Below are 121,896 nucleotides of genomic sequence, written 5' to 3'. Positions count from 1 at the left end.
GGGCCTGGGTTCCATCCATTATTTAAAAAATAATTTTAATTGGTCCTTTTTGTCCCTGATCCCGGTAGAGTCTGGAGTTGGTGGCACCATTCCTTATCAGCCAGAGCCAAAACCGTGTTATCCCTGCTTCCTTTGAGTCCGTGCAGGGCCCAGTACACAAGATAGGGGTAGAAGTAGGGTCCTGAGAAAGCAACAGCCATACTGGAGACAGAAAACATGGATGTGGAGCCCTGGAGACTCCTCATATTGTGCTCTACTCTTATAGGTCTGAAATTTTCCAGAAAGAGCATGCACACACACATACACACCTTCAAATCTTCTGCTAGAAAACAGGTATTATTTTATACTCACAAGAGAATTACCTGGAATACTTGTTAAAATTGATCCTGGGGCCTGCTCCAGAGACCTCCTGGATCCAAATCTGAGGAGGAGATCTTACCAATCTGCTTTCTTAGAAGCTCCCCACTGAGCCCAGTGAGTCCCAACTCAGCTCTGCAGGCCCCAGTGTGGATCACCAGTACCTCTGTGAGAACAGTGATGAGGGGAATCAGGTGACAGGGTGAGGGGTCAGTCCCCAGTAAGGAAGTGGACATAGGGAAAGGAATGGATGCTTGGGGTGGTGATGTGAGGGGAAGGCGGGATTGGGGTCAATTAGACTTCTCCAAGATTGGGGACCTGTCATTTCAAGTTGTTGGGGCTACGATCCCAAGACAGCCTGAATAGGGAAGCCCAGTGGGAGGCTTGGCTTGGACACGAGGACAAGCACTGTCCAGCCTGGTAGCCAGGACCTACGTGCAGCCACTGACAATATGAAATCTGCCACTAGAATAAAATGCCCTCTGGGCTTCAAAGACTAATTTTAAAAAGTCAAGCTATCTCATTAATAAATTTGTTACACTGAGCCAGACAGTGGCACACACCTGTAATCCCAGTGATTCAGGAGGCTAAGACAGGAGGATGCCAAGTTCAAGGCCAGCCTTAGCAATTCACTGAAGCCCTAAGCAACTTAAGTGACACCCTGTCTCAAAATAACATTTTAAAAGGGCTGGAGATGCAGCTCAGTGGTTAAGTGCTCCGAGTTCAATTCCCAGTACCAAAAAATAAATAAATGAATTTGTTACATTGATTATACCTTTAAGTGATAATATTTTAGATGTAGTGGTTAAGTAAAATGGTTATTAAAATTCATTTCACTTGTTTCTTTTTTGAATTTTTAAATGTGGCTCTTAGAAAAATTTAAATCACACATAAAACTCATTCGAGAATACCATTACATCTCTATTGGAAAATGCTGTTCTAGAAGTCATAGGTGCCCACCAAAAAAAACCTAACTCAAATCATCATCTCTTTTATAACCCCCAAATCAGCCTCAGGCCGATTGGCCAAACTGGTTAAAAAACAAACGTGCTTCCTACAACCAAGTAATTATCAGAACAGAAGAAACTGCAGTGAGGAGTGAGCACAGGTAACCTATTCTCAGAGGCAGCCACACACAGCAATCACTAAGGACAGGCTCCAGGAAGCGGCCACAGGAAGGACATGGGCAAACACTAAACCCCTACTAAGTTCCAGGAAAAAGCCAGGTCCAGTTGGGTCGGGTCAGGTCCCCACTCTCAGAAAGCTGCCCAATGAGTCTTGGTTATTATCCAAACTTAAAGAGCAAGAAAACAGCCACATGTTGGACCCCCCCAGTCACACGGTCTTCCCCACGCCTCTGGGTCAGATCTGCATTCTCCAGTCAGGCTGTACCCCACTTCTACAATGGGGGAGGCGTGAAGTGCTTCCTGGGCGTCTCCCATGTTCTCACTAATCCCTGTTCTTCCCTCCTCCCCATCCTCCTCGGGGACCCTGTGGTATGCACCTGGATCTTCAACCCCTGCCACCTCTTAGTGCCCCAGAGATAAGAGAGCAGCAGGGGGTGTTTGCTTGGGGGTGGCCTTATCTAAGATCAACACAGTGAGCCGGCTCCTGTCCCCTGTAGGTGCCCGGGTCGCCATGGTCAGGCACTGTCTGTTCTGGAGTGTTTGGGGCGGAAATGGCTCTGGAAAAACCCACAGGCCTCAAAGGCCTCCAGAGTTCTCTCCATCTCCACCTTTGGCCCCTCCTTGGCTCAGGTGATGTCAAGGCTGTGAAAGCACAGGAGCTGTTGGGACGTGGGGATGTCGGCCACCACTGGTAGATGACAAAGTTTCTCTCTAGGAGTTTCTTAGCCCCCACATTCTCCCTAGGGATGCAGCCCAGCCTGCACCTCCTGCCCGAGTCTCTACAAGGGCCCAATCCCCACAGAAGGCCACCTCTTAAGTCAGGGTGGATCCTGGCAACTGTCTGTCCCGCTGTCCTTGTCCTCCTGACTGGACAGCCTGCCCCAGTCCTACTCGGAACAGACCATCTTCCTGAACACCATGGTCACCATGGAAGCAGATGGCTATCGGAAAGCACCACATCACGAGGAAGGAGTCCTGGCTTTGTCCCAGATCTGCACGGCTTTGGGCAAAGTGCAGCCCTGTTGCTTTCTAGGTTTTCTCCCCGTAAAATAAAGGGCTCAGGCTCCAGGGGCTTTCAAGTCTTCTCAACCCTTTCATCCATGCTATGGTTTGGGCTCTCCCAGGTCAAAGGCTCCGTGGCCGCCCTCCCACAGACAGAGCTCAAACTTCTCAGACTAGCAGTCTTCCAGGCCACCCCAACAGGACCTCAAACCACGTCCAGCCCTTTGATCACTAAGCCCTGCTGCCGCACAGCCCATTCGGCACCTGCACCTTCCCGCACAGCACTCAGCATCCCAGGCTGCCCCAGGCCACCACTTGGCCTTCCCGCAGCTTCCCACCGTAGCCAAGCCCCAGAATGAAGTGAGTCCCTCCTCTCAACAGTGAGACTTCTGCACAGGTGACTCACTGGACCCTGGGGAGCAGCTGTCAGCATCTACAGGAAGCAGGGGAGTGAGGAATTCCTGGGCTGATGGTGCAGTGGCCTTGGCACCCGCTTGCAAGTCCTGTGGGCCTGGTTCAGAAGCGCTGCGCAGCCTGTGTGGCTTTCCCAGGATCTGCCTGGGGCCAAACAACTCACAAGGAAGGCACCAGTGCTGGGCTAGGGACTTCCCCAGGTCCACTCAGTCTCCCTCCCCTCGCCCTCAGGACCACAACCTCAGGGGAAGGCGAGCTGTTAGGGGATGGAGTGTGGCTGATGGAGCTCTAGGTGGTCCGTCCCCAGCGCCTCCAAGGAAACAAAAGCAACTGCCAAGACCAAGGCCAAGGCCAAGCCCAAGCCCAGAGCCTCTGGTACTACCAGGAAAACACCAAGTGTGGCCACAGACGAAGCCACCCTACACCTACTCTTAAGGGAGCAGCAAGCACCTCATCCCTAGTCACGGGTCAAGGGTAGCAAAGCCCGGCCCCTGCCTCACCTTACCTCCCCTCCCCTCCCCTCCCCTCCCCTCCCCCAGGGCCAGGCAGCTGAAGCAGTCCCACCTGGGCCAACCCAGCAATCTGCAGGGCAGGTCACCTCCACTGTTGATTCTACCCAGAGGACATGAACATTTTTAGTTCCCCAGGAATGTCCGTCAGCCCACACAGGAGCCAGCTGCCTCTGAGATGAGGTCGCTGGATTAAAACAAACACCAGGTTTGCTATATAAGGACCAGAGGGCCCCTGGGCACCACCTTACCAGGAATCCCAGGTAGGCTCATTCCTCTTTATGTCTGTGTGTGCTTACAGGTCTGCCTTACTGTGTGCCCGCTGGCCATCTGCTTAACCTCTCTGGGCTCAGCAGACCCATTTTCACAAAGGGGAGAAGGACAACCAAGGTCAAAGGTCAAGGTCAGCTCAGGGACAGCGCTCTATTTAAAAGCTGCCTCAATCCCAGGCTGTCCCCTGGAGATCCTGCTGATTCAGCTTCATCATCAGGGACTGGGACGACCAGCACTGGGGTGGACACCCCAAGTGTTTGCCACACCAAGATTCACAGAACCTTTATTTCTCCCCAACCTTAAAGAGGGAGACCCTCCCTACTTCACAGTCACCACTCAGGTCTTTGAGTCCCCTCACCTGTCCGCTGGGCTCCTTCCCAAACAATTCTGAGGCACATCAAGGGGATGAGACAGGCAACCTGGAAACCCTCTCTCCCTCAGGGCTACCTGAAGCCATGTTCTCTGCGGGGACCATCTGCAGCCTGCTGCTCCTCAGTGTGCTCTGGGTGGACGTGGCCATGGCAGGCTCCAGCTTCCTGAGCCCCGAACATCAGAAAGCCCAGGTGAGCGCCTCCACTGCAAAGCTCACGTTCTGATGGGGGAAGGAAGGTCTTGCCCCACTTAGCAACAGTCACGTGACCTGGGGCAGCAGCTCCACCTCTCCAGGCCTGTGCCTCTCCCAGAGCACAAAAGAGGACTCTAGGACTGGCCTGATTCCGTTTCTAGAAGGGCGGGGGGGGGGGGGGGGGGCGGCCAGGGGGCTCAGGACCCAAACAGAACTCTCTCCTCTCCAGCAAAGAAAGGAGTCCAAGAAGCCACCAGCCAAACTGCAGCCCAGAGCTATCGATGGCTGGCTCCACCAAGAGGACACAGACCAGGCGGATGGCGCAGAGGACGAGCTGGAGATCCGGGTTGGTGCTTCTGCATTTTATGCATCTGTGGCTCTGAAGCAGGGGAAGGGGCCAGGATAGGAACAGGTAGCTAAGAACAGGGGCTCGAGGATTATAAATTATAACTATAAATCAGCACCGAGATAGCTGAGCTTTGCACTGGGCTCTACAAGGTTTTTGGTCAGAGAATATTGTCGCCAAGTACCTGCCACAAGAGCGTGGGAACGTGAGGAGCCCACCCCGCCCCAACTGCAGAGAGAAGGTGCTGGAGGTCTGCAGGCTGCAGAGGCAGCTGGTGAGCACAGAGCCAAGGCACCAGGAGTAAGAGCTGTGGGCGGGAGTGCTCCAGACAGAACCCTGGTCAGGGGAGCTGGCTGCCAGCCCAGGCTCTGGCACTGACCTCACCTGCAGAAAGGACGGAGCAGGGCGGGCTGGTCTTTGCTCTCACATATCTTGCACAGAGAAGGAAGACCTGAGACAGTTCCAGGCAAGGAGGGAGAACGGGATTTTACAGGGCCAGTTGGTGCAACCTCCCCAGGCTGGCTGGGGGTCCGTGCCCAGGGGGACACCCCTCTGGAGCTACCCTGGGATTCTTCTGGGGTACTTCCTGATGGCAGTTACCGTATAGCTGTGCCTGGAGCTGTGATCTCCTCCAACAACTGTTGTATTTTTTTTGTGATGCTGGGATCCAGCCTAGGACCCCACACATGCCAGGCCAGGGGTCTACCCCCGAAGCTGCACCCCAGCCATGGTCTCCCTCATTCCATGCCATTTAATCTCTACCACAACCTGTGGGGTAAGCAAGGTGACACTAAAATCCACACTATGCAGACAGGAAGCAGAAGTTCAGAGAGGTGAACTCACTTGCCCAAGGTGCCAGGGCCAACGTGGCAGAGATGGAGCCCGAGGTCAGGACTGGGTGCAGCCCCGCCCTCCTCTCTTCCTCCTCCTGGATCTGGCGACCACACAGGGAACATGATGGCCTAGGAGTGGCCTCTGCGACCTGAGAAACAAGGACGCAAGTCCTCCCCTCGGCCTCCTTTACCTGTTCCTACCCTTCTCTCTGGTCAAGGGCCAATGACAACCTCAAGCTCTCCAAATCCCTCTCTGCTCCTCACTAGGACCCAGGCGTATTCTCAGTCCCAGAGGCTCCTAAGGGAATGGCGTGAATCCTTCAGCCAAGCCCAGGAACCATTCCTGTGGCTCAGCCAGCCCCAGCTGGGGGACAGCCACCCAGTCAGCGGAGCTCTCTGCCTTAGTGCAGATGGGGACAGGGTCTGGAATGACATGAACATGGCCTTGGAAGAAAGACCTACCTCAACTAGAGCCCAAGCCAGGAATGCCCAGAGGGGGCTGGGGCAGCCCAGAGCAGCTGCTGGCCCTGGGTGGCCTTGGGTGGCCCTGGGTGTGCCTGACTGGGCCTCCCTCTGGGCACTGCCCTTCCTCTTCGAATCGGGTTTCAGACCTCTGCGACCAAGCCCCGCCTTCACTGGAGAGACAGACAACCAGGACCAACACTGAGGGGCTATCGCAGGTCTCATGCAGCCAGTCCACCTCACACCTGCCCCTACTACACCATCCCGATGTCACAGCAGCCTGGCATCCCACAATCAGCACCCCTCGATTCCCAAGAGGACTGCAAGGTGACCTGACCACACATAGTGGTCACAGGGGTAGAAAAAAATTGGTCTATCAGCAGGAGGGACAGGAGGGACCTGAAGACCCCAGTCCCTAAAGAAACCAGCCCTGCACCCCACTCAGCTTTGCAGTGAGACCAAATCTGCAGAGGGAAGGGGCAGCCATTCCCTGTGGCCACTCCCAGAGCCTCTTTCCACACGGGAACCTGAGCCCACCTGGTGTGGACTCAAGCCTGGGTGGGTCTTAGGTCTGGCTCTAGTCCTTGCCCTCGTCTGCCTCTGTGGCCTCAGGCAGGCTGTTCAGCCTCTCTGGGCTCCTGCTGTGAGGACTAGCCCGGGCTCCCTTCCAGCACTAAGATTCCATCACCCACCCATTCAGACACTGGGTGACCACCACAGCCAGGCACCAAGGTGACCACCAGCAAAGAGAAAAGTACCGTGCCTGCTCTCCAGAGAGATCTACGATATAGCCACAAAAGTAGCTCATTCCCATCTACCCCAGAGGGTGTGAGCCCCAGTAAACCATCCCAGAAGATGGCTTGGAAACAGGGAAGGAGGACAGTCTCCCCTCAAGAAGAAAAGATCTGGCCTGGAGCATCTTTCTGGGAAAAAGTCAGCGGCCAGTTTCATTTCCTGGGCCTGGGGGAGGAGCAGCTGGGGGAGGAGCAGGAGGAAGCACAAGGAAGCAAAGAGAAAGGTGGGGCCAGAACCTCAGCCAGGCTAGTGGCCTGCATGCTGGAAACACCCTGCCCCCCAAACCTCCCCACAGGCCTGACCACCACCAGTGATTCAATCTTGCCCAAATTATAAGGGGGTGGGAAAGCATTCTAGGAGACCCCTTGAGGCTAGGGCCAGGATCCATGAGAGAGGCTGGTGAACGTCCTCAAGATGGCAGCCAGGAGAACCCAGCCTCCTCCAGTGAGGGGACATGTTGGGAAGAGGAGCGGACGAGATCCTGACGTCCCTGCTCTATCCCCAGTTCAATGCTCCCTTTGACATGGCAATCAAGCTGTTTGGGGCTCAGTACCAGCAGCACAGCCGGGCCCTGAGGAAGTTTCTTCAGGACATCCTTTGGGAAGAAGCCAAAGGTGAGTCTTTTCCTGGGTCAGGTTAATCCCTTTGCCATGAAATCCTAAATGGGAGCTGAGCCGGCCAGAGCCCGCCTGCTGGGTGACACAAGATACCTCCTTCCCCAACTCTGCCCCTCCAACAGCTTCCCCAAATCCCTGCAGGAAGCAGCCAGGCTGGTCCTGAAGAGCCACACGGAGCAGGGTGAGCTCAAAGCCTTTGTCAAAGAACACCATGTTCCAAGCACTGGCACCTTAGCCAGCTCTAGGGCCCAGGGGAGCCTACATTCTTAAAGTGGCTCCAGAGCCCATCATGAGTGCATACAACCACCTGGTGTGACAGCATCTTGCCCATGAAACTGCACATCACATGGGAATTGGGGCCTCAGCTGCCTTCAGAAGAGGCTCCACAGCCAGATACGCAAAGAATTCTGGATTCATTCTGAATCCCCAAGTATCTGATAAAAGACCCCAGCTTGTCCCTGAGGGGACAGAGCACCAGCCTCTGGAGGTGCACATGTCAATCTGCCACACTCCTTCCTCACAAACATGCACCCCAACATGATGTAGGCAGGGGGTGCTCACCCTGCTGCAGAGACCAGAACCCCAACAGGAGACTTGCCCAGCATCACACTCCACACTCCAACACCACCTCCCAACTCCAAGGACAAATGCTCCCCATCCCCGTCACCACATGTCACCTCCCCCATCACACTGTGGAAGGCCAGCAGGAAGGCACCCTGGAGTTGTGACCCAACCTCTTGCTTTTCAGAGGCCCTGGCTGACCAGTGACCACCTCCAAGATGGGCCTGCTCTTAGCTTTCCTCCCAATCTGGCATTCAGATTGCTTCTGCAACGACCCCCAGTCCTCCTGTACTAGGTTTTGAGTGAATAAAACCTCACACTTCACTTATGCCAAATGTTCTAAAGGAGGATTTATTTCACACACAAAAAAGAAAAAATTTCATATCTTATTAGAAAAAAAATCTTTGTCCACGGTCAATGGGAAGAGAAAAGAATACACCAACGCCCAGAAACCCAAATTAAACCTGCCCCGTTCAAGCAGGTCAACTGGAAGAGTGTGTGACGGGGTCCTAGAAGAGGAGGAGCAGGGGGAAGAGGGGGACAGGGCCTCGCGCCTCCACACGAGCGCCTCCTTGAGGCTTCAAAGCTGCACTGGAGCTGATCAGCAACCAGCAATGTCTGTATGAACACACAAGCCTTAGGAGACAGCGCGAGTCGACTCCCATTTCAGATCAGTCACAGGGCGATTAAAACAGGACCATGAGAAAATTCCAGAATATACCTGAAGTTAGATATCAAGGAGGTGCTTAACAATGCCTCTCAGGCCTGCCAGACAGGGCTGGACTGACCTCCCCTCCTTCTTCCCCAGGCTTGGACCAAGGTCTGGGCATGGCTGGCCATCACTTGGCTTATGTCATTGGCACCAGGTAGCTACCACCAAACACTGCCCCAAGTCCAGCTCATAGCAGAGATGAGCCCCAACCCTTCGATCCCACCTCTTCCACTCAAGACCCTACTCTCCCCAGGAGGAACCTCACCGTCGGTCACGTTCACATTCATGAGCTTCTGAGGGCCAATTTCCCAGTGCTGGCGACAATAAATGGGCCACATGAGGGAGGGAGACAAGACCCTTCCAAACTCCCAATGCAGATGAATGAGCCCCAGGGCACTCTGCAGAGACCAGGTGGGGGTGACATGCACACACTGCAAAACTATGACAGAGGGCTTAGGGGCCATGTCCTGCTCCAGGAACACCCCGGCCACCCCAGAGCCAATGCCATGGCCACTGGCAGACAGGGCAGGCCCTCACTCTGCAATCCAACTGCCACCCCCACTGAGGAACCATGTGGCCCGTGCATCCTCATCCCTCCTATCTGGGAAGGCCCAGGAACCTGGGGCTCCAGCACCTCCAGCACCTCCCAGCCCATCCAAGTGCTGACACAACACAGCGTAGAGGCACGCGGATCCTGTCCCTGCACCTCAGCCCAGCACAGCGCCAGGCGGCCTGCACACAGGACAGCAGCTGCCATGACGGACACACACATGGTCAGTAAGCCCGCAACAAGGCCAGCACACACCAAAAAAGATGTCCTGTTTCCACCTTCCCCCATCTCTCCTGCCCCAGTCTTGTTTCTGTCCCCTAGACAGAAACACACACACCCTCCCATCTCCAGGAGAAGTACCTAGGTGCCTGACCCAGTGACAACCAGTGGCTTCCGTCACTGTCCTTGCTCCCAAAAGCATCTGTCTCAGCCTCATTAACAAACATGATTTGTCATAAGCAGTTGAAGGGACTAGGGAGTCAGCAAGGTGGCAAGAGGGCAGGAAGAAGCAGAAGTGGAGGGAAGGGCCTCCCCCACCCCGAGGGCATCTGAGCACTGACACACTAAGCCAGACAGCCCCGGATCTTGCCCATAGCCCTCCCTGATGTGGCCCCAGTACGGTCCAAATAGCCCAGGAAATCAACTGACCTGGTGAAAAACCACACAGTGACTGGGCTTGGATGAGGGTGGAGGTGGGGACCTGGGTGGGGACCCGGCCTTGGGAGGACTGCTGGTCACCTGATGTTCCCCTGCCCCTGCAAAGGCAAGACCTTGCCTCTGCCTCCCCCACATTCCAGCTCACTCCGCCACACCCAGACTGGGGCCTCTCGGCAGGGCCAGGAGGCCCCAGGTGGTGCAAAGCTGAGGGCTTTGGACTCGGCCAGAACAGAAGGACCAGCCCCAAGATCCAGACCTACACACTGAACACCACAGGGTACCTGGCAAAGGCTCAGGCACAGAGGAGGCACTCAGTGACCCCAGCAGCCACCAGTGACTTGCCTGCCCTGCGCCAGGCACCACTCTCATGTCTGCGCAGATCAGCATGATCTCAGTTCACCTTCACAGCCAGCCTCTTTGGTCAGGCTGAAAGTTTGGAGAACACAGTGATCTTCCCAAGGCCACAAGGCACCTACAGCAGCCTCTCAGGTGCAAGTTCCTCCCATCTGACTCCTCCAATTCCAAGTCAGCGTTGCTTCCTGGTCCTGCTGCTGGTATCACTCTAACCCTGTTCCTATCCTGTTCCTATGTTAGTTTTCTTAAACACACCTCATGGGATTTTTTTTTTTTTTTTGGTACTGAGAATTGAACCCAGGGGTGCTCTACCACTGAGCCTCACCTCCAGCCCTTTTTTAAAATTCTGAGACAATTTCTAAGTTACTGAGGCTAGCCTCAAACTTCAGATCCTCCTTCCCCAGCATCCAGAGTCACTGAGATTACAGGTGTGCACCACCATGCCCAGCTCTTCATGCATTATTTAATGATACCATCAACTTAAGGGTCTCTGAAGTGGGGTGTAAGTACCCCTAGGGTGAGCAAGACTATGTGCTCAAGAAAAAAATATATCCATGTGAAAAAATTTCTTTTCAGGTGTGGTAGCACATGCCTGGGATTCCAGCAACTGGGGAGGCTGATGCAGGAGGATGGCAAGTACAAAGCCGGCCTCAGCAACTCAGCAAGACCCTGTCTGAAAATAAAAAATAAAAAGAGCTGGGAAAGTGGGGCTGAGGTTAAGCAACCCTGGGTTCAATTCCCAGTATGGAAAAAAAAAAATGTTTCTTGTTTTGTGATCAGTACAACAGGGCACATATTCAACTTACCACACACTGAGAGGTGTTCGCTCACTCTCCCATGACCATGCACCAACAGAGGTGAGGCGCCCGCACTAGGCAACCTTCCTGAACCCACACCCTCATTAAACCACACTGAGGAGCACTGACAGGGACCAGTGGGGCTGCTGTTCCATCGCTGCACAACCCCTTGGCCATTCGTCCTTATTTAATACAAATAAATGATGTGAGGGGCTGGGGTTGTAGCTCAGTGGTACAGTGCCCGCCTTGCATGTGTGAGGCACTGGGTTCGAACCTCAGCACCACATAAAAATAAAGATATTGTGGAAAAAACAAATAAATGATGCGAAAAAAAACATAGTGCCAACAGTAAATGATCAGCATCAACCCCAAACCCACCCCATAAAGGAAGATGGACACACCAGGAGAGCCCCAGGCAGACCAGCACTGAGCAGATAGCCGAACATGTCTGACTGGGAAGGAACAGATTCAAAGTCACAGAACATGCTGGAAACACATTGTGGACGATGTGTAAGGTGTGGCTGGAGCACGGGCACCAGCCTCCCTGGAGCACTGCTGGGGAGCCTTCCTCTGCACGAGTAGCCTTCCCTCCTAGCCACGAGCTATGTCCAGGAGCACCAGGAACAGGGGTTGGGGTACAGCTCCAGGCACAGCACTGGCCTGGCAGATGCCAGGCCCTGGGCCGATCCCAGCACCCAAACAACAAAGCCCACCAGCAACACCTTCATCCAACTGCCTGCCAACACTGAAAGAGAAGTTCCTCCAGCTTTCCACCAAAAGCACTGGAGAGACCACCTCATCACACCCCCGTCCTGGAGTTTCCCTCCTCCACTGCTCTCCTTCAAGTGGGGAACGTCAACTATGTCCTCTGCACTGCTAGGAAGTCACAACCTGTTCTCACATCCGGTTTAATTTTACAGCGAGGCACGCACGGACTTGGAATGTCTCCCAACATCAGATGCCCAGGTCACAAAGCCGGCCAACACTGGGCTAATCTCTGCATCACTCAGAGAACTCTGGATAGACGTGGACAAACGGGACTTGGAGAGAGGATCCACCACTTTATTCCAGAAAGAAATGGCGAAGTAAGGGAGGCACAGAGGCACCCTGGCAGCAAGTAAGAGCCATCAAGCCAGCCACCCACCAACAGAACCTAACACAAGGCCAAACCGCCACCAGCCCCACAGAGATAAGGTTTCACCGTGTGACCCGCGTACACAACAGTCCCAAGTCCTGGGAGAAAGCGGGCAGACAGCATCCTGTGCTCTTCCCCGGCAGGGGACCGAGTTCAGAGACATCACACAGTATGCCTCACAAGCAGGCAGTGCTGACTTACAGGGGTTGTCCTTGAAGGACGTGGCTATGCTGCTGTTCACCTGGATGATAATAAAGCCTTCTGATAGACTTGGCAGCCCCCTAAATATTTCCAACAAGCAACGAAGGCCCCCCAATTTCCCCACACTGGCCACTTTGAGGCACAAAAACACCGAGGAGATGGACACCGAGGCCTGCTTCCCAGGCCAGCTACTGTGTTGCAACGGTACACATTGCACAAAGGAAATAGTAAATCCATCCCCTTCAGCTTACAGGTTTCAGATGTGCCTTCGAGAAACACCTAGAGGAATCCACAGTAAGGAACTGCTTGTACAATGTAAGCTTCCAATAAACTGCAGATAAGGGTGAGGACCCTTTTGAACAAAGCTCAGGAGTCCACTCACACTTGACCTCTGGCCATCATAACCTCTGGGGCCTGTGAGGCACACACCTTTCCAAGGCACAGCAGAGAGCAGAGCAGAGCAGAGCTCTGAACTTGAGATGACTCGGCTGCTCCAAGTCCAACAGAAGGCCCTCTCCCAAAACACACACACAGCAGAGGCGGCAAAGGCAAGGGACACTGGGAGAGAGAAGCCTGCTGATGCTGCACCACCCCAGGGAGCCCCAAGACCTGTGTGAATTCAGCTGTCCACCTGGGTGGGCCCTCGACGGATAGCTACGTGGTCAAGCAATCCAGAGGGAGCAGGGGCAGCTAGGCCCCTAGCACCCAGTTGGCAGGGACCTCACGCTGCAGACTTAACCCTAACCCTTTACCACACCAAGCAGCAGCCTTGGGGCTTCTGTAAGTGGGGACAGCTTCCTCAGTGCCCCAGTCTGCCCTGCACCTCTGCCAGCCAGCACTTCCCATGGACAACGAGCGCCCACTGCATCCCTCCATACTTGTATGGTGGAACTGGAACGCAGCCACAATCCTCCCACTTGTGCCCACACTGGAGTCGACAAAGGAACAGTGACAGGGAAACGCGAGAGCTATCCAGGGAAGGGTGCAGCCTTGCTGGTTCCCAGAAACAAACCTCGGAGCAGTGAGTTTTCCCGAGACATTCCCCACATGGGAGTCCATTTCCATAACTGAGAAGCAGGGGCCCAGCTGCACGCCCACATGTGCTGCGGCGAGCAGGAGGCGACTTTATTCACACACTGCTTAAAACACAGGCTGCAGGGAAGAGAGACCCGGACTGGCACACTCTAGACCCTCGGTCACACTCTACTCTTGCTGACTGCCCTGGAGCACCCTGGCTGGCAGGCAGAGCCCAGATGCTGTTCCCGCAGCACCTACCCTCCGCGGCCACCCATCCGCCAGCCAGAAGCTGAAGCCTTGAGACGAGATCGCAAGCAGATAGCCTGTCCTGGTTCCCTCTGTCCCAGTGGGCTCCGCAGACACATCCTTGACCCAGGACACAGGTGGGGCTGGAGGTCGGCCAATGTTCTGAGGGACCACTGGTCGCCCTGCAGGGTCTGGAAGAGAGAAGGAAGACTGTTCCAGGCCAAGTTCATTAAGCACAAGTCAGGCATCAAACTCACGTGTTCACATTGTCTAGGTTAAGATAAGGCAGCCAAAGACCTTCTTCTCCTGATTTTTACAGAGCACATCATGTGAATCTCATGACCTTTCCTGGGCGACTCCTGAGGGCACCCTCCTTGCTCAGAGGTTGTAGAGGCGGCTGGTGTTCTCACGCAAAGTGGCCAGTGTGCGGGAGAGCGTCTCGTCTTTGACCCTGGCAATCTCTCGGACCGTGTGCAGGGCCAGGCCCGGGTGGGCGTACTGGCAAAGGCTCTTGGGAACCTGGAAGACACCAAACATTCAGAACATCGCTGTGCTTTCTGTGCACAGCCGGAACGCAGGACTCCCTCCCGTCCCTTCCCCAGCAAGGACCTCTTCGGGGCTGCCCTGCAGAGACCCCTTTACCTGCAGGTGCAGGGAGAGTCCTAGTCAGGGGGGCTCTGGGTGAGCAGGGTCCCACGCTTCCGTGGACTGCCCTCTACAGGGTAGGGCTTTGCACTGCCTGGAAGAGAGCGGTTACCCTTCAGCTTCTCAGCCCCCTTGACTTTCGGTTCTGCAGAGCAACAAGGAAACATCTACACAGCCCAGGGTGGGGCCTGGAAGTCACTGGGGCTCTGGCCCTGCCAACCCTAACAGATGACCACCTCCCTCCCCACCCTCTCTCTTCAGTGCCTCGACTCAGCCTGAAGACACCCCTACCTGGCGAGGCAGGAAGTAAGGGGCATCTGTTTCCACAATGATTCTCTCCAGTGGAATCTGTTTCAGAGCGTCCCGGGCCTCCCAGGCGGAGGAGTAGGTCAGGACTGCCGTGAAGCCCACTGACATGTTGGGAAAGTACTTCAACAGGGGCTCAATGACCGGGTAGCTGCCGGTGAAACAATGCCTGTGGGGAGAGCTCTAGGTCAGGGCTTGCCCCTAGTGCCCTTGGCAGCAACCCTAAAGCTGGTTACCCCATTTAGGAGTCCCAGAAATGGAGAGGCTGCATCCAAGGGAAGAATGCCACAGTAAGTACACACACAAGAGGGGGTTCCAACACCACCAGACCCAAGCTGCCACTGGGGGAGCGGTGCTCACGAGCCCCTCTCCTACTGCACAACACGATACACCCACTTAAAACCACCACTGTGAACAACACACAGCAGCAGCACAAAGGAACCTAAAGAATTAAAACCAGTCCTCCCAAGTACGTAACAGTGAGGCCTACTGTTGAACTACAAACACACTGGAGAATGGGCCATAGGTGAATTTTCTTCTCCAAACGTGCAGCTGTTTAATGCTCCTAGTGCAACATACGCAGTTACCCCACGTAAAAATTCAGGGCTTCCTCCAACAACACCCCACTGGGCTGAATTAGCCCTGGTGTGCCTACCACCACTCACATTCCCTTAAAGTCAGCCCAAAAAGAGGCAATGAAAATCCAACCAGTTCATAAGAGCCGAGGGCCTATGTCCCTCTTCTGGGGTGTGCCACCTGCTCTGTCTCCTTAGGCACCCAAAAGGCAGCAGAGGCCTGAAATTCCCAACTGCTCTTCTGCTTTGAGAAGGCCTCTTCTGGGCTCTGGACTCCCTTCTTACCCATCATTAAGAAAGCTCAGAGGCAGTAGGATCCTAGGTTCAAAGCCAACCTCAGCAACTAAGCAAAACTCTAAGCAACTCAGCTAGACTGTGCCTCAGAATAAAATTAAAGAAAAGTGCTGGGGATGTGGTTCAGTGGTTAACCCCTGGATGAATCCCAAGAAAAAAAAAAAAAAAAAACACCCCAGCTCAGGCGTCACCTCCTGACCATCCCATCCATGGCAAAATAAAGGCCCAACTGTGCACAGCCCAGCTCAGTCCACTCTCAACATACACAAAAGCCCAAAGTGATCCAGGTATATCTGGGCAGCTCCCCTGGGGCATCCCTGAGCCAGGCCACCACTGTTACACACAGGTGGTAGGAGTTCAAGGCAGCTTACCAAACTGAGCTGAAGAACTTAAAGATGCCGTTCAGATAAAACACACCCTGGGACTTTAATGCTAACTGTGGGGGAGTTTCAAATTCAATACAGGAAAGTAGTATCTTTTCTGGTGCCCCAGAGTGCCATGTGCTGGACCCCACCGCAGCCTCTCCTGGGGTCAGTGGTCCTCATTTCTGAGAACTGAAATCCCCTTTCTGCCCACTGGCAGTTTCTAGGTATTAGCTCAAACCAAAGGCCAAATGAAGTCACTGTGAGCAAAAAACAAGCAAGTTTCTCAATCCTCAGAAGCTTCACATGGTTCAACTTAATACTTGACTCCTCAGAAAACATGCCAAATAAGACATAATATGGGTTCAGATCCCAAAGGGGCCTCAAAAAGAGAGAAGAAAAGACACACGACCACTGTGTTCCTCATTGAGCTCTCCTCTTTCCAACTAATGTCCCAGACAGGGAAGAGCCTCATGTCCCGCTGAAGCAGCAGCCTCCTGACCTATGGATCTTGTAGTCAGAAGGTACAAATTTTTTCATGATGTCCAACAGATCTTCATCAGCTTCTCGACAATGAATGACCAAGGGCTTCTTTAGAGACACGGCCAGCTGCAGCTGTCTCTCAAATACCTGGGAGGAGACAAAGGGACAAACACCGGCCGCTTAGTAGCACTTCAGAGTCCACTGCTTCTTGAACCCCTGTGGTCCCCAATTCTCTATTTTCAAATTATATAATAGAGTGACGATCAGACACGTACTCGGTTTTTTCTATAGAGCTAGGGAGTGCTCCAAGCACCTGCAGTATACACAAGCTCCTACAGGAGGCGCTGCAGGAGCCCAGCAGGTGGCGAAGGCAAGTGATAGGCAGCCAGAAGCTGTAGTGCCAGAGTGCCAACAGGGAAGCAGGTGCCCAGTCACTGCTCACAAGGCTTACTTAGGACATAGTAGCAAGACAGGGATGGAGAACATAAAGGGCAAAGTTAAAGTCCTGCACATGGCTGTGCCCACCTCCACTACCAAGAAGGTACCAACTTTCAAACCTTTCCCTATTCAAAAGGGCTGTACACCCATGTGCCCTCCAGCATAATGCCTGGTGGTTCTCAAAGAAATAAACACTATTTACTACAGCTTGCCTCCTTTGCTTGACCCAAGCTGGATACCCTTCTAGGTCAATACCTACACAGCCACTCCCATTCTTTTTTTGGGGGGGCGAAGGGGGGGTAACTGGGAATTGAACTCAGGGGCACTCAACCACTGAGCCACATCACCAGTCTTGTATTTTACTTAGAGACAGGGTCTCACTGAGTTGCTTAGTGCCTGAGGTCAACTTTGAACTCGGCAATCCTCCTGCCTCAGCCTCCTGAGCCCCTGGGATTACAGGTATGCATCATCTTGCCCAGCTACTCCATTCTTTTTATTTTTTTTTTTAAATATTTATTTATTAGTTATTTGCGGACACAACATCTTTGTATGTGGTGCTGGAGGATCGAACCCGGGCCGCACGCATGCCAGGCGAGCGCGCTACCGCTTGAGCCACATCCCCAGCCCCAACTCCATTCTTTTTAACTCTAGCCACTTTTAAATCCTTGCTAGTAAAATGCACACGTTGTTGACAATTTAATGTTCTGTCCTGTAACAAGACCAGGTTGATTAAGAACACAAGTATTAATTATGAACAAATCATCACATCTGAAACCTAATGCGTCCATGAGCAGTTTTTTCAACTGTAGAATATAATTCATGTTTGCATTTTTAGCAGTGAATACGAAGACATTTTTGGTACAAGAGTCAAGTGATATCGACCAGAAAATGACATTTACAAGTCTAATTCTCATGCCACCTCTTCCTACAATAGTGACACTAGCCAATACTAACTCTGATGCACCTTTAGTTTGACCTGTGTTTTCAACTAAAGGAAAATGACCACAGACACCAGAATTATAGAATGCTCAGTAGGGGTTTTAAAGAGCAGGTAGCAACTACAGGTGTGGCCCAGATACATTTGCTGCCTGTTCATCTGCCCCTCCCTGAACCCTCAGAGGCAGGTTTCAAAATACTCCAATTCCACCTTCTACTTGATGCCTCTAAAAAACTATAACCTTGCAGTGGAACATTGCATAGCTATCAAAAAGCATATTTTTCAAAGTATAGTTAAATGAAATGGCAAAACTTTTAAAACTAGAAAGAAATTCAAACTGCCACAATCTGGCTGGGCACAAAATAACCCAGCCGCCACGAGGCACTTGTAGGTACAAACAGGAACTCCTTTATTGCCCGAACTCCACCAGCACTCCATGCACACTTTCGGGGAACTCTCCTGAGGGAGAGCCCAGAGGCAGCAGGAACCACCTTATTCCTGGAGTCACCCTATTGCCGGACAGCAGGGGTCCATATACAACTCAATACACAGCCTGTCCCAATCCAGCATCATCCAGTCACAGCAATTATAACTTAATTATCATCATCTTAATGGCTCACTGGCATCACCTCCTAACCACTCCTTCTGGTGCCATCCTGACTCGGCTGTGGTTCTCAGCACTATTCCCTTTGTAATTTCCTTTTTTTAAAAAGCATATATATGTGCCAGATGCAGTGACACACACTTGTACTCTCAGCAGCTCAGGAGGTTCAGCAGGAGGATCATGAAGTCAAAGCCAGCAACTTAGTGAGGCTTTATCTCTAAATAAATTATTAAAAGGGCTGGGAATGCAGCTCAGTGGTTAAGCATCCCTGGGTTCCATCCCCAGTACAAAAAAAAGCACATTATATGTAATACACATTTCCTTGATTTTTGATAGGTAATTTTAAGGCAAGCCACCACTATCCCTTGCAACTTTCCAAGGGAAATAACATTAAATGTGTAATGTTTCTTGAAATATTCAAATTTTGCCCAGTATAGTGGTACACGCCTATAATCCCAGCAACTCAAAAGGCAGAGGCAAGAGGATCACAAGTTCGAGGCCAGCCTCAGCAACTTGGTGAGACCCTGTCTCAAAATAAAAAGGGCTGAGGTTGTGGCTCAGAAGTAGAGCGCTCACCTAGCATGTGTGAGGCACTGGGTTCGATCCTCAGCACTACATAAAAATAAAAATATTGTGTTCACCTATACCTAAAAAAAGTTTTAAAAAGGCGGGGGGGGGGGGCCGCGCTGGGGATATAGATTAGCGGTAAAGAGCCCCTGGGTTCAATCCCCAGTACCCAAAAAAAAAAAAAAAAAAAAAAAAACACAAATACATTAAAGATGGAGGAAGCTTTCTCTAGCATACAGGAACTTGTGGCTGGAGCTATTTTACAAGCATTTGTTCTCATCAGATGACAAAGAAGAGTGAATGAAAGGCAGGTAAATTATTTACCCAGCATAATTACTTCCATGGCCTGCATGAACTCTGCTTCCCAACTGAGCCATTATTTCCAGGGATGGAGAGTTAACCCATCTCTCCTGGGGGAAGCCTCAGGCACTGCTTGCACACTTGCTACCTCCACAATTAATTCCAGTCCAGCACAAATGGAGGCAGGCGCATCGGGGAGGGGAAGGAAGCTCCATTCTGGCTTTTGAACCAAAGAATTCTATTGTCTGATGTGTGCAACTTACAAGTTAGACACCAACTGTCTGGGATCTACCTTTGAAGGTTTAGATAGCTAAATGTGGGAATACAACACAAGGAAAAAGTAGTAGTTAGCTCTGGTTAACAGCATTTATTTCCAATTCTTTAGCATTCCTCTCTCCCCCCTACTCCTTCCAGAAAATATTAGATAATAGAAATCAATTGTTTGTTTTATTGCTATTATTTTTTTGGTTCTGGGATTGAACCTAGGGTGCTCTACCACTGAGTTTCACCCCCAAGTCCTTTTTATTTTTTGAGACAGGGTCTTGCTCAATTGCTGAGGCTGGCCTTGAACTTGTGATCTTCCTGCCTCAGCTCTCTACTTACTGGGATCATAGGAACGCACCACACTTGCTGATCCTTATAATTAAAAAAAAAAAAAAAAAGGTACTGTGTAATACTTATCACATTTCCTGGAACCAAGTTAGCATCCACTGAGCATCAGCTATACTATTCAGTATAATACTCCTGTGTTTCTGCTTGAACTGCTGCTCTTTCCATATCATCCCCACCCTGCACCATAAACACCAGTTGTGAAAGCAGAATATTAAACATTTGTTTCATTTTCCTAAAAATCTGTTTTCCCCTGTGTTCAACCTTAGCTGTTTTAGTCTTCACTTCTGGCTAATAAATTACACTTCGAGCCAGATGTGACAGCAATGAAGGAGAAGCGGGTGAGCCAAATTCTGCACAGGGGGACCTTCCACTCCAGTCCTGGAGCCTACTGGGATCCAGACCAACCCAGCAAGCCTCTATACAATCCCAGGAGAGTGACACCGTCCAGCTACAAACTCCACCTGGGGCACCAAGTGGGACAAGGGGAGAGAGTCTTTCTCCTCCCCAATCAGAAACTTCCACTGAAATGCTGCAAGGAGTCTTACCCTCACAAAGCCATGCTCAAAAAGTACTGGGCTTTCGGAAAAGAATGACCAGATGGCAAGTCAAAATCTTAGGGTGAATGAGAATGATCTTTACACATAATTTTTTGGCACTTTTCAAATATCCTGCAATGAACATATTTAACTTTAAAAAACAAAAACAAAACCCAAAGTTGGCTGCTTCCCAAGAAGGAAAGGTTCATGCTGCTGTTAGCCATGAGAAGTCGGAAGACACCTCTCCTCCCTGATCCCCAAGCATGCTGGTGAGCTGGGGCACAGCTCGGTGCCTAGATTCCATCCCCACTTCCACAAAACAAGAGACTCAAAAAGGGCTGAAAGATAAGAAATGGCTTGTAAAGTATTTGACAAATGACATCCACAGATCTGGACAGGAATTATAAGTTCGTTAGTTCTAGAAATAGAGAAACCTCACTGTTAGGTCTCAACAGCTAAAGGGATAAAGACATAAACGTAACAAGTGACCACAGACAGCCTGGTTACCTTGTGCTGCTCTGGGACGGGCGTAGTACACTTGTAAGAGTAATCCAAGCCCATTTCCCCAAAGGCCACAGCCTTGGGGTGCCTCAAGGCCTGCAACAAATTTCTCTCTTGACTTTCACTATAGTAACGTGCAAAATGGGGGTGACAGCCAAAGGCCCCCCAGACCAGGTCCTCCTTCAGCAGCTCCTCCCACAGGCAGTCCGTCAGGGTCCGAGGGTCACAGAAGTCAGAGATGCAACCCTGGAATTCCTTGGGGAAGGAGCTGCTATAAATCTTTCTGAACTTTGTAAAGGTCCCCTTGAAAGACAACTTGGAGTACAGCATATCCAAGTGGCAGTGGGTGTCTATGAAGCCCTCCTCCAGGCTGGACTCCCAGTGGCTCCGTGGCAGAGAGCCAGATGCCTGACCACCACAGGGACGAGGTGGAGACTCCTCTCGGAATGTTCTTTTCTCCTTCACTTCTTCTATGGAGCTTCTGGAGAAACGCAGGGAACGGGAATTCTGGGATCTGCCTTCATTCGTGGCCTCCAGGTCTCTGGAGGTGCTCTGGGAGCTCACTGTGGAGGTGGGGGGATAATCACTTAGGAGGCTGTGGCTGCTTGTCCCAGCCTGCGCCGTGTCCTGGCTGCTGCCCACAGAGGGATGGCCAGGAGTCTTGAGGCTGCTGGCCCAGTAACTGGCATAGTCACGCCAAGGACTACTGTACAAATGAGGGGGGTACATGACATAATCAGTGGGGAAAGAAGAAGGCTCTGGAACTGCAGAGTACTTCAGCGAGATGGGCTCCTCCTGAGAGAATCTGACCGTGGAGACCTCATCCACATCAGACCAGTCGCTTCCTGAAGAGGGGTGCTCAATCACCACCTCCCTCTCCTGATGCTGCAGAAAAGAAAAGAAACACCAATGGGTCAACTGTCCCGTGGGAACAGAACTCTGTCAATGCTGGGGGTACATGGGCAGCCACTCTAACTGGCTGGAATTAGGTGAGATCCTCACCTAATTAGATGGGTGGAGCCCCCAAGATGAAGGAATGGTAGCTTCATGAGAAGGAAGAGACTGGAAGACACGGGCTCCCTGTCTCTCACCACGTGGGGGTGATGCCCTGCCCTACCTCAGTCTCTACCAGCAAGGCCATCACCAGACATGGCCTCTTAATCTCAAGATCCAAACCAGAAGACTGAGCTAAAATAACCCTCTTTATAACTTACTCAGGCTGTGACCCTGTTTTATTAGCAGCAGGAAACAGACTGATACACACAGGCACCAGAAGAACACCAACTCTGGCTCCTTTCTCAGGCCACACTGGAGGCCTTGTGATGGCTCCTCAGCTTACAACTTTCAGAAGTGGGCCAGGCGGCAGCTGTGACACACAGAAGGCTCAGGGAATAAACCCATGACCATGGTGTCATAATGCCACCCTGAAGAAGATGCTTCACCTGTGTCCTTATTCTAATGATCCCTCTTGGGAACAGTGCTCTCCAGAACAGTGAGAAAGTAGTGATGCTGAAAAACAGCTCCAATACCTTCAAGACGCAAAACCACAACCATTGGAACTAAGATGTACCCTCCAGCTATCTGACACAACCCCTCACTGGGAAACGGGATCTGTAACTCTCCCCTTGGGTTACTAGTGACTCACTTGCAACCACTAGAATGCAAAAGAGAAGTAGTGTACCTTCATGGGGCTCCCACCTTGCTCCTCGGCGAAGCCAGCACTGGGGAGAATTGATACAGAACTAAAGACACTCTGCCAAAAAGCCTGCTACGTAGGTGTCAGTAGGTGGCCCACAACCTGGCTGACAAGCCTGGGTGAGCCAGAGGACTGCGGCCCCCGCAACATGTGAAAGACACCCGCCGCCAGGTGAGACCTGCCCAACCCAGACTTTTCTTAATTCCTGACCCACAAAATTGAAAGCAAAATAAAACTCTATTGAAGCCACTAACCAGTGATAGTTACCTAAACAACCAAATCTTGCATTAAATCAATTTAGCCCTAATAGAACACAGGCTCTGCAAGGTCAGATGATATGCCCAGAACAGGGCAGGGCAAACAGGAAATGCCCATAAATATCCACAGAACTACACTGTAGAATAAATGGTGCAGTGGTTCCAGAGCTCAACTTCACACCCCCACCAACAAAAGAGAATCTTTTTTCTTGTTGGCATTGCTGGGGATGGAACTCATCATGCATGCTAGGCAAGTGCTCTGCCACTGAGCTACCTGACCAGCCCAGAGGAGCATCCTAAAAACAGATTCTTAAAAACTCCACCCTGAGATACTGTGATTCAGTAGGTCCAGAGAGGGCAAAGGAGTCTATGTTTAATTCTCCAATAATTTTGATGTAGACAAGGCCTAAAGAAATGTACTAAAGCAAACAGATAAAAACTTATGCAAAAAATACTTTACTTCAGTCTCACAGTTTCTTGTTAATAAAGCCATCTACATTCCCACCATCAGCTAGCTTGAGCAGGAGACCTTTTCTTTAGTGTTTCTATAAGTAAATATAACACGTTAAAATAAATTGAGCTGTGCACAATGACACAGACCTGTAATCCAAGCTACTCAGGAGGCTGAAGCAGGAGAATCACAAGTTCAAGGCCAGCCTCAGCAACTCAGCAAGACAGTGTCTCAAAACAAAAAATAAAAAGGGCATGGAATGTAGCTCAGTATTACAGCACCCCTGGATTCAATAACCCAGCACTCTGGTAAAAAATAATAAATCACTACTAAAACAGCATTTCAGATAAACTGACGTAAAACAGAAAAACAAGTTTCTATTGTCTATACTAATTCTTCATATCTTTATACTCCAAAAATAAATATTGACAACAAAAATTAATGAATTATAAATTTCCCATTTTAAACTTGCCAGTTATATTTCTGCTACTGCTTTCTTGAGGAACAGAAATCTTAAAAGTAGAATCTTTTCTAAAATGGAAGATAGGCTGGGGGTTTAGCTCTGTAGTAAAGCACATGCTTATTAACATTCAAGAAGCCCTGGATGCAATCCTCAGCATTTAAAAAAAATAAAAGATCACAAATCCCAGGCCAGCCTAGACAGTTTAGTAAGAACCTGTCTCAAAATAAAACAAAACAAAACGAGCTGGGGTATAGCTCAGTGGTATAGCACTTGCCTAGCATGTATAAGGCCCTGGTTCCAAGCACCACCAAAATAAAAAGCAAACTAAAAAAAAAGTTTTAAAAATTAATCTAAAGGGCTGGGGCTGTGACTCAGTGGTAGAGCGCTTACCTGGCATGCGTGAAGCACTGGGTTCGACCCTCAGCACCATATAAAAATATAATAAAGGTATTGTGTCCACCTATAACTCATAAAAATACATATTTAAAAATTAATCTATAAGAGAAAACGATCCTTTGAAGACTAGGTTGCTTATAATGAAAAATTTCCATCAACCTAGATAATGAAACACTGCAATCTTGCCTGAGCTTAACAAATTTTGGAGTATTATTTTGCTTTTCCTGAATGTTCCACTAAGAGACACTGGCACAATCACAGGAATTGTCCCTCTACTTTAGCATATGTACACCTAGGAGTTAAGTCTCTCTCTCTCTCATATGGGCTCACATAATTAGCATAATTGCAATCCAGCTTTTGTAGATACATCTATAGAGGCATATCTTGCCACTCTTAAATTGATTGTACTATTTATAAAATAATCTTAATATCTTAGAAATCTTCTTGTGTATTAAGAAATATTCTACTTTTTTTTCCCCCAACAACAAAAGTTAATGTGATTAGAATGACCAAAAATATAGAAGTTTCGTCAGATTTTGCCCTAAAATTTATTCCTCAAGAGAATAAGCCATGGGCTGGAGTTGTATCTCAGAGGAAAACAAGATAGTGTTAGAAAGCTCCTTTTCACTAAATTCCTTCTGTTTTTGAACCACAGGCTGGGGGTGTAGCTCAGTGGCGGAGTACTTGCTCAGCATGCACACGGCTCTGGGTTCAGTCCCCAACACCAAGGGGGGGGGGAGAGACAGGAACCTGTAAACCAGCTGGAGGTGCTGTTGTAATAATCTCAAAACAACTCCAGGAAGAAGGAAAAATCAGTGTGCCTGCAATGTGATGAGAATAGCTACAATACGAAGTAAAATTTCCAGGAACAGGACCATATGCAGATTCTAAAAATGCTACAACTCATCAGCAAAATCTCAGCTACAGGAAACTGCCTGGCAAATAACCCTGTTGTTTACAACAAACAAATCGGAACAGGGAGAAGGAAGAATCTAGAGACTAAGATTCTTGCCATATTTAGAAATTGCTACATATGGCTCTTATTTGGATCCCGTTTCAAATAAAATGGGATATTTAATCACTGACTGGGTAACTGATCATTCAAGGGGGGGAGAGAGGGGAGGCAGAGAGAGGGGGAGAGAGGGGGAGACGGGGGGGAGACGGGGGGGAGACGGGGGGGGAGACGGGGGGGGGAGACGGGGGGGAGACGGGGGGGGAGACGGGGGAAGGGGGGAGACAGGGAGAGACGGGGAGAGACGGGGAGAGACGGGGAGAGACGGGGAGAGACGGGGAGAGAGGGGGAGAGAGGGGGAGGGGGGGAGAGAGGGGGGAGAGAGGGGGGAGAGAGGGGGGAGAGAGGGGGGAGAGAGGGGGGAGAGAGGGGGAGAGAGGGGGAGAGAGGGGGAGGGGGGAGGGGGGGGAGAGGGGGGGGAGAGAGGGGGGGAGAGGGGGGAGAGGGGGGGAGAGAGGGGGGGAGAGGGGGGGAGAGAGGGGGGGAGAGAGGGGGGGAGAGAGGGGGGGAGAGAGGGGGAGAGAGGGGGAGAGAGGGGGAGAGAGGGGGAGAGAGGGGGAGAGAGGGGGAGAGAGGGGGAGAGAGGGGGAGAGAGGGGGAGAGAGGGGGAGAGAGGGGGAGAGAGAGAGAGAGAGTGTGTGTGTGTGTGTGTGTGTGTGTGTGTGTGTGTTTCTGTATGATAAACCTATGAGGATGCTTTGGGTTTGTTTTTTTTTTATATAAAGATCCTTTACCTTTTAGAGATGCATACCAAAATATTTATGGATGAAAAGATGAGATAGGATTTGCCTTAAAAGGGATACAGCAATGCAGGACTAGCAGGACTAGAGGGAGTTCTGCTGCAGATGAGCAGTGGGTGTGTAGCTGTATTTCATAAATGTTTTAAATTTTCCAGGAAAAGGTTTAAAAATGTAAGAGTTAATAAAATCAAATTCCAAGGGGGAAGGTGGGGAGGGAAAGGGGAAAATACTGGAAAATGACATTGGCCAAATTAGACTGTTACACTGTCAGCATGTAAGAATATATAACAAACCCTACTGTTATGTTCATAACATACCAACTTAAAAATGAAAAAGGAAAAACTGCAGCTGGGCATGGTGGCACATGCCTGTGGTCCCAGCTATTCAGGAGGCAGAGGGAAGATTGCTTGGGCCCAGGAATTTAAGGCCAGCCTGGACAACATAGTGAGACCCTCTGTCAAAAAAGAGACAGGGTGTGGCTCAGTGATAAAGGGTTTGCCTAGCATGCACAAAGCCCTAGGTTTCATCCCATAAAATAAATGAAGAATAAAATTCCAATTCCAATTCAGATGGAAGGACAGATGGTGTCTTCTGACTGTACTCCAAACTTCCAAAACCAGGGCTCAGTATTTCTTTAAAACAAAGAAAGATTTCCAGGTCTCATCAATGACCTTCTGAGTCAGAATCTCTCATTCTCTCAGGGAAGTTCAGAAAATCACATTAAGTAATTCAAAAAGTAACTCTAGTGACAACAAAGACATACGTCAAAGACATGTGAAAAGGTTTGATGAAGCTTTTTAAGGAAATGTAAAAGTAGGGAAACGTGATTTCAAAAACACACGTCTTGCCAGGTGCTGTGGTGCACACCTGTCATCCCAGCAGCTCGGGAGACTAAGGCAGGAAGATCACAAGTTCAAAGCCAGCTTCAGCAATGGCGAGGTGCTAATCAACTCAGTAAGATTATGTCTCTAAACACAAAAATGAGACTGGAATGTGGCTCAGTGGTTGAGAGCCCCCCCCCCCAAAAAAAAACCCACACATCTAACTAGAAGTATATATATCACAAACTTACCATGTCATCATCTAAATCCCTGAAGGACTTACATAATCAAGTAATCTTTGCTTGTATGTGGTGCTGAGGATCGAACCCGGGCCGCAGGCATGCCAAGTGAGCACACTACTGCTTGAGCCACATCCCCAGTCCCCCCCTGTATTATTTTTAACTGTGATCACATTTGAAAAACTATCCCTTTTGACTAAGGACAAAACCAGGGCTCAAGAAGGGTGAGTGATTTTCTCAGTAACACAATTCAGGCAGCAGGGCCAGGATCTGGACCCAAATGCTTTGATGCTATCCCAATATTCATGCATGTATTAATCCACCCTATACCCAAGGGAGACAACCCAAGCACCCCGTCAAACAAAGAGTGTGGATGTAACTGAAATTTTCATCCATATGATTAGGTTTGTAGGCAACCCAACAAGACAAAAATCTACAGGACAGAAAACACAGCCACTATGTACATTTAGTGGGGAAATTAGCTTATAAAACCTTCATGTGGGATTTCCAATTATATGTAGCACGTGTGGTTTTTGTCCTTCCCACCCAAAAACCCTTCTAAAAATCACAGGAAATGCATTTGAAAAGGCTTAATAAAAGGCTGGGGATGTGGCTCAAGCGGTAGTGCATTCCCCTGGCACGTGTGCGGCACTGGTTCGATCCTCAGCACCACATATAAACAAAGATGTTATGTCCGCCGAAAACTAAAAAATATTAAAATTCTCTCTTAAAAAAAAAAAAGAAAAGGCTTTATAAAGCTATATGGAGAAAGCATAAAGAGTAAACAGCAACTAAGTAAAAATTGGATGCTAGATAGCAGACACATGAATGGTTACTGGCTTAGCAGATCACAGATGGCCAAAACCTAAGAACACAGGGAGAAAATCCAGAAATAGACTACAGGATTCCAAGAAGATGAAGAAGGTACCAGACCTTCAAAATAAAGTAGAGATGGAGATACCCCAGCTACCTGCTCCTCCCAAGGCAAATGAGTGTGCCTTTTCTCCATTCAACAAAAGAGAAGGTTCATACTTGGGAAAGATGACTATGGAACAGTCAGGAACAACACATACCTGCTAGACAGCGAAACCCATGCATTGCCCTCGGCCTGACTCCCAGAACTCCAACAGCCATATTGGGGCTCCAGGCCCTCCTGGCAGTTAGACATCACAACAGAAGACAGAAACTGTGCTAGGCACAGAGGTGCTCACCTGTAACCCCACCCATCAGCAGACTGAGGCAGGAGAATTGAAAGTTAGAGGCCAACCTGGGCAAGCCAGCAAGACCCTGCCTCAAGATAACACACAAAAAAGGTCTGGGGATAAATGTAGCTCAATGGTAAAGCACCCTGGGTTCAATCCGAATACTGCAAAAAACAAGCACAGAAATGATGCCATGGAGAGGCTGCAGTGTGGGTGCTATTAAAGGAAGCAGAAAACTAAATTCTCATGGCCCTGTGGGGGACATCCACAGATTTCTAAAACTGAAAAATCAGTAACAGCACAGTATTATTTAGAAATATGAGGCAACTCAAAAACACAGAGCTGGAAGAGCCGATAAGGGCTGTTATGGTTCAGATACGAGACACCCCCAAAAGCTTAGGTATGAGACAATACAAGAAAGTTCAGAGGTGAAATGACTGGGTTAGGAGAACTTTATCAGTGAATTAACCCCAACAGGGATTAACTGGGTGGTGACTGCAGGCAGGTGGAGTGTGGCTGGAGGAGATGGGTCACAGGGGCATGCCTATGGTGTTTATTTTGTCCCTGGTGAGTGGGGCTGTCTGCTTCCTGGCTGCCATGTCCTGAGCTCCCTTCCTCCACCACACTCTTCCACTATGATGTGCTACCTCACCTCCAGCCCAGAGCAATGGAATCAGCCATCTGTGGACTGACACCTCTAAAACCATGAGCCAAATAAACTTTTCCTTCTCTAATTGTTCTCATCCGGCCTTTCCGTCACAGCAGCAAGAAAGCTGACTGAAATAGGTTGCCACTGAGGAGCAACAGTGACGAATGGGCAGAAATTGGGGCTAAAGCTGTAGTGCAGTGGCTGAGCACTTGCCTAGCACATTTGAGGGACTGGGTTCAATCCTCAGCACCACATTAAAATAAAGGTACTGTATCCATCTATAACTAAAAATATATTTTTTTACAAAAAAAAATAGGCAGAAATGGGGACAACAGAGGAATAGCCCCTTCCCCCACCACAAAAGCTATATTAAAAATCACTAGCTTCCCTCCAGTTATCATCCTTCCCTTCTATTACAGCCAGAGAAACTGATGTGGATGCAAGTCTGCCCCAATGAAGATCATTTTTTAGCCTTCCTTGCGCTAGGTGTTAGCCAGATTTCCAGCTCTTCTCAATAGGTTTGGGCAGATGTGACACATAACTTTTTTTTTTATGGGGGGGTATCAGGATTGAATCCAGAGGTACTTCAGCACTGAGCCAGAGCCATATTCCCAAATCTTTTTATTTTGATTTTGAGACAGGGTCTCACTAAGTTGCTTAGAACCTTGCCAAATTGCTGAGGCTGGCATCAAACTTGTGATCTTCCTGTCTTAGCCTCCTGAGTCACTAGCACCTGGCTGGAGATAAGCTCTTAAGAGGGAGGAAATGGCCAGGCACAGTAGCACATGCTTGTAATCTCAGTGGCTTATGAGGCTCAGGCAGGATATCATGAGTTCAAAGCCAGCCTCAGCAACTTAGGGAGACACTTTCTCTAAATAAAATATAAAAAGTACTAGGAAGGGGCTGGGGATGTGGCTCAAGCGGTAGCGCGCTCGCCTGGCATGCGTGCGGCCCGGGTTCGATCCTCAGCACCACATACCAACAAAGATGTTGTGTCCGCCGAGAACTAAAATAAAATAAATAAATAAATAAATAAATAATAAATAAAAAAAAGTACTAGGAATGTGGCCCAGAGGGAAAGCATCCCCGAGTTCAAACTCCAGTACCAAAATTTTTAAAAAGGGATGAAGCACATTACTCTTTTCCTCTTCCTACTGGCCGAGTATTCATGTCATAAACTCCGAGCCCTCTCAGAGTAGCCATCTCACACCAAAAGACTATGGAGGGATGGCAGCAGGATCCATGATGTTGAGGAGTCATCGCTCAACCCAACCTCTACAATTAAAGCCACTTCCATTTGGGCTTTGCTACAGCAATCAAACCCATATTCTAACAAACATGTAAATGGGGCAGGATGGGGGGGACAATAAATTGAGGTTTATTATTAACTCTGAAAGGAATCTTGGGGGCTGGAGATGTGACTCAGTAGTATAGCACATGTCTAGCATGTGTAAGGCACTGGGTTCAGTCTTCAGCACCACATAAAAATAAAGGTACTACATTCATCTATAACTAAAAATATTAAAAAAAAAAAAAAAGAATGTGGGCTGCGGTTGCTCAGCAGTAGAGTACTCGCCTAGCACGGGTGAGGCCCTGGGTTCAATCCTCAGCACCACATAAAAAAATAAATTGAATAAAGCTACTGTGTCCAACTACAATTTTTTTTAAAAAAAAGGAATGTTGGAAGATAATCACCACCTAGCTTCCTAGAGTCCTGGTTAAGTAAAGTTCTGCTTTTAGTTAATAACATTTAGAGGGCTAGAGACGTAGCTAAGGGTAGGGTGATTTCCTAGTATGCATGAGGCCTGGATTGATCCCCAGAACCACAATAGACAGATAAAATATCATGCAGCAAACTAGAAAACATTCATTTAATCAAAGAGATCTTAAAGCATGTACCAAGCATCTGGGTTTTATCTATACTTACCTTTTGGATTTCTAAATGAGTGTCGGAGTCATCCAAAAATTCTAGCGGGGGAGAGGGCTTGTCAATGACTGTCCTTCGGTCACCAAGTGGCTCCTCAACTGGCTTCTCCTGAGGGTCCACAATCACCCTCCTGTCACAGAAGCTGCTCGTGTCAGGAGGTTCCTCCTCCACTTTGACCTCTGGAGGCGACTCTTTTTCTTTCCGAGGAGGAGAGACCGTGACACTTCCGGCTGGTCCTTCGGCACGGCTGGGACGCACTCCTGGGCTTGGCTTCACCCTTGGGGTGGCAGCTTCTTTCCTTCTGGGCATGGACTTCCCCAGAATGCCCTGTAGAGCCTTCAAGTAGATCACTGCGGAGCCCTGGTCCCCAACCCTATTCCTCTTCCTTTTCTGGACCTTGTTTGTTTCTTCCATCCCATCATTCTGACCCTCAGCTTCAGCTGCAAATTCAGAGTTCATGGAGTTACGAGAACTATCTTTGGAATCAACCTGGTGGGGGAAAAGAAACCACAAAGACTTAGAAAAGGTGGTCCCAAAAGAATTTCAAACACGAAGCACTTAGCAAATGGGACATCAGCAGTGGTTCCACTAGTCAAATGGAAAGTGAGCATTGGTAAGACAGGTCACTTTCCTCTCCGGAGGGTGGTTTTGTCCCACCCACTGACGAGGTGCTGCTGTGGAAGGGACTGAACTGCAGGGCAGCTATTCTAATAGTCCACACCTCCTTAGCTCATCAGATGATCCCCTCTTACTTCAGCCACTGGAAGGAACAAACAAGCTCCTGGAAGCCCACGACCAGCACATACTTCACAACAACACCAAACAGCAGCTCACAGGATCCCCAGCCAGCCCAGTCCCACACCTAAGAGCCAAGGAAACCTGAGGACCTGGTGAGCTTCCAGAAGGCAGTACCAAGGAACTCCAACTTCTCAGACTCCAGCCTCTGGAGTCCTCAATGAGCTTTCCCACCACACCCAAGCCTTCTTAAAGCCCTGCATCACCCTTCCTTGGTGTTAGAAACCAGAATCTTGGTGTTGGAAACAGGACCACTCTCCCAAGACCCTCCCTGCCCATGTCCTTAGAGACTTAAGTGAAGTCTCAGCCTCTCAGGCCCCACTCACTCCAGGAGTCCATAGGGAAAGCTAGACTGGCCTGGCGATGGTGGTGCACGCCTGTAATCCCAAAAACTCCAAGGAGGCTGAGGCAGGAGGATCGAAAGTTCAAAGTCAGTCTCAGCAACTTCACAAGATCCTGCCTCAAAATAAATAACAAAAGCTGGGGATGTAGTTTAGTGGTAAAGCACCCCTGGGACCCATCCCCAGTACCAATGAAAAAAAGAAAGAAAAAATTAGGCTATCTGCAATTTTCATTTCCTGTAAAACTCAGATCCAGTCTAATACCAGCCTGGCATTAACAACACTCCATAAGAAGGTGTGATGGCGCACACCTGTAATCCCAGCAGCCAGGGAAGCTGATGCAAGGGGAGGATCATGAGTTCAAAGCCAGCCTCAGCAACTCAGCAAGGCCCTAAGCAACTTTGCAAGATGCTGTCGCTAAACAAAATATAAAAAGGGCTGGGGACATGGCTTAGCCATAAAAATCTCCCCCCACAAAGAACCATTCCAAAAGAATACAACTCCAAATCTCCCTAGCTATGACCTGGACTTACCTTTATCCCAATGTATTTTACAACCCCTATAATTTTTGGTTCTAACTCATTAAATTCCTCTCAAAAGCAAACACTCCTCCACAACAGAAAAGTGGAATTTACTCCAAGGGATGTCCATCAATAAGCAGACACTACAAAATACCATGGCTTTTTTAAATATGAGGTTGTAAGCTGGGGTGTGGCTCAGTAGTAGAGTGCACCCTTGGCATGCACAAGGCCATGGGCTCCAGCCACAACACCACCAAAAAAAGAAAAATCATGAGACTGCTCTGATGCCAATAGTATAATAAACGCGAAGAAGCAGCCCGGGGCTGGGGCTGGGGCTGGGGCTGGGGCTGGGGCTGTTGCTCAGTGATAGAACATTTATGTAGCATGTGCAAAACCTGGGTGCTATTCGAGACATTATGAAAAAAAAAAAGTGAAATGAAAATCTAATATTAAAAATAGCCAACCTCGGTGGCGCACACCTGTAATCCCAGCAGCTCAAGAGGCTGAGACAGAAGGATATCAAGTTCAAAGCGAGCCTCAACAAAAGCGAGGCACTAAGCAACTCAGTGAGAGTCTCTCTCTAAATAAAATACAAAATAGGGCTGGGAGTGGCTCAGTAGTTGAGTGCCCCCGAGTTCAATCCCCAGTACAAAAAAAAAAATAAAATAAAAAATAAACTTGATGACCTCTGGGCCTGCTGTACAGCTAACTACCAAGTTCGCTTCTACAGTACCTGTGTCTCTTATTATCACCAGCTCCCTGGCACCTTTGCACCCTTGGCCCATCACAGCTTCTTAGACATTCACTAGCATGTCACATTTCCACTTCATGCTACACCCTTGCGCTAGTCCCATTTTGTGTTGGGACTCATCCTTTAAAGCCCTGTCCTGCCTTCAGCTGCTTCTCCATTTCTGCCCTCTTCTTCCCCACCGGCCAGGTGCAAGGCAACATGGAAGGGACCCACTGAGGGGTAGTTGCTCTTCACCTCAAGCCAACATTTGGGAGTTATGGATTCTGGTTATGGATTCCAGAGTTATGGATTCTGGTTTTTCCAAGCAAAACCAGGAATCTCTTAATGTATTCCTCAAACATTCAGCAAGTACTCAGCACTAATTATTGCCAGCAGGCACTGGTCTAGATCTGGAGTTTAACATTCAATAAAAGACACAAAATCGCCTGCTTCCTGGAGCTTATATTCCAGTTGGTGAGGGAAGGAAAAACCAGAGGATTGGCAAGACAAACTGGTGAAACCTATGTGAGAGTGACAAATGCTAAGCAGAAAAATAAAACTAGAGATGCAGCTGGGTGGTAGAGCACCTGCTTAGCACATGCAAGGTCATGGATTCCATTTCCCTGACCCCTGCAAATAAATGCGTACATATATATGCATTATTTTATGTATATGATAAAGAGATAGTGGGGGAGGGAGACATTACCTAGATCTTAAGTTCAGTGGTTTTTTGTGGTGCTGAGGACTGAACCCAGGGCTTCCACATGCTAAGCACACACTCTACTATGAGCCATACCCCCATTCCAGAGTTATAATTGTGTGTTTATAGTGTTGTAGGGGATTGGAACGGGGCCTCCTGCATGCCAGTCAAGCTCTCTATCACTGATCTACACCTCATCCCAGAGTCAAATTTTTAAAAGGAGTCTTCCAAAATTTTAAGGACCTAGCAGGCTACCTTCAATCCAGGCACCAGCTGTTGGCCAATTCCAGCTATAAAGATCAAGACTGTAGTTAAAGGAGAAAGAAAAATTAGAAATAAGCTAACATACCTTACATTTTCATATGGATTTATGATGAATAGAACTACTGCAGCTGTCATCCCTCTTTTATAGAGAGGGAAACTGCCACATGGCTTATGGGTGGCAGAAACAGGACTCAAACTCAAGTTCTCCTAACACCCTGGAAACCAAGCGAGAAAAGTAGAGAAACTATGAGAGTGAGAAACACTAACAAAGGCTGCAGAGGCAGGAGACAACAAGAACCAAATGAAGGTCACTAGACAAGTTCAAGTGAAAGAAACCTGTAAAAGTTAGGATGAGGCAGACCCTAGGCAGAAAGTGCAAAAGAAGAGATCACTTGGCCTAAAAAGGAATAATTCCCGGTTTTTCCCCTGGCAGCACCACGTGGTCTGAGCATCTCTGAAGGCAAGAACTCCAGCCCTTGTGGCCTAGAACAATTTCCCTGCTTCCTAACTGGCTCCCTTCCTGCTCCCTCCTATCTCTTCTCCAGCAAATCCCGCAATGTCCTGCCTCTGCTTATAACCCTTCCAAAGCACTGCATTTGTCTATAGAATAAATCCCAAACTTCTGAGCATCATATTCCACCTTTATCCAAATTCCCCATCATCCAGGGCACAAAGAAAGGCCCTGACAACAACTGTATATTTCCAAACAGCTAGTAAAATGGATTTTTACTATCCAGGACCTTGCACATGCTGAGTATGTGCTCTATCACTAACGCATATTTATTTTACATTCTATGACTGATAAACTTAAATTCAATATGTAAAATCTACAATTCTTTTTTACTTTCTTTTTTGCCAGTGCTAAGAATTGAGCCCAAGTAGAAGCAAGCACTCAACCACTGAGCCACACCTCCAGATCATAGATTCTAAATGCTTCCAACCCAAAGAAATGATAAGTGTTTGCGGCAATGGATGTCATTTACCCCAATCTGATCATTTTGTATTGTGTACATGCACTGAAATATTACATTTACCCCATAAATATGCCAAGCAATATTTTTTTTTAAAGTGAGGGATTATAAACATTAGAATTTGAGAAAGTTTCTCAGTTGCCCTGGAGTCAACAAAGGATCAAAGTGAGGTTGGCCATCAGGAATCTCTAATGACTTTGAAATGCCCAGGGGCTAGGGTGTGGCTCAGTGCCAGTAGAGCATCTGCCTATCAGTCACGAGGCTGTGGGTTCAATGCCTAGCACCACTAAAAATATTCAAACATCTTCCCTTCTGAATGTTCATATCCTGACACACACAACTGTGCTGAAGGTTGTGGGGCACACAAAGCCAAATATGTATCCCTCAAAGTTTACAGAACAGACACAGGAGAACAGGTGGGCAAGGTGACCTTGGAAGGACATGCTTTTTCTGTCAGTGCCCCTTAGGTGTGCCTGCTCAGAAACATTAGGATTTAACAGTCAAAAAAGTTCTCATAGGACTGCAGTGCAAGGTGAAAGGCGTGGATGGAGGAGAAAAGTACCAGAGACATAAATACAGCTCTAGGGAGACCTTAGCAGGGCTAGAAATGGACAATTAGATTGTTATCTTCCCTCAGCATGACAATCTTTCTACAATGCCAATTTGCCTTTCCTCTGCACAGAACCCTATAGGAACTCTTTAATGGCTTAGAATACAATCCAAATTTGCTTAGAATAAAATCCAAATTCCCTTAGCTACTAAAATCATGCAGTAATCTGCCCTGCCTAGCTCTCCAGCATCCATCCTAGGCTCTCTGCTCCAATATACCACACTGTGGGACAGTCATGTGACCTCCAATCCTCCCACTACAATGTGATCAGAGTTCAGGGATCCAGTAGCACCTGGCACACAGTTACTCTCAGGTGCTTACTGAAACTATTAAACTAGGTTCTGACATCAAGAGTCCTTCACTTTTTTTTTTTGGCAGCAATGTGTTTCAATCCATAGCACTCTCCCACTGAGCTACATCCCTCCCTTTTTATTTTGACACAAGGTCAAAGTTGCCCAGGCTGGCCTCGAACTTGCCTGTCCAGAGTCTCTAGGATTACAGGTGTATCCTGTAGGGCTAAAACTCCTTTGACTTTGATGAGAAAAATGTGGATTCACCCCAGGATTAGACCCATCCAGATCAAGGGCCACACCCTAAACTCCCCCGCCCACTAGAAATTGAACCAGAGGCACTCTAGTTCCCAGTCCCTTCTAGTTTTTGAGACAGAGTCTCACTAAATTTCTGACTGTTGGCCTTAAACTTGCAATCCTCCTGCCTCTGCCTCCTGAGTTGTTGGGATTACAGGTGTGCACTTCCACCCCTGGCCACACCCTCTAGTCTTAAACCCCAATCAGCACAGCCTCAGCCTGGGATGCAGCACACCTGAAACTAAGTAAAATAAATTCCTGCCTGACAAGCTTAAATTCCTCCACCTGACATGAGGCTTGTCAGTGAAGCTAATTATAATCGACTAATATTATTTGGATAATGTGTCCAATTCCACTCGGAGGGATTAATGACAAGTTGTATGAGCAAAGCCCCATATTTACGTGATTTACATTTGAATCATTCCACGTTCTTATGTCAGACAGCTTTTCAGCTCATTAACTGATGAATTAAAAAAAAAATCCACGCGCGGAGTTCAGATAAAATCTGGCACTTAGGCAAAGGGCTCCCCAAGATAAACATACTTTTCCCACATACAGTCCCCCCTCACTTTTTCAGGCCTGAAGCTCCAAAACTTACAATGCAAACTGGAGACTGGTCTTTGTTACAGGAGAATCACACACACCTGTGACTCTGCACCACACAAACTAGGCCTTCAATAAATATCTCTTCAAATCTGATTCAAGCACTCCCCAGTGGGCCTCAAGCACATGTGAAACCCTCTGTGTGTTTCCAATAGGGAACTAGACTTGGCTTCCTCTCCCCGAAGAGAAAAAACAACAACAACAACTTAAAAACCACTTCCAAACAAAACCCCAAAATGCTGGAAACCATGACTTTGGTGCAAAGCCAACCAACAACCAAATTCCTTGGCTCTGCGATTCAGAGTAGCTCGATACAAAGGAAACATTCCTTAAAATGACCAACTAAAACAGATTCATCTGTCGCTTGAGCATGCAATTCACCTTCTACTGCAGTGATTCTCCAGCCAGGCTGCACACTTACAATTACCTAGGGAGCAGGTAAAAAATGTGGAAGCCCACACTACACCTCGATCCAGTAGAATCTCTTTTCTCTGGGGTGGGAAGCAAGCACAAGTATTTTAAAGCTTTCCAACTAGTTCCATAAGGCTACCAAGTTTGAAGAGTACCTCTTTACCGAGCTTCAGGCCACCCCTGGCAGACTGCTTAGTCTTCCGCATTTGGGTGGAGTAGGGAAGACCCCAGAGACCTTGAAGGACAAGATCCTTTTGAGTCTCCTCCCACCAAAGTTCCCATCCCCAACCTCTCAAGCCACGTGGAAGAAGCTTCGCCGACTGCACGGCGTGGCAGCTACCTACCTTAAGGCTGCAGGCTTCCTCCTCTAGAGAAGCCATTTCTTCTAGGGAGGGATTGGCAGGACGCATAGAGGTTCCCTTCGACGAAAGGAACGCGCGAGCGCTCCGAATCAGGCAGCCTTTGAAGGCGGCCCCGCCCACACCTGGGCCCGAGGAATGGGAAGAGGAGGAGGAGGAATTTCTGCGTCGAGTTGAGCTCCTGGATAACCTCGGCGAGCAGGCCACATCGTCCTCCTTGTGTGCTTTCAGGCGCTTGGTGCTGCTGCCCCCTCGTGAACGCGACGCAGAGCTGTGAGCTGACCGGCTGGAGGGGGCCACATCACTGGGCTCCCGGAGGCAGCTGCGCTTGCTGGGACAGCCTTCCGAAGTGCTGCTCCAGTGGTACTTGACCTTGCGCCTCTCCGACGCCATGGGCACCTGCAAGGCAAAAGGGGGCCTGGATTCCAACACCAGCCCTCCCGCCACCCGACCCCCTGGGTAAGGAAAGCCAGAAAGAAAGAAGGTCAAGGCCACGGGGTGGCCTCACTGACCTTTCCCTCTTCTTTCCACTGCCCATCACAGTTCTCAAGGTTTCAGAGATGCCAAAGCGCTTCGGAGAAGTCCCAACGATTAGAGATTCACTAAAGGTTTCGGTTGGCTCCTAAACCCACAACGTGCTTCCGTAATCACCAAGCGCTTCTGTTTGCACCGCGCTACTTCGCAGACCTCAAAGCGCTTCCGGGACTGCTAAGCGCTTCAATTTAGTTTGCTACACAAAGCCCTTCACAGATGTCAAAGCGCTTCCACAGACGCTTTAAGGTCCACACATGGCGGCCGGAACCGCAGCCCTCGGGCCGGGCGCGCGGCCGGGAGGCCCTGCCGCCGAGGGCGGGCCGGAGAGCAGGGCCAGACCCGGCTCCGCAGCCCGCCCTGCTCCAGCGGCCCCGACGACCCTCCCCGGGCCGAAAGGGGCGCCCGCCGCCGCCGCTAGGGAGCTGGCGGCGCCTCCGCCCGCCGCCTCAGGACAGCCCCCTATCCCGTCTGGCCGTCTACTCGTCCCTGCCGCCGCGGCTGAGACGCCAGCCCGGCCGCGCCGCCTGGGCGCTCACTCGCCCCCCGCCCTCGTCCTGCAGCCAGGCCCGGCCTCCGCCCGCGTTACGACCACTCCTGCCGCCACGGCGCCCGCCCCCCGGAAGGAGCCCTGCGGCCCGCGGCCCAGCAAGCGGCGGAGGAGGGACCTGCGCCGAACGGAGAAAGCCCATTGCTCAAATTGGCAAGGGGCGGAACTCCGAGCAAGACGGAGCTCTCCTCTTGGTCAAACGGCGTGGAGGCGGGACCTAACGCCTTACGAAGCTTGCGTATTGGTCATAAGCCAGACGGGGCGGAGCCACTCACGTGGGCCCGGAAAGCGCGAAGTTGAGGCGCGGCCGCAGTGCCTCAGGCCGGCCCCCTTGGCCAGAAGCTTTCATGTCCGGATTCGCATGTCGAACCCACGTCAAGTCCTTAGCATTATCACCCACTTTACAGAAAAAGGAAATTGGCTCAGAGAGACCAAATGACACACACAGAGGTGACAGAACTGCGATTAGAAATCTCAAAGACTACCCCAAAATGTAGCATATCCGCCTGACAAAAAATATCAAAAGAAGGGGCAAATTATGAAACAAATTTGCATCATATTATAAAAGACTGATGTTCATACTAGATAGAAATACTCCCAATAAGATAACTAATGAATAAATTAGGAACAGCTCTTAAATATGAGAAGATGGCTCAACTTCAGTCATTTAAAAACCACAAATAAGCCTGGTTGCCTAATGGTGCTCACCTGTGATTCAACAAGTCGGGGGCTCAGGCAGGAAGATGGCAAAATTTGAGGCCAGCCTGGGCAATTTAGCCAGACCCTGTCTCGAAATTAAAACCTTTAAAAGGAGGGGGATGCTGTAGTTCAGTGACAAAGCACCTGAGGTTCAATCCCCAGTATCACAACACATAAATACTATGAATAAAATTATAATTTTCTGCCCACTAGACTGGCAGTGATCAAAGCATGATATATTTTGTAGCTGAGGATGTGGGGGAATGCACATTCCCTTATAGAGCTGATAGATGTGTATATTAGTACAAGATCCTTGGAAGGTAACACAGTAGTGGCAACCTTAATATCCACTTAGGAACTGGATGTATAAATAAATATGCCTTGACTTATGGTGAGGTTTACATCTGATTAAACCCATAGTGAACTGAAAATATCACTAAGGCAAGCAACCTTAAATTCATCTGGACACAAAAACAACTCTTAGGGCTGGGGATGTGGCTCAAGCGGTAGCGCGCTCGCCTGGTATGCGTGCGACCCGGGTTCGATCCTCAGCACCACATACCAACAAAGATGTTGTGTCCGCCGAGAACTAAAAAATAAATATTAAAAATTCTTTCTCTCTCTCTCTCCTCTCTCACTCTCTCTTAAAAAAAAAAAAAACAACTCTTAAAAGATATATGTTGGATTGACAAACATTTTTTTTTATTTCACAAAAAAATAGAATTATTTTAAATATGACATTTTTCCTAGTACATTAAAAATAGCATTTGTTTCCTACACATATTTTCAACATGATTTTTCAAAAACATACCCACTGCATAAACATTGGAAATGTGGCAGAAATACACACTCAATACTTTATTTATTTCATAAAATAGGACAAGTATTGTTTTTGATGTGCTTCTGTAGACATTGCACATGTTTCTCCCTACAAATGAGGCAGGGAGAATGAGCAGGTGCTCTTACTTACAAAGAAATTGAGGTCCCAGAATTTAAATGACTTCCATAGCAGCAGAATCAGACATGAGATTATTTCTCCTTCTTCTTCCTCCAGCCATAAATAACACAAAGAATAAAAGCTCCATTAAAAATACAAACATTAGTAGGATTGGAGGATACAGATGCTCAGCGGGCACTTAATAAATATCTGTGAATTGCAAGATCACCAAGAGAAAGTAGTAAGCCCAGAAAGTCCTTTGCCAAGTGCCTGGCATTGTAACATCTGAGACCTTGAGAGTAAGTCAAGAACTTCACTGTGACACAAGTTGAATACCTTTCAGGGTATGGAAGTTCAAAGGTGGTTGTTGGCAAATGTGACTCACGGGTCTTAACTCTGGAAATCGCTATCAACATTGTAGAATTGCTTCATCAGTTGTCAAGGGCTGACAGCTGCTGGAGTGACAGCTTTTACTGGTATGGATATCGTCATGGTCTCCCCAGAACCACGAAATCACCCACATCCTGGGTCCATTTACCAGGCTTCTGCTTCAGTCTCTTCTGATACCCGGCTCTGACTAACAAATCCCAGACAGGAAGAACACTTTGTAGATTTTTGTGTCTGTAAAAGCTGAGGTCCCTTGTCCCTAACTCACTCTGGTAAAATGGAAGTTTCTTTCCCTTCCATATGGAAAGCTAATGTTGGTTTCTTGGCAGAACTTTGGAGTCTGCCTCAGACCTTTTCCTTGATTGGACACTTTGTCTTTCCAATTGAGAACAAGGTTCCTCAGCTATGTTCCAGTCATCAAGGTCCAAAGAGCTCAGCACTGTCTAGTTGTTCCTCATTGTAGAGCAGGATATTCTCCATCAATTTGCGTTTGGCCTCATTGATCTCAACTTCCCATGAAGTCTCTGTAGCTATAGTTCAATGGAAAATAAAAAAGAGCAACCTGAACAAAAGTTATAATTCTTTGAAAGGGCACAGTCTCCCTTAAATTAGGTTTTTCAATCAGGCCTCAGATAACAAGCATGTTTATGCCTTCTTCCTTTGCAAGGAAGTCTACCTTTCCAGACAGGAGGGGGCTCCCATGCTCCTCTCCACAGTGGAAAGAGGTTTAGAGTCCACAACACTACAGCCTCTCTCCCCCTGCTAGGAGGAGCAGCAGTAGGAGTGGTCCGAGCCTAGATATTCATTGAGCCATATCAAGGGGACCAGAACACTTCATAGAAAAGATCTTCCTAATTTTTATTTCAGAAGGAAGCCTGGATGTGACAGGAATGGAAGGTTTCTTAGAAATGACTGATGAGTATGAAGAGGAAGGCTGGGAGAGGCCACACCGGGCCCTTGATGGTCTGGGGAAAGAGTTCAGACTTGGTCTCTGAGATGGGGACTTTAAACAAAGGTGTGTCATGAGCACTTTGTTTTTTAAAAACCACTATAGGGCTGGCATGGTGTTGTAATTGGAGCATCTCTGGAAGCCAAGTCAGGAGGATTGCAAGTTTAAGGCCAGATTCAGCAACATAGTAGGGCCTTAAGAAACTTAATGAGAATTTGTCTCCACATAAAAAAACAAAGAGGAAGGGATGTAACTCACTGGAAAAGCACCCCTGGATTCAATTCCCTAATACCAAAACACAACAACAACAACAACAACAACAAAAAAAAACATTCTAGGGCTGGGGGTATAGCTCAGTGGAGCACTTGCCTGGTGTATGTGAGGCCCTGGGTTCCACCTGACACCAGAGAAATACGTACATACATATATAAATATAGAAACCATTCTAGTTGGCTTCCAGAGAAAGAACTGGTAAAGGAGGGACTGGAGTGGGTAAAGGAGGATGCAGGGAAGCTGTGCAGTCATCCCACATGAAGGACAAAAGTTTAGCCTGTGGATAAGGATAGGCAGAGATAGAGACAGAGAGGTTCAGGAAGAGAGGGAAATGTCAAGGATAACTCCTAAAATTGACATATGCTATTGGTTTAATTAAATAACATTTACATATTCTCAAAAAAAAAAAAGGATAACTCCTGGGTTTCTCATTGTGCAACTGGCTGGTGGGAGAATGAATAGATAACTAAAGAAAGGAGTGAAAGGAGCAATAGAGGAAGAAATGATGGGTAGAAGTTAGGGACACACCAAGGAGGGTACAAAAGTCCTTGGAGGACCTTCCCTGCTTACCATCCTCGGGAGCCCGTGGGCCAGTGCAGGCCTCAGAGGAGTCTGCCTCCACTCCTCTGGTGTCCTGTAGCCTTTCTTCTCCGTTCTCTGCAGGGACAGGTGAGGCCCTCACAGAGGAGGGGGCATCAAGGCTACCATCGTCCACATCATCTGTTTCCTCAGGAGTGTTGGAGGAAGCTCCTGTGCCCTCAGAGAACCCGCTCCAAGGCAGCGAGGTCTCCTGACTTCGGAACCACTCTTCCACCACAGCCACAGAGCCACGCGCCTTGGGGCGGAGAGAGAAGAGCACTTGTCAAGAACCCTTTCTAAAATCGAAAGCCAAAACCTTGTCACCCAGGCCTCGGGAGAGACACACTAAACCATGAAATGGCTGTTGTTTTATTGGAAGAACAGCATCCTGCCTTTGAAAAGATCTGAACTTGACTCCTGCCCCCATAGCCATAAAGGAGAGACAGCACACGAGCCCAAACGGTCCCATCATAGAACCCCATTCCTCTGGCCACGTGAGTGGTCCAGGCTTCAGCACATGACCCAAGAGAGACAACTGGAATCCTTCCTTAGGATTTTCCCACCTTGAGCTGGAAAGAGTGCCCTTTGCTTTCTAGTGGAACCAGACTCCCCACCAAACACAGGAAATCCATTTGCAGAACCCTAACGGAGAGCACAGTAGAGGCAAGAGATGGAGAAAGGGCCAGAGACATAGACACATGACAGTGACTCACCAGGGGGTCTAACTGTCCTGAAAGCAGAGCAAGGCTGGCCCTCTCTGCTGTTTGGTCAAATGAACCACTAAATTCGTTAATTCCACTTTTGCACACACACATGCTTGTGTGCGTGCATGCACACACACACCAAAGGCATACATGAAGACCTTTGTTTTTTCCCCAGGAGGTGTACACCAGGCCATGAAGTCCTTTAATAATAGTAACAAATCACATTTCCTCAGTGTCTTGTAAAAGTTCAGTGTGTGGTCAGGGTGCAGTGGTGCATGCTTGTATTCCCAGTGACTCAGGAGGTTGAGGCAGGAAGATCGCGAGATCCAGGCCAACTTTAGTAACTAGGGAGGCTGTCAGCAACTTAGCAAGACCCTGTCTCAAAATAAAAAATAAAAAGGGCTGGGGATGTACTCAGTGGTAAAGTGTCCCTGGGTTCAATCCTCAGTATTAAAAAAAAAAAATGCACAGGTGTGAAATTTACAGATTTCACATATAACACACAATGAGTTTTCATGTAGGTCTCCAGATCCTGCTACTTCCCACCCTCAAAAAGAGGATGGAGGGGGCTGGGTTGTGGCTCAGTGACAGAGCACTTGCCTTGCATATGTGAGGTACTGGGTTTGATCTTCAGCACCACATAAAAATAAATAAACGAAATAAAGACATTGTGCCTGTGTATAACTAAAAATATATTTTTTTAAAAAAAAGAGGGTGGAGGAAAAGAGGAAGGAGGTACCCAGAGAGAAGAGGAGGGAACGAAACACCGTTGGAGAAAGCAAGTAGAGTCTGTAAACATCAGAGAGTCTGGCCCAGCCACACACCTGCTCTCAGGCTCCCCCACTGTCCACACACTGCCCCTTTTTGCTCATGAGCGCTCCAGTAGGTTCTACTTGTCACCAAAGACAGCCCTTATTTATGAGATCATGCCCAGCAAGCCCTGGCAAGGCAGGCACAGGCATCCTCTGAAAGTGAGGCCCAGCTGAGGGCGAGGCTCACCTCCTCCAGGCTGGCATTGCGCCTCCGCAGGCAGAGGTAGATAGCTGTGCCCAAGGCCTCAGCACAGTGCTCTGGCAGCGCCCCTGCTCTTTTTTCCAGGTACTTCTGGCAGATCTCCTTTGCCACTGCCTTCTCCACACCCGTCTTCCTGGAGCAGAGTGAGGAGGTGCTGCTGGGAATCTCACTGAGGAGTAGATCCTTCTGTGGGAAGAAGGGTGTGAGGTCCCTGTGAGCTGCAGGCTGTGGCAGCCTGCCCTGCCCACCTCCAGGATGGCCCTTGAGCCTCAAAACCTTCTCAGACACACAGGACATTTTAAAAATAAATGCCCAGGCCTGGTTCAGTGGTTCATTCCCATAATCCCAGGGACTCGGGAAGCTGAGACAGGAGGATCCCAAGTTCAAAACCAGCCTCAGCAACTTAGTGAGACTCTATATCAACATAAAAAATAAAAAGGGCTGGGGATGTAGCTCAGTGGTAAAATGCCCCTGGGTTTAATCTCCAGTACCAAAAAGTGAATAAATAAAATAAAACTCCCAAGTCCCAGATACCAGAGAAAAATACTCAGGAACTGGAAAATCTAAAATTCCTTATATACCTAAGGCATCCCATAGTGCCCTCACCCCACAACCACTAGGGCCTGACCTTTCTAGGCCTCAGTTGCTTCAGCAGGAAAATAGGGTAACAAAAATACCTTATTACTAGGACTAACACAAACATTATCAGGATAATGTACACACAGCACAGTGGGAAACCTGATGCAGAATCAATATGCAATAGCCCATGGGTGGTAAACTCCAGTGACAACTGTCATTTGCACACTACTTACTGTAGGCTGAGCACTTGACTCACATTTATGACTTAAGTCTTGTTAACAATGACATGGGCTCTTTCTGCCTCCATAGCCATCAAGGTCCCCATGAAAAAGCTTGTGGTCGAAGTCTGGGGCACAAAGCAGGTTCTGAAGTTTACCCTTGCCTGTGCCTACCCTACAGAAGATTGAATCCTGGGCACTGCCATTGCCAGCAGGTTTTTCAGGAGAGAATAAAAATGAATGGAAAAGTTGGGAATTGGGAATTTCAGAACAGGAGCTGTAACCATCAAAAGACACAAGAGTGCTAAGGGTAGTGCCAGGGCACTCTGGTGCCAAACTGTGATCCCAGTTGTTAGGGTCTGTAAATAAGTCAAGATGGCACCTGGCACTTTGCCAGAGGGAGTGGTTTGAGAAGGAACGCCAGCGAGCCATTAAGATGATAGAGATTCCTTAATGAGTGACTGCTGTGTCTAGATTATGTCAATTGGGTTAAGCTGTGTGTAATCATTAAGATGATGATTCCTTATTGGTTGACTGCAATGTCTAGTTTATGTTAATTAAGATAAGCTGTGTGTAATTAGTTATATATATATATATACATATATACCCCTACTGTCTTACAATAAACGGCTCCCACTCCTGCTGTATCAGTCTTCACAAGTTGCTCGTCACCCCCCACCCATTAGTTTGCTGCAGCCAGACTGCGGCACCCAGTGACATAGGAGGCTGAGGCAAGAGGATCACAGTTCAAAACCAGCCTCAGCAACCTAGCAAGGCCCTAAGCAATTTGGCGAGTCCCTATCTCTAAATAAAAAATAAAAAGGGCTGGGGATATGGTTGAGTTTTTAAACCCCCTGGGTTTAATGCCTGGTACCAAAGAAAAAAGGAAGAAAAACTACAACAAGTATGTTTACAATTCAGAAAAAACAACTCTGAAAGATTATCAGTCATGGGTCGTGATGCTTACTTCAAAAACTAAATAAATAAATGAATAAATAAGCAAACAAATCCCACTCTACTGCAGTCTCCCCATCCAGCCAATGGGTGGTGTGAAGATCTGAGGAGCAGCCACAAGCTCCATACCTGGAGAGAAACCTGTAGCTGATAAGGGGTGCATTTGCACAATTCCCTTGTATGAGCTCTGCCTTTTAAATGTTTATATTTTTAAAAAGTGTAATGGGGGCTGGGGATGTTGTTCAATAGTAGAGCACTTGTCTACCATTGGCAAAGCCCTGGGTTCCATCCCCAGCATCATAAAATTAAATAAATAATGGTGTTCAAAGTGACAGTGGAAATTTGTGATTGACAGGCACATAGGTTACCACCACCTGGAATGGAACCAGAAACTACTCAGGGTTATTATGGTGCAAGACTGATAAAAGCAGCAGCCTGATGGAAAGACAGGTCTTATCTAGCCACCATCAGCAAGAGGTGCTGAGAACAGGCTGTGACAGGATGATGGGACTTCACAATGGAGGAGTCAGCAGCTAATCTCAGCACTCACCACTCATGAGTAGGACACAGGGCTCAGGGCCCTGTGATGCAACTGCAAGCCCACGGCACCTGGAAGAAGTGCACTGACAATAACCCACGAACCCACACCTAGTCTGAACCGCCAGCAGCCAGGGCACAGGAAATATACGGAGAACAGAGAAACAAGTGAAAGACACCACAAGGGTACAGTGGGGCAGTCTATTATTGACTCACAAAAATGCAATGACATACAAAAGGCAAAGGGAGGAGGGGCCCGAGAGAGGACACCCACAAGAAACAACTGGACTGAGGACTTTTTTTTGGGTCCACAAGCAAACCACCTTGCAAAAGCAACCGTGGGGCTGGGGGTGCAGCTCAGTGGTAGAGTGTGAGGCTCTGGCTCCATTAATAACTCCATTCTTAATAAGGAGTGGTTATTAAATCATATCAAGGAACTAAGAAAATAACTATTTCATGTGTACAATCACATAATATCTGGGATTTGCTTTAAAATTGTCCGTGATGGGGCTGGGGATGTGGCTCAAGCGGTAGCGCACTCGCCTGGCATGTGTGCGGCCCGGGTTCGATTCTCAGCACCACATACCAACAAAGATGTTGTGTCCGCCGAGAACTAAAAAAAAAATAAATATTAAAAATTCTCTCTCTCTCTCTCTCTCTCTCTCTCTCTCTCTCTCTCTCTCTCTCCTCTCTCACTCTCTCTTTAAAAAAAAAAAAAATTGTCCGTGATGACAAGGGGTTTGGACCATCCTTGAAGTAGGAAGGGATGATGGTGACAGAGGAATGGAGTCCCTGAGCTGCTGGGTTTCCTAAGACAAGTGTATGGAGTGACTGAAATAAAAAATGTTACTTAAGTAGTATTTAAGTATTACAAGAAGTTTTTGTTAAAATTTAAAATATGACAGGGGTTGGGGGTGTAACTCAGTAGTAAAGTACATGCTTAGGTTTCCAGAAGCCCTGGGTTCAATCCCCAGTACCAAAAAAAAAAAAAAAAAAAAAAAAAAAAAAAAAAAAATTACATTACAAAAAATGTTTAGATTTGGGGATCAAATGTTAATTGTCCCCTCATTTCAAAAAAGGATTATCAAAAATGATATCCCTCCACATTTGTGGAAAACGTTTAAGAATAACAACAACAACAATAACAAAAAAAAACCCTCCTCCTCATATGACATTCTCCAGGGAGTCCCAGAGGAATGCTAGGGACTATGTCTCGAGGAAAAGTCAGGAAAGAAAGATCACCCCTAAAGGGCCCCAAACCACATCCACATTGGATCTATGCCCTCTTTACAGCATCCGGGATCCAGAGCCAAAAGGGGTGGAGCCCACAGAGTTCAGCAAAGGGACAAGGGTGATTTTTCTATATAGAAAGGAAGGCCAACAGGCTCCTCACCCTAGAGCACAGGGTGTGTTTTCGGGTCACATACACACACACACACACACACACACACACACACACACACACACACCCACAGAGCTGGTTTTCCAATGGTCTCAACATCTGGGCAGGGAAAGTACCCCGGGCTGGCGCAGCCCCTGAGCAATTCTGCAGAAGGCAGGGACTCAATCTTAGCCCTGCCATGTGGCACCACACCCTCACTGCACCTGAGCCTAAGCTTTCTCAGCAGCAATATGGGGACGATAACGGTGAGTTTGGATGGGTGGACTGTCACAATAGTTAAATACTCAGAAAAGTGTCATGGTCAAGAGCTTAAGATCTGGAACCCAAGGGACCCAAGTCAGAATTGTGGCATGTACGACTCTGAGGTCTCAGGTGACTCTCAGAGCCCACATTCCTCATCCGTGGACCATCATCATGATCCCATCATGGGAATTTTTGAGAAGATTCTGAAAGATTACATATGAAAAATGCCTAGCACAGAGCAGAGTCATACCTTGTCAGCACATTTTTGAAATGACACTGTGTTTGTGTGTGTCTATGTGATCTTTGACCTATAAAAGTACTGCTTTTATTACAAAACCCCATTTATTTTTTTTAGTTATAGGTGAACACAAAGTCTTTATTTTACTTTACATGGTGCTAAGGACCGAACCTAGTGCCTTATGCATGCTAGGCAAGCACTCTACCTCTGAGCCACAACCCCAGCCCTACAAAAAACCCATTTATTATTTTTTTTTTAAAAAACCCACTTAAAGGAGCAGAAATTAACTTTGACCAAGTTGAAGACAACCCTATCTAACTGCCTGAAAGATAGAGAAGAAGTGGGTCTTCCCTACCCATTCTAAATTCAACCATCGTGAGAAAGCAATTGTTTGGCCAATGGAGATGGGCGGTGAAAGTCACTTTGCACAAATGCAAATAAAACCCCGGACTGAGGCCTCATGAGTGTGTTTAAAACGGACCCAGACCTCCCTACACACAGCAATGACCCCCAGGTAGCAGCCTGTTGGCCAGAAGTGACCTAGTCCCTTACCAGATAAACTGGGCTTCGGTCCTTATCCACTGCAGGGATGCCAGTGAGGATCTCTGCCAGCACCTGGAGAGAACAGAACAGGGAGTTACCACAGTTCAGCTCTGACATTCATGCATGAGGTCAGTGGGAGAACTGGCCATAAGGGAAGTTTCTCTGTAGTGCAGTTTTTTTTTTTTGTTTGTTTGTTTGTTTTTTAGAATTCTTTTTTTTAAAGAGAGAGAGAGAATTTTTTAATATTTATTTTCTAGTTTTCGGCAGACACAACATCTTTGTTGGTATGTGGTGCTGAGGATCGAACCCGGGCCGCACGCATGCCAGGCGAGCGCGCTACCGCTTGAGCCACATCCCCAGCCCCTGTAGTGCAGTTTGAGCCCCAGGATGGCTCTGCCATTTGCCAGCAGACACTTGCTCAAAGTCTGGGACATGGGAATATCACTGAATATTCCTCCAACTAAAGATGTCACCCAGCTGCCAGCAGTCTCACCAACAGCAAAACAGGAGGATGGAATTCAAAAAGCCAAGTGTGTAAATGTGTGTATGTTGTTATTATTTGGCAGACAACATCTTGCTGCATTGTCCAGGCAGCCTCAAACTCTTTTTTTTTTTTTTTTAAATATTTATTTTTTAGTTCTCGGCGGACACAACATCTTTGTTGGTATGTGGTGCTGAGGATCGAACCCGGGCCACACGCATGCCAGGCGAGCGCGCTACCGCTTGAGCCACATCCCCAGCCCCAGCCTCAAACTCTTGATCCTCCTGCACCTCAGCCTCCCAACTAGCTGAGATTATAGGTATGTGACGCTGTGCCCAGCTCCAATACACATTTTTTTTTTTTGGTAAAGATATTGAACTCAGGAGCACCTTACCACTGAGCTACATCCAGCTCTTTTTATTTTTAACTTTGAGACAGGGTCTCACTAAATTGCTGAAGCTGGCCTCAAATGTGCAATCCTCCTGCCTCAGCCTCACTACAGGCATGCACCACTTTGCTTGGCTTCCAACGTGCTATTTTTAAAGATTATTTCATTTTGTGATATATAGACACAATGGAGTTTTATTCACCTATAAAAATGAAATTATGTCATTTGCAGGAAAATCAATGGATCTTGAAACCATTTTGTTGAGCAAAATAAGCCAAATTCTGAAGGTCAAGAATCTGTATGTTTTATCCCATATGGAGAAATTAGAGAAGAAAAAGGAAAAAGAAAGATGGTTGGGGGGAATGTCTTATGAAAATTGAAGGGAGATCAGTAGAGCAGAGGAAAGGGACCAGGGAAAGGAGGAAGGGAAGGAAAAGGAAAACACTGGAGAATGGTATTATACCCAAATTATATTATCATATCTTGTGCATGTATGCACACCTAACAATGAACCGCACCATTATGTAAAACCATGATATGTATCTTACTAAACAGGAAACCTCTGAACAAGTATTTGCAGCAGAGAGAAGTGTGGTGGTAACGGGCTGAGTTCAAACTCTGTGACTGTTCCTCACATATTTAGGGGATCTTTGGACAAGTAATTAAAATCTGAGCCTCAGTGTCCTAATTGTGAAATAGGGATCAAGCACATGAGAATGTTACAGGAATGAACATCTGACCCTTGGGGTCAAATCTTTTTCCCAAAACTCTCCTTCTGCCAAGGTGGAATAGGGGCCCATTTACTGGCTGAATGATCCAGTGCCCAGGAGGGGGCAGCAGAGGGCACCACTGCAGCAAGTGGGACTGGAGCCAGTTCAAAGTCCAGGTCCTTCCAGGAAGGGAGAGAATGAGGGGAAATTAGTAAGCAAATATTTCCCTTTCACAGGGCCTGTAATGGATGAGCCATTTACAGCAGTTATTTGGTGCTCATCAAAAAATGCTAAGATGGGGCTGGGGATATGGCTCAAGTGGTAGCGTGCACGCCTGGCATGCGTGCAGCCCGGGTTCGATCCACAAACAAAGATGTTATGTCTGCCGAAAACTAAAAAATAAATATTTAAAAAAAAAAACTAACTCACTCTCTCTCTCTCTCTCTCTCTCTCTCTCTCTCTCTCTCTCTCTCTCTCTCTCTCTCTCTCTCTAAAAAAAAAAAATGCTTAAGAGAGGGCTGGGGCTGTAGCTCAGGGACAAAGCACTTGCCTAGCACTGGGTTCAATCCTCAGCATCACATAAAATTAACAAATAAAATAAAGTCATTCTGTCCATCTACAACTATAAAAAAGTTTTTAAAAAACGCTAAGAGACTGGGGCTGTAGCTCAGTGGCAGAGCGCTTGCCTAGCATGTGTGATCCTCAGCACCACACAAAAATAGACAAAATGAAGGCAGTCTGTCCATCTACAACTACAAGAAATTTTAAAAAAAAATGCTAAGGGGGGCTGGGGTTGTGGCTCAGCAGTTAGAGCACTCACCTAGCATATGCAAAGCCCTGGGTTCAATCCTCAGCACCACATAAAAATAAATAAATAAAGGTATTGTGCACAACTACAACTAAAAAATATTTTTTTAAAAATGCTAATAGGGCTGGGGATGTGGCTCGAAGTGTGCAGGGTACTGTGCCATATGTACCATTATCCCCATTTTACTGAAGATAAAACTGAGGCCCAGAGATAAGGGTAATGTAATCTAGGCCACAGGATAGAAAGTAACAGATGGGTCTAGGTGCTTAGCACTTAGGAGTTCAGTCTTATGGATTCTTTTTCACTTTTTAAATTTTTTATTTGTTTATTTTTTATAGGACTGAGGATTGAATCTTGGGGTGCTGTACTACTGAGCTATATCTCCCACCATTTTCATTTTTTGAGACAGGGTCTCATTAAGTTGCCCAGGCTGGCCTTGGACTTGCAATCCTCCCACCCCAGCCTCCTGTGTAGCTGAGATTACAGATATGCATCCCATGCCTGGCCTGCTGGTTCTTAAAGGAACAGGAAAATTCGAAATAGGCCAAGGGAGGCGAGCAAACCAGCAGACCTAGACAAGCTGAGACAGAAGGCAGCTGAATCTGGCCCACAGTGGTCCGGATGAGGGCTCTCGTGACAGATGTGACTGGGTAAGACATCATGGTCAGAGACAGGAAATGCAGAGTTCAAGACTGGAGCAGCAGAGAGAGGGCAAGGCCCAGGTACAGCTGTCTGTGTTTGGCTGAAGCCAAACAGGCTGCCGCTTTTCTAGCCAATGTTTCTCAGACTGGGTTCCATGGAACACTGGCGCTGACAGATACTCTGAGAAAACAAGGTCAAGTGAACGGAACCTCAGCATACCTTTCTCTGATGAATTCACAACGTAAAGAACCCTGCTTGACTGTGTTAACCAACCCAGTATTTTCCAAACATGATTGGCTACAAAACCCTTTTCACACTGATAAACCCAGCCAGATTTTCTCTTAAAATTGAGAGCCATCTCACCACAAAGCCATGAAAAGATAATTTCAGTTTTACTATGAATTCCTGCAAATTCTGAACTAGCTTGGAATGCCTGCCCGTGCCTTGAACTCACCAATGCCTGGTTCTCTCTGACCAGATAGCAGCCCTCTCTGAAACTAGTGATGCCTCATCAATCTTGACCTTCCCTGGCCAGATAACGACCCTCTCTGAGGCTTTAATGACCTTCATAAATTCTGATGTCGGGGCCAGCAAAAATGTAAACTAGCCTTTGTGTTATGCTCCTCAGAGTTGTGTTATCTGTAACCCCCCTTTGTGTAACTTTCTGGGCTATAAAGCTGGGCTGCAAGAAAGTTGCAGGGCAGTCTTGTTCCCGAGGTTTTTGTTGGGAGAGGCAGCCCAGCCAGTTGAAATAATAAGCTTGCTTTAATTTGATTTTAATTGGAATCAGGGGTCTTTTCTTGCATCCTGGTCTAACAACACATCGATCCTGTAGAGATCTCAAGGAACTGGGGTGTGTTATACAGAGAGATATTTTGAGGATTGCTATATTTGGACCATGTGCTCCTGAAGGAGGAAATGTGTTGTAGTTACATTATACCCCAGGGGCCTGGTGCACGGTCACAAAGGGCAAGGTTGGAGGTGGTGGCAGGGATTGGCTGGGTAGATGGGCACTGAATGGCTATTGGACAAATGGATGTTGGACACAGGATAGATGGCTGCACAGTGGACGAACAAATGAGGGAAACCCCACAAATAAACAACTGATGGATGACTGGGTGGAATTAGGTAAGTCAGGAGATAATATCTATAGCCTTTTAGAATCCAGACAGTCAGGAATGCCTTTACTTCAAGGGTTGGCAAACATTTTTCTAACAGGCCACAGAGGAAATATTTTAGCCTTTTTGAACCACATACAGTCGATCACATACGTATGTCCCCCCACCCCAGAACCCATTATATCCTGGGCTTACAAAGCAGCTCTGGGAAGGCAAATGAGTACAGACCCAAGTTTGAGCCAAGAAGGAAGCTCTTACTATTCCACAGCTGAAGATGTCCACTCGCTTTGTCAGCTGCCCCACCCTGATGAAATCTTCTGGAAGGTACGCCACGGAGGCCTGGAAAAGGTGGGTCTTCATCATGGTGTATTTTGACCTTTGGTTGACAGGACACAGGTGAGCCATTGGATGAGCCAGCTTAGGGGTGAAATTTTGGTCCAGCAAAACATTGGAGCTGTGGAAAAGCAAAGAGAATCTTCTCATTCTAAGCTGGAAGGTTTGCCATGGACCCTCTTTTGGAAGACGACTTAGGGGTAGGCAATGTCAGCCCCTGGAAGTGGTGGAGTTACTGAAGACCCTCAACACAGAGCTCACGAGCCAGACCAGTCAGGCAAAGGCAGGGCACTGGGAACCCACTTCCTCTAACAAATGGGGATGGAGTTAAGAATTAGTCTTGGGCTAGGGTTGTGGCTCAGTGGTACAGCATTCGCCCAGCATGTATGAGGCCTTGGGTTTGATCCTCAGCACCACATAAAAATAAATAAATAAAATAAAGGTATTGTGTCCAACTACAACTAAAAAAAAATTTAAAAAAAAAAAAAAAGAATTAGTCTTGTTGCCCCAGGAATGTGGCTACAGAGGTGGAGCCTTCCTGCTCCCCACAAATGTTAACCCTGATCAGCTCAGCTGGCCAAGCCCATGCAATGCGCCAACCTGGTCCCTTCCAAAGCTGTTCTGACCCCAGCTCTGCATGGCTGATGGAAGTCAAAATATCAGCATCCCAGATCCTAAGGAATAAAACGGGCAATAAAAAATTTTACAAAAAACAATAAAAATATTCTTTGACCCATTTATCTCATTGATGGGAAATAACTCTGGGAAAGAATTTTGAAAGTGGGGAGATAAGATAGGCGACATGTGTATCTTCAAATGTAGACACCAATTCCAATACTCACTGTTAGGAGGGGTTAAGTAAATTATGGGTAAAATCTTTTAATGGAAGATTATGGCGTCACTAACCACGAGATTGATACTCACTCAATGTGGGGAAATAAAGAGAGGAAACAGAAGATGAACTGGCAACCAGTCAACTATTATCTAGGACTAAGGATCTGTGTAGAGAGGAATTGAAACAAGCTAAAAAAAAAGGCTGGGCTGGGGAGCAGCTTAGTGGTACAGCATTTGCCCAGTGTGCACAAGGGCCTGGGCTCCATTCCCAGTACTACAAAAAGAAAGAAAAAAACCAAAGGCTCAGGTGACTCTATGACCAGTGTGATTCTGCAATCTGTACAATTAGAAAAATGATACAAATGTATGAATTGCCAAGATCACTGTAATGTCTTGTGTAGATAATAATAATAATAAAAAAAGGCCCACTGATGAGTCAGGATAGTATACATACCAGTGATGACCTATAGCCCTTCCAGTTCCTTCCTTGACAATACAATTGTGGATTCAATGAAATGAAAATCAAGGGAGAGAAAAGAGGAAAGGGCTTCCACATTTGCATGTGTCAAATGGAGATAAGCCTCTGGGGAACTGTGAGTCTTGTGATTCCACAGCTGGTTCTATCAGATTTTCAGAAATCTTTTAAAAATCGCGGATGCTGAAACCCATGTTGTGACCTCTATTCTTGGACACATGATACTGAGAAGCTGGAGTACAGGAAGCTCTCCTGACAAGATGCTATCACCATGATACACAAGCAACAGTGCACGGGTCTCTAAGAAGATCAGGGAGCTCAAAATCCCAGGGGGATTGGCAGACATGGCCCAAAGCTCAAGAATGGGGTCCACAATGGCTGCTGAGTGGACAGTGAAATGCACTGAGGCGCAGAAGGCTTGCTGGGAAAACAGCAGCTCAGGAAGACAAACATAAAGTCAGGCAGGCATGAATACAGAGAGCAACCAGAAGGCACAGCCCAAAAGCAATGATTTTGAGGGCATAACAAGGAGAAAGAAGATATCTAGGGGAGGGAAGGTGGGGAGAGAAAAGCAAAGAGACGAGATGCAGAGGGAGAAAGGAGACGCAAGAACTAGTGCTAGGCCCAGCCTTGTAGCCCAGGCCCTTGGTGAGTCCAACCCAACTCTCACCTCTTGATGTTGCCATGGATGATCTCCAAGCCATGCAGGTGCTCAACAGCACAGAGCAGCCCTGAGCAGATGCTGACACGCTGGGGCCAGGGGAGGGGCTCCAAGTCACCCTAAAAGAAAGAAAAAGTGTAGAAACAGTCACACCTGCCCCTTCCTAAGGTCCTGATGGACTGGTCCTGGTCTCCTCTCTCCCCTAGTCCTTCATGTCTGTCCTCACAACAGGGTTCAGCCACATGACTCACTGACATGGTACTATGGCCCCTGACATCAGACAGAACTGTGTGTAAATTCCCTCAGACACACACTAGCTGTGTGACTTTGGTAAAGACATTTAATGTCTCTGAGGCTGCTTCCTTGGGTAAAAATAGAAACATCAGGCTGGAGGTGTAACTCAGTGGTAGAGTGCTCACCTACTATGTGTAAAGTCCCGGGTTCAAATGAAAGCAAGGAAAGAAGGAAGGGGTGGGGAGAAGGAGGGAGGGAGAAAGAGAGTCAGAGAAAACAGAGGGAAAAGGAGAGGGAGGAAGGAAGGAAAGTAAAAGAAAAAAAAAGGGAAGATTTATCCCTGTTTTAGTAGGACTAATGTAAAGATTCAGGGGTGGTAAAGCATAGTGCCTGCCTTACAGTAGGTGTTCAATAAACAGCAGTCATTTTTACCATGACAGGGGCAGCTCTTGAGATTTCCCTCCTGGAAAAGAAGCTAGGGAGCTTGTGTTGCATGCCTCGTTCGTAGGCCTTAAGCCCATCTCATGTGCTCTGAGAGGAATGCAGGGTGGGCTGAAGCCTCTCACTTACTCCCAAGCGTTGGCACTTCTGCTCTGAGACTGAATCTCCCAGGCGAAACCACCACCTATTTTTCAACCACTGTTTTAGCTCCCATATCCCCCAACAACTGGCCTGGATGGCCCCTGTTAATAGATTTCTTCTCAAAACACCAAAATCTGGAGCCAGAGGAACCCAATCGACGGCTCAGCTCATACCCTTGTCAAATGTGCTCCTTTGGGAAAGTCACTTTGTCCCTGTGCCAGAGACCCCTCTTTTGGACAACGGGGGAGGGACCTCTTTTGTTGTTGCAAGGCCAAAAGAAACGACACATGTAAAGCCCTTCTCAAGGTATCTGGCACATGGTGAGAGCTTGGAACAGTTGGTGACCCTCCATACACCACAATTAATGGTTTCATTGGTCCCTGCCAAGGGAAGCAACAATTTGTTGTGGAGGAACTCTCTAACCTGTCAGAGGATTTTATAAGCAGGAGGTCTATTTTAAAAACTACAAATTTTAGCAGGTATTACATTCACATGATGGTAAAGGTATCAAAGGGAAGATAGTGTAAGTTTTCCTCCCACTCTGTATCCCAGCTACTTAGTTATCCTTCCCAGAGGCAGCCAGTTGACCAGTTCCTTACATATCTTTTCAGGGACAGTCCATTAATAATACATAAGCAAAAAGGTATATATTGGACTAACATTTGTAATAAAAATTCACCTCCACTTTTCTATACTCTTTCTTCTTAATTATTTTTCTTATCCTGCTGCATTGGCTACTACCTCCAGAACAATGATGAACCTAATTAGTACTATGGCATACCTCTGGCTTGCTCTTGACTTGAATGACATGCCTCTTGTCAAATAATTTTTGCATAGGTTTTTCCTGAAGACATTTACTCAGATCTTATCTCCCTTGATCCATCTTCTCTTCTCAAAGCCATCCCTGGTCCTCCCCGAGTGGCCTTCTCCCCTCTGCCCTCCAATAAGTCCTTTACCTTGATTCCCTAACTGGGTGCTTCCTGTTCCTGTTCTCTGATTATGACCCAGTCCCTTACCTGACTCTGGAGTCTGTCCTGTAGAGAACCATTTGTCATGTAGGGGTAAATCAGACTGTGAAACTGTTTTCCGGAGCAATAGCCCAGCAGAGGTAAGATGTTGGGGTGGCAACATCTGAAATCAGACATCAGTGCACAGTGACAATTCAGACAACAAGAAGAGCCAAAGACTTCCACCCTCTCCACCCACAAGGCCATGGCAACCTCAAAGGTGCCACACACTCCAACCCCTAATGACCTCACCCTGCTGCACTTCCCTGCAGTGTGACACCTTTACCAACCCATTTCCAGGAACAGAAGCCTTGAGATTAGGGAACTTGCCCAAGGCCACAGCCAGTAAGCAGTGAAGCCAGGACCCAGCTCCATGACAGTATGACTCTGGGATTGGAGGTCTTCCCCGCCATCCTTTCCTACTGGGTCTCAGTCACCATTCCCTCCAGGATCACCTCCTTCCTTTCTGGCCACTCTTAGACTTTTTTTTACTAAGACCCTTCTCTTTTGCCTTCCTCTGAAATAAGGGTCTCCTGCAGCTGAGCTCCTCAGCTGGCTTTAAGTGCCTCCTGTTGCTATTAGAAACAATCCCAAACCCCTTGACTCCTAGCCCCATCCTCAGCTCCACACCTGAATGTCTAACTGTATCCTGATACTCAAGTCAATGTCATCTTAGGCTCAGCAAGTACCAAACCTGCTTCTCCATCTGTATTTATTATATCTGCAATGGGCACACCACCTATCCAGCTTCCTGGACGCTTCCTTACCTCCCCCATCTAATGAGTCACTATTTGTCACATAGACAGCTTTCTAAATGCCCCTTCGTTTCCCTCTCCTTGGCCTTGGTCACCCCCATCCCATCCCATTGCCTCTCTGCTTCCATCCACCTTCTGCCTGATCTCTTTATCCCCCTCTACTTCCTATCCACACTCGTCATGCTTATTAGTTATTTACAGGCCAGTCCCCCATTGGACCATTAACTTCTCCAAGGCAGGGACCGACTGCTTCAGGTCTGCATGTCCTGGAGCCTAGGAAAGGGATGGATGGCTCCATTATTTCAATCAATGAATGACGGAGCGACTGCCAACTCTACCCAGGCTCTAAGTCAAAGTGGAAGCAGAATTATGTTTCCAGTTTTAATAAAGTGTGTATATATGTGTGTGTATGTGTGTGTGTGTGTCAAGAGCCATCCGTGCACTATGTGTGAACCAAAAATCGGCATTGCAGCCAATGAATAGGAGAATCTGGTGTCTGGGAACTCTTCCAGTGGAAATTTCCTCTGGCTGTAACCGTCCAAACTCACGTGAGCCCTATTCAGCTCTGCCTGGTCCCCCACAGTACCAGAGATGGGATGACCTGCTGTAGTAGCACAGCCTCTCAGAGATGGGTTTGACCTGCCAAGATGACAATCAACCTGTTGACTGCAAAACATCAGAAGCAAGACTCCATCCCTGAAACCTATCCCTGCTTTGATGTACACCCTTAAATAAACCACAGGAGCCATTTTCTAATTGTCCAGCTCCAACTCCTGTGTGGGCTGGATCTATCAGGTGCTCTGCTTCAAAACTATTTCTGACTCTGTATCTTTTGTTCTTCACTAATTTTTTCTGACTTATTTTCTGTGGTGGTTTATAACCTTGTGGGCAGGAAAAGGGACCCCCTGGCAAGGCACTGGCAGCCTTTTGCACTGATGGAGATGTGCACTGTGTACACTTATATCCATCAATAAAAAGAAAAAGAATGAAAGAAAATATATCAAAATAATGCCAGGCACAGCAGCACCTGCCGGTAATCCCAGTGACCTGGGACACTGAGGCAAGAAGATCGCAACTTTGAGGTCAATTTAGGCAACGTAGCAAGATCCTCTCTCAAAATACAAATTTTAGAAAGCCTGGGGGTGTAACTCAGTAATACAGAACCTGCCTAGTAAGTTCAAGGCATTGCAAAAAGAAAAAAAATGTTGGGCGCAGTGGTACACACCTGTATTCCAGCTACTTAGAAGGCTAAGGCAGGCTGGGCATGGTGGCGTACACCTGTAATCCCAGTGGTTTGGGAGGCTGAGGCAGGAGGATCACGAGTTCAAAACCAGCCTCAGCAAAAGCAAGGTGCTAAACAATCTGGTGAGACCCTGTATCTAAATAAGATACAAAGTAGGGCTGAGGATGTAGCTCAGTGGTCAAGTGCCTGAGTTCAATCCTCGGTACCAAAAAAAAAAGAAGAAGAAGAAGAAGGCTAAGGCAGGAGAATCATAAGTTGAAGGCCACTCTGAGCAATGTATCAAGACCCTGACTCAAAAATGAAAAGAGCTGAGGATGTAGCTCAGTAGTATAGCTATACTATACCCTCCCTGGGTTCAATCCCCTGTATCACACACAAAATAAAATATTAATACACACTGCTATGGTACTTTAAATATTTTTTAAAAATATTTATTTTTTAGATGTAGATGGACACAACACATTTCCTTTATTTTTATGTGGTACTGAGGATCAAACCTGGATTCTGCCATTGCTAGGCAAGCGCTCTTCTGCTGAGCCACAATCCCAGCTCATATATTTTCTTATTTATAATAATTTTTTCCCAGTGCTGAGGATAGAACCTAGGGAGGGGCTCATGCATGCTGGCTCCACCATGGAGCTACACACCCAGTACTCAAAGTTATATTTCTTAAAATACTCCCTAGTAATCATGCATTATTCCATAATAATCATGCATCATGTGGCCAGCATTCAATAGGTGGTCAATATGTGTCCATGAAGGGAGAGTCAGGACAAAGTTCCCAGGACTGTGAAAAAGCTTTCCCAGTCCCCACCCAGCTCTGGAATTGGAAGGCCCACTTCTCTGGTGTGAATTTATCAATTTGTAAAATGAGCAAATTTAAAAATAACTTCTGTTTTTGTGGGACTGGTGATTAAACCCAGGATGCTCTACCACTATAAGCTACATCTCTAGCCCTTTTTATTCTTTATGTTGAGACAATCTCACTAAATTGCTGAGGCTGAACTCAAACTTGCAATCCTCCTGCCTCGATCTCCCAAGTAGCTGGGGTTATATGCATGTACCACTGCACCCAGCTGAAAATAACTTTTGAAGGCCTTTATTACTCTACCCTGGGGTTCAGTAAACCGTCTTTTTTTTCCCATTCTCACACTTACTAAGCATGTGCACTACCACTGAGCTATATTCCCAACCCCTCAGCAGACTTTTCCAGTAAAGGACTGCTTAGTAAATAGGTTAGACTCTGTAGGCCATACAGTCTCTGTTCCAACTACTCAACCATACCCCGTAGCACAAAAGTAGGTACAGATAATCTAGAAATGAGTAATTATGGATATGTTCCCAATGCAACTTTATTATAGGCACCAAAATTTGAATTTTATATAATATTCTTGTGTCATGGAGTACTTTTTTCCCAACCAATTAAAAATGTAAAAACGATTCTTAGCTCTCAGGCTGTACAAACATAAGTGGGGCCAGATTTAGCCTGTGGGTCTGCATTTGCCAACCCCAATTCTAGTGGGCTACAATTTTAAAGTGGATTCACCATTAGAGTTGCAATTCATAAGTCTCTGCCTATATCAAAGCATGGGACAGAAACATATTTCTTCCCACATGGAAAGCAGGGGATGGAATGAGCCAGGTTTCCTTTATAACTCTAACCTATGCACATACTTGCTACATGGGAAAAGCATGGATTCTGGACACAGACCATGTAGGTTCATCAGTAAGTGGCTCTACCACTTACTAGCTTTGTGATTTTGGACCAGACACTTAACCTCTCTGTGCCTCCACTCACCCATCTGTAAAACAAAGTGATAACAGTAGCTATGTTATAGTATTCTTGTGAAGACTGAATGAGTTTATATGCTGATTTAAATATGCCCCCCAGAGTTCATGTGTTTGAAACTTAATCTCCAAATTCAACATGTTAATGGTATTTGAAGGTGGGCCCTTTGAGAGGTAATTAGGATTAGATGGGGTCATGAGGGTGGGGCCCCTAAGACAGCATTAGTGGCTTTATAAGAAGAGGAAGAGAGACAACACAGAGCACTTCACACCCCCCTAGCACATAGAAAGCACCATAGAGGGGCTATCTGTTATCATAATTGGACAAAGCATTTTCCAAAGGGGAACTTACCTAAGACAAAGCTGCACCTCTGCCTGGAAGTACCTCTCCACTGACCCTGGACTTGAGCAGGCTGTCTGTGGAGAAAGACACTGGAACATGAAAACCCAGCCTCTCTTGTGTAGCCTCCACCCCTCTCTAGAAACCCACCAGGCTCACCTCTCTGAGCTTCTTGAAGGCTAAGGGCATCCCGTGCCTTTGCCCTCTGTAGACATCAGCAAAGGTGCCTTCGCTGATTCTGTGGCTTTGATCAAAGTCACCTGTTGCCTGGATCACTTCTGCCTCACTCCAGAAAAGGTTTTCTTCAGTCATGTTCAAGCACTTTTCTTGCTGTGGAACGGAGGTACTGAAGTCCTAAGAATTGAGAGAGAGAGAGACTGAGATTACTGTGGAAGCTTGCTTCCCCTGCTACCTCCAAGATCCCTGGAAACCAGAGCTGAGGGAATAGAGCTGATCATCTTATTCAGTATGAAGTGGTAGAAAGGACACTGATGGGCCCGAGCTCAGATCCCAGCTGTACCTCTGTGACCTTGAATGAATTACTCAACCCCTCAATTTCCCCACTGGCAAATATAACAATAGTACCCCGGAAGGCCATTTTGAAGATTCACTAAGGTATTGGTGTCTAGGGAGTCAAATAAATGAAGTGAGGTCACACATGCGGTCAACTGCCACACTTGGTGCCCTCAGTCCTGTACACAGCAGGATGCTGGGCCTCCAGACTTCTGGAAGTGGGGAATGGATTCATAAAACCAAGCATAATTCTCTACAGTCTCGGAGTCTTGGTGCACATGGAACCCTATAAAAAGATGCTCTCCTTCAGCACCTTCCCTTTTTAAAAAGGGATACATACAAATTGAAATTTGGCAAAGTTATATGTGCTCTTATTAACAGTTTTAGAAAATTAGGGACACAATATTCTCCATAATCCCATTATCCATTTAATTGCTATTAAAATTCAGTGTATTTCCTGCCAGTGAGCTACATCAGGATTTATTGAGCAAAAACAGGCCTATGCTGCACACATATACAGCTTGGATTTCTGGTTATTTTCCTCTTGATATTATACCATGATCATTCTTCTATGGGATTAGACCATCATTTTTTTTTTTTTTTTTTTTTTGGTGGAGGGGAGGGTATTACAGACCAAACCCAGGCACACTTTACTGCTAAACCACTGAGCTATACCCTCAGCCTCTCTTCATTTTTTATTTTGAGACAGGGCCTTGCTAAGTTGTTGAGCCTGGCCTCAAAGTTGTAATCCTTCTGCCTCAGCCTCCTGAATCTTTAGGATTATGGGCATGCACTACCACACCAGGGTTAAAAACATTTTTAAAAATGAAAATCCCTGCTTGAAAGAGTTCTTTTTTAAATTTTTTTAACATTTTTTTAAGCTGTAGTTGGACATAGTACCTTTATTTTATTTATTTTTTTAATGTGGTGCTGAGGATTGAACCCAGCACCTCACACATGCTAGACGAGCGCTCTACCGCTGAGCCACAACCCCAGCCCCCTTGAAAGAGTTCTTTATGGCGGAAGTTCATTAATCAGATCCACGCAGCTGCCTTCTATCCAAGACACTGAACCTGTAATACTTTTAAGGACCATGATAACATGTTAGTTTCTTTTAAAATTAGAAGAAGATAAATGTATTTTTAGAATCAAAAAAATTGTTTGATTTTGTTTTGTTCTGCAGTGCTGAGACGGAATCCAGAGCCTCATGTGCTCTGAGAATGCACTCTACCACTGCACCCACTCCCAGCCGAGGGTTTTCATTTTAATCCAATGTGGATTAATATTTATATGAATATTAATGTTGTCAGAAAAGACAATTCTGGTTTTTGGTTTTTTTTGTTGTTGTTGTTGTTGTTGTTGTTGTTGTTGTTTTGTTTCTATTAGCAAAGGAAGGGGCCCATAAAGGCAAAAGTACTGAAGACCCACCCAAGTTAGTGCATCCTAAAACCCAAATCACTCAAAATACAGGCTAACTCAGACTGAGTTATTCAACCCAGAACAAGTGAGTTGAAAAAAGGTAGGGGAGGGGGTTTATAAGCAAATGACCACCGTGTCCACACATTTGGGGAGGAAGGAGGTCAATAATCAGCTCATCTCTCATTTAAACATAAATAATGGGGAAATCCATGAAAAGCATGTATGTAGGTTGGAGGGTAACTCAGTGGCACAGCGCTTACCCGGTATGTGTGAGGCGCTGAGATCCATCCCCAGCAACTCACAAAGAGAAAAGAAAAGAAAAATGCACTCCGTGAAGTGCACTCATCTCCACCCCTGCAGATTTTGTTGCCTGCCTATGCCTGTAGTCATAGAGGGCTCGAGTAATTTCATGGGTCTCCCTTCTCTTCCCCACCTTCAAACTGGTCTCAGGATGAAGAAATGAGAGGCTCCGTGAGCTGGGCAGTGCAGAAAGGGGTAGAAGGAGGGTGGGGATTTACCTTTGAATCCAGTGAGGTGGGGAGGTGAGGTCTTGAGGAATGAAGCACAACCTCCTTAGAAGAAAGCGGGAGAGAGGCCTGGTGCTGGTCTCTGGCTGGAGCGGACCCTGGAAAGGAAGCACTTAGGGTCAGGACTTGCCTAGAAGGGGAGGAGCTGAGGGGTGGGCTCCCATCTAGTCCCCAGACCAAGACTGGCACTTTCTCAGTGCTGCCACTTCCTGCCACTCACCACACACCAGGCCACACACTCCTCAGGTGGGCATCACCTCATTTAAGCTATGTGACAACACAGGTGCTGTTTACCCTTCTACTTGACAGACGGAGATGTGGAAGCACTAGAGGTGGGGCCACACCCAAGACCACACAGCTGGTGTGTGGTAGAGCCAGGATTCCCCCTGCCCTGTGCCACCACCCACTCAGCCCAACCAGCTACCAAGCGTGCCTTCTAGAAGCCTCCACAGCAGCTCACGAGGCAGTGAGCAACCTCTGAGGTCAAAGCCCATGATGGTCAGAGGTCGAAGAGACCATAGTGGGCTGGGAAAAGGGAGGACTTCAGGGAGGAAGGAGCATTAGACCTGGCCTTGAAAGATGGGAAACTTTTTTTTTTAACAGGTTGGCAGGGGTTGCTGGAATGAACCTAGGGGTGCTCTACTACTACCCCCCAGCCCCCAAAACAACAATTTTCAGAGTCCCACTAGTTGCCCAGATTGGGCCTCAAACTTGTGATTCTCCTGCCTCAGTCTCCCAGGCTGCTGCCATCACCCCGTGGGGAAACTTTTTTGCTAAGTGGATGTGGGGTGGGAGGGACTGAGGCAGTGGATCCGCCATGCAGAGGCAGGGCAGCGGGAGGGCCCAGCACAGCAGATCCACCAGGCCCTCTTTTTAAACGCTTCACGTGTGTTATTCATCTCTTGACTTGGGTGGATCATTAAGGTCTATCCCATGCCAGGAAGGCTACTAGCCAGGAGAGAGGCTGCATCTGTCCCCGTGGTTCTGGTAAAAGGGAATGGGGCTTGGATATATAGCACAATGGATGAGTTGGGTAAGGTGCGCTGGGACTTAGTCTTAGCTCCCCATGCTCAGGGTGACTATGGTAGAAGAGACAGAACTGGGGATGGAACCCAGGGTCTCGCATATGCTAAGCGCACACTCTACCACTGAGCTAGACTTCCAGCACCCGCAATAACAATCTTCAAAAACTCCCACTATATGTCCAAAGAGCAGAGAGAAGAGGAAGAGAGGGATTCTCCTGCCATTGAGGGTCTGGTTCAAAGTGCATCGGGCTATGGGTTCTGCACCAATGCAGTCTACCAAGCTCAGATGGAAAATAGGCTTAACAGACAGTCTCTGTGCCGAACACAGACAGATTTTTTTCTTGTCATTATTTCCTAAACAATAGTCTGACAACTATACAACACTTACATTGTATTGGGTATTACAAGAAATTTAGAGACAACTGAAAATAGACAGGAATACATGCACAGGTTATCTGCAAACAACATTGTAATTAAGGGACTAGAGTGTCCACAATCTGGCAGCCATGGAAGTCCTGAAACCAAGCCCATGGGTAACTAAGGGACAACTGTAATCAGAATTTCATCATTGTTTGATCACTACTGAGCAAGCTGATTGGGACAGGAAAGATCATTAAACTCTGCTTTTGTAAGTGTATGGAATTTCCTGTATGAGAAAATGTTTTAAGCCAGGTAAGGTGGTGGCACACCTATAATCCCAGTGACTCAGAGGCTGAGTCAGGTGGCTGGCAAGGTGGAGGCCAGCCTGGGAAACTTAGCAAGACCCTGTCTCAAAATAAAAATCAAAAAAGCTGGGGGTGGTTCAGTAGTAGAGTATCCCTGGGTTCAATCTCCAGTACTGGGGGTGGGGGAGAGAGAGTATCTAAAGAAAAATAGGAGAACAGGTCAAAATAGCCAATGATGCAAGATGGGTCGTGGGTGACTTGTGGGTGATGGGTACTGTGGGGTGGCATGGGTGAGACTGCTGTGTGGTTTCCATGTATGTATGTATGTTGAAGATCTTCAACAAGAACAGCCACAAGTGGGTCAGGAAACAGGGCTGGTGTGTCCCACAGCTAGTAAGCAACTGGCCTCTTCTGTGAACTTCACAGAGGACCTCAGAAGGCCTGGCAGCCAGAATGCACTTCCATGCCTCCTTTATCCAGCAAGGTCAAGGGAGGCACTATCTACATAAGTGCCTCCAAAACACTGGGAGTTAACCCTTTGAGAACTGTTAACAATAACAACAAAAAAGCAAACACTTATTTCAGAACTCTTTGTAGAATACCTGCTTTTCTAGATGGAATGCAGGTTCATCTCCTGTGACTCTAAGTAAAGTAGGTGTGGCCCCTGTGCTGATCCCCATGTGGCTGTTCTGATGTAAAATCTTAGGGTTTTCCTAAGGCAGAGCAGGCCCTGATATGACGCTGTAAATGATTACTCTCTTATTTTTAGTTTGGGCAAACAGACCATCAACTTCCTGTCTCACACTGCAGTGATCATCTGGAACTGCCAGGCACACCTGCTCCCCGGGCCATGCAAGAAAGTAAACAGTGCAAAGACTGGTGGCAAAGGTGACAAGGCGACGCTTGTTTTTATAGTAACCGGGATAATGAGTCCTGGAAGGAACTGCTACACCTGTTACCTGCTCCATCCTGAGGGGTGCCTAGCTAGAATTCCCCTATCTTATTTTTCACTCTGGCTATTGGACCGGTTCCTTTTATCTTTAATTACTGATTAGAAGTCTGTATTTATTTTTCCTCTTTCTTTTCTTTTGTGTGTGTATGTGTGGGGTGCTAGGCAAATGCTATACCACTGAACTAAATCCCCAGCCCTTTTTATTTGATTTTGAGAGACAGTCTTGCTAAGTTGCTGAGGGTATTGCTCAGTTGCTAAGGCTGGCCTCAAATTTGTGATCCTCCTGCCTCAGCCTCCTGAGTTGCTAGGAACACAGACAGGTGCCACCACATCTGGAGTACTTTTAAAAAATGTATATTTAGCAACAGGAAATTATCCAGACTCAACCTAGCTGGGGTGTCTGGAATGTTCCTAGTGTCTGCTAACATTCAGTGAGCACTACCAACCTGGCAACACTGAAGTGTATGATCCTTCCAACAATATGGAATGGGTTCTGTTATTTTTATAGATGAAGAAACTGAAAGTACAGGAAGGCTGAGTCATTCTCCCTGCTAGAAAGTGACAGCCATGGGATTCAAATACAGGTCTGCCTCATGCCAAAGACCTGCTCCTCTTGGCCAGTGCGTTCCTTGGCCTCTGGAAACTGTGTCAGTAAACAAATTTCATGGATTTGGGATCTCTGGCTTCCACTCAGAAGGTCACAAGAGAGAGGAGGTGAGACTCAGCTACAGGGGCAAGAGGGAGACCAAGAAGCCAACTATAGGTTTCTCCTGGGAAGCCATCCATCAACTAAGACATCCACTCATCTGGCAAACTGTCCCTCAGCCCTTGTCTGGACACAGGGGAAGGAGATGAATCTGAAGTGGTCTGCCAGGCTCTAGGATAGCAGCATGTGCAGTACTTAGGGACTTATGCAACCAGATCCCTTGACCCAGACACCTCTTCCTACTCATGTGCCCTTGAAGGGGTCACTCTCCTTCTATCTCAGGTCCCTCAGGACAAAGGCGTAGAACTGTGACTGACAGAGAGGAGGTGTCGGGGAGGGCACCCTCTTCTCTCCATGGCTGGGCTGTGAATGCTGGGCTCTGGACAGAGATGGGGTCAGGCACCCAGCTCAGAGTCCCCAAGCAGGCCTGACCTATGCCAGCGTCTGGGAAGGCACCAGTAAAACATGGTAACCCCTGACCTTGGCTACACTGTGTGACCTCTCTGTTCTTCAGTAGCCTCATTGGTGAAGTGGAGATAAGAATAATACCTAACTCATATACTTGGCTAAGGATTAAAGGTCCTTAATTACTGAGTAATTTTTTGCTTTTGACAAAGATGATAATAAATGAGAGCTGAGATGTAGTTCAGTGGTAGAGTGCCTGCCTAGCCTGTGTAAGGCCCTGGGTTCCATCCCCAGCACCACATATTAAGAAGGTAACAAATTCTATATGTCCTTTTGGATTATTTATTTATTTATTTAGGTACTAGGGATAAAACTCAAGGCTTCACATATGCTAAGCACATGCTTTACCACTGAGTTACACTACCAGTTCATATGTATATTTTTGTTTGTTACCAATTTATTTTACTTTTTTGTTTTTGCTTGTTTTTGGATTTTGGTTTTTGTTAAGATAGAGTCTCCCTATGTTGCTCAGGCTTATTTGGAACTCCTGGACTCAGGCGATCTTTCAGCCTCAATCCTCCCAAGTGCTTGAACTATGGGGTTTTTTCACTTTTTTTTTTTTTTTTTTTTTTGCTTTTTTTTTTGGTACCAGGGATTAAACTCAGAGGGACTTAGCCACTGAGTCACATCCCCAGCCCTTTATATTTTGAGACAGGGTTTCGCTAACTTGCTGAGGCTGTCTTTGGACTAGTGATCCTCCTGTTTGGGTTCTGACTTGCTGGGCTTACAGGCATGGGGTTTTTTTTTCCCACTTTTAACTCACTATATGTGGACATGTCTCCATGAATATGCACATATCTATGACATCATTAACTGTACTTTATCACTGTGAAGGTCTGTCATTTTTCTATCCCCCACCCCTAAAGTTCTGATCTGATATCCTAAGTTGATTGTCCTTCTAGATACATCCTCGTTTCCTTAAACATTTTTGCTGTAAGTTAAAAAAATCAAATTAAATTGAAGATACCTGGACCTGGGAAGGCAGTGGGCCTCAAGGGTTGCCCCCTTTCCTGCTCATCCTGGGTGTTTCTCCCAAAGGCTGCTACAGGTCCTGGCTTCACCACCTCTGGGGAGGCTGGGAAAGAAGGTCTGGTTTCAGGAACTGGTTTCCCTGAAAACAAGATGGAAAGAAGGTCATTATCATTTCCTGGCATAGGGTAGCCATGGAGAGGCCTGGCCTGGAAGTAACAGACTTGGCTGTGCCCTAGATTCACAGAGTGCCTGGGACGAAGGGTCTTTCTCTCTCTGGATCAAGTCTATGCACCATGATGCCTGGTAATGCGCCAGCTCTGACATTCTGTGTTACACAGCTGTGTAACCTCAGACATGTGACTTTCCATCTCTGAGCCTCTGTTTCCTTACCTGATCTTGATAATAATAACATCCACTTGCCTCCCTTGCAGGACTGATGTAAGAAGGAAATGAGAACACAAGTGTGAAAGGGCTTTAAACACCATCCATTTCCCGTGAGCATATGAGCAAGTTAAAGATACCCAATCCCAGGGCTGCAGTTGTAGCTCAGTGGTAGAGCGTTTGCCTAACATGTGTGAGGCACTGGGTTCAATCCTCAGCACCACATAAAAATAAATAAATAAAATAAAGGCATTGTGTCCATCTGCAACTAAAAAAATGAACAAACAAAAAAGATATCCAGGGTTGGGGATATGGCTCAAGTGGTAGAACGCTCACCTGGCATGTGTGAGGCACTGGGTTCAATCCTCAGCACCACATACAAAAAACAAAGATGTTGTGTCCACCAAGAACTAAAAAATAAATATTAAGATTCATTCTCTCTCTCTCTCTCTCTCTCTCTCTCTCTCTCTCTCTCTTAAAAAAAAAAAAAAGAAAGAAAGAAAGAAAGATACCGATTCCCAGGCTGGGGATGCAGCTCAGTGGTGGAGCACTTGCCTAGCATGCACAAGGCCCTAGGTTCCAGCCCAGCTCTAAAATAAAATAAAATAAAATAAAAAATAAAAACCTGTCCCTCTAAGTTGCTCCTTACACTCAGAGGCATAAAAGTTCTTGCTGTCCTACAGGTTCCCTCCATAAGCCATGCAACACAAGTACCCTTCCCCAGTTTGTAGACATGCTACTCAGCAGGACAACAGAGGACCCACCAAGTCAGGTCCAGGCCCAGTGTCAGAGAAGTTAAATCCTTACATCTTTGTGTCTCATCCTTGTTAAATATGGGGAAACTGAGGCCTGGGCAGGTCAGTGATTTGCCCACAATTATACAGCCAGAGGCAGGCTGGGCTGGCTGCAGAAGTCCTCTGCTCCTCAAGAGCAATCACTTCCCATTGACATGGATTTGAGAAACCCCAAAGGTGCTGTGAGTCACAGAGATAGGAAGGAAACCCAGCAGATCAGTTACAAGACATAGGGCAAGAGCTGACAAGCACCAGCCAGAACATACTAGAAACTCTGTGGGCCTCCAATGGTTTCTTCTGCCATCATAGCAACAAGAGCAACCAGGGACACTATGTAAATTCATCAGTGTTCCAATATAACTTTATTTATACAAACAAAAGGCAGGCCAGATTTGGCATATGGGCTTATAGTTAACTGAACTCTGGAATAAGGATAAAAATAAGTTAAAAGATGTTTGACTTTATCCATTGACATGAAAAGATGCTAAGAACATACTGTTGAATAAAAAGAGTAAGTAACAGAAGAGCATATATCATATGTTAACAGCTTGTTGTAAAATACGTGTAAAAGTATAGAAGAAGTCTATATATATAAAGAGAAAAGGAGTAGGCATGGTAGTGCACATCTGTCATCCCAGCCACTTGGGAGGCTGAGGCAGCAGGATTATAAGTGAGAGGCCAGCCTCCACAACTCAGAAAGACCCTGCCTAAAAATAAAAATAAACAAATAAAAAGGGCTGGGGATGTGATTCACTGGTAGAACACTTGTCTAGCATATGCAAGGCCCTGGGTTCAATCCCAGTAATAAAAATAAATAAACAGATATATAAAAGAGAGGAGGAGAAAAGGAACCTGAAGAATATACATCAAAATATTTGTGACAGTGATTATTTCTGGGTGGAGAGAGTGGCAGGGATTTTATATTGTGTATTTTTTGGTTTTGGTTTATTCATATCAGAGGAATTTTTCAACAATGATCATTCATTATTTGCAAAGTAAAGAATACTTGCTAAGAAAAAAAAAATGAGTGAGCAAGTGAGTTCAAATAATGACTAGGATGGATCTTCTACACCCTAGTGAGCAGCCTGCCTTGGGGACACCGCTGGCCCAGTTCCTAAGCGTGTGAGCCCATGCGCCAGCCCTCCACTGATTCGACTGACTAACTTGTGCTTTTACCCCCCCAAGGATGTTCTATTTCTCACTCCAAGTACCCTCCCTCCCCTAACACCCTGGAAGTCTGAGGTAAGGAAACAGACTCATGGAAGTTATGAGACCAGACCCGGATGGATGGATGGACGGATGCAGAGAGGAGCAGGGCCTGAGTCAGGAAGGCACCTCCCCAAGAGGATGTCATCCCTCCCCCCAGGGTCCTCTCACATTGCAGAGGGACTCTAGCAGCAGCTCCTTCCCGGCAGCCACCTGGCCCCATGGTGTCCTGCCTTCAGCAGGCGCAGGCAGGAAGGGAACAATGGGTCATGGTACACAAAAACAGCAAAGAACAATTAGAACAATTACAAGAGAACAGTGACTCAAGAACAGGTTTGGGACAGAGCTGCCCGCTCCCAGGGTGTGGAGGAAGGGCCACTTCATGCCATTCCAAGGCATCTTATTCCCCAGCCTAGGCTCTCTGGCCAGGGACACTGCCTCTCTCCTATCACCTTCCTTCCACAGAACCATGTCGGGTGGAAATGCCATGTTCTTCCAATCACCACATTGGTGGCATCCTTGTTACCTCATGTGTGAAGCCCAAGGGCAGAAGTGGCTCCCTCGTGCTGGCTGGGGAAGGGTCCCCAACAGTGGGAGGCCAGGCCCACAGTGTGTGACAATCCCCAAGGGTCCCATCTGCACTGTACACAGCCCTGGCCACAGCAGATGAGGCACCTGGCCCTGTCTGTATGGCCTTAGTTTCCACTGGGGGAAGGAGGCCATCTGGCCTCACTTATCATCAGTGCCCCACCCCCTGATGACATCTTTGTTCAGTACAAATCTTTGCCTTTGTCAAGTCATAGTTGGTAGGAACATCAAAACCACCAGCCCATTTGGTGACCCCTGAGGGCTCCAACCATGTGGAATATAGGAAGCTCCTTTCTCTGTTTTCATCCTAGGGAGAGTCCAGCTCTTCTGTCTCTTTTTTTCTTTCCTCAGTGACACACAGTGGCACTCTGGATCACACGGAAGTGATGCCAGATTTAAAGATAAGTAGTTAGTGTCGATAGGTAAATTGGGTCTAATGTGGAGAATGGAGTCCAAGAAACCAGAACAACACCTGGAGAAATTGAAATCTTAATGTCCCCAAGGCCCGGACCCATCCTAAAGAACTGTTAATGAAGTAACTCCCAGCAAACAGGGAGGTGCCAATCAAACCACCCCAGGCCCTTCCAATGCCCAGATTACTCCTCCCTGCCCCATCAGTCCACCCATATCCCAACTTTTGGCCTTCCCACCTGCATCCCCCATCACTGCAAGATAGAGGGAAACAAAAGGTAGATGTGGGAGGACAAAAGAAGACCTCAGATATAAAATAGGGAAGACCTCCCCTTTACACGAATTCTGACTTTCAGGTTCCCTTCTTCCTCCAGGGAGGAGTCTTTTCTGCTATCCTTTAATAAAGCTTCCACTTTCCACTCTCCACCTGCCTCGGCACGCTTCTCTGGTGTTATACTTCAGCATTCAGGGAAGCAAGGACTCGTGGTAAACAGTGGTAACAGAAGGGCGTTGGGGCGGGGACAGGGTATCAGCCTTCAAGGAAACCTGGCGGTTCCCTTGGGGTGACAGCCATCCTCCCACACAGGAGGTACCCAGTCACACTTGGAAGGTCACACCCAGCACCAACATCAGCTGACAGCCAATGTCAGGACTCATGAGAAGTTTCGGTTTCCTGAAACCCCTGTCTCAGTGTGCTCTGGATTTGGATGTCTTTTTTTTTTTTTTTTTAATGGCAATACTGGGGATTGAACCCATGGCCTCATGCATGTTAGTAAAGTACACTAACACTGAGTGACATCCTCATCCCTTCTTATTTTGAGACAAGTCTTGCTAAATTGTCCAGGCTGGCATTGAACCTGAGATCCTCCTGACTCTGCCTCCTGAGTAGCTGGGATTGCAGATGTGACTTACTAGGCCTGGCTAAATGTCTTTTAAATGCAAACAATAAATATAATGAATAAATATCAGACAACTTGGGCTGGGGCATGGTTCAGCATGCACAAGGCCCTGGGTTTCATCCCCCACACCACAAAAGAAGAAAACAAAGCAAAAAATTTTAAACATATTGATTTCTGCCCTGGATTTGCTGATATGTGATCTGAATTGGAAGAGGCAGGACAGGTCTTTGCCTCTTTTCCTACAATCAAAGCTGCAGGCCAGCCGGCGTGCCCGCACACACCTATAATCTCAGCAGCTCAGGAGGCTGAGGAAGGAAGATCACAAGTTAGAGGCCAGTCTCAGCAACTTAGCAAGGCCCTGTCTCAAAAGAAAAAAAATGAAAAGGGCTGTGGCTGGGGCTCAGTGGTTAACCGCTTCTGTATTCAATCCCTGGTACCAAAAAAAAAAAAACAAAACACCTGCAAGACAGGGAAAATGTGGCCTCTCTGTCCTCGTTCTCTGGAAATTTGCTCTCTGATTGCTAAGCAGATACAATGCCCACCCTAAGACGCTGGTGAAATAAAAATAGAACAGCAACGCAGGATGAGGTGAAGGAAGCCAAATGTTCATAAGAATGAGTAAAGAGGGTTCAATCTGGGCTTCCTGTCTGTCAAGGTCAAGAAGCAAGCTGGTTAGAGTTCTCATCCCTGACACACAGGACAGCCTCACACTTCCAGAACTATGCCTTTTTTCTTCTCCAGGAGTAAGTGGTTAAAGCTTCTGTTACGGGTCAGGCCACCTTAGCCTCCATCACTGCAGCTGAGTGCCTGTGGCCAAGTTTCTTAACCCCCACCCCCAGCTTCCTGTCCTCTTCAGGGGAGTTGAAATAAATGATAACTCTCCTCCTCCTGCCCCTACCCAGAGGCTCAGTGTGATGAGAATGTCCCTTATGGCTACCTAAAACACACCTCTGGCTCCCATCGAGGGCTTCTGAAGAAGCCATGGAAGACAGAAGACAATTTTCCACATTTTAAATGCTCTCATAGAAACTAAATCCAGGTGGGTGGCAACTTGGTGAATGACCCCAAAGATATGGCCAAGGGGGCAAAACGACACAAGAGCCAGGTGGTGGCAGAAGAGGCGGGGACCTGCTCTCCCCTGCCTGTACCCTTGTGGCCAGCCTCATGGCACACAGCAGAGTGGGCAGCTTGGGGGCCTATGGAGACAAACGGGAAGCTGGTGGCTGTGAGCAGGAAGAGGCTGACAACTTGGTTCTCAGACAATCAGATTAGATGAGGGTGATTCTGACAACTGAGGCTGACAGCAGACCTAACCCAGAGTGACAGTGGAGTCTGGGGCAGCAGGAAGACAGCCGGTGGGGGCAGCAGCACTTCGGTATGTCCCATTCACAACTCACCAGGGCTGGTTGATGGGCATTTCTCTTTCTCTCTCCGTTGTATTTTGGGAATGTCCTGCATTCTCTCTAATGAGTGTGAATCAATTACTGACCTCCCAGCACTTGCTCGGCATGGACTCCATCAGTTCTGCACTCTGCAGCTGGGCTCCCCCCCACAAGGTGGTCTCCCCCAGTCTCTGCTTCCTCCTCTGACAATCAGATGAGGAACTGGACCCTCCACCACCTGAGACTTGCCATGAGATGAATAAGTACTCAAGAGACACAGACTAAGCAGAGCACAGAGGCACACGCCTGTAATCCCAGCAGCTTGGGAAGCTGAAGCAGGAGTATCTTGAGTTCAAAACTAGCCTCAGCAACAGCAAGGCACTATTTAGAGACCCTGTCTCTAAATAAAATAGAAAATAGAGCTGGGGATATGGCTCAGTGGTTGAGTGCCCGAGTTCAATTCCTAATACAAAAAAAAAAAAAAAGAGAGAGAGAGAGAGAGAGAGAGAGAGAGAGAGAGAGAAAGAAAAAGATTCAAGGTATAATTATTTACTACAGTTAAAAATTACCACAACCCTCCCTGACCGACTCTGGATAGGCCTTCTTTCTCTATGCACTTTCCCCAAGTGTGGCCTACTTAATTCAGATCACAGCTCCGGGGCAAAGGTCTGTCTTTTACTCCATGAAAGTGGAAGCTAGAACAGTGACTTACAGTCTGTACTTATTCCCACCTTCCTCCGTGCAAAGGATTGAAGGAGGTTTCTGCATGCTGAGGCCTTGGCTGACCCCAGGGCCTTCACTTGCTGCCTGGGGACATTCAGCACAATAGCAAATCCAGGCCTCCTCACTGAGGAAAACAGGGCTCAGCTGCCCACAAAGTCCTTCCCTGGTGAGCACACTTGGGAAATCCCCCACCCTTCACCCTTGAACTAGACAGTGATGCAATATCTATATATTTGTTTTTATTCTGAAGCTGACTCCTGGTTGAAATGGATTCCTTCAAAAACAAAGGAAAGGGATTCATCCACAGCTTAACCCAGGGGCCCCAGCTGCCCATACCAGGGATGAGGCACCTTTCCTTCCTCATCTCCAGTCTCCAACCTCCTGGAGACATAAAATCAGGCAAATCTGAGGGCAGGATCTGTCTTCCTGGATTGCTCTCACCCTGGTTCTCCAGAGACTCTCATCCACGGCCAAGGTGACAAAGGTGCCTCATTCATTTGCTGTTAGGGACTAGGATGCATCCTTCATCAAATGGATTGAATCTCTACATTAAGCTAATTAAATAAAAGCTCTCTAGGGGATGAGGGTGTAGCTCAGCCTAACATCAGCAAGGGCCTGGGTTCCATCCAGCAATACAAAAAAATATATATATATATCTAATTAAAGAAGCTTGGGGCTGGGGATGTGGCTCAAGCAGTAGCGCGCTCGCCTGGCATGCGTGCGGCCCGGGTTCGATCCTCAGCACCACATACCAACAAAGATGTTGTGTCCGCCGAGAACTAAAAAATAAATATTAAAAAAATTCTCTCTCCTCTCTCTCTCTCTCTCTCTCTCCTCTCTCACTCTCTTTTTAGAAAAAAAAAAAAAGAAGCTTAAAGGAGGGTGGCCTAATAGGCCTACCTCTATAGGGTGGCCAGGGAGAACTTCAGTGAGTGGGTGCCATTTAATCAGAGACCCAAAAGATGAAGAAAACCAGCCACAGGAAGAATGCAGAAGAGGTGAGGAGAAATCAGTGCTTAAAGGAGCAGGAGCAACATGTGCAAAGGTCCCAAGGCAGAAAACAGTTTAGCACATCCCCTTGAATAAAGACCCTAGTGTTCGAGCTGAAGGAGTCAAGGGAAAGAGGAAGGATTTGGTAGAGATGAGGTCAGAGAGCTAGGCAAGAGTGAGACCAAGGGGACCTTGTTAGGCAGGAACTTTTCATAAGCTTGTAGAGAGATAACCTCTGGATGAGACAATGTTACCAAACACCCACTAATTCCCCTCTCATATCAAGCCCCCCTTACAATTAGGAAGGAGCCATAAAACTGGTCTGGCCAATGGGCTTTAAGTGAAGATGCTGTCACTTCCAGAACAAAGCAGGAGGTGGCCTGACCCATACAAAATCATAGGAGCAAGAGGTCAATCTTAATTGTGTTGAACAACTGAGATTTTGGGGGTTGTATTATTGCAGCACGACCTAACCTGTCCTGATTAATTCATAATCTATGTCCAAAACTTGTAATACAGAGGAGCATAGTCAAGCAGAAAAGCCAAATGACAGCTAGGCTGGGCATTTGGCTCAGTGGCAGAGTACCTGCCTAGCATGCATGAGATCCTGGGGTCAATCTCCAGAGCTGCAAAAAACATAAAACAAAATAAACAAATGGAAGTTCACCTTACCCACCCTCTGAAAACTTGGGGACCAGTTGAAATGCACTGCACATGCACCTCTGTTCATTATCACAACACTCCCAAGAAACCAACAATGATTAACACTTTTTTAACTATGGAAGAACTAATACATGGAGGAAAAGTCAGGTTATATGTCATGAGCCTCAATGCAATAACTAAAACAATACCATACTTTTTATATTGTGAAGCTTCGTGGTTTACAAGCAAAGTAAACAGGGAAATGTCTGTACCCATTTTTCAGAAGGGAAAAGTGAATATTCAAGCCATCTAGTGACCTACTCAAATATGGATTAACGTCAAGCAGACCTCATTTCCCATCTCAGCCCTATGTGGTCTTGGGCAAGGTCCTTTGTCTCTCAGTAAGTTTCCACATCTATAAAATAAAAATAACAAGAAAAGATGCTTGCTAACATACATTACGTGCTAAATACAAGTTATTCCTAGAATCCAGAGACCCTGAGTTCTTGCCCTGGGAGTCTTGGCCCAACTCAATTCCAGCTCCAGTAACAAGGACCTATTAACCCTGGGGTCAGAATCTGATTCCTGTTTTGTTCTTCCCAAGAGGGCAGAAAGAGTGGATGTGCAGAACCTTTCAGGAGAGCAAACCCAGAAACCCTTATTGGGCCTTGCAACAGCCCAGCCTCTTTGGAAAACAGAGGGACCATTCTCCTGTTTCATTTCAGCAGCAGCCCAAAATTCCCCTCTCAAAAAGAGCCCTGCTCCAGGAAGGAAATGACTTTGGCAGAGATGTCAAACCCCAAGTTTGAAACCGTCAGGATTGCATAACCAACAAGAGACTGTGTGAAAATTGCAAAACTTAAAAAAAAAAAAAAAAGTCCCAGGAAGATGATAATATCAGATGGAAAATAAAAACCTGATCACCTCCCAAGTCCCTTTGGCAACCTGAAGCATCAGGAACCTCATAGTCACAGGGTGGTAGTAAGTTTTCAAATCACAATTTTGCACATGTGAATGTACACAGTGCTGGGGATGAAACCCAAGGTCTCGCACATACTAGACAAGTTACACCCCCAGCCCTTTTTGAGACAGGGTCTTCCCAAGTTGTTGAGGCTGGCCTCAAACTTGCAATCTTCCTGCCTTGGCCTCCTGAGTCGCTGGGATTACAGGTGTACACTACTGTACCCAGCCTTAAACAATATCAAATGACTTCATTTGGGGTTCTAGAACTGAACAATACTCCATTCTTTAAAAGATAATAAGTGTTCTGATGGTTTGTGCTAAAGAGGTTGGTTGGGTTTTTGTTTGTTTGTTTGTTTTTGTTTTTGTTTGATGGTGGGGTGCCAGGAATTGAACTCAGGGGCACTCGACCACTGAGCAACATCCCTAGGCCTATTACTTCTTTGGCCCACCTGTGTCCCACCCCTCAGGCCTTCCCACCTACATTCCATCACTGAAAGAACTATAAAAAGGGGAAACAACCGCACTTCCACGGATTCCACCTCTTGGGTCCCCTTCTTCCTCCGGGAGAAGTCTTTTCTGTTGTCCTTTAATAAACTTCTAATTTCTACTCTGACGTTGCCTCGGCATGCTTCTCTGGTGTTATTCTTCAAGCAAGGACTCGTCACCGGTCAACAGCAGTAACACTGCCTACCCAAACTGCCCTCTGTACATTTCTTTGAGTCCTTACACTATGGCTGGTTAAGTGCATCTGTGTAATTATTGTATCTGTCTCCCACATCAGATAAAAGCTGACCAGGTTGGTGGTTTAATGGCTGTGTCCCTACTTGGCTCATTGTAAGTCCTGGGTGTTTTGTTGGTTTAGCACTGACTCTCATTCAGATTCTAGGACACAAGAGAAATGGAGTGGGCGTGGTGGTGCACACCTGTAATCCCAGCCATGTGGGAGGCTGAGGCAGGAGGATTATGAGTGAAAGGCCAGCCTCCACAACTCAGCAAGACCCTGCCTAAATATAAAAATAAACAAATATATATGGAAAAGTTCACCTCACTGTTAGACACAGCTGGTTCTCAGCACCAATCTTCGTAGCCAGACCCCACTGTCAAGTTCCACCCACAGGCTCAGCTCCTAAACTGGTAGCACCGCCTCCTTTGATGGCATTCAAGCCCCTGGAGCGCTGCCTTTCACTGGAAGCCACTGTGAGATACCATGACCTCTGCCCTAATTCCTGCTCCTAAGCTTCTAAAATAGCTCTAGAGCTACCTCACATTCACCAACTAGGCCTGGAGCCTGACCAAGTTCTCTCAGGAACATGACCATCTTTTTTTTTTTTTTTTTTGGATGGGGTACCAGGGATTGAACCGAGGGGCATTTAACCACTGAGCCACATCCCTAACCCTTGCTGTTTTTAATTTTGAAACAGGGTCTCACTGAGTTATTCAGCACCTCCCCTTTGCTAAGGCTGACTCTGAACTTTCGATCCTCCTGCCTCAGCCTGCTGAGCCACTGAGATTACAGGCATGCGCCACCATGCCCAGCTACATGAACCTTTTGTTTGCAGGAGACATCTTTCTTCTAGAGAGCATAGTCTGAAAAATGCTACTTTACCCTGAGCAAGATGGCACATACCTGTAATCCCAGCAGCTCAAGAGGCTGAGGCAGAAGAATTGAGAGTTTGAAGGCAGCCTCAGCAATTCAGTGAGGCCCTAGGAAACTTAGCAAGACTCTCTCTCTAAATTTAAAAAGAAAAAAAAACATATATGCCTAAAAATAAACAATCTTTATTGTTTATCTTTGGCTGTGATAACCACAGTAGAAGTGATTAGAAACCAAGAGACTGGAAGCTTCTAGTTTTCATGAGAACTCTATCATTCATATATATATATGAAAAAAGTAAATTCTGCCCAGAGTTCATGCATGCAGAACACATGCTTCACCACTGAGCTACATCACCAGCTCCTTATTTCTTTTGCTCAGCTTTGTCTTGTCTTTAAATCCAACCTCCTCTGCTGTCCTCATTGGTATATTTACGCTATTACATAAGAGTAAACAATGTACAACTCTAGAATTAAAAATTAAGACATGTAAATCTTTTTTTTTAATAGTTTGCTATGTAGGAATTTATTTTTTTAATTTTGTTTTAATTAGTTACACATGACAGTACAATGACCTTGACATATCATACATTTGAATCAGATGGGATATAATTTCTCATTTTTCTGAGTATACAGGTTGTAGAATCACATTGGTCATGCAGTCACATATATACACACAGCAGTAATAATGTCTGTTTCATTCTACTATCCTTCCTATCTCCCCATCCCCTCCCCTCCCTTCCCATCACTTCTCTCTACCTAATCTAAGGTAACACTATTTTTTTCCCTCACATCTTCATACCAGGTAAATCTTTAAATTATACTTTTTGTCCTTTGACACTTCCCATCCAACTGGTTCCAGTGGCATCAAGGGAGGCACCTGGTAAGTACTTTAAATTAGGACTGGCGGGCAACTAAGCTTAGAAGCCAGTGCAGGAAAGATAAAAGGTGTCAGGGTTCAGTACTGATAGGTCTAGGCTGGATCTTTGGGTGTGATAACCACAGTAGAAGTGATTAGAAACCAAGAAACTGGAAGCTTCTAGTTTTCGTGAGAATTGTATCACCAAAGAAACCACAGGCCTGGTCTGATAAAGGCTTGTGATTAGTAAACAGGCTCAGTGATGTAGGCCTGTAATCCCAGCCTCTTGGGAGGCTGAGGGAGGAAGATCACAAGTTGGAGGCCAGCCTCAGCAACTTAGCAAGATCTTGTCTCAAAAAATTAAAAAATAAAAAGGGCTGAGGATGTAGCTCAGTGGTAAAGCACCCCTGGGTTCAGTCTTCAGTACATCAAAAAAAAAAAAAAAAAAGAAAACACCTTGTGATTATTTGACTCCCCCCAACTCCCTTTGGGCCCTCAAACCCACACCAGCAGGAAAAGGATATGAAAACCAAGGAGTTCTCAGTAAAAGCACATGCTTTCTGACTCCACTTCAGATAAGGCTTCAGGGAGTAAAGAATAAGGAAGTTCCACTCTTGCTGCCCACTGAGGTGAAGTCAGAAACCACAGAACCAGGTATCTGAGATATCCTTACACTTAAAGTGCATCAGAATTCCTGGAAGTCAGTGGGCTAGATGGCTATGCCTGTCATTCCAGCTGCTCAGGAGGCTGAAGCAAGAAGATCACAAGTTCAAAGCCAGCCTCAAGAACTTAGCTGTCTGCCTTAAAATAAAAAAGACAAAGGGCTGAGGATGTAACTGAGTGGTAGAGTGCTTGCCTAGCATGTAGGAGGCCCTGGATTCAATCTCCAGTACCACCAAAAAAAAAAAAAAAAAAAGTTGGCAGAAATCAGTCTCTCAGACTGCCAGGTACAGCTGAGTAATAAGGTTTAAACAATGTTATAACTGGGGAGGGGCGCGGATTGGTGGTGCTAGGGATTGAACCCAGCGCCTTGTGCATGCGAGGGAAGCATTCTACCAACTGAGCAACAACCTTTTTTTTTGGAGCGGGGGTAACAAGGTGATTATAGAAACTTAAAATGATCCACAAATGGCCTGAATGTTTACCTCTAGAAAGTGACAGGGACTGCCACAATCAAGACACAGAAAGGGGCAATGCCTTGCCTCAGGACTCATAGCAATAGTAAAAATACAACCAGATGCCCTATGCAGAACAGCCAGGAGACTATGGGTCTGGAAACAGCCTTCGTCCCTCTTCCTCAGGCAACTCAAATCAGCAGAGCTGAGGGGATCAGAAGAGAGCAAGGTGGAGGCAGAACAGGAGAGCATGGGTGAGGAAGGTTCTACAGAACGGAGGCAGATTGGCAGGACATCACTGGTGTTTTGGGAGGGCTGAGAGCCCACAGTTGAGTAGCAACTCCTGCCACTAAAGCTCCAATGACAGGTTAGGCAGCGGGCTCTGGATGCAGACAGGTAGATGTGATCTTGTGGCCCTTGGAGGAGGCTGTGAGCCATGCAAGGCCTGGTTTCCTGGGTGGAGAAAGGCTCCTGATACCCTCTAAGGCTGCTACAGGGAGCCAAGCACTCCACAGAGGACCCAGCACCTCGAAAGTACTCCTGAATGTGAGTGTCCTGCTGAGGCACAGTCCTGCTACATGGGTGTTTTTCCCTAAATCTTATGCTGTGCTCTTTTTTTTTTCTGAGTGGTGCTGAGGAATTGCAGACCTTGTGCATGCAAAGCAAGCACCCTACCAACTGAGCTAAATCCCCAGCCCTGTGCTATTTCTTAACCTCAAAGAGTCTGTTCACAAAAGTCAGTAGTCAGGCTTTGACATCCATAAGAGGGTGTCTATCCGGGACCTGTGTCTCAGTCCTCAGAGAACTGCCTTCACCCAGGGGGCACACTTCACACAAGAAGTGTGTCCCCCTGGGACACCTCAGCCCACTCCACAGGGCAACAGTGGGGTCTGCACAGGCCTCGCCTCACTGCATCCCTCCCCAAAGTAGACTGGCCTGGTCCCGAGCCCTGTGCTCCTGATCACACGGGAGCCAGCAGCTCTTCCTGCCGTCGCCCATGGCCCTCTCCTTGCCTCTTTTGGATTTCATAGGACTTTACCAATAATTATCTCAAAAACACTTTAGGGCTCATCCAGTCAATGATCATTTCTCAGCATTTGCCACACACCAGGTTCTGGGAACACAGAGAAGCCAATCCAGCTGGCAGGTATTGGTCACACTACCATGTAACCAGTGTTAATGGGGGCCAAGACACCAGGAGCCAGAGGGGGACTCTGCACATCATCCAGCCCAGCTCCCTCAGTGGACAAAGGTGTGGTCTGGGGCCCAAGGAAAGAAAGGGTCACCAGAGAGCAAATTACTGCCTCAGCACTGATCCTAAAGCACCTGAGCCTCTCTGACTAACCACAGCACATGGGTCTAAAGCCCCAGAACAGGGCAAGGAGGGGCTTCGGGTGGGTTCTAGAAGGTGGGTAGGCTGTGTGCTGGGCAGCTCACCTTCCCAAGCTGAGGAAGGCACGCTTTGTGAGGCAGGCCAGGCAGAAGCCTGGGAAAGGACCTGATGCAAGAGACACTGACTAGATTTGTAGATCACAGGCCTGTGCAGAAACAAGCCTGGCTAGAGTCTCTCATGCGGGAATGTCACGCCCACTGGAGCAGGACTGTCCCCATTTCTGACAGGAAGTCTTGGTGTGTGAAAGCTCTAGGTTCCCTCAGCATGCCAAGTCCTGGGAAGTCCCCTGGCAGCTGAAGAGTAATGACAATCCTGCTATCCTGCCTGGCCTCCCCACCCAGTGTGATCTGCTCATAGTGATTCTGAAAGTTACAAGTGGTCTGCAGCTCTAGATGCCCCCAGTTTATCTGAGGTTGGTGCTCTCGAAGCACCCAGCCCTCGGTCCCCTGCTCTAAGCCCCTCCTTCTGGAAACCCTCCCTGATTCCAGAAGGGTCTCAGAGACATTCAGGCAAGTGCTGAACCTGGGAGTGTTGGTCCAGCGAGGTTATCCTCAGCTCAGGAACCCCACACAAGGCAGCTCCATCTCCTTCCACAGCCCAGGCTCCATGGGGCCTTTGTACAAAAACTGGTCCCTCTCCCAGGGCTCTCTTACCCCAACTCCATGTGACTGTCTCCCTTCCACTCCTGCAGTTTCATCTCAGCAGATAGTACCTCCTTGACCACTTGTCCTAGAAGACTCCCCTACCTGGTCAATCTGTCCTATTGGCTTCTTTCTTTAACTGGTATATTCACTTTTACTTCTTTTCATATTAACTGCCTCCTCTCAAGACAATGCTCTCTGAGGGCAGAGGACTAACTGTCATCTATGTGGTATTTCTAGAACCAAACACAGTACTAGACACAAGCCAGGGGCTCAGAATGGCTCCCTGACCCACATGGAAGGGATGTCCTTGGGGACAGAGAGGGGTCCAGGTAACCAGGTGCCACATCCCTACTGCCTTCTGCTCAACATGAGGCACCTATCACATTATGACCCTTCAATTCCACAGCCACCCTTCCAGGCAGGGAGGTATGACTGCTGCTAAATATGTTCCCACTATGATTGTAGGAGAACAATTTAGTAATACTGATCTCAACAGCAAATGAAACTTGAAATACGCAAAGCTCCAACCCAACCACTCCAATGCTAGAAAGTCTTCTATGGCTATACTCAAAACGTGTGCAGAGCACAGTTGCTTATGTCCAGAGATGTGCATCATGATGCTGTATAGAAGAGGAAAAAGCTAGAAACAACCCAAATCTCTAACTGTTAAAAAGAATATGTCAGCACTGGGGATGTGGCTCAACGGTAGAGGGCTTGCTTAGCATGCCCAAAAATCCTGGGTTCCATCCCAGTACCACACAAAATAAATACATAAACAATCAAATAAAAAATATGTCAGCATGAAACAGTCTCCAAGATCTAGTGCTAGGTTGAAACATCAGTGTACAACAGTGTACTGGGTGCCCTAGTGTGTTAACAGGGGCTGTCCAGACAGAGAGACGGTTTCTACCAATGATAGACAAGAAACTGTTAACAGTGGTTACCACTTAAGATATATAAACAGGGCAATGTGAGTTATTTTTATTCTATGCCTTATTTTGAATTTTTATGTAACAGCTATCAGACCTTTAATTTTTTTTCACTTAATTGTTTTTTAAATAGATAACCCATCCTTCTCTTTTTTTCCTCTCTTTGCAGTACCAAGAATAGAACCCAGGGCGTCATGTATGCTAGGCAAGCACCCTACCACTAAGCTACATCTCCAGCTCTTAATTTTTTTTTTTAATCACAAAATTAAAAAGGTTTTAAGGCTGAGCTAATGGCTAAGTGCTTACCTAGCATGGACAAGGCTTGGGGTTCTATCTCCAGGATCACAGTAGGTGGAGGGTGCTTATAAAGGTTCTAAGACCAGAAAATACAGCCCACCCCAAAACTCTGCAGAAGCCAACTGGTTACTCACAGCTCAGGACGATCTGGGCAGCACGGTAGAGCTCCAGGCGACACAGGAGGTCCACCAGCTGCTGGACGGTGGCCTGCCGCATGCCCCACCACCAGAGCAGCTCGCGGGTGATGCTCACGCCCTGCACCCGCTCCATGGACTTGATCTTCCGCAGCTGGGTCAGGTCTGGGATTACTTTGGAGGCTGGAGGGCAAGAGAGAATTCTGCTTAAAGTCGGAGCAGAGCAGCAATCCCTCTGAGGGATCCCCACAATAACCTAGCCACTCCCACTATGCAGAGTACTCCCCACTTGTCATTCTCCACACTGATCCTATTGAATACCAATGGGGACTGGCACATAAGTATCAGCATGGCTGCTGCCCAAGGCAGGAGAAAGATCACAGGAGGAGAGACACACAAACAGGAGTCTCGAATGCACACTGTTTCTTTGCTAGGGACAGTCACTTCACCCTCTGGAACCTCAGTGAGGAACAGAACTCCTCCCACATTCCCTTCTAGAATGGACACCGCACACAGCAGGGAGTTCCATTCATCCTATTTACTGTACAGAAGACACTGCATGGCAGAGTTGGGCAGGGTCAGCATGAGGCAGCAGGGCAAGGGAGGCCCCTGGAGTTGCCCTGGCTATCAGGACTCATTCTGCACTTGCAGGACCATGAGAGTAGGTGCCTCCTTAAATTCTGAAGTATCAGACAAAATCTGTAGGAAGCCACTGTTGGCCAGTGATAGCAAAAATAATGCATTCCTTCTTCTCAATTTTTACATACAATTAATGCTTGTAAACTAAAGAAAATATGGAGCATGCAGGGGATGGGCAGGATACACAGCATCTCACCACCTTCCCCAAGGCCACTAGGGTACTCTCTCCCTTTCCAAAAATCACCCCAACTATATAGGCATAGCTTTAAGTGTAGTTTGTTTGTTGCTTGGTGGGGGGTACTGGGGATTGAACTCAGGGGCACTTGACCAGCCCTATTTTGGTTTTTTTGTTTTGTTTTTGTTTTTTCTTAAAGAGAGAGAGAGAGAAAGAGAGAGAATTTTTTAATATTTATTTTTTAGTTTTTCGGCAGGCACAACATCTTTGTTTGTATGTGGTGCTGAGGATCGAATCCGGGCGTGTGTGCTACCGCTTGAGCCACATCCCCAGCCCCCCTATTTTGTATTTCATTTTGAGGCAGAGTCTCATTGAGTTGCTTAATGCCTCACTTTTACTGAGGCTGGTTTTGAACTTGTGATTCTCCTGCCTCAGCCTCCAGAGCCACTGGGATTATAGGCACACACCACTGCGCCCAGTAACTTTTTTTTTTTTTTTTTAAAGAGAGAGAGAGAGAGAGAGAGAGAGAGAGAGAGAGAGAGAATTTTTAATATTTATTTTTTAGTTTTTGGCGGACACAACATCTTTGTTTGTATGTGGTGCTAGGATCGAACCCAGGCCGCACGCATGCCAGGCGAGCGTGCTACCGCTTGAGCCACATCCCCAGCCCCTGCGCCCAGTAACTTTTAAGCATAGGTTTTGCCAGACATTTTGTCCAACAGGTTCTGAATCCTGCTCTGATTTATTAAATTATGGCATAAACTTTTTTCAAGTTGTTACAGCTATTCATAAATGGCATTTTATTTTATTTTTTTTTATTTTTAATATTTATTTTTTAGTTCTCGGCGGACACAACATCTTTGTTGGTATGTGGTGCTGAGGATCGAACCCGGGCCGCACACATGCCAGGCGAGCGCGCTACCACTTGAGCCATATCCCCAGCCCTTAGTACCTCCTTTTGCTGAGGCTGGCTTTGAACTCATGATCCTCCTGCCTCAGACTCTGGAGCTACTGAGATGACAGGCATGGGCCTCCACACCCAGCTCATAGGTATTAAATAACATTTATTGCAATATGTTATTATAGCTGATCTATTTTATTATTATGTGAAAGAAGCATTTTTTTAAAACTAGGAATAAAACAGCCTGGGAGGTGTGGCTAAGTGGTACAGTGCTGACCTAGTATGTGCAAGGCCCTGGGTGTGATCCCCAACACCACAGAACAAACAACAAACCTAAGCTTCAGTTCCAGGATTTCAGAAATCATAAAGCAAAAATCTATGTGAACATCAAATCATTCATTTACTCATTCATCATTCAATAAAATATCATGGAGCCTGTGCTGTATACTAGGTCTGTGACAAACACGAGAGATATTGAAGTGAGTAAACTAAAACCCCATGTGGCTTTTCTATTTGAAAAACATAAAAATCAATCCCTGCACAGTGGTGCATGACTGTAATCCCAGAGATTCGGGAAGTTGAGGCAGGAAGACAGCAAGTTTGAGGCCTGCCCCTGCAATTTAGCAAGACCCTCAGTAACTTAGCAAAAAGTAAAAAGGGCTGGGGATGTAACTCAGTGGTAAAGCACCCCTAAATTCAAAACAGAAAATAGAGCCTTGGGGCATCATGGAAAATCTCAGAGCCAGGGAGTGACATTAGATTATGTCTCTCCTCTCTGGGAGATGAGGAAGAGCTCTGACGGCCTCCCGCAGAAAAAAAGCCCGCAGGAGAAGTGCCCAGTTAGGAATGGAAAGTTTTGGAGTTATAACTTTAGTCACTGGAAATCCCAGGCCAGAATCCTGGTTGGTAGGAAGTGATGTCAGTGGGGACAGAAGCTGCTTCCAGCCTACAAAGAGTAGAGGGAAGAGGAAGGAACCCGGTTCCAGCACACTCCTTCCCTACACAATGCTACTGTCATGTGCTCACCTCCCACCCATGGGGTGGGGCATGTCGTGGGAAAGACAAGTCTACACTGCCACTGTGGCTGCTGGCAGTGGAAACTCAGCCTCTGCCCTCACTCTCCCTCTCTGGGACGCACTTTCCACCCCTGCTAATCCAGGAGAAACAGGAATTAAACTCTGGGGTTCTTCCAGCTTGAACTTCTTTTTTCTTTTTCTTTCCTTTTGTTCTTTCATGGCACTGGATGGAACCCAGGGCCTTGCGTGTGCAGGGAGAGGGCTCTGCTGACCCAGCCTCTAGCTTAGACATTTAAGTTTCCAAGAATGTGACGTATCTTAAGGTATTGGCCCATCAGCCTTTACCCACACCCGCGAAAAGGGGTCAGGACAGGGCAGAGATCTTGAGAGGATGAGTCACTACCGAGGGCTTCTGCTAAGTCACAGGTTTTTTTATTTTTTCTTCTCAACACCTGGTCACTGTAGGACCTTAGGAAAACAGAAGAAATCAAAGTATCCACAATCTAACCACCTAGAAGACCCTAAGAAAACCACTGGGAACATTTTTGCATCCTTTAGTCTAGACCTTTTCCTATAGATAAAAAACCATGTGGGGGCTCAGTGGCACAGCGCTTGCCTAGCATGCATGAGGCACTGGGTTCCATCCTCAGCACACATAAAAAAATAAATAAATAAGGGCTGGGGCTATAGCCCAGTGGCAGAGCCCTTGCCTAGCATGTGTGAGGCACTGGGGTGGATCCTCAGCACCACATAAAAATCAACAAATAAAAATAAAGGTATTCTGTCCATCTACAACTACAAAAAAAATGTTAAAAATAAAATAAAATAAAGGCATTCTGTCTATCTACAACTAAAAAAAAAATAACATATGCATATGTGCTATAGTTTATAAATGTGTCTCGAGGCCTGGTCCCAGCTGGTCGCATTCAGGAGGTAGTGCAAACCTAAAGTGAGGCTAGAAGAAGGTGTTCTGATCACTGGAGATTGTGCCAGTAAAGGAGATAACAGGACCCCCTACCCTTTCCTCTTCCTCCCCTCTTTCCACTTCCTGGCCACGAGGTAAGCAGCTTACTTGGTCACAGGCTCTGCACCAAGATGTGCTGCCTCAGGCCCCAAAAAATGAGGCCAACTGACCATGGACTGCAATCTCTGAAAACATGAGTTAAAATAAACTTTTTCTACTTCTAAGTGGATTAATTCAGGCACTTGTCATAGTGACACCAAGAGTGAGCAGGACAGTACAGAAACGGTGCAGAGGCCAAACCCTGGTTCCAAGGCCAGATGTGAACCCAAGCTGTGCATCTGGGGAAGGCCCTTCACCTCTCTCCGGCCTCAGCTTCCTCATCTGCTGAACAAGCTCTAGATGAGCTCTAAGAACAGAAATGCTTGGAGTAGAGCTTGGCATAGAGAAAAGATGACACAAATGGGGGCTATGATTGTGGCTCAGTGGTACAGCGCTTGCCTAGCAGGTGTGAGGCACTGGGTTCAAGCTTCAGGACCACATCAAAATAAATAAACAATAAAAGAGAGGTATTTCATCCATCTACAACTTAAAAAAAAAAAGACAAGTGTCAAGCAACCCTGTCATCTAGTCAATGAGGAATCCCATGTGGAGACCATCACGCTGTCCCTCCATATTCAAGATCTTGAATCCCGTGGAAACCTGGCCTATCCTCAAAGCCTTCAGCAAGGATGGCACAGCCTCCTGAAATGACTTGTTCCAGCATCAAATGCCCTTGCTCTAGACCAACTAGATGTCCCTGGGTGGAGGAAGGGGAAGCCCCAAGGACCTCTGCACCCATGGCATCCCTTTACCTCTCCATGACTCTGTGAGGGCAGCGTTATGGAGGAGGAAAATAAGGGCTCAGACAGGCCTGAAGTCACACAGCTGGGCGAGGCAGCGCAGGCTGTGCAGAGTCCTAGCACAGCAAACAAGGTGGCCACTAAACAGCCTCTCATCCCTGGCCCCACTGCACATAGCCTCAAAAGTTGCCAACTTTACACGAACTCAGATTCCAGCATTTCTTTCTTTCTTTTTTATTTTTTTAAATACTTATTTTTTAGTTTTAGGTGGACACAATATCTTTATTTTACATTTATGTGGTGCTGAGAATCCAACCCAGTGCCTCATGCATGCTAGGCGAGCGCTCTACCACTGAGCCACAATCCCAGCCCCCAGCATTTATTTCTTCAACAGCAAAAAGGGCCACAACTGCAATCACAGAGAAACAATCAAGAGGCAACAGATGTTAAATCCAGAAGAACATACATATTTGTGACTGTAGGAGTTTCCACTTCACTTTAGAATTCTTCCTACGCCCCCACACCCTCCTCTCAGGACCACAATCATCTCAGAGAGAGACTCTCTCTTTCTAAAATGACTCATGTCAGCAAAGACTTTTTAGGATTGGAGGGACTTGCTCATGTCACTAATGAGGAAACCTGAGTCCCTAGACCCAGAGAGAGCAAGTGACTGGGTTGCACAATCAGCACCCAATCAGTGACCTCTGACCCAAAACAGCCAGCCAGCCGTGGGCTCAAAGCAGTCTCTGCAGGGTGAGAAGCATGTCATGGGTCCTGCTCTGGGAAATATGGAAGTGAACTAAACAGGCAAGGTTCCTGCCCTGGTGGCATTTTTATCTCATGGGGACAGACCGACATAAACATATCAGGAGTAAGGTAATACACAGCTCACTGAGTGGAATGGAGGAAATGAAACCCACAATGGACTAAAGAGCTTGGGGAAGGCGGGCAGAAAAGGCCTCTCCAAGTGAACTGACCCACAGGGTAACGGCCAACAGAATAATGCCCACCCCAAAGACATCAGTGTCTCAAACCCTCAGATCTGGGTGAGTGTAGTACCCAGTGTGGCAAAGGAACTTCATAGATGGGATGAAGTGAGGATTCAGAGATGAGGGGATCATCCTGGATAACCTGGATCAGCCCAGTGTGATTCCCAGGATCCTCATAAGAGGGAGGCAGAGTATAAGATTCAGAGAAGTGATGACAAAAACAGAGGTTGGAAAGAGATCTGAAGATACTGCACTGCCAAGCTAGGGCTGGGGCTTAGAGGCAGAGTGCTTGCCTAGTATGTGTGAGGCACTGGGTTCGATCCTTGGCACCACATAAAAATAAACAAATAAAGGCACTCTGTCCATTTACAACTACAAAAAGAAATTTTTTTTTAAAAGACACTGCACTGCTGGCTTTGAAGACGGAGGGAGGGGCCATGAGCCAAAAGATACCTCCAGAATCGTAAGATAATAAATTTGTGCGGTTTTTAATTACCATTCAAATGTGGTAACTTGTTTTACCAACAAGAGGAAAATAATACAGACTAGAACACCAGGCATAGAAAAGGCAGGGAGGGAGAACTAAATGCAAAGACCCTGAGTAGTCTGGACAGAGGAGGCCCTTGAAGCTGAGGCAGGGGGAACAGGGAGTGGAAGGAAAGGTCAGAGGGGCTGGAGCTGGCAAGTCAGGTGAGGAGGGTAGACTACATCCTCAATTCCTGTGGGAAATTCTGGTATCTCCAGGGGCTGCAAACCCAGAGGTATTCCCAAAGATGTAAGAATGGCTGATAAGCAGGTGAAAAGATGCTCAACAGCACTGGTCACAAGGGAAATGCAAATCAAAACCACAGCGAGATGCTACCTCACACCTGCTCAGCTGGCAGGATGGCAAACAAGAGAGGGACCCTAACAGGTTGACCAGGACTCAGAGAAATCCCAACCCTCTTACCCTGCTGGTAAGAATGTGAATTGGTTCAGCCACTCTGAAAACAATCTGGCAGTTCCTCAAATGGTTCAAAAGAATTAACATATGACTCAATAATTCCACTCCTGGGTACATACTGCATAGACACACGGAAACGAAAACACATGTCCACACTCACTTATATACAAACATCCAAAGACATTTTTCATAATTGCCAAAAAGTGGAAAGAACCCAAATTCCCATCAACTAGCAAATGGATAAATTAATGTAGTACTTTCATACAATGAAATATCACTTAGTACTATTATTATCATATTAGGTACTGGGGATTGAACCCAGAAGCAATTAACCACTGAGCCCCAGCTGTTTCTTTTTTTGAGACAGAGTGTCACTTCGTTGCTGAGTCTGGCCTCAAACCTGCCATCCTCCTGCCTTACCCTCCTGAATCGCTGGGATTATAGACATGCATCCCTGTACCCCCACATTGTTTGGTGTTTGTTTTGTGGGGTTCTTCGTTTGTTTGTTTGTTTGTTTTGATACCAGGAATTGAACCCAGGGGCACTTAACATTGAGCCACATCCCCAGCCATGTTTTTTCTTTTTTCTTTTGAGACAGGGTCTCACTAAATTGCATAGGGCCTTGCTAAATTGCTGAGGTTGGCTTTGAACTTGTAATCCTCCCCCCTCAGCCTTCCAAGTCTACTAGGATGATAGGTTTGTGCCTTGCCCAACAACATTATTTTTGTTTTAAAAAGAAATTGAGGGTGTAGCTCAGTGGCAGAGTGCTTGCTTTGCATATCAAAGCCCTGGGTTCTATCCCCAGCACAGCAATTAAAAAAAAGAAAGAGAGGTTGGGGCTGGAGCTCAGTGGCAGAGCACTTGCCTCATAAGCATGAGGCACTAGGTTCCATCCTCAGCACTACATAAAAATAAATAAATAAAATAAAGATATTGTGTCCATCTACAACTAAATGAAAAGAAGTCAATCACTAAGGACAATGAACACTGTATGATTTCATTTACACAAAATATCCAGAATAGGCATATTGAAGAAAAATGTTTAGAGTGACATTTAAGGGGTACAGGGTTTCTTCTGCAGTAATAGAAATGTTCTGAGACTGTGGAGAATGCCACTGCTCTGTACCCTCTACTCTTTTTTTTTTTTTTAGTTGTAGTTGGACACAATATCTTTATTTATTTTTATGTGGTGCTGAGGATGGAACTTGCTAGGCAAGCACTCTACCGCTGAGCCACAATCCCAGGCCCCCCTACTCTTTAAATGGGTGAATTGTATGGTATGTGAATTATGCCTTTTTTATTTATTTATCTTTGCTTTTGGTGCTGGTACTGAACCCAGGACCTCACATCCACAAAGTACATGCTCTACCTTTTAAGATATGCTCCAGCTCTGTGAACTGTATGGCTAGATTTTTGTTTTATTTGTTTCTTTTGGTACTAGGGATTGAACCTGGGGTGCTTTACCACTGAACTACATCCCCTTTTTATTTTGAGACAGGGTCTTGCTAAATTGCTGAGGCTGGCTTCAAACTTGTGATCCTCCTGCCTCAGCCTCCCAAATCACAGGGTTTACAGGTATGAACTATTGCTCCCAGCTTTTTTTTTTTTTTAAATCATACAGTGCCTTCTAAATTAACTTCCTAGGAAGATAAGTTGTTCTGTTGCTTATAATTAAGAGCTGGGCTAATGTAGAAGAAATCAGAGGAAGTCCCACCCACAGTTGGTCACTGACCAGGAAACATTCAAATAAAGTCACCCAAGAAATGGGACACAGAGTCACCTAGAAAATTAGGTGCAAGACATTCTCACAGACTGCAAATTGGTGGAAATATAGAAAGCAGTATGGAGATTCCTTGGAAAACTGGGAATGGAACCACCATTTGACCCAGAAATCCCACTCCTCAGTCTATACCCAAAGGACTTTAAAAAAGCATACTACAGGCACACAGCCACATCAATATTTATAGCAGCAAAATTCACAATAGCTAATCATGGAACCAACCTAGATGCCGCTCAGTAGATGAATGTATTAAAAAATGTGGCATGGAATACACTCAAATAAAAGAGAATAAAATCACGGCATTTTCAGGTAAATGGGTGGCATTGGAAGAAATAATGCTAAGTGAAGTCAGCCAATCCCCCAAAAAAACAAATGCTCAATGTTTTCTCTGATATAAGGTGACTGACCCATAATGGGGTGGGGGGGGGGGCATGGGAGGAATAGATGAACTCTAGATAAGGCAGAGGGATGGGAAGGGAAGGGAGGGGGCAGGGGGTTAGCAAAGATGGTGGAATATGATAGACATCATTATCCAAAGTACATGCATAAAGACATGAATTGGTGTGAACATACTTTATATGAAAAATTGTGCTCTATGTGTAACGAAAATTGTAATGCATTCCACTATCCTGTATTTAAAAAATAAAATCAATTAAATATTTTTTTAAAAAAGACATTCTCACAGGTTCTCTGAGCCTCAGACAGAGTTTGCAAAGAAAGGAAGCAGAAGACTGAGCAACAGGGAAGGGAAAGACATCTCCCCATCCTAGGTGTGGTATCTACATCATTTTACCTTATGCATTTTTTGCTTTTCAAGTAATGATAGCTAAATAAAAATACATGCTACAAATAAAAACTTCTATCCATATTGTTCAAAATTTTTGCCTGGCAAGGGGAAATTAGTGTGGTACATTTTAAGTGGGGGGGGGGTGTACTAGCATAGCATGTGTAATGAATGCAGAAAGTGGAGATTTTTGAAAAATACATACACATATATAAAAATGTCTACAAAAATGACCAGGTTGAACATCCCTAGCAGGCTGCTGGCACAGTAAGAAGCCAAGATACATCAGCTGCTATTGTGACTTCCTGCACCAAATACTCAGGATGGTTATCTCTGAGAGGCAGTCTGAGTTAATCTTTTTGTTGCTTGTTTCCCACAGTATTTTACAATGGGTATGTATTGTTTTTACTGGGTTAAAACAGGGTTCCTGAACCTCAGCACCATTCACACTTTGGGTTGGATGTTGCTAGATACCAATGTCCCTGGTGTTTATCCACTGCACTGACCAAGTTGTGACAAACAAGTTCTCCAGACATTAGCAGTGTTCCCTAGTGTGCGAAAGTGCCCCTGATTGAGAACTACTAGATTAAAATACAAGTTATGGGCTGGGGATGTGGCTCAAGCGGTAGCGCGCTCGCCTGGCATGCGTGCGGCCCGGGTTCGATCCTCAGCACCACATACCAACAAAAGATGTTGTCTCTGCCGAGAACTAAAAAATAAATATTAAAAAAAAATTCTCTCTCTCTCTCCTCTCTCACTCTCTCTTTAAAAAAAAAAAGATAAATAAAATACAAGTTATAAAAATAAATAAATAAATAAAATACAAGTTATTTCTTTTGTTGTTTTCTTTTTTCTTTTTTTTCTTTTTTATTTTTTACTGAGGATGGAACCCAGGGCCTAGCATTTCTAGGCAAGTGCTCTACCACCGACCTGCACCCCCAGCCCTAAAATATACAATTTGTTCAATCTGGATGGATAACACATACATGTTCATTTTATTATTATTTTGACTGTGTGTGTGTGTGTGTATACACAGCACATATGTAGTATATATGTTTTTGATAAATGGTGTATTTTATAATCTAAAAATTTTAATTAAAATATATAACTAGGGGAATTGTGACTCAGCGCTAGAGTGCTTGCCTAGTACAAGGTTCGATTCTCAGCACCACATAAAAATAAAATAAAGATATTGTGTCCAATTACAACTAAAAAATAAATATTAAAAAATAAATAAAATAAAATAAAATATATAACTATATTTTAAGCAAAGAGAGAACAGCAGAGGAAAGGGACCAACAGATGGAAGGCAGGGAAGGTGGAGGGAAGTATTTGGGGATTGTGATATTAGCCAAATTATATTGTCACAGTGTGTGCATGTACAAATATGAAACAACAAACCTCATCATTATATACAACTATAATGCACCAATAAAAGGTGTGGAAAGAAAAAAATATATGTGACAGTATTTTAAAAATTAGGTGCCACCTGGACACTGATTTAAATCATATAGCCAAGAATAACAATTGTTCTTTTCACTTCCTTATAAGACTACCACTAGTGTTGCGTGCTCTCTACACAGTATTTTTCTCCACGTCCCACAGCTGACAAGTGAAGGAGGCTGGAAGCTGAGCCCATCACGCACGCATCCTCTCCCTAGCTGCCAGGCCTCTCGGCTAATCATACGCCGCAAACAACAAGCAAAACGCAACGAGGATTTACAAGGCAGTGAGCCCCGGCTCCCAATCCCACCCACTCTGCCACTGGGCCACCCCTGGGCAAGTTCCTCTGCCTCATCTGCGACTCGGGGTGAGGAGGACGCACTTCCCGGGCCGTGCGGGGATGAGAGAGAGCACAGCGCCCGTCTCGGAGGAAGCGCTCCGTAACTGTCATTTGCCTGTAAACTGTAAAAGCAAGGTAGAGGCGATGACCACCCAACGACAGCCTTGTGACACAAGTCTTCAAAGGCCACCCTACCTTCCAGAAGGCTAAAAGGAGGTACACAGGGCCACACGGCGAGGCCGGGGCACAGAAATCTCAGCCGCCGACCCAAGTCCCGGCTGGAGTGCCCCATGCGGCGGCTCACAGCCGCCCGGGGCCCCACTCACCGAACTGCATCCAGTCCCAGTCGCTGAGCGTGTCCATGTTGCGACACAGGTCGTCCAGCACCCAGGCGGGCAGCTGGTAGATGTAGCAGGCCATGTCAGGCTGGCCGGCGGGCCCAAGAGAGACTGTGTCGCGAGCCGCGGACGCCACGGCTCTAGCGTTAGGCGCGAGGGCCGCGCGGGAAGTGGGCGGGGCGCGCCGGCCGCCACCGCCCCCCAGCGGTCATAAGCCGCACAGCTCGCTCTTGCGTAGACTAGCGGGAGGGGCGGCGCGGCGGGGGAAAGTAAGGCCCTGGCGAGAAGGGGCACAAGCTGTGTGGGCATTTTGTGACAGCCACAGGAAGCCTTATAAGTCCACTTCCAGGGCTTTGGGCACTACACCGCCTCATGCATTCAGGAGGCTGAGGCAGGAGAATCGCGAGTTGGAGGCTAGCCTCAGCCATTAAGCAAGACCCTGTCTCAAAATTTAAAAAAAAAAGAAAGAAAAAAGGACTAGGGATGCAGCTCAGTGGTACAGTGCCCCAAGGTTCAATCCTCAGTACCAAAATTGTCTTTACATGAACGAAGTAGGAGGAACAGAATTTATACTAATAATAGCTAATATTTATTAAGCACTTAACTATATACAGGCTGCACCCAGATTATTTTACTTACTCCTTACAATGACTCTATGTAGGTATGGTGATTAACCCTCATCCTACAAATGAGGGAACTGAGATACAGGTCAAATAAAGTGCCTAAAATCATACATATAGGGCTGGGGATGTGGCTCAAGTGGTAGCGCGCTCGCCTGGCATGCATGCGGCCCGGGTTCGATCCTCAGCACCACATACAAACAAAGATGTTGTGTCCACCGAAAATTAAAAAAATAAAATATTAAAATTCTCTCTCTCTAAAAATAAATAAATAAATAAATAATAAAATAAAATCACACATATACAAGTGGCCAAGCTGGGATTTAATAATGTGCCTAAAATCATATAAGTACAAAGTGACTGAAATGGGATGTGAACTCAAGCAGTCTAGTGCCAAACTCTTCTTCCCCACTAGCTACAAATTGCCTGTTAGGGACCCTAACTACTGTTTCTTTATTTCTACAATGTGCTTTTCCTGCTTGATTTTAGGTAATTCTCACAAGCCTGTTATATTCTTTTTGTTTGCTGAGATAGGGAATCACTCTATTGCCCAGGCTGGCCTTGCACTCCTGGCTCAAGTAATCCTCCTGCCTCAGCCTCCCTAGTAGCTGGAACTATAGTTGTGCACCACCACATCCAACTTATTATTCCCATTTTATACAGGGCTAAATAGGTTTCAAGAGGTTAGGCAACTGCACTGAGTATAACATGTAGCTGTAAACACCAGCTTGGGAGTATGGCTGCCACAGAAGGAAATTAAAATCAAAGTGAGAAGACATGGGACCAAATCTCACTTCTGCCATCAATAAGCTTTGTGACCCTGGACAGCTTACCTTGACATGGTCAGGGACCCCTCTCCTATGCAAAATAGGACCCCTTAGAACTAAGGAATGAATACCTTTCAGGGGAAATAGAGCCAAGCTAGCAGTCTTATGGAATTGACACCCATTCCAGAAAATGAGGAGTTAAAAGGTAGGCTAGTCTTTAAGGTTATGGAAATGAGGTAATAGCCTCAAAGATGGGAGGCTAGGGAAGTGGGCTTAGCTGTCCGAGTCCACACAGTCGGTCAGCAGATATGCCAGCCCAAGACAGGCAAAGCAGGATCTGCACTACTCTGAAAATAATAATAGAGACTTTCCCAGATGATGAGTGACAAATGCATAGGTAAAATAGTTACCATTAAAGTAAGACACAATTACCTTTATCTTATTAGCATAATAAAACACCCCCCAAGGGAATGAGATGTGCAAAGATGCAACTTCAGTGCCACCTGTATGCATAATGATATCAAGTGGCTGAGCTCCTGGAGCTCCTGCCTGCCCCACAGATGCCATAAAAGCTCTTCTCCCCAGGGATCTTTGTCCCCCAAGTGCTATCTCCCTTCTGGCTGGAATAGAAGTTCTTAAACCCTTGCATGTTTAAATTATTTCAGGGTCCTTTGTTTATTTCTACAACTCTGGTTCTAAGAGGGCTAGGTCAGTAACAATTTCATTGTTTTTCACTTGTTTTTCACAAGTGGGATTGATCATTCCCCTACAACTTTTTGCATTGAGTGAAGGAAGCAAATGAGACCAAATTATACAGTCTACAGAGAACATCTAAAATGAGCTGGGCACAATGGTGCATATTCATAACTCCAGTTATTCAGGAAGCTGAGTCAGGATGATTGCAAGTTCAAGACCAGTCTGGGCAACTTAGCAGGAACCTGGGGGCAGGGCGGGGGGGGGGGGGACAAACACCTGTAATCCCAGCGACTTAGGACACAGAGACAGGAGGATGGCAAGTTTGAGGCCAGCCTCAGCAATTTAGCAAGCCCCTAAGCAACTGAGAATCTATCTCAAAATTTAAGAAAATTTTTAAAAGGGCTGGGGATGTGGCTCAGAAATTGGACATCTATGGCCTTGAGGCCAGAAGTGAAGCATGTCTCAGTGTGCTGAGATGCTCTTCTAGGGTATTCGCAGAGCTGCAGATAGACTCCAAGGTGGAAGACAAGGATGGATTGATAGGCTGAGGAGGAAAGCACCTACAACCCAGGTGCAAGGGGACAAAGGAGAACCAAGGCCCTCATCTTTCTCCCTTTTCTCTATTGGCACAGTCTCCCATTTATTTATCCCTTTCTTTTTCTATGTATTTATGTATTTACTTTTTTTATTCAACAATACTAGGGATTGAACCAGGGGCTCTACTGCTGAGCTACACTCCCAGCCCTTCTTTCTTTTTTTAATTTTGAGACAGGTTTCCACTAAGTTGCCAAGGCTGGCATGAAACTTGCAATCCTCAGTCACCTGAGCCCGAGTGCCGGGTTTCTGTTCTCACGACTAAAAGGGTCAGGGGTCACTCCAATTGAACTGGGCTAACTGGGCTACACGAAATAACCACACAAGAGACACAGATACCTTTTTATTTGGGGTCGCTGTGATGGCTCCTCTGACCTTAAGGGTCCGCAAAAAGAGAAAGAGCAAGAGCACATGCTGACCCCTTTTATTGAGGAGAAGCTATTCAAATGAGGCAAGGGTCAGGTTTCAGGGGGCTGAGTATCTTCATGATGTCCACTATCAGCAGGTTGACTGACACCTGGGTAGGCCAGACCCAAGGGCACAGTAAGAGAAGGGGACACACACAAGGCACTTCCATGGAAGATTCTATCCTAAACAGGGCAAGGGGTTATATTACAAAGGAACAGGTGAACGTAGCTTCACCCACGGGGCTGTAGCAAGACACTCCCATGCACAAGACACTGACCCTTGCACCCAAGAAAGGTGGGGAAAGCTCTGCCACATTTCTGCGACTGAGCGCCTCAGCACCCAGCCAGGGAGAATGACTTAGTCACGTGCAAGTTTGGTCTCCCACACCTGAGATTACAGGTGTTCCACCTTACCTAGCTTATCTCAGCCTTTTATTATTATTTCTTTGGTGGTACTGGGGATTGAATCTGGGAGGTATTCTATCACTGAGCTATACTTTCAGCTCTCTTAATTTATTTTTTAATTTTGAGACAGCATCTAAGTTGCCCAGGCTGGCCTTGAACTTTCAATCCTCCTGCTTCAGTCTCCCAAGTAGCTGAGATTACAGGCATGAGCTACCATATCCAACTTATTTTTTATTCTTTTGATCCTGGGAATAAAAGCCAGAGTCTTGGGCATGTTAGAAAGGCACTCTACCACTGAGCTACACCCCCAGCCCAAGATGCAGAATTATAATGTCAAAAAAACTTAAAAGATGCAGACTGGACTTCATGGATCAAGAAAGCAAAGCATCAATTTCGACTTCCCATCTTTTGTGTGTGTGTATGTTGCTGGGGACAGATCCCAGGTCCCCTCACATGATAGGCAAGTGCTTCCCCACTGACCTATTTGTATTCCCCCAGCCCTACTTCTAATTTCTAGCCCAGCACTCTCTCCTATGATTCTATGTAGCTGCTGGTAAAAATATTAACTTACCTTTTTTGGTCCTGTTTTCATGGGCAGAAAGAAAAACTGTTTCCATATGAATGGTTTCCTTTTTAAAAATTTTCTGCAGTGCTTAATTTTTTTTACAATGGTATTTCATTCTAATAAAAACAATAAAGCTAGAAGAAGCAATGTTAAATAAATAAATACATATGCAACCTAAGGTTGGAAAAAGAGACTTGAATGAGGTTACTTGTGTTTGCTTCCCCATCCCACACAAAGCCATTAAGCAAACAGTTTTCAAAACTCTCTCTCGGAGAAAAATCAGGTTAAAATAACCTGCCCTACCTGTTTCTTCTACTCTGTGCCATTTAATGTATTAAACAGCCTTAAAAAAAAAAAAATCAAAAAAGGAAACATCACAATCTCTTAAGAACAATACATTTAATACATTCACAGGATTCCAAATGAAAAACAACATTACTCATGCTATATGTTTTCAGTTTTCCTTGGACAACACAAAAAACACAGTATTCAACCTTGCGTTTTCACCAGAGGAATGTGAAATCTCATTTTGACACATATACTCTCATTTTGACACACAAACATGTTTAAAGAAATAAAAACAACATTAAACTACTGCAGCACCAGCTGACTTCCTTCAGTCTCCACTCAAAAAACACAGAACTCAACCTGTGTGTTTTCATGGGAGGAATGTGAAATCTCATTTTGACACAAAGACAAGTTTAAAGAACTAAAACAACCTTGAACCTATTGTGGTACCAGCTGACTTCCTACAGCTTCCACTCTGTCCCACACCACACCACCCACAGCTGCACAGGGAACTCTCCCCCTCCACCCTTGTTTCCTCAACAGAAAATTAAATATTTAGAGGTATGTCACTGAATTAAAACTACTATAACATGCTAAAAAAAAAAGCCAATTTATTTGTTGAAAGAGAGGAGTAAGATTAGATGATGCTTAAAGGGCATAGGGAAAACTATTCACATTTGTCTCATTTCTTCACTCTGGTTTTAGAACATAGGATTGTGCCCAAAGGAACTAATGATGCCAAGAAATACCCCAAATACTAATTATAAAGAAGGACTATGCTAATATTTATGAAAAGCTTATGATAATGTGGAAAAATATTTAAGTTATAAAGTTAAATGAAAAAGTAGGATACAAAACTGTATATGCATTATGATCTCAACCATGTCAAAAGCAATAAAACAAAATATGCCCTGTAAGAGGCTGAAAGAAATTAGTTGAAAAGGTCAACAGCGGTTGTATTTAAGTAGTGTGTCTACTGGGATCTTTTTTTTTTTTTTTTTCTTTTTTTAACTTTCCTGTCTCTTCTAAATTTTCTCTCATGGAAGGATTTTTTTTTCAAAAAATATTAATTACAAAGAAGTAAGTATGAATTAAGTTTTGAATTGGAATCCAATCTATAAGAAAGGATGTGAACGTTCATAAAACTGTAAAACGTTCCAGGCTCCTAGACAATCCCACTGCTGGGAGTAACTAGCCTGAGGGTAGAGGGGTTTGGCTTCTACACATCCCAGGAAAAAGTGTGACCAGGTACTAATGCAAATGCTGAACGGAAGAGAAATGTAATGGTTTTACAGAAAGGAACAGATATCCATGCCTGGCAACAACTTTTTTATAGTAGGAGCTCTTCCACACTAAATTAAACATGAGGATGGCTCTTTCCTGCTATTGCCTAGATACATGTCAAGTTACAAGAACACTATTATCAGCCAGGCATAGTGGCACATGCCTATAATCCCAGCGATTTGAGAGGCTGAAGCAGGATTCTAAGTTCAAGGCCAGCCTTGGCAATTTAGCAAGACCTTCAGCAACTTATCAAAATCCTGTCTCAAAATAAAAAACAAAATGGGCTGGAGAGGTGGCTCAGTGGTAGAACACCCCTGGGTTCAATCCCCAGTACCAAAAACAAAAACAAAAAGCACAAACACTATTATCACAGTGGCTATGGAAAGCTGATCTTCCTTTAGAAACATTAATAAAACAGTATTGCAACAAGAGTTGGCAAGAAAAGTGCAACACTTAGAAAAAGTGCTTTCTATAAAAATGATTCCCTTTAAGATGTTTCTTTACTACACACACTTTAAGGCCTCCCTCCTTTCCCCTCAACAAGAGAGGAGGCCAACCCTCCAAAAGCTTTCTTCTAAATCATCCATCAGACTGAAGGCGCACAGTGTCCGAGGCACTAGGGTCTCAAAGAGGAGAAAACCTGTCCCTGTCTCAAGGACATTGCAGTCTTGTAAAAGTGGGGGGTGGACATATCCCCAACCACCACATGTCCCTTAAAAGCAGACACTGCCTCTTTCTTACCATTAAAGAACATGCTGCAATTCTCACTGAATTACTTACACAAATATCCTTACACTGAAACTTTCCTGACTTACTAGGAGGCAAAAATGCAAGTATTTTCTCTTGGTGAGTACTTTTTGAAAGAGCAGGTACTAAGTGACATTTCTGACATTCGCCCCTAAGCATCACAGCGCCTAGTGAAGTCAGTTAACGTGCTTCTTTCTAGGCAATGGGAGCTTATTTTACTCCAAAAAAGATATTTTGAAACCGAGAGTAAGTGACCAGTCCTATATCTAGATCAATCCTCATCAGTATGATCAAAGCTGAGATGCAGGAACGGTAACTTCAATTAAATTCTTCAGTCTCCTATTCCAATCGTTGATTTTCAATGTGCTCCTGTGTTAGCCGTTCCAGGTCTTTCCGCACATTAGGATGGTCTTCCAGATCTTCGTAGAGGGACCTGACGATGTCCAGTCTCCTGTAGTTCTCGGGCTTGACTAAGCTTCGGACAACCTGGAGGCATCGCTCTTTCAGGGTATACACTGTAAGGCAGGAAACCAAATCCTCAGTGGCAGGCTTAGGCCTCAGAGCAAGGAATGAGTGAGAGGCTCTGCCAATCCCAGCAAGTATGTTTACTAAAGGGGAACCTTACATTAGGTTAAAAAAAGAAAAGGGTGAGCACATATGTTGTGTGTGACATTAATGGATGCCTCATGAGTTTCATGCCCCTGTATAGTAACTTCCCCTTGAAAGTGAGACTGTGATTTGCTTAAATGAAGGCAGATGAGGTGATGCTGGCTTCTCTGAGCCTAAGCCTTAAGAAGGGCTGGTGAGGGCTGGGGATGTGGCTCAAGCGGTAGCGCGCTCGCCTGGCATGCGTGCAGCCCGGGATGCGTGCAGCCCGGGTTCGATCCTCAGCACCACATACCAACAAAGATGTTGTGTCCGCCGAGAACTAAAAAATAAATATTAAAAATTCTCTCTCTTTCTCTCTCTCTCCTCTCTCACTCTCTCTAAAAAAAAAAAAAAAAAAAAGAAGGGCTGGTGACTTCTGCTTTTACATTCTTAGGAGCCCTGAGTTTCACTACTGGAGAGAGCACACAGGAGGGACAGTCCCTGAGACCACCTGGAAGAGGGGCCCAACCCCAGGCCACCTGCCAACAGAAGACAGCAACACTGCCAGTCTACAAAATAAACACCAAGCTGAACTCAGCATAGGCAGCAGAATTGGAACAGATTTTTTTTTTAAGTTTTAGGGGCTGTTGCCATATTGCAATAGATATCAAAACCAGTGTGTAACTAGATTTGGGAATAACTCAATTTTTATTTTAATCTCACTGGGGAACTAACTTTTTAAAGGTATCATATGAGGCAAAATTTAACCTAACAGTGCTCATTTTGTACACCCCCCCCATTTTTTTTTCCACTAGGGATTGAACCCAGGGACACCCATTGAGTCACATTCCTCAGCCCTTTTTATTTTTTGAGACAGGGTCTCGCTAAGTTGTTTGGGGCCTCACTGAGTTGCCGAGACTGGCTTTGAACTTTCAATCTTTCTGTCTCAGCCTCCTGAGCTGCTAGGATTACAGGCATGCACCATTGAGTCTGGCCCCACTTCTTTAAAACAGTATCTATACATACATTTTAGTTTTAACCCCAATGAACCCATAGGTACTTATTTGGGTTTTTGTTTTTTTTTTTCTGAAGAACTTTAATTTCACAGGGTTCTACTTAATAAAATATTTTGAGCTTTAAACGAATAGTGAACTATGGTGTTAATCTTTAATTCATTGATTTATTAATCCCTGATTGACACCGAGTTTAACTGGATTAAATTAAAAATATAACACCAGAAGTCAACAAATAAGCCATGATATCTTTTTTTTAAAATATTTTTTAGTTATACATGGGCACAATATCTTTATTTTGTTTATTTATTTTTATTTATTTTATGCTGAGGATCGAACCCAGGGTCTCACACGTGTGAGGCGGGCACTCTACCGCTGAGCCATAACCCCAGCCCCATGATATCTTATTTTCCTATTCTTCTGGGACCCTAGGGACAAGCCTACTCCAAATGGCATCCATAATTCTACAATCAGATATTCAGTTTAGACCATCTTTTAAGAGCCCAGAGTGCTTTTGAGATACCAAAACATCTTTGTTCAATATACATCTATTGAACAGGAGTGGTAGTGCACACCTATAATCCTGGTGATTCAGGATGCTGAGGCAGGAGGATCACAAATTGGTGACCAGCCTCAGCAACTTAGCCAGATCCTGTCTCAGAATAAAAACTAAAAAGGACTGGAGATGTGGCTCAGTGGTTAAAAGCCCCTAGACTTAATATGCAATACCATACATACACATACATACACACACACACACACACACTCTCACACACACACCATATGAAAAAATATTATTTACAGTAGAGAACAAAGCATAAAAAGACTGAATGAGAAGGCTCACCAACCTCTAGCAAAAAATAGTAAGAAATGGTACTCCAAGTAACCTATCCTCTACTTATTCCAAGGAACAATCTTATCTTTTTAAAAAGACTGAGCATCAGTACCTGGCAGAGTGATGTTGGCAAAAATAGGCTGTCCGTCAACATTGAGAGATGGCACAAATAGTTCAGTTTGGTTAACCAGAAGCCCGTCATATGTGCCTGCGTCTCTGAAGAGCCAAAGGTGACCTGTTAACACAAGCAGAGGCTGTAAAGGAGACACACTGGTCTAAGTCAAGGCACCTATTCTCTCTCTCCCCTGACATACATGATGTGCTTGCCTCTTGTTCTGCCGACAAGTCACAAAGTCTTTCCACCATCAATAACAACAGCAATCCTTAAAAAGGATCTATTTACAGATAAGAAAACTGGTTAAAGAAGGCAAGTCACTTGCTCTAGGCAACACACAGAATGCAGAACCTGTACCTAGGGCTCCAAATCTAAAATTTGGGCAGAAAAGCAAAGCCTAGGTCAAGTAATCAATTGCAAGTCACAATAAACATTGCAAACAGTAAGAAAATAAGCCATAGGTTCCTCATATCTAATTCTCAAAAAGGAGGTACAAAAAGAGCATAGTGTGATAAATGAGCCAGACAAAAATAGGGTGCATTCTGTATGAACAGGCAAAATTAACAAATGGTGGGGAAAATGGGGGGGGGGGGCACAGGGAAGGAGGCAAACCTTCAGAACCAAGATTCCATTTGAGGAAGGAAGCTCAGAATAAATATCGCACTCCTTCCTTGGGCATAAGTACTTGAAGATTTGGGTGGGAAATTTTAAGAACTTTAAACTGGTAATTTTTTGCTGTGGCAAAATATATCCAGGTGAGAGGGGTCTCCCCCCTAATTTAACACTAACTATTTTAAGAGTACAATTTGGTAGCATTAAGTACATCCACATTTTTAAATAATTTTGTATTAAGCCAGGCAAATTTTGAAGAATACAAAATTCACACAATTTCCTCTATAAAATAAGTTCTACAGAAATATGGATCCCTGGAAGCACTGTGTCTGTGTTCTTCCTCTTCAAACATTAGTTTGGTCTAAAAGGCTGAGACACAACTTAATGTTGTAATACAGCAAGAAGACTGACACAAGATTCAAAGCAGATGTGGCCCTTGACTGAGGATTTCTTAACCTATAACTATTAAAAATACATTTCTTTTCTACATAAATTTTAAAAAGAAAGAAAAGAAAAACGAGAGGGCTGGGGATGTAGCTCAATGATACAGTGCTTGCCTAGCATGTATGAGGTCATGGGTTCAACCCCCAGTACCATAAAAAATTCATTAGCTTATTAAGTATGTCACCCTAAAAGAAGAAAAGACCCATCAAGAAGGATCAGCACAAGAAAATTAGGAAAATTAATCCAGAGTAGGACTACTCTCTGCCTGAGCTAGGGGAAGCTTACTGACTCCACCTTAGATAAGGCCTGGTTATCCCTCACCAGGGTTTTTTGTTTTGTTTTGTTTTGTTTTTGGCGGTGCTAGGACTGAACTTAGGGCCTCACACATGTTAAGCAAGTGCTTTACCACTGAGTCACATCCTTGGCCTCCCCTCACCAAGATTTTTATAACAGCTTCCTAACTGGTAGTTAGGAAGTAGTTCTCCCTCTCCAAGCCCCTCTGCAACCTGGCTGAGCCTCTTGGTATGTAAATCTGACTATGTCAAACAGCCCTATTTCACTAGGGCTACTTCTGAGCTTCTTTTCCTACCATTCCATACCCACCACCCCTTCTGGCAAGGCCCCAGTCTTGGCACACGAGGTTCCTTCTGTCTACAACTCAACTCATATTTCTTGGATTGGCTGACTTCTACTCAATCCTGCTTCTGAACTGAGACCACAATCCCCTCCCACGCTCCCACAACCCCCTGAGCTCTGTTCCTATCGCAGCAATTATGACACTGGCTTATTCTTGTCTATTCATGAATCTCTCTCCCCAGTGGGACTATGGTCTCCACGATGGCAGGGACCCTATTCGAAACTGAAGCACTGGGAATATCAGGACTGAATGAACAGGCATTAGAGATGGAGCCACATTTGGGGGATAAATGCACTTGAAAGGGGGAAAAGCCACCTTCAAATGTAAATCTTTCAGTTTTACAAAGAAGGTTCTGCCACCTGCAGCATCAACTTGGATGTGTCACTACGTCTGTGTGGCTTCTGTTCCTCGACCATGAAATAGGAAAAACAGTAATTTCCCCTGGTTTCCAGGATGGGGGAAGGACTGAGTAGCATCGCTTTATAGTCCTGGCCTAGGGAGCGGAGCAGCGATCTGCATCGGCATCCGCGAGGGCTCGCGTCGCGCCCCGGGACAAAGCAGGCGGCGCGGCCGAGCCTCGTACCTCGGTAGCTGTGGATGCGGCGGCCCGTGCCCGGCGGCAGCGTGGGGTAGGGCTGCGGCTCGCCGTCGAAGTTGAGCCACACAGGTAGCACGACGCGCGGGCTGCGGTTGCAAAAGATGACCTGGGAGGGCTCCCGCGAGTTCACCGAGCGCAGCACCGGCCGCTGCCGCCCGGCCTCCATCTCCTCCTCGGCGCCCGATTCCTCCCGGTCTGACTCCTCCGGATCGGACTCCTCAGCGCCCGATTCCTCCCGGCCGTACTCCTCAGGGCCGTACTCTTCGGCGCCCGCCTCCTCGGCGCCCTCCTCAGCCGCTTCCCGGCTCCCCGCCTTCCGGGGCATTACCCCCGCAGCCTAGACAACCCTGGCCGGGTGGCCTCAGGATTCGCGGGCCGGACGCGGGGCGGGACGTGCGTGCGCGCCCCGGGCAGGCCTGCGCCACTCTTCGCGCGCTCTCGGTCAGGCATGGAACACGCAGCCGCAAAGACTATGCGCGTGCGCAGATGGGACCTCGAGCCGGGGGCGGAGTGGGTGTGTTCAGTTGTCGCGTTTCTACCGCGATTTCCTCTCTTAATCTTCTTTCGTTCCTAAGACTTTCAAGGTATTTGCCGAGTTTTTCTTACCATCTGCCCTATCATTTAAAGTTTTTCTTACTCATCGTTTGTTTCGTCTCTACTTTGGGCTACAAAATTTAACATGCACAGCAGCGTACCTAAGGGAAAAAATTTCCCTCCCACCTTTGCACCCCCCACTCACCGAAAGTTCCTGGAAACAAAAAAGTATAACCGGTGTTTGTTGTTGCTTTTGGTACCAGGGATTGAACCCAGGGGTGCTTAACCACCAAGCCACTCCCCAGCCCATTTGTATGTTTTAAGACGGTCTCACTGAGTTGCTTAGGGCCTCGCTAAATTGCTGAGGCTGACTTTGAACTCGCGCTCCTCCTGACTCAACCTCCCGTGAACCACCAGGTCCGACTTGTTTTGCTTTCTTTCAAAGATACTTGTGCATATGAAAGCGCTTAAACAAGTTTAAGAAGATTTTGTTTGTTTGTTTTGCCTGTGATCTAGGGATGAAACCTAAGTAAATGGGGATTATAGGTGTGCACCACCACACCAAGAGCATATCTTGGTTATTGTGGCTATAACTACTGTATATATGGGAGTACAGATGTTTCTTCAACATACTGATTTCATTTCCTTTGTATTTCAAATACTCTTTCACTTGTGCCCAGAATTGTGCCTTGATAAACTTTTAGAAGGCGAAAATATTTCAGTTGAAGTTTAATTATATAATTACATTTAATATAGTCTATCAAATAGCACAGCTGCAGGGCATGGCTCACACCCCTGTAATCCCAGCAACTGGGGATGCTGAGGCAGGAAGATTTCAGACTGAGGAACTACATTAGTAAGTAGTCTCAAAATAAAAAAGGCTGGGAATGTAGCTAAGTGGTAGAGTGTCCCTGGGTTCAAAACCGTCTACAGGGGTTTAAAAAAAAAAAAAAAAAAGTTTAGCAATGCAGTACCCTGCATAGGTTGTTTACTCTCACGACTTCCTGGTTGACTGAGAACTGCAGCTCAGTGCTGCCACACAGCATCATGAGAGTACTGCATAGTCGGGAAATGATAATTTCCACTGAAAAGTCTATTGTGCTTACAAACATTGTAAAGCTGAAAAATAGTAAAGCCATTCTAGGTTATGGACCATCTACATAGCAAGTAGTGAGACTGCTGGATCATATGGTAGTTCTGTTTTTTAAGTTTTTAAGGCAACATCATGCTGTTTTACATAATGACCATACTAATGTACATTCCCCCAAATATACAAAAGGTCTCTCTTCCTCACATCCTTGACTACACTTATCTTTTGTCCTTTTTTTTGAGACAGGGTCTTGCCAAGTTGCTTAAGGCCTAGCTAAACTGCTAAGACTGGCTTCAAATTTGCAGTCCTCCTGCCTCAACCTCCTAAATCACTGGGATTACAGGTGTACACCACCATGCCCACCCTGTATTCACTCTAAAAAGAAACACTGAGTTTGTCACATTGAATGAGTTCAGGTTGAGGATAATCTCAATTCAAAACTGCTTTGTGATGAATCCATATATTCTTTGTATTATTCTTACAGCTTTTCTGTGAGTCTGAAAAATGCTTCACAGATTATGGTTGGGAGATGCAGACTGAGACACAATACCAATCAATCTCCCTCTTAGTCTCAAAGCCCAAAGGAGCCAAAGATAAACTTGTCCTAGACACCCTCAAATGCAAATGTCTATGCCAATGGACACCACCTGACTAAATGCCACGGGCAACTGCCCTTTTGCTCTGAATGGTCAGTGAGATCCAGAAAGAGGTTGATAGATGACCAGCATGGTACAGAAAATGAAACTCCCTTATGACGTGAGTGACTCAGCACTGACCTTGGGAATAAGGACTGGGTTCTAGTTTTGGCTTTGCCATTATAGTGGGTATAATTACTTGGCTTATCTGGGTTTGCTTCTTTTTTTATAGAAACAAAGAGTATCTCGGGCTGGGGATGTGGCTCAAGCGGTAGCGCGCTCGCCTGGCATGCTGCGTGCGGCCCGGGTTCGATCCTCAGCACCACATACCAACAAAGATGTTGTGTCCGCCGAGAACTAAAAAATAAATATTAAAAAAAAAAAATTCTCTAAAAAAAAAAAAAAAAAAAGAGTATCTCGAAGATAATCTTACCTGCCCTAATGTTCTGAGTTTTAATTGTAGCTAATACTAAACTTTGACAACTTAGTCTGCAGGTAGGTGTTATGGTTTAGATATTAGGTGACCCCCAAAAGCTCATACAAGAAAGTTCAAAATGAAATGATTGGGTGTTGAGAGTCTTAACCTAATCAGTGCATTAATCCCCTTATATGGATTAACTGGGTGGTAACTGTAGGCAAGTGGGGTATGGCTGGAGGAGGTGAGTCACTGTGGGTGTGCTTTGGGGGTTTATATTTTGCCTTGGTGAGGAGAGCTCTCTCTATAGCTCTTGGTGGCTGTATCCTGAGCCACTTTTCCTCTGTCACACTCTTCCCCCATGAAGTCCTGCCTTACTTCGGGTAAGAGTCAGCCATCTGTGAACTGCTGAAACTGATCACCAAATAAACTTTTCCTGGGCTGGGGATGTGGCTCAAGCGGTAGCGCGCTCACCTGGCATGCGTGCGACCTGGGTTCGATCCTCAGCACCACATACCAACAAAGATGTTGTGTCCGCCGAGAACTAAAAAGTAAATATTAAAAATTCTCTCTCTCTCTCCTCTCTCACTCTCTCTTAAAAAAAAAAAAAAAACAAATAAACTTTTCCTATTCTAAAGTTGTTCTTATCAGGTATTTTGGGCACAGTGATGGAAAAGCTGACTACAACAGTAGCTTTTCTTTTTGTTTCTTATGTGGTATTGGGGATGGAACCCAAATCCTCGAGCAAGTGTTCTACCATTGAACTCTACGGGTAGCCCAATCACATTTTGGTAGTTATTAATGGCAGCAACTGTCTACAAACTACCAGAACAAGTTTCATCTATCATTTTCCAGAGGAGTGGGGGCAGCAGGCAACTGTTTGAATACAAATGTGTGGAAGGAGCCTAGAGATAAAAGGGCTTTCTACCACATTTAGTATGGCTTACAGTATACCATACATAGTATAAAAATTATGTGTGTAGGGGCTGGGGATGTGGCTCAGCGGTAGTGCGCTCGCCTGGCATGCGTGCGGCCCGGGTTCGATCCTCAGCACCATATACCAAGGAAGATGTTGTGTCCGCCGAGAACTAAAAAAAATAAATTAATTAAAAAAAAATTATGTGTGTATATTTTTTTGCGTGGGGGTTACTAGGGATTGAACCCAGTAGCACTCTACCACTGAGCTACATCCCTAGTCCTTTTTCTTTTTCGAAACAGGGTCTCACTAAGATACTGAGGCTGGTCTTGAACTTGTGATCCTCCTGCCTCAGCCTCCCAAATCACAGAGATGACAGGCCATGGTACATGGCTCCTATGTGTACTTCTTTAACTTAATGCAAGAGGTAGTAGTTCAAGGCTTGAGTAACAGAAGGAAAGCTGAGAAGTAGGTACTTCTCTAATGCCAAATGATCAGTTCCCCTTTTTCTGCTTTCTAAAATCCAGTTCAAGTTTTTCTTTTTCTTTACTTTTTGTGGTGTTGGTATTGAACTCAGAGCTCATAGATGCTGCATAACACTGAGGTAAACCTCCACCTCCAGTCCTCAAGCTGTTTTTGTTTTGTTTTGTGGTATTAGGGATTGATCTCAGAGGTGCTTTACTACTAAGCTATATCCCCAGTCTTTTATTTTTTGAGATAGGATCTTGCTAAGTTGCTGAGACTGAATTCAGACTTGCAATCCTCCTACCTCAGCCTCCTGATTGCTAAAATTACAGGCATGGGCCACCAAACCCAGTTGTCCAACTGTTTGTTACTAGGGATTGAACCTAGAAGTGCTTACCACTGAGCTATAGTCCCAGCCCTTTCTATTTTTTAATTTTGAGATAGAGTCTTCCTAAAGTTGCTTAGGGCCTCAGTAAATTGTTGAAGCTGGCCTTGAACTTGTAATCCTCCTGCTTCAGCCTCCTGAATTGCTGGCATTACAGGCATGTGCCTCTGCATCCAGCTGGATGGCTGATTTTTAAAATTTAGCTCATTTCTTACAGGAGAAAACAGGAAAGTTTTTCAGATAATCTTTCTTCAGAGACCAGTAAGGTTTTGTAACAAATGGAAGGGAGGCACAATGTGGGTCTTTTCTCTGTATGGTCTAACCTAGGAAGAAGAAAAGGGACTAAATCCAATTTTCCATTATGATGAAGCAACTGAAAACAATAAAATTCAGTATTCTGGAAACACTTTTTAACTTCTGAAACTCAAGTCTCCTTAGTTTAAAATATCCATCTTGACAACATCTTAGCTTTGCTATAAGAATTAAACATAATGTTTAAAAAGAGGGAAAAAAAACCATTTAGCAAACCTAGATTAAAATGTAAAAAGCAATTTTATCGTCCCCAGGGAGAGTGAAATGCTAGTATTCTAGAACCATGCCTGCATAAATTGATTAGTGACACACTGGAGACAAAAATAAATGGTGGTTTAGCATAACACTATTTATGAACTGCAACAAGCTGGGAACAAAGATGCGACTTGCAAGTAAAATCCCAGTTACTGGAGCCAAACCAAATAGAGCTGTTTCTTTTTGCTCCAGAAGCATCTGTAACTCAGAGATAGCTACAGGAAGTGCTGGAATGGATTAAATTTCTTAGGCAAGACTTTCAGAAAACACCACATAGTGAGATGGGTATGTAGCTCAGAGATAAAGCACTTTCCTGGCATGTGAGAAGCCTCTGGAAAAAGACAGCTGGCAGAGGGCTGGGGTTATGGCTCAGTGGTAGAGAGCTCACCTAGCACGTGAGGCACTGGGTTCGATCCTCAGCATCACACAAAAATAAATAAATAATAAAGGTGTTGTTTCCATCTACAAAATATATATATATATATATATATATATAAATACATATATAAAATATAAGGAAAGCTGGCAGAAGTGAAGCCACACCAGTAGTAGTAGTCCAGATTCTGCAAGGGAAATTCATGAAACCATCTTCACAAAATGAAGGAGCGTAGGCAGATATGGCTCAGGGGCTGAGCACATGCTGACCATGCTAAGGTCCTAGGTTCCATCCCCAAAGATGAAGAAAAAGAGTGATAGTGTGGAGGTATATAAGACTTTCATGGGTGCGTGATTGCTTAAAATATTTGAGAGTAGTGAAAAGGCACTGGACTAGGAATAAGAAAATCAGTTTCAGATCTGGCTAGAGCAGTTTATTTATTTTGGGGGTAACAGGGATTGAACTCAGAACACTTAACCATTGAATCACATCTCCAGCCCTTTTTAATATTTTATTTAGAGACAAGGTCTCACTGAGTTGCTTAGGGCCTCGCTAAATTACTGAGGCTAGCTTTTTTTTTTTTTTTTTTTTAAAGGTTGAGGAAGAAGGATTTTTTTTTGGGGGGGGGATAGAGAAATTATAAATTTAATGATATTGTGATAGAAATCTTTTTTTTTTTTTTAAGAGAGAGTGAGAGAGAGGAGAGAGGAGAGAGAGAGAGAGAATTTTTTTTTTGTAATTTTTTTTTATTGGTTGTTCACAACATTGCAAAGCTCATGACATATCATATTTCATACATTAGATTGAAGTGGGTTATGAACTCCCAATTTTACCCCAAATGCAGACTGCGGAATCACGTCGGTTACACATCCACATTTTTACATAATGCCCAATTAGTAATTGTTGTATTCTGCTACTTTTCCTATCCCCTACTATCCCCCCTCCCCTCCCCTCCCATCTTCTCTCTCTACCCCATCTATTGTAATTCATTTCTCTCCTTGTTAATTTTCCCATTCCCCTCATAACCTCTTATATGTAATATTGTATAGCAATGAGGGTCTCCCTTCATTTCCATGCAATTTCCCTTTTCTCTCCCTTTCCCTCCCATCTCATGTCTCTGTTTAATGTTAATCTTTTCTTCCTGCTCTTCCTCCCTGCTCTGTTCATAGTAGCTCTCATTATATCAAAGAAGACATTTGGTATTTGTTTTTTAGGGATTGGCTAGCTTCACTAAGCATAATCTGCTCTAGTGCCATCCATTTCCCTGCAAATTCTATGATTTTGTCATTTTTTATTGCTGCATAGTACTCCATTATGTATAGATGCCACATTTTTTTTATCCATTCATCTATTGAAGGGCATCTGGGTTGGTTCCACAGTCTAGCTATTGTGAATTGTGCTGCTATGAACATCGATGTCGCAGCATCCCTGTAACATGCTCTTTTAAGGTCTTCAGGGAATAGTCCGAGAAGGGCAATAGCAGGGTCAAATGGTGGTTCCATTCCCAGCTTTCCCAGGAATCTCCAAACTGCTTTCCAAATTGGCTGCACCAACTTGCAGTCCCACCAGCAATGTACAAGAGTACCCTTTTCTCCACATCCTCGCCAGCACTTGTTGTTGTTTGACTTCATAGTGGCTGCCAATCTTACTGGAGTGAGATGGTATCTTAGGGTGATTTTGATTTGCATTTCTCTGACTGCTAGAGATGGTGAGCATTTTTTCATGTACTTGTTGATTGATTGTATATCCTCCTCTGAGAAGTGTCTGTTCAGGTCCTTGGCCCATTTGTTGATTGGGTTATTTGCTATCTTATTGTCTAATTTTTTGAGTTCTTTGTATATTCTGACCCAGAATAGCAAAAGCAATTCTAAGCAGGAAGTGTGAATCAGGCGGTATAGCGATACCAGATTTCAAACTATATTACAGAGCAATAGTGACCAAAACAGCATGGTACTGGTACCAAAACAGGCGGGTGGACCAATGGTATAGAATAGAGGACACAGAGACTAATCCACAAAGTTACAACTATCTTATATTTGATAAAGGGGCTAAAAGCATGCAATGGAGGAAGGATAGCATCTTCAACAAATGGTGTTGGGAAAACTGGAAATCCATATGCAACAAAATGAAAATGAATCCCTTTCTCTCGCCATGCACAAAAGTTAACTCAAAATGGATCAAGGAGCTTGATATCAAATCAGAGACTCTTTGCCTGATAGAAGAAAAAGTTGGCTATGATCTACATATTGTGGGGTCGGGCTCCAGATTCCTTAATAGGACACCCATAGCACAAGAGTTAATAACAAGAATCAACAAATGGGACTTACTTAAACTAAAAAGTTTTTTCTCAGCAAGAGAAACAATAAGAGAGGTAAATAGGGAGCCTACATCCTGGGAACAAATTTTTACTCCTCACACTTCAGACAGAGCCCTAATATCCAGAGGAAGAAGGATTTTAATTCTTTTTTTTAGTTTTTTTTTTTTTTAAGAGAGAGAGAGAATTTTAATATTTATTTTTTTAGTTTTCGGCAGACACAACATCTTTGTATGTGGTGCTGAGGATCGAACCTGGGCCGCACGCATGCCAGGCGAGCATGCTACCGCTTGAGCCACATCCCCAGCCCCTGAGGCTAGCTTTTAACTCAAAATCTTCCTGCCTCAGCCTCCCCAACTGCTGGATTACAGGCATGTGCCATCATGCCTATCTGATTAAAGAAGTTTGTAAGTGAGGTAGATCTGGGCCCAAATCCAGCACCTCTTTACTTCTTAAGACATGAGCAAGTTGCAGCCTCTCTTAACCTGTTCCTAACCATCACCTAGAGATAAGAATGCCTATATGCCTATGTGTTACAAAACAACTTGAATGTTGTTTGAGGATGAAATTAAAGAAAATGCATAAAGCACTTAACATGTTGTAACAATAACTTAGAGGGTGGGTGTGTATATACACACATCTCCTGGAACGCCAGGGCCTGGTGTGAACAGGGGATGATTATACAGGACAAATTAAAGCACCATGCAGGATGTAGGAATTGCTGTCACTAGAGGAGGCCAGGTTCACCAGTTTCTCCAAAACAAATGGTACATACCAATTGCTATTTTTCCAGCCTATATTGTACTTAGGGCACTAACTCTTTAACATTCATTACATCGCCCCTACCACCACACAAGGTATTAGGGATTGAGCCCAGGGCCACTCTACCACTGAGCTGTATCTCCAGCCCTTTTTATATTTTTCTTTCATTTCATTTTGTGGTACTAGGGACTGAACCGAGGGTGCTTTACCATTGAGCTACATCCCCAGCCCTTTTTATTTTTTGAGACCAGGTCTTAGCAAGTTGCTTAGATCCTTGCTAAATTGCTGGGGCTGGCCTAAAACTTGTAATCCTCCTGCCTCAGCCTCCTGAGTTGCTGGGATAACAGGCATACACCACCATACCCAGAAACTCAGTATTGTAATACCAATAAATTAACAGATGGGCATCAATAAGGCGATAAAACATGAGCATTTTCATACATATCCCATGAAAAGGGCCTTTCTGCATATATGGGTTACCCTTACTTTTCCCCTATTACCATCTCTTGTTATGGTCCTTACACATAGCAGAAGCCAATGTCTGTTGAACTACAGAGCACAAGATAACCTAACACTTGGCCTTTAAATGTGCTTTTTCATCCTGGAAAAGAACCAAGAAAAAGGACAGGTAAAATATTATGAATAACAAACTCAAGTGACTCTTTAAAAATATTCTACGTGAGCTCAATAATGTTGAAAAGAGCACTTACCACGGTAAAGGATGTCAGCTGTCTCCATTATAAGATTCTATTTTTAAATACAAGTACAGGTTAATGCCTTATATAAAATGCAAAGATCATAAGTCTTTCAGCTTTCAGATTTTGGGGGGGTTTTGAAATATTTGTACATACATAAGATAATGTGGTGATGGAACCCAGGTCTAAATATGAAATCTCTTAAGTGTTTCATATGTATCTTATACACATAGAATAGCTTGAAGTTCATCTTATATGTGTAGGTTGCTTGTTTTGACAGCAGCCCACATGAGGTCAGATACAGAAATTTCCACATGTGGTGTCATATTGTTGGTGCTCAGAAAGTACTGGATTTTGGAGAATTTCATGGATGCTCCATCTGTACTACTAAAAATGGTCTTCCAGGGGTTCTAAAAAAGACCTGACTGCAGGGGCTGGGGTTTTGACTCAGTTGGTAGAATGCTTGCCTCACATGCACAAGGCCCTGGGTTCAATCCCCAGCAACACACACACACACACACACACACACACACACACACACACAGAAAGAACTCAGTGCAACACAGCTTGAATTCTGCAAGTCAGTTTAATTAGTATTTACTGACGACACACCTTCCTCAAGGCATCCATCTGGGCAGTATAGGAAAAAGGGAATGGAATGCATATACAACAAGATCAAATCCAGAGCTGAAGGGCAGTGTTAGCACAATGTGACGGGAGGAAGCAAGAAAAAGGACAGGGCAAATACTGAATGGAAAAGTCTGTGGGTACTTTCTGGGGGAAGTTTGATTTGAGTTAGACTTTGAATGGCAAATATGACTTGTGTAGAGGAAATTTAGTGTGTGCAGAACACGATGAATTCCATGTGATGAAAGTGGAGATTTGATTTTGGACAAAAGCCTTCAGAAGCAGGTTGGCCCAAGTTTATAGAAAGCTCTGCATACCAGGATGAACCATTATAGACTCTTCTGTCTGAACTCCAGAGTTTGCTTTTCAAAGGAAGTAAATATTTAGCTTGAATCTTGTAAAACTAATAATCTGCCCTGAATTGTGGTTAAATTTTGTGGATGCTGGTATTTCAACAGAATATAACCATTATGTCTGATTCAGTGCTTTCTTTTATTGGTGAATAAAGTGCCTGCATAGTAATACTTGGTCTCCTGCTGAATGACCAAACGATTCCCAGGATGAATTAGTTAGCTGAAGTACAAACACCAAGACTCAGGCTGGTAAGCTACCTAGGCTTTGAATCAAACAGCTACATCTGAAAGTTGTAAGTTAGAATAATAATCCTATATATAGCCCTTCTGTGACCTAGATAAAACCATCTATAGTTTCTCTCCCCACCACAATCAAAGCAGCCAGATGAAGTTGAAGAGTTTATTAAGGAAATATGAGAGGCATAGACACCCCAAGTGACAGAAAGAAAACTCTGAAATGTCCCTTTAAGCCAGGTGGGGGCCTGGCCTTGATCTCCCCAAAAAAGGAAATCAGTGGGTTTGCAATAACATTCTCTGGCAGCCACTGCCAGTGCACAAGTATCTCAAGCAGGACTGCCCCCCACCTCCTATCCAAGGTGGGAATGAGACAAAGACTGTCCACAGAATCAGTGCAGAGGCAAAGAGAAAAGTCTGAGAGAGAAACAGAAGTGAAAGGACCTTAACAAAGAACCTCAGACTGTTGGCTTTGAACACCTCAAATACATTGATAAGTAGGTCCATAAAATGTTACTGAAAAGGTAAAATGCCTAATGTTGTTTCCAACAATTCCCCTGGACTTCTTCCCCATGCCACATCACACTCCCAGAGGTACATGGCAGAGCCCAAAGGCCACACTTTTGAAAAAAGAAAAACAAGAAAAAGCCCTGTTGTTCTTTAAGGAGACAAGGAGCTGAAGGCTGCTGGGGCCTTTCCCACGTGGCCTGTGTTCTGTAAAGCAACTTCCCAGCAGCAGAACAGCATAGTTCTAGGTGAGCGTCTCACCTTTTGTCACCTGTCAAAGGAAAATTGACATTCAGATAAATTCAAAGGGACTAAGGGAGCCTTTGAAAAAAACAAACACACACTTTTTTCAGATCATTCAGATCCAAGATTAAGAGTCAGAGATACCTAAATCTAGGCAAGGTAATTAATTCCTCTACGCCTGTTTCTGCTTTCAGTTTTCTCAATAGTAAATGGAAACATGCATTCTCTCTGGGATAGCCCCTGCCCATCATACTCACCCGTGCTTCAATGTACTCTATTCTCCGTTCAAGGGCTGTCAGTTTCTCATTTAGTGTTGCGAGTCTTGAACGACAAGACATATCTGGTAAAAGGAGACTGATGTTCAGGATTAATGTCACTCCAAACACATGTAAGCACATGCACCCACACACAGTACACAGAAACACATACATCCTGTGCTAAAGAAGAGGAATAATACATAATGCAGAGTATACATGGGACCTGAGTGGACAAGATGAGAAGGATCTTAGAAGCACAGTTGTTCAGATGCTACTGAACAACCTACTAAGGATAGAAGGCACAGAAGAGTGGCCCCTAAAACATGTCCATGCCCTAATTCCTGGAACCTGTAAATATGTATCATACAAGTCCATAAAATATAGATGACAATGGTAGAAGGTCAAAATGAGATGGAAGAAAGAGATGAGATTTAAAGCATGAAGAAGACTCATACAACCTGTCATTGCTGGTTTTGAAAAGGTGAGGAGGCAATGAGCCAAGGGATGTAAGTGATCTTTGGAAACTGGAAATAGCTTCAGCTGACAGCCAACAAGGAAACAAATCTCAGTCCCACTACCACAAGAAAGTGAACTCTGCCAACAATCTAACAAGCAAAGATGTAGACCCTCTCTCAGAATCTCCAGAAGGAAGGCCTGCTGACACCTTGATTTCAGCCTAGTGATCAATGTTGATTTCTGACCTACACAACAGTAAAATACATTTATTTAGTCTAGGCTCCTAAATCTGTGAAAATTTATTATGGCAGCAATAGAAAACTAACACACTAAGGATGTACAAAAGGCCACTAAGTTTCAAGAGAGGAGACATATTGTGTGCATGTGCAAACACTAAAAAAAAATCCTTTCATAATGTACAACTATAATGTACCAATAAAAAATGTAGGGGAAAAAAGGAGAAGTGACAAAGCAAAGAAAATAGACATGCCCAAACTTAAGATGAGGTTATGTCCAATAAACCCACAGGAAGTTGACAAGCTAGGGATGTGGCTCAATATTGTTTTGGTGTTAGGGGTTGAACCCAGGGGTGCTTTACCATTGAGCTACATCCCCAGCCGTTTTTAATTTTTTATTTTGAGACAGGGTCTCACTAAGTTGCTTACAGCCTCACTAAGCTGCCCAGGATGGCCTTAAACTTGTGACTGATTATCCTACCTCAGCCTCTTCAGTCACTGGGATTACAGGTGTGTACCACCATGTCCAGCTTTTGTTTTTGTGGTACTGGAAACTGAAACCAAGGCCTTGTGCATGCTAGGCAACCATTCTACCACTGAGCTATATCCCAGCCCTTATCTTGGTTGAGTACTTGCCTAGCATGTGAAAAGTCCTGAGTTGTATCCTCAGCATGGGGGAAATGAAGTATGGTTTTTACTGCATGTATATTGCTTTCAAACCATGGTGAAATTGAAAAAGTCTAACGTTGGACCATCAAAAGTCAGGGATGTAATATCTGTAATGTCAAGAGAGAAAAGCTGAGGCCAAAAAACAGCAGATATTAAGGAGAAGAAATAAGGTATCAAAAGTTTTTGAGCTCTTGGAAGCCACACCATTACCACAACCCTAGAAGTATACTTAATCTTTCATCTTTCATCTGCCTAGACCTTTTAGGACTAGAGAAAACTCAGTGAACATCAAGAACCCTCTGGAACCCACACTCCATCTGTGAAAAACAGCCCAAATCCCTTCTTTTCCTCTACCTTTTCTAGTCTCCTTTCACTTCACCCAAAATGCAACCTAGATTTCCCCCAAAATAACTTTTCCTCTGCAAACTCCTCTCACCGAAACTGCTTGACCTCTCTTTTTCCAACTACCCTCAACATAAAAAAGAGAAAGGCATCAAAGCATGGTGATTATTTCTCACTACCTCCTCCAACACCGTCGCTCAGTCATATCTCTCAATAATCTTTACTTTTTATATCTAAAACATACACTCCCTGAGAGTCTCCCACACAATGATTCAACACCCTAACAACTTTCCTTTTCATCTCTTCCCTGGCTGTTTTGCAAAGTGCTTCAGCAGATTTTGAGAAATCTGCCTACACTCTGATCCCGCCTCAACTTTCATTTCATCCTGTCCAAATCTTACTCATCCTGCCTGCCTAAGCATCTTCCATCAAGACCCAGTTCAACTTCCATTTGGGAGGTCTTACTAGAACACAATCAACCTTTTCTGAATCTATCTGAACATTTGTGGATGAACTTCTAGTCTCTAAGTTATTAGCGTATTTGGTCTTTGGTTGTTACTTCCCCTTTACATGAAGATTTAACAAAAATGTTCATCATTATTTCTTTTTTTTTTTTTTTTTTTTAAAGAGAGAGTGAGAGAGGAGAGAGAGAGAGAGAGAATTTTTTAATATTTATTGTTTAGTTCTCGGCGGACACAACATCTTTGTTTGTATGTGGTGCTGAGGATTGAACCCGGGCCGCACGCATGCCAGGCGAGCGCGCTACCACTTGAGCCACATCCCCAGCCCTCATCATTATTTCTTATGATGGTGAAAAAACAAAAACATGCCCAGCATTAAAGGAAAGGTCTGTAAAGTATAACAAACTATAAAGAACTATTAAAACAATCATTAGGGGCTGGGGATGTAGCTCTGTGGTAGAATGCCCCTGCCTAGCAAGCATGAGGTTCAATCCCTGGCATCAAAAAAAAAAAAAAAAAAAAAGTCATTAAAAATTACAGAGCCTATGGAGCTATAATTTATTCCCCACACCTCTTAAAATTTGGTTACAGCACAAGTCTTCCACTTTCTACTCATTTTTCTTACTGTTTTTATGCTTTTCTTTCTCACTCTCGCCTATTTTCACTGCTACTCTTTATTTTTGTGTGTGTGTGATTGCAGGGATTGAACTCAAGGTCTTGAACATGTGAGGCAACTCTACCAATTGAGGCTATATCCCCAGCCTGCTACTCTTATTTTTTGGTAATTTACATACCAAAAAGTTCACCTGCATAAAGTATCCAATTCAATGGTTTTTAGTATTACTTGCAAAGTTATACAATCATTACCAGAATCTAATTTTAGCATACTTTCATCATCCCTAAAAGAAACCTGTACCTATTAGTACTTTCATTCCTCATTGTACCTCCCCTCGTCCTCTGGAATCCACTAATCTTTGTCTCTTCAGAATTGGCTTTTCTGAATATTCTCCACTTTTCTTTTTAATTTTTAAAAAAATTCTTTTACAGTGTTGGGGAAGGAAACCAGGGCCTTTCCCATGCTAAGCAAGTGCTCTGCCATTGAGTTATATCCCGACCCCCCCCTTTTTTATGGAGAGGTACTAGGGATTGAACCTAGTGGTGCTCTATCACAGAGCTACACCCCCAGCCCTTTTGAGACAGGGCCTTGCTAAGTTGTGGAGGCTGCCTTCAAACTAATTATTCTCCTGCTTCGGTCTCCTGAGTCACTAGGATTACAGGTGTGTGCCACTATAGCCCTATTCTTTTCAGTCTTGTTTTCTGTCTGCTAGAGCTGCTCCCTCTAATTCCCAGATCTAGCTTGCACAGGAGCACCTCATACCCCACTATTCCTAGATACACTCTCATTTTCAACAGGATCAAATTGCTTTTCAGTCTGTTTTTCATCTCAAAAGCACACATTATGTATGCCATTTAGTAAAAACATGAATATCACCTCTGACAACCTGTCATTTCCCAAGAAAAGAGACACACCAAAATTATGGGTAGGGTGGGAGAGGTAAGAGGAAGAGTTCCTTCCTGGCTGACTGCTTCTACTCTAGTGGTCAATCTGGTAATGAACTAGAATCTAGTAATG

At 45.8% G+C, this 121,896-nt stretch overlaps 5 protein-coding genes across 7 annotated transcripts in view; 1 reads left to right on the top strand and 4 right to left on the bottom strand.

The window, feature by feature from the left end:
• Positions 1-3,478: 3,478 nt before the first annotated feature.
• Positions 3,479-8,166, top strand: Ghrl (ghrelin and obestatin prepropeptide). 2 transcript variants are annotated; one of them, XM_077793481.1, is made up of 5 exons: positions 3,479-4,245; positions 4,477-4,593; positions 6,036-6,215; positions 7,189-7,297; positions 8,049-8,166. In XM_077793481.1, the coding sequence occupies exons 1-5, from the start codon at positions 4,138-4,140 to the stop codon at positions 8,066-8,068; spliced, it is 534 nt and encodes a 177-aa protein (XP_077649607.1). In that variant the 5' UTR covers positions 3,479-4,137; the 3' UTR covers positions 8,069-8,166. The 2 variants fall into 2 exon arrangements, with proteins under 2 accessions (XP_077649607.1, XP_077649608.1); XM_077793482.1 differs by lacking the exon at positions 6,036-6,215 and having other exon boundaries at positions 3,483-4,245.
• A 5,467-nt stretch (positions 8,167-13,633) lies between these two features.
• Tatdn2 (TatD DNase domain containing 2) lies at positions 13,634-38,589 on the bottom strand. 2 transcript variants are annotated; one of them, XM_026383117.2, is made up of 8 exons: positions 37,948-38,589; positions 37,421-37,834; positions 30,544-31,032; positions 20,697-21,575; positions 16,215-16,342; positions 14,467-14,650; positions 13,874-14,049; positions 13,634-13,721 (listed from the first exon to the last, which is right to left on the bottom strand). In XM_026383117.2, the coding sequence occupies exons 2-7, from the start codon at positions 37,826-37,828 to the stop codon at positions 13,909-13,911; spliced, it is 2,229 nt and encodes a 742-aa protein (XP_026238902.2). In that variant the 5' UTR covers positions 37,829-37,834; positions 37,948-38,589; the 3' UTR covers positions 13,634-13,721; positions 13,874-13,908. The 2 variants fall into 2 exon arrangements, 1 of the variants encoding a protein (XP_026238902.2); XR_013342527.1 differs by lacking the exon at positions 13,634-13,721 and adding an exon at positions 14,173-14,269 and having other exon boundaries at positions 13,964-14,049.
• Positions 38,590-39,954: 1,365 nt separating this feature from the next.
• Positions 39,955-95,658, bottom strand: Irak2 (interleukin 1 receptor associated kinase 2). Its single transcript, XM_026383120.2, has 13 exons — positions 95,498-95,658; positions 84,359-84,541; positions 68,411-68,554; positions 63,622-63,728; positions 61,331-61,525; positions 61,184-61,248; positions 57,055-57,169; positions 55,232-55,341; positions 53,178-53,373; positions 48,782-48,844; positions 44,044-44,244; positions 42,332-42,596; positions 39,955-41,069 (listed from the first exon to the last, which is right to left on the bottom strand). Exons 1-13 carry the CDS (start codon positions 95,589-95,591, stop codon positions 40,957-40,959), a joined length of 1,851 nt encoding a protein of 616 aa, XP_026238905.2. The 5' UTR covers positions 95,592-95,658; the 3' UTR covers positions 39,955-40,956.
• Positions 95,659-102,001: 6,343 nt separating this feature from the next.
• Positions 102,002-107,099, bottom strand: Vhl (von Hippel-Lindau tumor suppressor). The gene is made up of 3 exons (XM_077793475.1): positions 106,710-107,099; positions 104,431-104,553; positions 102,002-102,397 (listed from the first exon to the last, which is right to left on the bottom strand). Exons 1-3 carry the CDS (start codon positions 107,047-107,049, stop codon positions 102,222-102,224), a joined length of 639 nt encoding a protein of 212 aa, XP_077649601.1. The 5' UTR covers positions 107,050-107,099; the 3' UTR covers positions 102,002-102,221.
• Positions 107,100-117,244: 10,145 nt separating this feature from the next.
• Positions 117,245-121,896, bottom strand: part of Brk1 (BRICK1 subunit of SCAR/WAVE actin nucleating complex) — a 7,555-nt gene continuing 2,903 nt past the window's right edge. The window contains exons 2-3 of the mRNA XM_026383032.2: positions 118,100-118,182; positions 117,245-117,870 (exon numbers count right to left, since the gene is read on the bottom strand). Coding sequence (XP_026238817.1) covers positions 117,844-117,870; positions 118,100-118,182 — 110 coding nt within the window. The 3' untranslated portion in view covers positions 117,245-117,843. The remainder of the gene's footprint in view (positions 117,871-118,099; positions 118,183-121,896) is intronic.

This window comes from Urocitellus parryii, chromosome 16 (genome assembly GCF_045843805.1).
Source record: "Urocitellus parryii isolate mUroPar1 chromosome 16, mUroPar1.hap1, whole genome shotgun sequence".
Taxonomy (NCBI): domain Eukaryota; kingdom Metazoa; phylum Chordata; class Mammalia; order Rodentia; family Sciuridae; genus Urocitellus; species Urocitellus parryii.
Note: the sequence above shows the minus strand (reverse complement) of the source record. Positions and strands in the feature narration are given on the sequence as shown.

Coding starts and splice junctions, on each gene's coding strand:
- Ghrl (XM_077793481.1), top strand. CDS start 4,138: ATGTTCTCTGCGGGGACCATCTGCAGCCTGCTGCTCCTCAGTGTGCTC. Junction 4,246..4,476: donor CCGAACATCAGAAAGCCCAG/GTGAGCGCCTCC, acceptor TCTCCTCTCCAG/CAAAGAAAGGAGTCCAAGAA. Junction 6,216..7,188: donor ATTCCCAAGAGGACTGCAAG/GTGACCTGACCA, acceptor CTCTATCCCCAG/TTCAATGCTCCCTTTGACAT.
- Tatdn2 (XM_026383117.2), bottom strand. CDS start 37,828: ATGGCGTCGGAGAGGCGCAAGGTCAAGTACCACTGGAGCAGCACTTCG. Junction 31,033..37,420: donor AGGAAGCCTGCAGCCTTAAG/GTAGGTAGCTGC, acceptor TTCCCCCACCAG/GTTGATTCCAAAGATAGTTC. Junction 21,576..30,543: donor CTCATTTAGAAATCCAAAAG/GTAAGTATAGAT, acceptor TCTTTTCTGCAG/CATCAGGAGAGGGAGGTGGT.
- Irak2 (XM_026383120.2), bottom strand. CDS start 95,591: ATGGCCTGCTACATCTACCAGCTGCCCGCCTGGGTGCTGGACGACCTG. Junction 68,555..84,358: donor TGCCCAGATCGTCCTGAGCT/GTGAGTAACCAG, acceptor TCTTGTTTTCAG/GGAAACCAGTTCCTGAAACC. Junction 41,070..42,331: donor CCCACGGGCTCCCGAGGATG/GTAAGCAGGGAA, acceptor ATTGAACTATAG/CTACAGAGACTTCATGGGAA.
- Vhl (XM_077793475.1), bottom strand. CDS start 107,049: ATGCCCCGGAAGGCGGGGAGCCGGGAAGCGGCTGAGGAGGGCGCCGAG. Junction 104,554..106,709: donor CCGCATCCACAGCTACCGAG/GTACGAGGCTCG, acceptor TTGTGTTAACAG/GTCACCTTTGGCTCTTCAGA. Junction 102,398..104,430: donor TGCCAACATCACTCTGCCAG/GTACTGATGCTC, acceptor CCTGCCTTACAG/TGTATACCCTGAAAGAGCGA.